This window comes from Melanotaenia boesemani, chromosome 9 (genome assembly GCF_017639745.1).
Source record: "Melanotaenia boesemani isolate fMelBoe1 chromosome 9, fMelBoe1.pri, whole genome shotgun sequence".
Lineage (NCBI taxonomy): Eukaryota > Metazoa > Chordata > Actinopteri > Atheriniformes > Melanotaeniidae > Melanotaenia > Melanotaenia boesemani.
In genome coordinates, this window is record NC_055690.1 from 4,898,245 (window position 1) to 5,042,423 (window position 144,179).

The window sequence follows — 144,179 nt, forward strand, 5'->3', positions numbered from 1 at the left end:
GTCTTATAATGCTGCTAGAAAAATAAGTTATTTCCAGTTCCAATGTGTTTACAATTGATATAATGTTACTTATAAAATTAAAAAAATTTAAAATAGTGCTGGGCAACAATTAAAATTTTTAATAGCGATTAATTGCATAAAATGTTGTGATTAATCACACTTAATCGCATTGTTACGAGCAAAAGGTCCTTTTCCTTTGAAAGAAGGCCTGCCATATGCCATATGAAGTGAATGCAGTAAATTTTGGTTTACAAACACTAAATCAGGAGAGTGCAGCCTGCCGCTCCAGAGCAACAAGTCTCTGGCCCTTCCACAATGGCCAGAATGCTAAAAATGCTAGTGAATTAACTAATGCTTTTAAATATAGATATAATTAACAAATGCAGGTGATTTAGTAATTTTTCATAGAACAATTGCATTGAATTTTAATGGCATATTGACAATAAAAGTGACAGTAACATTTCTTTTATTATCTATTTTTCTTGTCATTAGGTTTGAAAATATAGGCTTGTTTTTTCTTTTTTCTTTTTACATAATTTTCCACAAATATCTAAATACCAAAGAAGAAAATCTGTCTATCTTCTTTTTGCAAAGGTTTTATGTTTTTATACATTTCTGTAGAAAGAATCCTCCTTCCTGAAGACCTTGGGTGGACACACAACTCCAAGAGCTGGCATCAAAGCAACCTCACATAGTTATGTCTCCACCGGAATCAGTGTGACTAAGGACCAGATAAATGTCATCTTACCCTCGTAGTGAACTTTTAACAGAGCGTGTATATGAAGAGAATAAACCTTAAAAGTGAATTAAAGCGTGATGAATAAAAATGTACAATGTAAAAGGTGTAATATAGTAACAATCAGTGTAAATACAGTTTATAAATGAATATAGTAAACAAAATAATTATAGGTGTGATTATAATATAATATATAGAGCAAAATAAGTAAAATTTCTTCCACAAAAGGCTGCAGACCCCTGCACTAAACACATAAAGAGATTTAGCAGCAGTTTTCTCTTTAAACACCAACAGTTAAAACACTTCTTAATATTTATAAAATCAAATATTTATGACAAAGTAGGATGAAATTTTGAGGATTTACAAAATGGTAAAAAGTCAGCAGGATGAATTTAAAGCTGTGAAGCTGCTTCCTTCTAAACACAGAAGGAACAATATGTGATGAATATCAGCATCAGGTAAACAGACAGAAAGCAGGATTAGAATCTCAGCTTCTAGATGGTAAGGAGAGAGAAATATTCACTGTTTGTACAATAACTTCAATCCATGCACCTTCAGTGCTTCATTATCCAGATTTCTGGCCTATAAATTATCTAACTTTGCATTCTTAGCTTGACTGTTTAGCCTTACATCTTGCACCTGCACCCTCCGCTACCGGGAGTAGGGGTTAACGTCTCGTTTCCAGGTGTGGCGTCAGGTCTGTAGATGTAACTGTAAACATGTGTGGTATCTACAGAAAGTCCAGAATCTCAGCTACCAGCTTAGCAAAACCATTTCTATCACAAAGAAACACAGTTAAGACAACAAACATTTAAAAGACCTGGTACACAAAGTAAAAAAAAAAATATGTAAACACAAATGATGTCTCCTTGTTGTCATATATGTTTCAGATATACTGAGATTAGAGCAGCTTACGACAGTAACGTTTTACAGTGAGCTGACGTTTTGCAAACGTATAGAAAATTTCATGGTTGCTGCATGTCCAGTCTGTGGCTGTATAAGAAAAGAGCTGAAAAAAAGCTGTGCTAAACAGAAAAAAGCCGACCCTCGATCTTTCTACATGGCGTCAGAAGTGGGATAAGAGAATATGGCAAAATTCAGCCCCCAACGAACTTCGCATTCGATAAACCCACAGAGTGGCCCAATTGGAAGCAATGATTCCAGAGGTACAGAACCGCCACGAAAAAGATGATGACAAGTGCAGGTGAGCTGCCTGATCTATGCAATGGGCATTGAGGCGGAAAAGTCATTCACATTTGCTCGAGATGATGATTGCAACGACTTTGCCATCGTCGTGCAGAAGCTTGATAAGTACTTTTTCCTGTGGAGGAATATTATCCACAAACGGGCGTGTTTCCACCAGCGGATTCAGCGGACAGGAGAGAAAGCAGAAAGCTTTATCCAAGCTCTGTACGAACTTACAGAACATTGCGAGTTCGGCACAACTCAAGATGAAAATATTCATGACCGAATCGTAGTGGGAATAGTAGATAAAGAGCTCTCCCCCAAGCTACAGATGACGGCGGACTTAACAGTGGCACAGATAGTACAGACCGTCAGACAGTCAGAGGAGGTGCAGCACAAGTGAATCTGCAAGGAGACAGTGCAGGATCTGATCAGGAAGTGCAGTTTAAACGAAAAAAACCCGCACTGGAAGCCCCAACAGAAACAAGACAAGCCTATAGATAGAAAATGGGGAATAAAGAAAAAGAAATGCGGCAAATATGGAAAAGCACAACATGGCAGGAATGAAAAATGCCCTGCAGGAAAAGCCACATGCCACAGCTGTCATAAAATGGAACACTGGGCCAGAGTGTGCCACAGCAGCAGATCAGTGAATGAAGTGACAGAGACAGAGAAAACTGAGCAGAGTTCTTTCTTTCCTGGGCTCAGTGTGCGATGTAAATGAGAAAAGTAATCAGTGGACTGTACAGCTATTTGTAAATTCCAACCCAGTGGAATTCAAAATCGATACAGGAGCCGATGTATCTGTGATGTGTGAGGACACATTTTATAAACTTACTCCAGAGAGACCCCTAGAACCAGCTGACATCCCTCTCATAAGCCCCGGAGGCGAGTTTTCATCTCTGGGCCGTCTTAACGCGACAATCAGTCACAAAGGAAAGGATTACCCTTCCATCCATCCATTTTCTTCCGCTTATCCGGAGTTGGGTCTCGGGGGCAGCTGCCTAAGCAGGGAAACCCAGACCCCCTCTCCCCTGCCACCTTCACCAGCTCATCCGGAGGGATCCCGAGGCGTTCCCAGGCCAGCCGAGAGATGTAGTCCGTCCAGCGTGTCCTGGGTCTGCCCTGGGGCCTCTTTCCGGGGTTACGTGCTTCTCACCCTATCTCTAAGGGAGAGCCCGGCCACCCTGCGGAGGTAACTCATTTCGGCCACCTGTATTCGCGATCTTGTTCTTTCGGTCATTACCCACAGCTCATGACCATAGGTGAGGGTAGGAACGTAGATTGACCGGTAAATTGAGAGCTTTGCCTTTCGGCTCAGCTACCTCTTCACCACGAGAGACCGATGCAGAGTCTGCATCACTGCGCACGCCGCACCGATCCGCCTGTCGATCTCCCGCTCCATCCTTCCCTCACTCGTGAACAAGACCCCAAGATACGTGAACTCCTCCACTTGGGGCAGGACTCTATTGCAGACCCGGAGAGAGCACTCCACCCTTTTCCGGCTGAGGACCATGGTCTCGGACTTGGAGGTGCTGATTCTCATCCCAGCCGCTTCACACTCGACTGCGAATCGCTCCAGTGAGAGCTGAAGATCACGGCCCGATGAAGCCAACAGAACAACGTCATCTGCAAAGAGCAGAGACCCAATCCTGAGGCCACCGAACCGGATCCCCTCTACACCTCAGCTGCGCCTAGAAATTCTATCCATAAAAGTTATGAACAGAATCGGTGACAGAGGACAGCCTTGACGGAGACCAACCCGCACTGGAAACAATTCTGATTTACTGCCGGCAATGCGGACCAAGCTCTGATACCAGTCGTACAGTGACCGGACAGCTCGTACAAGCAAGTCCGGCACTCCATACTCCCGGAGTACCCCCACAGGAGTCCCTGGGGAACATGGTCGAATGCTTTCTCCAAATCCACAAAACACATGTAGATTGGTTGGGCAAACTCCCATGCCCCCTCAAAGACCCCAAAGAGGGTGTATAGCTGGTCCACTGTTCCACGACCGGGACGAAAACCACACTGCGCCTCCTCAATCCGAGGTTCGACTATCCGACGGACCCTCCTCTCCAGCACCCCTGAACAGACCTTACCGGGGAGGCTGAGGAGTGTGATCCCCCTGTAGTTGGAGCACACCCTCCGGTCCCCCTTTTTGAAGAGGGGCCCACCACCCCAGTCTGCCAGTCCAGGGGGACTGTCCCCGATGTCCACGCGATGCTGCAGAGGCATGTCAACCAAGACAGCCCTACAGCATCCAGAGCTTTAAGGAACTCTGGGCGGACCTCATCCACCCCCGGGCTTGCCACCAAGGAGCTTTTTAACCACCTTAGCGACCTCAGCCCCAGAGATAGGCGAGCCAGCACCAGCTACCCCAGACTCTGCTTCCTCATCGGAAGACGTGTTGGTGGGATTGAGGAGGTCTTCGAAGTATTCCCTCCACCGCCTCACAACGTCTCGAGTCAAGGTCAGCAGCCCCCCATCCCCAATGTACACAGTGTTGACGGAGCACTGCTTTCGCCTCCTGAGCCATAACCGCTCAACCTCGCGCACCAGCTCAGGCTCCTTCCCTGCCAGAGAGGTGACTTTCCACGTCCCTAGAACTAGTTTTTGCAGCTGAGGATCAGACCGCCAGGGTCCCTGCCTCTGGCAGCCGCCCAGCTCACAATGCACCCGACCCCTATGGCCCCTCCTGCAGGTGGTGAGCCCACGGGAGGAGAGGCCCATGTCTCCCTTTCAGGCTGAGCCCGACCGGGCCCCATGGGCAAAGGCCCGGCCACCAGGCGCTCTCCTCCGTGCCCCACCTCCAGGCCTGGATCCAGAGGGGGGCCCCGGTGACCCACGTCCGGCCAAGGGAAACCTTGGTCCTTGTTTTTTCATCATCATAAGGGTCATCTGAGCAGCACTTCGTCTGGTCCCTCCCCTAGACACCTGTTTGCCATGGGTGACCCTACCAGGGGCATGCGCCCCCGACAACATAGCCGCTAGGATCGTCAGGACGCACAAACTCCTCCACCACGATAAGGTGGCGGCTCATGGAGGAGGAAAGGATTACCCATTTACAGCTTATGTGATTCGTGGACACAGAGTCAACAACTTACTCAGCTGAGCCCTATCAGTCGAGATGAACCTGGTGAGACGAGTGGATGAGGTCAAATCCAACACTAGCCACCTACAAACTTAGGGTGAGCATGGTACACTAAAAACTGAGCCAGTCAGAATTGAGCTAAAGGATGATGCTGTTCAATACGTTGTACACACTGCTCGCCGTGTGCCTTTCCCTATGCTCCAGAAAGTAAAGGAGGCAGTGACACAACCCACTGAATAATGTGCACCCATGGTTCCAGTCCTTAAAAAGAACACAGCAAAGGCCAGGATCTGTGTGGATCTTACAAAACTAAATAGGTCAGTTAAAAGGGAACACTACATCCCACCTACATCAGATGAGATAACTGCCAAGCTAAGTGAGTCAGTAAGCTTTGGAGGACATCAAAGAATGCTGAAAAAGGCGCCAGTCCTCGCCTTTTGACATCACAAGACCCACAGCTGTGTCAGCTGATGCCAGCAGCTATGGATGAGGATCCGCACTGCTTCAGTTCCATGGACAAGAGTGGAAGCCCATAACCTATTTCTCCAGGTGTCTTTCAGAGGTGGAATCTTGCTACGCACAAATAGAGAAAGAGTGTCTAGTGGGTGTATGGGCATGTGAAAAATTTGACAAGTATTTATGTGGACTGGCTGAGGTTAAGCTGGAGACCGACCACAAACTGCTAGTGCTGCTCATTAACAATCAAAGCCTGGATAATGTCCCTTTGAGGTGCCAGCGTCTTCTGATGCGGCTAATGAGATGTAAGCCAGTGGCCGAATATGTGCCTGGAAAACTCTCCTCATTGCTGATACACTATCCAGGAGCAAGGTTAATATAGTTAACGAAAACTAATGAAGAAACGAAAACTAAAATGAAAAAAACATTCTCGTTAACTGAAATAAAAATAAAAACGAGTTTTTAAAAAAACGAAAACTAACTGAAACTGTATTGTGTGTTTACAAAAAGAACTAAAATGAAAGCAAAAGTGTCCTTCGTTTTCGTTTTTTGTAAATTTATTTCATACATAAGGCCTCGGGGTTGATATGAAATCTATTTACTTCGCTCTGCCTGATTTACGCCAGGTGTCTGCGTCGTACGGCTGTGACGTCACGTGTCAACAGCGTGTCCACACGCCGGCTAGCGTGAAGCTACGGAGAAAGTTAGGAGAAAGCAAGAAGAGACCTGTTTGGGATTTCTTTCTTTATGACCATGTCAAAGTAAAGTACCTTGTAGAAGAAGCAGGTGGTAAAATATGTGGAAGGAAAAACCACGAATCTGAAAATCCATTTGAAAAGCTGCACAAGAAGTAATACCTGGACCAGGTAGCCTTTCTGCCCCCCTCCACGGATTGATAAGCTTCAGCCAGGCTGAGCAGCATGGGGAGGGAACGTGAGTCACAGACACACTCAGTTACACATACACAGAGTCTCGCACACACACGCGTACGTTCGCGAGCAATCAGACCTACACACACAGTCACACACAAAATCTTGAAAAGATGAATTTGAGAGGCTTAAACTCGTTTTTGTTTACAATGTTGGGCAGCAGGTTATGTATGTTTAGTATAGAAGGAAAGGCAGTTTATTTGTATAGCACATTTCATGTACAGGACAATTACATAAAAAAAGCATTAAAGATATTAAGAAATAATAAAAGACAGCAACACATAGCAAGAATCACAATAAAATCATAAACTACAATAAAATGATTAAAAGCAAGATAAGTTAAAAAGTTAACATACAGATTTCATGCATAGGTGCATGAGAAAAGAAATGTTTTTAACCTGGATTTAAAAATGTCTACATTTGGTGAAAGTTTAATCTCCCCTGGCAGTTTGTTCCACTTGTTTGCAGCATAACAGCTAAATACTGCTTCTCCATGTTTAGTCTGGACTCAGGTCTGGACTCTGGTCTGGTCTCTGGTCTGGACTCTGGTCTGGACTCTGATCTGGTCTCTGGGCTGGTCTCTGGTCTGGTCTCTGGTCTGGACCCTGGTCTGGTCTCTGGTCTGGACTAGGGTCTGGACTCTGATTTGGTCTCTAGTCTGGACTCTGGTCTGGACTCTGGTCTGGACCCTGGTCTGGTCTCTGGTCTGGACTCTGGTCTGGACTAGTTGACCAGAGTCTTTGGTTCTAAGAGCTCTGCTAGGTTTATATTCTCTGAACATATCACAGATGTATTCTGGGCCTAAACCATTCTGGGATTTGTAAACAGTCAGAAGGGTTTAAAATCTATTCTGTGACTGACTGGAAACCAGTGTAGAGATTTTAAAACTGGTGTGATGTGTTCAGATCTCTTAGTCTTGGTTAAAACTCTAGCAGCAGCGTTTTGGATGAGCTTCAGATGTTTAATGCTCTTTTTAGGAAGTCCTGTTAAAAGACCATTACAGCAATCCAGCCTACTGGAGGTGAATGCATGGATGAGTTTCTCCTGGTCTTTCTGGGAGACTAAACTTTTAATTCTGAAATTAAAAGAAAAGCACATCAGCATCCAGCTGTAAAAGTTGAGTATCTTAACCAGCTGCTGGCTCTGTGTTCTACCAGACACGTTCACTTTCAGTGTGTAAAATATTCACTGCTTTATCATGTCCAGTACAACATGTGAGGTCCTGTACTGTTAAACAGATGCAGTGATTTGTACTAAAACTGCTGCACCTTTAGTTCAATTCTTTATGTAGTTAATTATGAGTAGTTTCATCTGAATGAATTAAACGTCTGGTCTAGAGTTTGTTGGGTTTTTCAGGTTGTTCATGATGAGTCAGATTGAGCTCCTTTAGACTCCTGGCTGCCAAGGTCTGAACTGTCTCTTGAATGGATTCATGTTATGTTGTTGTGTGTCTTTAGTATGTTGGTTGTGTTCTCAGAAACAGCACTGCACACATTTTTTACTTAAGGTTGTTATCTTATGGGCTGTTGTATTTGATTTGTCGTTGGCTGTTCATGTTTCCTCCTGATACAATTTTTAAAAATTGTATCTTAAGTTTTTATTATACAGTGTTTATTCTGATTATTTTGAATTTAGCACTTGGCAAATACTCTAATTTAGAAAAAACAAACAAAAAACTAAAACTAACACTAAAACTAATAAAAACTAAACTAAAACTAAGCATTTTTAAAAAACGAAAACGAATAAAAATTAGAAAATTTGCTCTAAAAACTAATTAAAACAAACTGAATTTGAAAAGAAAAAGTCAAAACGAAATAAAAACTTAAACTAATAAAAAATCCAAAACTATTATAACCTTGTTCAGGAGTCCACAATCCTACATAACGGAAGAGACAGACACACAGCAAGGTGTAGAGCTATGTCGCTGCAGTGATACAGGGCATTCCTGCATCCCCAAGCAGATTGGAGAGCATCAAAATGGCCACCGCAACTGATGGTGAGCTTCAGACAGTGATCCAGCTCACAAGAAAGGGATGGCCTGACTATATAATGTTTCACTGAACGTCAGACCATACATGAAAGTGAAAAATGAACTAACTGAAGCTGATGGCTTGCTCATAAGAGAGAGCAGAGTTGTCATTCCACAGCCACTGAGAGCTGACATCCTGGAGAAAATACATAATGGACATCACGGACTGACCAAGTGCAGAGAAAGAGCAAAATCGTCAGTCTGGTGGCCGGGACTCTCAGCACAAATAAAGAACACGGTGGTGCAGTGCCACCCATGCCAAGAACAAAAGCGGACACAGCAAAAGGAACCGCTTATCTCCACACCTCTGCCCGACCGCCCATGGAAAAGAGTAGCCCTTGACCTCTGCGAACCCAACAAAAACAATTACCTGGTCGTCTCTGATTACTACTCAAGGTTCCTTGAGGTGCTGCACTTGCCATCCACAACAAGCGCACAGGTCATTCAGAGACTCAAAGCGACCTTTGCAAGGTTTGGAATCCCGGATGAGGTGGTCAGTGATAATGGACCTCAATTTTCCAGCTCTGAATTCCATGAACTGGCAAGCCAATTAGATTTCAGACATATCACATCCAGTCCCCACCATCCTCAAGGAAACAGTCATGCAAAGAGAGCAGTGCAGACTACAAAGAGAAGCCTTCAACAAGAAGACCCATTAATAGCCCTCATGTGCTACAGATCCACCCTCTGTACCACTACAGGAGTCAGTCCAGCAAAACTGTTAACTGTTAAAATCAGGACAACCCTTCCTGTGCTGGAAAAGAATCTCTGACCCAAATGGCCTAACAGAAAGGCTGTCGAACAAAAGGATGCTGGAGAAAAGGCCAAACAAGCTTTTTACTACAATTGTCGCCATGGAGCCCGACATTTTCCACGTCTACGGCTTGGAGACAAAGTCCTCACTAAGCTAGATCAGGAAAAAACCTGGCTGACTTCAGCAGTCGTCTCCAAGGGGTGTTCTACTCCAAGATCTTACCTGATCAACACACCAACAGGGACAGTGCTGTGGAGGGACAGTGCTGTGGAGGGACAGTGCTGTGGAGGAACAGACGACACCTCCAGCTGGATACCTCTTCACTACCCCACACAGACGCCAACGGACAGACCAAACCCTCTGCCCGAAACGGTTGTCACTGAAGAAACTATCTCTCCAGATTCAGGTGCAGTCACAGGTCGTGCACACACCCCCGCCTTACCACCAGGAGAACCAGAGCTGGACGGGTGTGCAAGCCTGTCAACAGACTAGACTTATAAATGGACGTCCTCTTGAATATGGTTTTGTCTGTTTATGCTGCCTTATAATGACAGTGTGACGCTAATATGCTATGTTTTGTTATATTTGAAAGTGATAAAGGAGTGCATTGTTTGTTAACACTTGATTAAGGAAAGTATACTTTTATTGTGTTTGGTTAACGGGTCCACTGGAAATATTTTTCTGGTCTGTACTCCTTCCCATTCTTTGGTTAATTGCATACTGTTTGGTTTTGTTTTGCATTATTGGTGTAAACTAAACAAAAGGGAGGGAGATGTCATATATGTTTCAGATATACTGAGATAATGTTAGTAGTTACAGCAGCTTACAACAGCAACGTTTTACGGCAGTGAGCCGACGTTTTGCAGGTGTATAGAAAAGTTCATGGTTGCTGCATGTCCTGTCTGTGGCTGTATAAGAAAAGAGCTGAGAATAAAGCTGTGCTAAACAGAGAAAAGCCGACCTTTGATCATTCTACACCCGTGTCCACCCGACGCATGAACACGGACAAACGACTCCTCCACTGAAAGCTCAGATCCTAGATTCCACAGCTGGAAGTTTCATCTCGCTATAAAGAAGGCCCAATTTGTGCTTCACGTTTGTAAAACATTCATAAATCCACCATGATAAAACCACACTCAGCTAAAAAAAAACAACCACAACAAAAAAAAACTGTTTCTCATTGTCCTTGGGGAGCAGTTTCTCATCCAAAAATCACTTTTTTCCCCAGTTTGCATGGGTTTTGACAGACAAAGAAAATATTGGTTTGTTTTCTTCTTTTTTTTTAAAGAAATTTTATTATTATTATTATTATTTGAAGTGCCAGACAGAAAACATTTCTTCATTTTAAAAAACCTGCTTTCTCCTGTTGTACCGCTGAAGCAGTACATGGAGGAAGAGACAAGGACTGCAAGCATCTGCAAGTGGCCAGTGAGCAAGAAATTCAAAAAAAAAAAAAAAAAATTAGCGCACATTAAAAAAATTAACAGCATTAATCAATTAACGAGTTAACGTGATAACATGTTTATGTGCTAGCCCTAATATAAAATTAATGTATTCACTGTACATCACACCATCACACAAAGTGTGTTCATAAAAATATGAACACACTTTAAAACTGAGAATTCATGGATGCCTTCATGGCAATTTTCAGAGCATTATGCTTTATTAGAAGGTATAAAGTTTATGACACCTCAGGGTATCTGTTTGATGCTAAGCAGGGCTAAAATTTATGAATAACTTTGGTTTTGGATTGATTGTCAGGTTTAAACAAGACAAAACAAAACCAAAGCAAAGATTCAGGAGGTGTACCTATGATGAAACTGTCACTGTGGGCAGACCTAGAAGGTTTTATGCATCCATGAATATGAGCAGTTCCAGCTATGGATCTTATGAGATATTTTGTAAAGCTGCAGGAAGTTTTTACAAGTTAGCCACTGAATTGTACGATATAAAGCAGAAAAACCTAAAATGTACTTCCGATGTACTTTCTGTACTCTGTACAGTGAATTTATATTAGACTTCTGGTTAGCGTCATGTAAGTTGTTAGGAGGATGTTTAGCTTTGATAAACTGCAAATGCACAAGATGTGGATTTGTGGGTCTAAACCTATGTTAACCCAAAACTGCATGAAAATGTCAGTCCTGGAAAGACAAGGTTAGGATAAAGCTAAACCCATCATGAACCCATTAAGGCAATTGCCCTTGGAGCCATCATGGATACTGAGGACAAACTTCACTGGGCTTCAGTTGGGTATCCCAGCAGGACCCCAAATATAAGACCTGTAGCGGCCATCTGTGCCCGGTTTGGGGCCAATCCAGGGCTCATCAATAACCCATCTGGGCACACGCGTTAAGGGCCTCCATGGAAACTGAGGACATAATTATTAGACCTGTTGCTACCCATCGGGGCCCCACATATGCGTGTTGGCTGGGATCCACTTGTTTAACTGCTTGTTAACATCTAATCAGTCAATCACATGGCAGCAGCTCAACACTTGACTAAATGAGGTTCAAACTGAGCATCAAAATGATGAAGAAAGGGGATTTAAGTGACTGAATGTGGCATGCATGGTTGTTGGTCTGAGTAATTCAGAAACTGCTGATCTACTAGGAATTTCACACACAACCATCTCTAGGGTTTCCAGAAAATGGTTTGAAGAAGAGAAAATATCCAGTGAGCAGCAGTTGTCTGGACCAAAATATCTCATTGGTGTCAGAGGTCAGAGGAGAATGGGCAGACTAGTTGGAGATGATAGAAAGGGAACAGGAAGTCAAATAAGAACTGGTTCCAACCAAGGTCAGCAGAACAGCATCTCAACACATCCAACTTTAATGTTACAATTTACAATTTGATGTTATTCAGGAATTAACCATTTAAATCATGTTCTGAAAGTTTAACAGATAAAGCAGTTCAGGGTTCATCCTCACCTTCTCAGGGCTCTAATAACACCCCCGGTCCCCGCCTGGTCCCCGCCCCCTGGAAACAGAAACCCAGCTGCATCCTCATACTCATTTTACCTTTCTGAAGTGCTGAAGTGTCATACGGTGTAGTATGACTGGACTGTGACTGGGCGTGGATTTCTCTTATCAGCAGATATTTAACAGACGCTGACTTTGATTATCATCGTAGTCAGTCATGGGTCTCCTTGGAACACAGTCATGGACACTGTGTGTCTTTTTGTGTTGGATGTGTGTGAATCTAGCATCAGCTGAACCGTAAGTTAATCAAAGAAATTTGTCAAATTTAACATTTTTTTTATTGTTTATATGAATGAGGTTATGGATTACTTCATGTCAGTTACTCCTGAATGTGTGTGCCTGTCTGTGTGTAGACATTATATGGTGGCCATTCCTGCAGTTCTTGAAGCTGGAGCTGAGACCAGGTTCTGTGCGAGTCTCCTGCAGCCCAGCGAGACTCTGGTCATGACTGTCTCTTTGAAAAATCAAGAGAACAACACAATCCTGTTGGAAAAGACATCCAGTGAAGAGTTTCACGAGTGCATTCTGTTTCAGGTCAGATCCCAAGAGTGTCTCTGAAAAATTTGCTCACTTTTAAATCTCTTTTTTCTCTTTTTTAAATGTTTATTTAAAGAAAACGTTCACTGCATGAATTCATGATCTTGACAGTTAAAAAAAAAATTTCTGTCAAAGGTTCCTTTGGTGAAAACCGAAGAGGTGCGGACCCTCGAGGTCTTTGTAAGAGGGGACACATTTCACTCAAAAGAAGTCAGGAAAATCATGATCAAAGTTTACAAGCCAGGAATGTTTGTCCAAACAGATAAACCGATCTACATCCCTGGACAAACAGGTAACTATGAGCTGATTGTCTGTGGAGCTGATGGTGACTAAAACATTTCTAGAGGTTTTTCTATTTTACAAACAGTTAAAAATGGTTTGGGAGTATTTTCTGAGGACAAAAGGTTTTACTTATTAATTTCCATTTAATTCAACTGTAAATAAAATGTAAAGCCTTCATCTGATTTCTGTGAATATCTCAGTGCATTTCAGAGTTGTCACACTGGACTTCAAGTTTAGACCCGTTAGTCAGCTGGTGAGTATCCGTAAATCATTAGTTAACTTCTTTTAATCTGCAGTCAGAATATCAGCAATGTTTCAGCAAACTTTTGTTGTGCACACAAATAGTGTGGAAAGCAAAACATGGAGAAAACACTGGGTGAAAAAAATTGAAAAAAGGTTGTAGCCCTGATATCTGTTATCAGTTATCCAATAACTTGTGGCCACCAGAAAATTCAGCCACACTATTTACTGATGTTGCATTATGTCCATAATCAATCTGCTTCCACTAAAGGATCAATAGTACAGTCAGGACCTCTCTACTCTGTCTATTGAAAAGTTTTTTTTCTTTTTTTTATATTAACTTTTTTATTTCATAACATCTTGAAAATGAAAAAGAAGCAGTGAACTTCAGCCAAAGCAAAAACTACTTTTTTGCCATTTTTTCAAGCAAAGACAAAATGGCAAAGTAAAGCAATGCTCTCTGTAATAAATCTTTTTCTCCCTATTTCTCTTTCACAGTATGACGTCATCACACTTGAGGTAAGAATATAAACTAGTTTAAACACATTTCTGTCCATGTTTGCCTTCTGTGCACAATATTAGAGTTTTCTCTGAAATAACACAAACACTTCAAAATGTTTGATTTGTTGACTTGTTGATTTATTGACGAGCATATATGGATTAGAGTGCTGGCACGATGAATACACAATGCACACAATAGATTTTATCATCAAACAATTTTAAACATACAATTTGTTCAAATAAAAACAAACAAAAGAACTCAGTTATTAAAGAGAACAAAACAAACCAAAGACAAACTTTTCTGACCTCCTGTGACAGTCAGTTAGAGGATGAATAAAAAATCATCAGTAAAACAACGTACACCGCGACTTTGCACATCATGTGCACGTGCATATACGTTACCGCGGTCAAAATTATGGGTACTACAAAAAAAAAAAAAAAACCCTGTGCTGCTACTGTATGCAGCTTGTTTCATCAGAAACAGGGACAGAAAGTTTTTTTAACAACTACAAGAGAAAGTATATAAAATGTTTTTTTGTATGGACGCTCACAGCACGCTACAAACAAACAACGCTGCTGTCCACGGCACTGAAGGAAACAGGACGGCTCACATTTGGAGGATTTAATTAATAAATAAAATAAATAAAACACAAATCTGACAAATTATTGCTATTCTTTTCAAGACACATCAGGAACAATTTTGAAAAATTAAATGTAACCTGAAAGTGAACTAGTCTTAGGGCTCCCCCTCAAAGTATCAGCTGAATAATTAAGGGAGCTCCTGTTCCTTTCAGGGGAGCCAAGCTCCCCTTAGCTCCCCCATAATTCGAACCCTGGGTCCACCAAGTCCACCTCTCTAACAGACAAGCTTCTGTTCTCTTCTGACACAAACTGTTCTCAACTACATCTTCCTCCTGTTCAGAATTAGACTCTGATGAAGCAGCCAACAGGAGTAACTCTTTCTTCAGAGGCTCTAATGTCACTTTCAGAGTGACAACCCTCTGTTCCTGAGTAAGTTATGTGTTAAGGGTTTGATGTTTGAGTAAAACATCAAACGCTTGCCAGTCAAAATGTATCGCAGTCACTTAATTATACACACACAAAACAATCCCTTTACATGTTCATGCTGTTTACATACACAGACACTATTTCTCTCTCGCACACATGCAGCCAGGACAGCGAGAAATATAAGATGTGAATGAAATATACCTAGGACTCCAACCTCCACAATTTCTCCTTTTCAGCTGTTGTTGGCATGGTTAATATTGGTGTTGTGAGTGGTGTGAACATCCCTCAGTGGCTGTTCATTCCTGCAGATGCTTTTTTTTATCACATCGAGTGTCGAATGTCTTGTTTATAACGCCTTCTTTTGTCCATGTTCAGTTTGTTTTAATCCTAATTCTGCAGCATTTGCTGAACTATGTTTAAAGTGACCCACAAGTTTTCTGCATTTGGCCAGAACATTGTCAAACACACTGTTCTGCAGAGATACTGTGACAGAATGCTGGAAACTGTGTGCGACACAGGGAACGTGTTCAAAAGGTAGATGCACTGTCAGTGTACTGACGTTATCTAAAATGTTTGCTGCGGTGCAACATTAATAAAATGTTCCGCACACATTTCAGCAAAATTTCTCCCATCTGTTTTCATTGCTGTTAGAGCATGTGAATGCAGCACCCACTGTTTATTTATATAGTGCATTGTAACTCTGAGATAATTATGGTTACCCAGTGATGTCCAGTAGTCTCCAGTGAGAGCAGGTGCACATTGTAAAATCGGTCGCTTTGGTTGACCACTCCTTTTCAAACAGCTTGTGTAGTATGTTGTGGTGGTGCATCTGGAGGGAAGCTCATATGTGCCATCATTAGTTGGGATCTTGGGATCAGATAGTGAGCAACAGATTTTCACATTAATGGAGATGATTTAAAACAAAGAAAAAAAAATGCAATAACACACATTAATAATGAGTTCATGTGCCCAGACCTAAGTAAAAAAATTTAAAACAGACAAACAAACAAACAAACAAAAAAAAGAATGCAATTAAATTAACACTGACTAGAATTTTGGGCTCATTTATTGGCCACATTTATTCATTTAATCACCTCACTAAGTCACCTGTTTTTTTGTTGTTTTTGTTTTTTTGTTTTTTTTTTTCTTTTTTTTTGTTTGTTTGTTTTAATGGCCTGAATGGCTCCACTGGCCTTTCATGTTTTTTAATAGTAGCTTTGTAGGAAAGTTAAGTCTGAGAGCGCGGGGAATGACCTGCAGCAAAGGGCCCCAGGCCGGGACTCTGGGCTGGCTACACCAAGGAATTGTAGCCTCTATCTTTGAGCTAAATCTTTATTTTATAAACATTAGATGCATTTAACACAAGAATAACCAAGATGGTCATTTTGATGGTTGTAAAATTTGCATAGGACTATTCAGTAATTTTGTCAAGTAAAATCATAAAGGCTGACTGGTCCCTGACTTTACCCGAAACTATGGGAATACACAGTAAGTCTTGTGGTTTAGAATAAACAAAGTTAATATAACCATTTCTACTTATTTTGTCTACAGGTGGTCATTTTGACTACGCTGTTGTATTTTTAGATTCCTGTTATTCTGAATCAGATCAAGTAGAAGTATTCTGTAAAGGGTGTTATGCAGAGATTGATCGATGCTGGATTTTACATCATTGGAGCTTGGAGGAGGGCTGTTATTCTCCCAGTAGATCACAAACACGCTCAATAAAACCCAGTATAATTTATTAATGAGCATACTTAACCCTTATAGGTAATAGGCCAGTGCCAGTAGGTGCCGGTCGGTTATAAAAGTAATTTACACTAATGTTTTGTACTTATGCAGTTTTTTGTATTTTAGGTAACTTAGTTGTTATTATAAATGCTAAAGTCTTTTATTAAAGATTAAAAGGCAGAAATATACCTTGAACTGTACTTGAATCTAATTTTATGATTTAGTTTTTTTCTTATATTTCATTGTATTTTTCTGGTGCCCCAGCTGCCAGAATATTACCATTACAGTGTAATACAGTCAAAATTTATGGGCTACAATTATTTGATTAATGAACTGAAGTCACTCAGCAGAACATACGGTAAAAAATGCTTTGGTTTCCTTAGCTGACTGGGATGTTGGTCCCACTAAAAAGTCAAAAAGTGTAAGCTTGGCCCAGTTTTGCACCACAAGTTGGAGAGTTTTCGAAACAACTCTGAAACTGGATTTTACTATCTCCCAGTTTGCGTTATTAATGCATCTATATCTGATTTGTCTCACTGGACAGGATCCTTACAAAAACAGAATTGGACTATGGCTGAATGAATCATCCAACAGTAAAATACTGCAGCTTTCTTATGATTTGAGCTCCGAAGCACGACAAGGAATTTACAGGATCATTGTGTCAGTGGGTGAAGATGAATTATATCATGACTTCAAGGTGGAAAAGTATGGTAAGTTAGAGCTGCTTTTTGAATGAATATCCAGTCCACTTGTTACCAGATATAAATGATAACTTGTTTGTTTTTTCACCAGTTTTACCCAAATTTGATGTAACATTAACTGTAAAAGAAAAATTAAGTATCAGGGAGGAAGAATTTGATGTGAAAGTATGTGCAAAGTAAGTAAAAACTCATTTTTTTCCACGCAATTTGAAATGGATTTTCTTTAAGTGAATGATTGATTGATTTTTTCTTTTTTCTTTTTTTTTTTTTTTATTCTCACATTTGATTAGGTACACATATGGACAACCTGTGCCAAGTACAGTTATAGTTAAGGTGTGCCGGCCTCCTGGTATCTTGAATAGCCCTCCAGAAATGGAAGTAGTCGAGTTAAGTGGCCTATGTGACACAAAGACAAATAAGGTAGAGTTGCCATGGTTATGGTCTCATCTTTCTACAAAAACTCACATTTGATAAACTAATATGTTCTTTCTGATTGTGAACATGCTACACTAACTACAACTTGTTTACTAACTACAATTTACAGTGTCGTGATCTTCTGTGAGACATAGAACCAGTTCACATAGTTGCATTTTGTGCTTTGTAACAGATCAGCTTACAACTACAAACCTACAACACTTACAATTACAGATACAAATAAATTATTAAATTGTTAGTATTTTTCTTAAGAATCATTTATAATCATATTGTCATGTTTTGTTAATGATTAGTTTATATCATTATCTAATCATTTGTAAATGATTTATGAGTGAATCTACAAAACATGAACTATTACAATTTTTTATTAATCATTTATTAATGCTTTGTAAAGTTTTGTAAATGATCAGTTCATCATTAACTAATCACTTGTAAATTGCTTATTATGAACACCCGAATGAATGATATTGTGATCAGGGGACTATCAATTAAAGCACAGTCCTATGCCAGGGCGGTGACAGCAGGCAATGTTGGGGAATCCAATGGTGAGCTGGACACAAGTTCAACCGAGCAACAAGTGGCAACACTTCTGCAGTCAAAAGGGATTGCTCTGGATTACAACCGGGTTGAAATTTGCCACCTGCTACCCTGAAGAAACAACAATGACAAGCCAGCTGTTATACTGAGCTTTGTTAACAGGAAGCAGGATACACTCCTAAAACAGGGCAGGATGCTCAAAGGCACAGATGTTGACATTAATGAACATCTGACAAAGACCAAGTGGATATCGTAAAAAAAGCACCTTACCTGAGGAGAATGACAAAAATCCAGAGCACATGAACAAGAAACTGCAAGATTTTTATCGAACTTAATGAACGAGTTGAGGCCAAGGTACTGATGGTGAGAAGCATGGAGGAGCTGGAAAAGTATCCTTATCACAATAATAGGTTGGATTGGATTTGAAACTGAGTGAAGGTAACAGAACAAACAGAAACATAAGGCTCAGTGACAGAGCACATTCTGCATGGAGTGATAATGGAACGGTAACACAAAGGAAACTGGAAAATTATCAACATATAATTAGTGAAATAGAATCCGCAAATAAAAACACACATGGTGAGATATTTCTGCGCTGGCAGGAAACAACACGTATTTGTGAGCAGAGAAGCAGCCTTGTGATGATGAAGAGAAAACAAAAGATGACAATGCTGACAACACATTCCCCATTCACTAGTTAATTTTTCTGTTGGTGTTTTATAAGATTAATACATGAATCAGAATCAGAATCAGAAATACTTTATTAATCCCTTGCAGGGAAATTCATGTTTTCAGTACAACCCATCCAATACTAGACAAAACAACATATAACACAACAGGAACAGGCAGACTGACGGAGCAGCCGTTTCTACAGCGCTCCTTGTCTTAGATATAGGTGAAAGGTAACATTAGGGGAGTAAGATGTAGCTGGAGAGGATGAAAAAAAGGCATCTCCACACTGGGCCTAAGGGCCCATTATTGAGATACAAATGAATGAATGAATTTTACATTTAAGCTGAAGTCTCAGTGCCTTTGTTTCATCCCTTTGACTGTTCTTATTTCATGGCTAATTGAGTGTGTGCTGTAGATCAGTGGTTCCCAACTTATTTTCCCTGAGGACCTCCTTCATGCAACTACCAAAAAGCAGGGGACCCCCCCATTCACCATGCTTGATATTATGCGTTTATTACTAACATACAGACTTGCGTTTTTCCTTCTTTTTCAAAATAAGAACAAATCATCTGCACTGTGACGTTTCACAGACATGTCTCATTAATTAAATGGCAAAAAGTCTTTTCAGGCTCCCAAAACACTGGTTCTATTTGAATGAAACACCCAAATGTTAAAATAAATGCAATTAAGCGAATACACCTCAACTCATCTCTGTGTGGACATGACCTTAATTTGAAATCACACTGGCTTTGAACAGTCAAAGCCTTGAGGACCCCCTGTGCCATTTATGAGGGACTCTATGTTGGAAACCACTGCTGTAGATGATGTCTGACAGGTTTAAATAAGCTAATTAAATTGTTGTGATGTGATGTGTGGTGTTTCTGTCATTCTGGTATTAGGTGGGATGGCATGTGTCATTGTGCTAAAGGGATTAAAAATGAATAATTACACTGGTGTATAACTATATTTCATATTATTATACTTATTTTAGGCTAACAAAGCAGGCTGTGCCACTTTTGAATTCAAGATGTCAACTTTCACCAGAACAGACCAAAAGATTATAACGGATAAGCTGGAAGTCAGTGCTACAGCGTATGAGGATGGGACAGGCATGCTTATTTGTTTAATATTTTGCTATTTAAACGATTAGTTTGTCAAATAATATTTTAATATGCAGACTGTTATAACATTGATCCTTCTCATTTTCAGGTATTTCAAGCATACAGAAGACGAACATAAGACTCACGTATAAAATTGGAAGTCTGTCTTTTGTTGACACTCCCTTGTTTTATGCCCAAGGATCAGACCTAGAAGGAAAAGTAAGTTTTATCATCTGTCAGGAGTACCGGGAGTGTTGGTAAATGTTAATAGTCAGTCTTTTGGGTTTTTTTGTATTGTATAACCTCTTTTAGATTCAGAAAACAAGCTTGGAATTGAGTCAATCAGCAAGTATGTTAACCCTTTAAGCAGCAAAGTCGCAAAATTGTGACAAGCACAGACCATGTCTCCAGAAAGACGAAGTTTTACTGCATCATCTAAAACCCATCAAAACTGGCAATCCACAAACACTGTTAAACAATATATGGAAGATTTTGGACTTTGCAATATATGGCGGTCTAACACCCTAATATCAGAGAGTACACCTTCTTTTTCTCAGTGCACCATTCATATTCTAGGCTAGATTATTTTCCGGTTAGCACCTCTTTGGTGAGTGAGATTTCAGAGACACTGATTCACCTCATCACTATCAGTGCCCATACACCAGTTTCCTTCACTTTGAGGAACACAAGAATCACACCACCGACTAAAAGCTGGAGATTTAATACAGCTTGCTTAAAGATCCCGACTTTATCAGCTACTTTACAAAAGAATGGGCTATATACTTAGAAAACAATGACAAACCAGGAGTCTCAGCATGTGTTCTGTGGGAAGCAGGGAAAGCGGTAATGCAAGACAAAATGATTTCTTTTGCATCACACTAAAAAAAGAAAGACAACTCAAAAATATTAGAATTAAAACTAAGAATTAAATCATTAGAGGACGCCCACAGTGCTTCACCAGATGAACCAACGATGACCCAAATAAGGAAGGCTAGACTTGAATTAAATGAAATAATCAACAAGAGGACAGAATTTCTGGTGCAAAGATTACGCTTTGAAACATTTGAACATAGTAATAAATCCGGAAGATTTTTAGCTAATCAGTTGAAAATAAATAAAGAAAAATCTACCGTATCAGCTGTTAAAGATTCAGTAGGTAATAATATTACGCATGAGCCAGCTGCAATAAACAACATCTTTAGAAATTTCTATAAAACTCTGTATACATCACACTTAGATCCATCAGACAACGATATTCATAATTTTCATAACAATATAGATCTTCCAGGTTTACAGCAGGAACAAGTCACGGCCTTAGATTCCCCCCTCACAGCGGAGGAGCTACATGAAGCCCTTAAACATATGCCCTGTAAAAAAGCCCCAGGTCCGGATGGCTTCCCAGCAGAGTTCTATAAAGAATTCTGGTCAACACTGGCCCCTACATTTTTCAAAATGGTGACACAAATAAAGGAAAATGCTTATTTACCCCCAAACACAAACTCTGACACCATTACTGTACTATTAAAACCAGGTAAAGACCCCACAATACCATCTAGCTACAGACCCATATCACTGACAAATGCTGACCTTAAAATAATTTGCAAAGCATTAGCTGGAAGGTTAGAGAAATAACTCCCCTCATTATACACCCTGATCAAACAGGCTTTATAAAGGGCAGATATTCCTCTGTTAACATGCGGAGACTAATTAATATAATAGATTATTCTACCATCAATAACCTGGAAATAATAATAGTTTCTTTAGATGCAGAGAAAGCTTTTGATCGTGTTAACTGTAAATATTTACTAGCTACTTTAAACAAATTTGGCTTTGGACCATCTTTCATTAACTGGATTAAAATCTTATACAGTTCTCCTAATGTGAGTGTCAGAACAAATGACCAAACCTCTCCAAGTTTTAATTTACAAAGGGGCACCAGACAAGGTTGTCCACTATCCCCCTCACTTTTTGCTATATTTATTGAACCGCAATTAGACAAAATCAAGCTATTAAAGGCATTCAGTCCAAAAAATGTAATTCATAAAATAAGCCTTTATGCTGATGACGTTTTACTATTCCTCCAGAACTCACAAACCTCTCTATCTGAAACAGTCTCACCAATTCTCATCACTCTCAGATTGCTCCATTAACTGGTCTAAGAGTATAGTTCTACCCATCAACTGTAGCTTTCAGAATCTACCCAACATCACCTTACAGTCAGGTAACATTAGATACCTGGGTGTAAAGGTGAGAAAGAGTAATTATACAAAAATGTCGATACTATATTGTTGAACTGTCACTGTAAAAGCTGCATTTTTGTTTATAAACAAAAAACACACAAACAAACAAAACAAAACAAAACCTAAACAAAACACAAGGACATGGCCATGTGGAGTAAATAAAAATATAGGAGAGACCAGTTTGGTATAAAAATTCCGCCATTTTATTGTTTATTTTTTGATGACATTTGATGTTCAAGTACTGATTTATTTATCGTTTTCATGTCAAGCTTCTGTTTTTCATTATTGAATAATAGTCTACTGCCCTCTTTCTGCAGACGTTCTGTTGCATGGTCCCAGCTGATACTTGATCTTGTGTAGGGTTAGTGCTATTTACTGCCTGAATAAACAACAGAAGAGCTCTTGCCATCACTCTCTCTTGGTTTGCAGTTTTAAAGCCCCATGAAGTGTACTGCACAGGGCATCTGATATCATCTGCTGTCTAATACATCATCCTACTTTTAACAGGTTAAAGCTGTTTACCACAATGATACGCCCATTCCTGACATGCCGTTGTACTTGTTTGGGAGGGGAATGCGGCTGCAGAATCTCACTACTGACAGCAATGGAGTGGCCACATTTTCATTAAGTACAAATGAATTCAGGGGGCATATGGAACTCCATGTAAGTAAAAAAATATAACTACAGAGTTTGAGTGAACATATTAAAGTCATGTCACAGCTTCCTCCTACATCGACCGCTATGAGCTCATTCTATTGTTTATATTTCCTTAAACCAGGTGGACAACACACCAATGCTGGAACACCCTGGATACAGAAATACTTTACATAAGGGTAACTGGCCTACACTGTCAGAATCCCTCCTCCTCCACCCTTCCCCCAATAAGAAAACAGTCAGTTCTCTGGAGGTGAAGACTAATTATGAACGACTTCCTTGTGGCAAAGAAGAGGACATCTCCATCAGATACACTGAAGTGAAAGAAGAACAGGGCACTGTTCATGTGATGTACCTGGTGAGGAAGTTTTTCTGTTTTTGTAGTAGAGTAATATCAGAAGAAGAACCAATCATTATTTGCAAGTCCAAGTCTAAAGTCACTTTTAGTTGTAATGAGTACTGCAATGTCAGATGGTGTGGGGTGGCCAGTCAACATAATTCTCTAAATGCAATGTCCAGCAGGATCATTGTTAACTTTGATTAGGATCAGTGTGTGAAATACAGGGATTAAAACAGATTTAAGCAATATCCAATGTCACTCTATTTACAGATTTTAAAGAATATTATTGAAGATATTAACTTTAAAAACAGGATTTAATTTGTAAAACAAGAACATAAAGGCCTTTGTCAAAACCTAAAGTCTTAGAGAGGAAATAAAGGCTTTAAGCTTGATTCATACTGCAGCTTAAACACACGGAAAGACCAAAGATGAACCAATTAATACAAGTGCAGCAGTTTCTTTGCTCTTGGAATGAACAGACTGAAGTGTAGATATGTTTTGAAAAGTAACTCAGAGTTACTCACCAAACCCTCAAACGTCACTGCCCTCGTGCCATGTCCACCCATATTTCACACACACTGGTTTGCCAAGTAACGTTGGCTGTATGTTCAACATTTGTTGTCACCTCCTCTCACTAATTCAGAAAACAGTTATATTTTCTTTACTTATTATATTTAATTTGTTTAACACTTCCAATCCAAAGGCTTTTATAGAGTAAAACACAACAAGCAGAGCCCTGCATTGGGACTGGGATCCCACGGGAGCCAATGCAAAGCTTGCAGGAGTTGGAAAGTTTAGGGTTGTATTGGGTGGGAGTGGGCAGCTACTCCCGAATTTGCTACACAATGGAGAGTGCAACCTTAGGTTGGAAACAACATTAAAGCTGGAGAATATGAAACTAAAGAAAAGAATAAAAAGTAGATATATTCTCTCAAGCTCCGATTCAAATTTAAAGTGACAGTGGCACATTTGTTTAATAGATTTTTTAATATTAACTGCTGATATTTAGACATCTTATAGTTTCTGACCTCAGTCTACATGAACATAGTAATTAAAAAACTCAGAGATTTATTTTAAATATATTTTAAATTTTCTTCCCATATATGCATGTAGGGCAAGGAATAAGTATTTGATTGGAGGGACTGGGACGGTCAGGACACAAATTTTACAGAACCGAGCAGGAATGGTCAGAATTTTAGTGGGTGGGAGCGGCATTAAAAAAAAATTTGCACACAGGGCTCTACATGAAGGGACACAACAATTAAAACAACCGAAATAAAACCATTAAAAAGAAAAAGATGAAAACTGTATACTTATAAAAGTTGCAAATAACAGTAAATAATATTGTGTAGATCAGGGACAGCTAACTCTGCTCCTTAAAGGCCGGTGTCCTGCAGGTATTAAATGTTTACCTACTGCAACACACCCGATTCAAATCAAATGGATCTCCTCTGGACAATGTCTTTGTTTTACTGAATTTGGAAAACCTGTAGATGAACAAGGAAACTTATTTAGATTAGTAGATCTGCTCCTAACATATAAAATTCTTTAAACAGTTTTAAATATGAACCAAAATACATCTGACCTGCAGAGTCATGAGAAAACTTTTCTGTTCTAATAGTGAAGTTTGTAGGGAAAGACATCACGAAAAATCCTCATAATCACAAAAAAACGTTCAAATAAGCTAATATAAAATAAATACAGAACATTTTAACATTAAACCTGTAAACTGCATAATAAACTGAAATAAAAAATAAACCTTTAACAATATTTGGATTATTTAGATTCAACACTTACAGGTTCAACACATATTTCCAACATTACTAAAAGAACAACAACTGTAACCTATTTTTCTAATAATCAGACCCAGTAAAACCACATTATTTATAATGGGTCTGCCAGTTTATCTGAAAGTAGCAAACAAATCACTCTGATCCCAGTTTAACGTTACCCAGGGCAGTTCAAGGCAAAGTCGGCAGGTTAAACAACTCACAGCGTTCAGTAATTGTCTAATTTTTTGCTGAACACATTCAGTGAAATACAATCGTCTGATGGATTTAAAATTGTTTTAAAACAAATGTTTCAAGCTAATGTTTACGCCACTGTGTGTTTAAAACATGGATGTGGTGGATCCAGATTTTTTTTTTCTAGAGGAACATTTCCATAAACTTCCAAATATAATTCACTAGAATTGTGGAAAAAACATTGAGGAATTAAGTTAAAGTGTCCTTTTGACTAATTTTTGTGTTTTACTTTCTTACATCAACCTCCACAGGTCTTATCCAGAGGAGCCATCATCATGCAAGGACAAAAACAGTTCCAAGTTCAAGATAATCAAAGTGTGTACAAAGCAACTTGTGTGGTATTCTTCTTTCTGAAATTTAAATGATCAAGGAAAGTTAAATCAGTTTTATTAAACTCTGGATTCATGTTAAGGACAATGAGTATCAAAGGATATAAAATATATAAGACTTGGTTTGCTTTTCTAGTGAATGAAGGAGAAGTGTCATTCAAGTTGAAAGTATCCCCAGACATGGCTCCGGAGTTCCAGGTTGTGGCTTATGCCATCCTCCCCAGCATGAATGTGATTGCTCACAAGGCCGACTTCTTTACTGAGAAGTGCTTCAAGAATAAGGTCAGTGGAAGAAGAAGGCAAGTGGTAACATCTGGAAAACAATGACATTCAACAAGTTACCAGAATCTCTGCATTCAAACTTTCTAGATGAACAACCTCAATTCCACAAAAGTTGGGACACTCTGTAAAATATCAATAAAAACATAATGCAATGATTTACAAATCTCATAAACCTATATTTTATCCCCAACAGAGGATAAACAGTGACTGGTCTGATTAACATGAGACTGGTAAATGTTGCCTACGTTTGCTAGTGTATCTGAAAAAAATTGTTTGGGGTAAATCTGTGCTGGTGTAAACCATAAACCGCTAGTTTCCTCCTTCTCACTTGAACGATAAATAATCACAAGACAGATGGAAACAGCGACAGAAAAATCAGTGGATCACAAACAGCGGTCATGATTCAGACAGGAGAGGAGGAGGCTGCCATGCTGCGCTGGACAGACACAGAGAGGACCAGAACAGAGATGTTTGTGCAAAACTCTGTGAAAAGTTCTTTAAAAAAAATGCAAGAAAAGTGCAAGTGTTACAAAATCCTCATCTCCTGTGAGTACGACACTATCAAATCCATTCATAGGGCTCGCCAGCTGATCTTGTTATAGCTGATGATCTCCATGCCTCACTGTCATAAATGACGGACGCTGCACATACGTTAAATTTGTTTACAAAAAATTGAACACAGTCAGTTACATAAATCAGTTTCCTGCCAGCAGCACGTTAATTTTGACAGCCTTAATAACAATATATGAAAGAAAGTATGAAAACAAACTGCTTTCATGTTGTTTGATTGTTTCATTTTTATTTATATTTCCTCTTTTATTGATTTATTTCTGTCTTTATCTCTTTTTCCCAATCTTTTACAAATCAGTTGTTTTTTTGTTTTCCAATAGGACTTAGTAGGAGGTAAGTTTTCTTCTTATATCAGTAAATTATAAACGCTGTGTCTTGTCTGTGTCAGGTGTCGCTGGAGTTTTCCCGATCGTCAGCTGTCCCAGGAGAGCAAACCAAAATGCAGCTGACAGCTCAGCCAGACTCTCTGTGTGGTTTAAGTGCCATTGACCAGAGCGTTCTCATCAAGGAGCCTGGGAAGACACTAAATGTAGAGAAGGTAACTGCTGGTACCAGCTGCAGTTACATTTGGGCTCAATACCAAATGACCCCTTCACACTAGCCCTCCGTTTGCATGGAGGGCTAGTGTGGGCCGTCCCAATCCTCAAAGCGTGGAGGGCGAGTAGACCGTTCAGCCCTCAAACAGCGAGTATGCAACGCTTGCCGGCGAAATGGAGGAAACAGTCTTGAAATATAAGTTTTGCATGTGTTCTGTTCACACTGACAGAAAATCACAACAGGTTTAGGAAGATCAAACGAAACTAGCAAATTTTACTATATGCTGACATTTAATTTGATGTAAGCAGCATTCATTTGTTTGATAGGAAATATCAGATGGCAATGGGATTGAACATCTTGTGAATTTAAGTTCCACACTGTTGATAAAGTGCAGGGAACTCCTAAGGTTGATTGTGGTTCAAAGTTGTTTTTTTTTATTATGCAAATCAAACAACAAACTCTCAAAGATGACAATAATAATAATACAGATGAAAACTGAATACAGTGTAAAAGTGTAAAAATATACCGGGATCAAAAACCAAAGAAATACAGAAAGCAAAACAGCACCATACTGGTGCAAAAGATACATTTTATCAAGCATTTCAATCTAACATAAAAAGGAACGACAAAATAGTAAAATAAAATAAGTTATAATTTAGAATAACAGACGAAGGGAAGGTTGAAAGACTTAGTATTTGAAATATAATGTTACTCCTGTCATTGTAATGGTCGCTGAATTTACGAAGTTTCAGGGACAGTAGAACAAGCTCCGAAGCTCTGGTGCAGCTCCGAAATTTATACAGTGGTCGTTCCACTAAAAATAGAAATTTGGGGCATCTTTGTGTCTTAGTGTCCTCAGGACAGAAAAAAGAAGACCTTAGACCTTCTAAGCATTTTGTTCAATTGTCAGAACTCCACACAACAATATTTGTCTGTTTTTAACTTCGAACCTTGTTTTTTCTTTCAGATATTTAACATGCCACATGTCAGGAGGGTGTCTATCCCGTATGAGATTCGAGAACCCATAGAGTGTTTACACGTGAGACCAAAAACATCCGTTTTGCCATATCCATATCCTGAAGACGACACAAATGCTGCCCAAAGCGTTTTTGACGTATGTCTTAGACCAGTGTTTCTCAATCCAGGTACTCAGGCCCTGCATGTTGTAGAGGCAATCCTAGGGATATTTGTTTTAAAGGGAATGGTGATATTTAACACACCTGAATAAAATGAATGGCTCATAACAGGCTTGCAAAAATCTTGATGAAGAAGTTCATTAATCTTAATCAGGTGTGTCAGAGTAGGAACGCATCCATGCAGAGCAGTGGGTCCTGAGGATCTGGACTGAGAAACACTGTCTTTAACAACAGCTATACAATATAAAAATGTTGTATAGAATAAACCTGTGAATTCCCATAAAACATAACTGTCTGTTATAACTGTAATGTTGAATGTTTGTTGTTGGATTGTGTAGAATGTAGGACTGAAGATGGCTACAAACTTGATCTTAAAGCTGCCCATATGCCTCAAATTCATGGGAAAAGAATACAATAGAGGTATGTCAACATTTTAATCATTTTCTGTTAAGTGTCACACCAAATATTTGTCAAAATTCTAATAATTATGTGTATCACTATCTGTGTTTCCTGCTGTTTAACTTTCTACTATTTTCTTTAAGATCTACATGGTGTTTATGGTGTTCATGGAGTACTTGTCCCAATGGAACGATCTCCAGGTAGACCTGGTTCTGGTCAAACATTCTCTCCTATGGATGCTGAACCAATAGAAAAAGTCCGCTCTTTCTTCCCTGAGACTTGGATATGGGACCTGGTGCAAGTCGGGTGAGCATCTCGGCTTCTTCAATAACACTGTGGTAAAACTTGAGATTAAGCTTTATATTGAACTTCAGTAACAATAAATGTCTGTTAGGTACAACTCTTTTACCTTGCAACTGCATATTCCCTCTGCTGAGGTAAAACATATTTCACATGCCACATCATATAAACCCTCTATGTGTTCTTATCATTACATTATCCTGCTGTTAACACACACTTTGTTGAAAATCCTTTGGCCTCCACCAGTCATGGCAGGGTCCAGCATAATTTATTTTGACTTTCAGGGCTGTGCAGAAAGAGACGCTGGTGCTTGAAGTTAAAAAGAGGCACATGGTGCACACCAAACAGAAATTGACCTTCCAGTTTAAGTGGTTGAATTCATAAAAAATGTAATATGTATTAACAACATACCAAATCATTGTCCACAACTCACCACCACACCTCTATGTTTTACCTGGTGAGAAGTTTGAACACTTTCTGTGGAGGTGGCTGGTGAGGACGCTGTGGTGGGCTGTACTGATCTGAGTAGACAATAAACAGAGCATGAGACACTGAAACAGGTCAAGGGTTAAAAAGGTGAGAAGGATACAACCGGGGACAATCGACCAAGCATCTTTTCATCATCCAGGACAAAATTCTGTAGCGTTTCCCCAGGTAAAAACAACACTTTCGGTCTCTTAAAATCAACATTTCGTTGAAATAAAAGACTGAGTCTAATAGTATTGATCTTATTTCTGAAGTGGTCTGCAAAGTCCTCGCATGTAGTGTCTGATGCTGGCATGGAGGACTTTTATTTAAATATCAATGGTTTTAAAAGGGAATTTTGGGATGTTTTTGTTATTTGTGATGAGGTTTGAGAAATAGAGGCTTCTTGCCTGTTTTACTGAATTATTAGATTTTGAGCTTTTCCCTTAAAATTTCATGATGAACGATTTGTTTTGTTTTTCTCCATTTCCTCTTCGCTCTCCTGCAGCTTCCTTTTAACTCCTGAATTCTCCGCAGTGTTCCTGATGGTTTTGTTTTAAGTGGAGCTGCTGAGTCAATGGCTGATTTTTAGTTTGTTGTTAAAATGGTGAACAATAAAAACACATGATGCAGGTAAAATCTTAGCACAAATTTGGTTAAAAATGTCAAAAAAATTTGCAGCCATTTCCAACAAGCTAAACTACCCACTAGCTTAACATACACTGATATGTGGTGTACCTTTCAATCTGTGGTGGTAAAAAGTGGCAAATCTTATTCCAGTAACACACTGTCAAAATAGTTTGATGGCATAAAACAATGACATTCATATTTAATAATTACTATCTGATCATCAATGATCTGCAGTGAAATAGAGGGTGCTGTCAGGAAAAGATGGGGGGGTCTGCAGGTCCACAAGTCTCTGCATCTGCAGACGCATGCTTCTCATTGGTGATGGCAGCCAGGACACTGCCCCCCCCAGACAGTCACTGAAGAGGAAAACAGAACAAGTTAATCACACACACAGAAAACACCTGTGCTGACAGTGGTGCGTGTAACAGTGATTTAACGAAGTGTTCCAAGAATAAAACAAACAGAAGAGGACCCAGTACAGTAGCTGTACAGTTCAAACTATGCAAAATAAGAATTATACATTGATGTTTGAAAAGGAGTGAAGTAAAACTTACTGAACCCCACCCCTGACAGGCCCAGACATTTTCCACTCTCAGATAGGGTATAAGATGATCACCAGAGGTATTATAAGATACAAATCATTCACTCATCTTTACCACTTATTCCAATTCAGGGTTGAGATTCAGGTCTGCTTGAGATTGCAGCAGTCCTATAGCTCTTTTTCCCCAAAACAGGGCTCAGCATAGGAAAAGAAACAAACCTACCAAGTCCAGTTGAGATGTAAACACCTTTCAAAGACAGGGAGAATAATTGGACTATGCTACCCCTTGGCATTCCTGTAATCTTGAAGGAGTACCCAAAGTGTCCCACTTGCAACCCAGTGGAATGCCAAAGGATAAAAACAACTAAAATGCCTAAACTGTTCTCTGCACGGTAATATTTAGTCATGCAAACCACATGTAAATAATAGCAGAATATCTTTAACAATCAGTCAATGTAACATATGTAACAAAGAAATCAATATTTACACAAGACACACATCAGTGCGAGTATTTATGACTGATATGACTTTTTTAAGTTTGTTTTACCACCTGACAGAATGTGTTGATGTCTATCTCCCAATCCAGAGAGTCTGGAAAGAAGAATGTGTCCTTCACCGTCCCAGACACCATCACCACCTGGGAGACAGAGACTTTCTGTTTGTCCCCTCAAGGCTTCGGATTGGCTCCTCATTCGAAGCTTACCGTCTTCCAGCCCTTCTTCCTCGAGCTCACGCTGCCCTACTCCATCGTCCGGGGGGAGAACTTTGAACTGAAGGCGACTGTTTTCAACTACCTGACCAGCTGCATTGTGGTAATGATGATTTTATGATACACCTCTCAATTACAGCCCAACCTGATCACAGTGACACTGTTAGCAGTGATGTTTAGAAAGAGTTAATTTACCATTTAAGATTAATGGTAATTCACACTTTTGTGCTCTGTTTTCACCCAATCTGTCTTAATTTTGGACTCATAGGCCCTGATTCACTAAAGGTTTAAAACGTGTGCAAACCTAATAGCACACGCAAAAACATGTTGCAGCTGATTTACTAACTAAACGCACTGAGGATTAAATGGACAAAACAATGCACTCAATCCATTTTGTGTGTTTGCTTTGACGAATATGCAATATAAGCATCTCTGCCAGAAAGCCCAGAATATTGGTAGGAACAGATGTAAATAGATCATGGTAACACAAGCAATCTGATAAGCCAAACATGAAACTGATTGCAGTGGCTATTTTTGTATCTATATTTAGTATGTTTGCAAGGCAGGTGCAAACTGGCACAACTTTACACACAAATGGCTGCAGTTATTGTTGCAAGGAGGAGGTGTAGACACCATGAAATACAACAGAGAGATCTTTGCCGCTCGTGTAAATACTTTTGGAAGATTATTAAAACACATGGCTGTGTTGCTGTGTTGAATGCCGTTACGCAGGATGGGCTGTTGCTGCTGCGCTCTGGTTCTATTGGCATTGAGCCCTCACCACCGCTTGTACCCCATCTTCGATCCCTCTCGTAAGGGCATTAATGACCACTGTAAGTACATAAAGAGCACTGAACAGCTGCTCAGTGTGAACTGCAATGCGCCCCCATTAGCACACATAGCGTTCATCTCATGCATAAAAAAAAAAGAACCACAGGAGGCAAGTTTATCCGGTCAATATTTCTTGAGCTAAAAGTTTTAATTCATCGATAAAAACTATTGTTTTGAAGCATACCTTGCTCTGCATTCAGCTCTAGTGTGCTGCATTTTCCATATAGTTTGATGTCCAGATGAACTCCAAGGTACTTGTATTCCTCCACCACCTCCACCTCTCCTCCACAAAGGATGTAAACAGTGTTTTGTTTACTCTTGTTCCTCCTGAAATCAATAATCAGCTCTTGTTTTGTTTGTGTTCAAAATGAGGTTATTGTTGTTGCAACATCTTACAAACTGACTGCCCAGTTCTCTGTACTCAACGTCTTGTCCATCACTGATACTACAGTATGTTCTGAAATGCAGAGAGATGAGGATGTGTTAAGGTCCATGACTGAGCTGCAGGGTGACAGAGTGGAGGCGTAACAGGTAAGATGTGGGCTCATGGAGCGTGGTCTGTTGGGCTGAAGGCCAGGGGTGAACTGAACCTTGAACAACATGTCCAGCTCATTAGGTCTGTCCAGACCTCCATCAGTCTGCTCCTCTTTTACCTCTAAGCCGGTTATCTTTTTCATTCCTGACCACACATCCCTCATGTTGTTCTGCTGGAGCTGACTTTAACTTTGTCCTGTAGTCGCCTATGCACTACTTAACCTTTGTTTTGAGTTGTTTTGTGTTGTCAACAACAAGTCCCTGTCTCCATCCCTAAAGGCTTTCTTTTTGATGTTTCCCGTCTTTTTCAGGTCACTGGTGATCCAGGGCTTGTTATTTGGAAAGCACTCACTCAAAGTTCTTCTTGAATTCTTTAGACTTCCTGGGCTGCACTAAGGTGTTATGGTTAACACGTTTGCCTCACAGCAAGAAGGTTCCTGGTTGTCTCAATCTTAGCCTTTCTGTGTGAACTATTGTTTGCTATGGACTGGTTACCTGTCCAGGATGTATCCTGCCTCTCACCTCATAGCTGTTGGATTAGGCTCCAGCAACCAGTGATCCTGCAATGGAATAAGCGAGTACAAAAAATGGATGGATGGAATACCGATTTCCTAACTAAAGAATAAGTAGTTGAGAAAGCTTTAAAATGCAAGGCATGTTTTACAGTGGATGTCAGTGATGCATGTTACGACCCAATACAGGGGTATGAAAAGGTGTAACAAAAAGAAATGAACTGTGGACAGATGTTAATAAAGGAAGAAAGGAGATTTTTTGTTGTAAGAGGAAAAGGAGAACAAACAAATGGTGGTAATGACAAGTGCTGGGTTTAGCAAAGCTGCTCAAAGTAAAAACACAATAAAACCACTAAGGTCTAACTCAAAATCAGCCAACAAAACCAAGACTAACCAAACAGGTGAATGAAAAACTGGCCTACTAATCTATGTTAACAAAAGGTGGAGCAGCTCCAGTAGCTTAAAATCGATCAAATTAAACTAGCCTAACACATTCTAAGTTTAACAATTTTAAATTACCTAAGCAGCACCGCTGTAACGCTAACAACATAAAGTCCAACAGTTCTAACACTGTTGGATAACACTAGTCTATCTACACAAATTACCACCAACTAGCACACAATCCAAGTCACCAAAGTCCAACAAGCCAAGGGCAAACTGTTTGTGCCAAACAGTTGCCGATGACTGAGCAGGGATTGGACCAGCGATGAGCCAACCAGAGGGAAGGAGATGAAGGTGTGTCAGTTCTGGCCATTTCGAGCAGGCAACACAGGGCAGGAATTTACATGCAGGATGAGCCCCAGGTGGCGGCAATGAGTGGCAGCTAACAGAAATAAAAGAGCAATTGGATACTTAACCATATCACATCTACAACCATGGAATTTGACATGACTTTGGACCAGTGGATATACATATATAGACCAACTGGGTTATTTCCTGTTCATAGTGGAACCAGTGTGTCACACATATGTAACACCAGTCATCTGTCGTTGTGTCCTTGGGCAAGACAGCTCACCCTCCTTGCCTCTAATGTCGGCATCACTGGTGTATGAATGTGGATGAACGTTTGGTGGTGGCGTGGAATGGCAGCCAGGTTTCTGTCAGTCTGCCCCAGGGCAGCTGTGGCTACACAAGTAGTTTACCATCACCAGGTATGAGTGAGGAGTGGATGGATAATGGATACACAATGTAAAGTGCTTTGGGTGCCTTGAAACGCGCTATATAAATCTAATCCATAATTATTATTAACAAAACTCTCCAGGTTATCGTCAATATTCCACATAAAATTTGTTCTGCTGGTTATTTAAAATTAGCAGAAAATTAAGCAGATAAACCGCTTTTGAGGTAAAACACCAAATACAAAATTAATGAAAAAAAAAAAAAATCAATTCACAATGTGCTGATTCAAAATCTAGACCACAGTTCGTAGCAGTGAGAACTTCTGTGATCTTCAAGAGATGCTTTTTTTCTATAAATCTGATTATAGAATTATTGCAAAATATATTTTGTTTATCCTGAACAGGTGAAAGTGACTGCAGCCCCTTCCTCAGATTACACCCTCACTCCCCTCTCTGGTGACCAGTACACATCCTGCCTGTGTGGCAGCGAGCGTAAGACCCTTAGCTGGACCATGATTCCCACAGCCTTGGGTAAGGATGACAGGATGGAGGAACTGCTGTCCTTCACTTCCTGTACATCTCTTTTTCATCTTTACAAACTCAGTGAGATCCATCAGAGTGACTGAATGGTTTGATAATGAAGAAAAGGAAATGAAAAGCTAATGTTCACTGATCTTTTTAGGGGTTGTGAATGTGACTGTGACTGCTGAGGCTGTACCGTCCCATGCTTCTTGTGACAATGGGATTGTCAGTGTCCCAGAACGAGGACGCATCGATGTGGTCACACGATCTCTCAGAGTAAAGGTTGGTGACACAAAACAAAAAAGCAGTTTTGGACATTTAAAACATTTATACTGCATGTCATTATAAACATCTCTCATCTCTTCTGCAGGCTGAAGGAACTGAGATCACGAAGACACACAACTGGCATCTCTGTCCTAAAGGTCAGATTTGTTCACACTATGACACCATAATTATGTTTTATAAATGAAGGAAGTTTGATGACATCCAGCAAACTGTATGATAAGAAAAATGTATTTCAATCCATTAAATTTCTTTACATTTAGTGACTTTTTTAGAGTATAGTAAGAGCTGAACATGGGTACAGAAATCAATTTATAGCTTCAAACATCCAGTCTGGTCTGGATCAGTCATGATGCAATGACCCAGTGTGTGCAACATCTTTGTTTTAGACTTGACCTTCAGCTTGAGATTAAATCCTGAATGTGATTGTTTCTGTCTTTTCACAGGAAGCACTTTGAAAAAGGAAATGGAGATGCAACTGCCCGAAAATGTGATTGATGGATCTGCCCGTGCTACAGTGTCAGTGCTGGGTAGGCTGACAAACTCCTTAGAACTGTTAACTTAGCCAAACAAATTCTGGAAAGTTAGACAGGTTTCTGTTCCCTCTGGTCTCATGCTTTGATCATACATTTAAACCATGACCCTTGAACTGGTTGACTTGTTTATATTGACTATATCCTGGAGAATTTATTGGATATGTCTATCAGATTCTATTTGAAATAAAAAGTTGGGTCTATGTTCAGCTTTAGGGAATCTGTGTTCTTGTGCAGGCGACATTCTCGGCCGGGCTCTGCATAACTTGACTGGACTGCTACAGATGCCTTATGGATGTGGGGAGGAGAACATGGTTCTTCTGGCCCCTAACATCTACATCCTCCATTACCTACAAAGCACACAGCAGCTGACCCCAGCCATCAAAGAGAAAGCATCCAACTTCCTGACCAGTGGTAAATTAGCTTAGTTTTATAATTAGAATGAATCCCATGTCAGCGTTCATGAAATAGTTTTGTCATGATCAAATTTTCTTTGGATCGGGAGATAGACACCATTTTCATTACTTTGCATATCTCATTATTCCAATTAGAAATTTACATATTCAACTAATTACATTAGTTAAAGATCATTTGATAAGCATAATACTAACATTTCCCAGTAAAAAATCACAAAATCTATTTACACTCAACCTCCTGTATGACTTTGTACTGAATAAACGTTTGGCTAGAGTTAAATAAACTGAAAGGTCACGGTTTGTCACAAAAGAAGACTTCTTCATCAGAAAAACCCAGCATGATTCTTTAACCCTTTAATGCTTTATGCATCATATTTGATACAAACAGACACTTTTTATATCAATTCGTTTAAGAGCTTGGCACAAAACCCTGTTGTACACAACCTGATACTCTTCTGTCCCCTGATGGATAGAATAATACAACAATACACTACAATAATTTTGACATATCACATGGTAGTATACAGTTGATACACAGAAACAATTTTTATTAAATATATTTTTACTAAGGCTGTCAAAGGTAACGCATTAATGGCGGTAACTCATTTATGTAATTAAATGTGATATTATTTTTAATGCAGTTCTTGGTTCATAACAGCACATATTTACCCCGAAGTGTTGTTGTTGGCAGAACCTTCTCTAACACAGTAGCTGCTGGTGGTAGACAGGGTTTATATTCCAGCTATGCAGGGGCAGGTCTAGAAAAGTTCTGATGGGGGGCCAGACAGGAGCACTCATCAGGAAAAGGGGGGCACAAGTGAGACCTGTTTTTTTAGGTCTAGATTTTAATAAATATCGGACTGATTATTACAACAAAAGTGATCATCTAATGTGAAAAAACATGTAAAACAAACAGCCAATGATCTATTTTCTCAACAGGTGTTTACTTTGGATGATCCTGCTGTAGGACTTTTATCATTTCTGCACAATACACTGCAATGATAAAAAAAAAAAAATGTGTTTATCAAGGTCATCAGTTTTATCAGTTTCTTCATCAATATTCACTGTTTAACTTCAGTCGTCACATCTGCTGGGTTTATGACAGAAATTATCCCCATGGAGACGGTTGGTGAGATGATGCTGGATGAATTTTGGATTATTATTTTTCCTCTGTTGTTCCCCAGTGTTGGAACGATCTACCAAACTCTGTCCGATCCACAGAGTCCTAATTCACTTTTAAGAACAAGCTAAAGACTCACCTGTTTAGGGAGCATTTCCGTACTTAGCTTAACGCTCTACTCACTGGAATGAGTTGGAAATATTTATCCAGCTTTTTGGTTCAACTCAGCACTGAATAAGCTGCGTAAAATGATATTGTGTGATGAAATTGGGATTTTGTAATTAAACAAAGGACTATTACTGTCGTGGAATTTTATTGTCAAAGATCACACACTAAGTGAGAATCAAACAAAGTAGTTTTATTAAGAGCTGATCAGCAATGAGAAACACACAGTCAAAGAGGTTTGGCTGAGCGAGTCTCAAGATACATGTGTGCTTTGGTTAATATAGCCAGAGCATGAGCTGATAACATCGAGGTCGAAGGTCATTGTAGTAAATTCTTCTACATAGCTGATAACATTGTAGGGAAATGTTAAGGAGTGAAAGGGGGAAGGGAGAAGCTCACTAAATTCTTATCTGGGTACACAGTCATTCTCCTCCCTGAGTGAACCACAAGCCAAGGGTTTTTAACAATACAAAGTGTAGTATAGAAACTATAAGGGTTATGTGTATAAATTTTCCATTACATTACAGAGAGGGAAAAAATAAAATAAAAATAGCACTGCCTCAAGCACTACAGCACCTGGGTCCAACAGGATTACAGCAGTCTGACCACCATTTAATGACGATGCCCTGTTTGAATACTTGCTTGTGTTGTTCTTATTCTCACATGTGTGTTACTTTGGAGAAAAGCATCTGCTAAATGACTGTAGAATAGAATAGAATAGAATAGAATAGAATAGAATAGAATAGAATAGAACAGAATTATGGTCTAGAACATGGTAGAGATTATGCAGAACATCATATAGAAATGTATTACATGCTGCATTTACTGACCCTTGGACACTAGCATTAATCCAGGTGAAGGTCAGTTAACATTAAATATTTGTAGCACTGGCTCTTTCTGTTGATACAATACAAAAAAAAGAAAAAAAAGGACAAATTTCAGGCATATTTGTAAACTGTGAATAATCATGATTAATTAATTTGCTAGTTGTGATTAATCTGATTAAAATTTTTAATGATTTGAGAGCCCCAATATTTACATTTTATTAATGAGTAAATTAAGATTTCAAAATAAAAATAAATAAATAATGATTTTTTCCCCATTTTTTCTTGGATTGCATTTTAGAGGTTAAAACTCAATATCTGCACAAAACATTTCCACATTTACTTCCTACCGTTGACATCATGTTTTTAGCACATCATCCTCTAAAGGCTCTGTTGTTCTGCAGGTTACCAGAGACAGCTGAACTACAAAAATCATCAAGGGGGATACAACACGTTTGGATATGGACCAGGAAACACCTGGTGAGAATATCAGCGATCAGTCTGTACATGTTGTGGAACATTTAGACCTCTGAAACAAAGCCTTTATATATATTTGAGCTGATTTTAAAAATTCTGATTAATCTATGGATCTATTAATCTAATTAACTGATTCAAATCTAATTAATCTAATATTGAATTAAATCCTCAGAAACTGTAAAACAGTACATGAAGGATTTTGGTCTCTGTAATGCTTGGCGCTCTCACCATCCCACACTAAGAGAATACACCTTCTTCTCTTCAGTTCACCATTCCTATTCTAGATTAGATTATTTCTTAACTAGCAGCTCGCTGATGAATGACATGTCAGAAATCAAGATCCATCCTATTAGCATTAGTGATCACGCACCAGTATCATTCACTCTGAGAAGTAAGAGCAATAAACCAGCAACTAGAAACTGGAGATTTAATACGTCATTACTTAAAGATCCTGAGTTTATCAGCCACTTTAAAAGAGAATGGTCCTTATATCTAGAAAATAACGACTTGCCAGAAACTTCAGCGTGTGTTCTTTGGGAAGCAGGAAAAGCAGTAATGAGAGGGAAAATAATTTCCTTTTCTTCTCATAAGAAAAAGAAGGAAACTTTGAGAATTTCAGAGTTAGAACTGAGAATTAAATCCTTAGAGGACGCTTACCATGTCTCCCCAGAAGAACACACACTAAATGCTATAAGGAAAGCTAAATTTGAACTTAATGAAATAATAGATAAAAAGACCCAATTCTTGGTGCAAAGACTTCGCTTGGAGAATTTTGAGCATGGCAACAAATCTGGAAGGTTCCTGGCTAATCAGTTAAAAACAAACAAGGAGAAAACAACCATCTCCTCTGTCAGAGATCCAGAAGGAAACATCAGCCACGACCCTGACAAGATAAATAACACTTTCAAAGAATTCTATAAAACATTACATACATCACAACTAACTACAACAGATGACAATATTGATAAATTTCTTAGTAACATCAATCTTCCAAAATTAAAACATGAAGATAAAATGGTCTTGGATTCCCCCCTTACAGTAGGCGAACTCCATGAAGCTCTCCAGCATATGTCCAACAATAAAGCTCCAGGTCCAGATGGTTACCCAGCAGAATTCTACAAAGAATTCTGGACAATGCTGGCACCCACTTTCTACAATATGATATTAGAAATAAGGGAAAAACAAAAAATACCTTCAAATATGAACCTAGCCAATATTACTCTACTATTAAAACCAGGTAAAGACCCAACACTTCCATCCAGTTACCATCCAATTTCATTAATAAATGTAGATCTCAAAATAATTAGCAAAGCTTTGGCCAGAAGAATAGAAAAAAATAACCCCTCTAATAATACATCCTGACCAAACAGGCTTTATTAAAGGTAGACATTCCTCTACTAACATGCGTAGATTAATTAACATCATAGATTATTCTACTCTACATAATCTGGAATCCACAGTAATTTCTTTAGGCGCAGAAAAAGCATTTGACAGAGTAAACTGGAAATTTTTAATTGCAACTTTAAACAAATTTGGGTTTGGGTCATCTTTCATAGATTGGATAAAAATATTATATAACAACCCAAATGCATGTGTGAATGCCAATGATCAAACCTCTCCAAGCTTCTGTTTGCAGAGAGGAACCAGACAGGGCTGCCCGCTTTCTCCATCACTCTTTGCTATTTTTATTGAACCCCTAGCTGCTGCCATAAGACAAAATAAAGAGATTAAAGGAATCCATGCCAAAAATATAGAACACAAGATAAGTCTTTATGCTGATGACGTATTACTTTTCCTCCAGAACTCACCAACATCTCTCCCCCAGACAATCACACTTATTAACACATTCTCATCAATATCTGACTACTCTATTAACTGGTCTAAGACTATTATTATGCCCATCAACTGTGACCTACAAAACACACCCAATACTACAATACAGTCTGGAAACATTAGATATCTAGGCATAAACATTTCCCCCAGGTTATCAGAACTAACAAAGCTAAATTATGTCCAGCTACTTAAAGCAATAGAGGATGATGTCTCACAGTGGAGGCACTTACCCATATCACTCATGGGGAGGGTTGCCACAGGTAAAATGATGGTTCTATCTAAAGTAAACTACCTGTTTTCAATGATACCCACTAAACCATCCTCCAGCTGGTTTAAGTCACTGGACTCACATATATCTAAATTTTTATGGAAAAATAAGCCACGTATCAGTCTAAAAACTTTACAACAGACTAAAGATAGAGGCTGATTGGAGCTACCCAACTTTAATCATGTTTTCTTAGCTAACAAGCTGCAGTATATCTCCAAATAGCTTAACCTAGCAGTCTGGATGAATCATGGTTAGATGAAGAGCAAGCATTGTGTGAGGATCTGTTTGTCTCTGACCTGCCATTCATCAGCTCAACCATCAAAACACATAAGTGTTTTAAAAGCATCAATATCAGTTCCTCTTTAGTGGCTTGGTGGGACTTTCTAAAAATAACCAAATCCTCACTTTTTCCATGTAAGTTTACACCCCTCTGGAACAAGCCTGACATCCTGCAAAATAAAAAAGCTTATCAATTTCACTCAATGGAAAAATAAAGAAATAAAACAGTTAGAACATATAATAGAAAATGGAAACTTCTTGTCATTTAATATTCTCACTTCACAATATGGAATCAGTAGCAAAACATTTTTAGAATATCACCAGCTTAAATCTATTATATGTAAAAAATATACCATTAATCAATTAAACTTACAGCTACCTATTAGGGTGGCAGAATTCATGAATCTCAATCTATATGTCTATATGTCCAAACTAGAGGACGCAATCTGCCTTCCAACTTCAAAATGGGAGGGTGACTTATCCAGTACCTTTAATAAAGATCAATGGTCACAAATATGTTTAAACCCCTTTAAAATAACTAAGAATTCAAATATGCAACTAATACAATTCAAAATTCTGCATAGAACTCATTATACAGGACAAAGGTTGTTCAGGATGGGTCTGTCACAATCAAACATCTGCCCACACTGCAATGAAAACAAACCTGACAACTATCTCCATGCCTTGTGGTCCTGCACACCTGTCCGCAGGTTCTGGCTTCAGGTATGTGTGGACATGTCAGCATGGTTTAAATGTACAATCCCCGCACTATGTCTACTAGGTGACTTGGGTGACATTAATATGGCAATTAACTCTGCACACATGATACGCACAGCATTATGCATTGCAAAGAAAACTATCCCTGTGAACTGGAAAAACAATAATCTGTGTATTCAGCAGTTTAGGAATCTCTTAGTTGACCACATCAGTAGTGAGACAATGTCTGCCTCCTCAAAGAAGTATTTAGCTGAATCTCATTCCCTCTGGTCCCCTGTGCTCAGTTCCATCACTTAGTGTAGGTGGAGGACTGTGACCTCGTTGCTATGGGGGTTTGGGAAATGGCTGGGAGTGACTGGTGGTTGCGGGTTCTCTGTGGTTGCCCGTGGTGCGGGACCGGGCTGCTCTGCGATGGGGGTGGCTCTGGGTCTGGCCTCGTCGGGGGCTGTGGGAGCCAGCGGTTGGAGTTGCCTCGTGGCGGGGGGTGAGGCCACTGGTGGTGCCTGGGTTGGTGGGCGTCAGGCCTGGGCCGGGCGGCCGAGCTATTCCGGGCCGGGCTGGACGGGGGTTCTGGGCTCTGGTGCCCGGGGGTGGTCCTCCTCCCGCCGGGGTGGTGGGGTCCATATGTGCCGGGGATCTGGGCCTGCCCGGATCTGCTGCCGTGGTGTGGGTTGGTGCATGCCCTGGTGTCTGGTTGATGCCCTTGGACCCAGGGTATGGCCCAGAGCAGGGGGGGTGTAGGGGTTTGAAGGAGGGCTGAGTGGGATTCGGGGGATTGTAGGGGAAGGTGCTGGGGTATGAGACAGGGATGCTTGTATGTTATGTGTGTGTGTGTATCTGTACTTTGGATGATGTTTGTGTGGATGTGGGGGTATGTTTGTGTGCGTGTGTATGGGTTAGGTTAGGGTGTTAGGATGAGTGGGAGTGTGTCTGGGGAGTGAGAGTGGGAGGGTTGCTGTGTGAGTGTTTATATTGTGTGGGTGGGGCTGAGAGGGCATATATGAGTTAGGATGAGCGGGAGTGCGCAAGGAAATAGGTGTGTGCATGTGTTTGTGTCTGTGTTTGGGGTGGGGTTAAGTGCACTTGAAGGGGGGGGCCTGGGCGGGCCTGGGGGTGGTGGGCCATGGGTCTGCCGCTGTCCCCATCCTCTCATTCCCCGTTAGGGGTGTGGGAGGGTGGGTACTTTCTAGGGTTGGTGACGGCTCACTGGCTGTGGTCCCTGAATGGCCTGGTCGTGGGGGGCGGCCTCTCCTGGCCTGTCTTGCCCTTGGGGGCCTCCTGGGGAGCGGGGGTGCCTAATGCCACTAGAGGCTCATCATCCAGAGGGAAGCAAACTTCCCTCTGGACGTACCTCCCTGGATCCCTCTTACTTCCCGCTCTCTCTGTCTTACACACACACATACGTAGGGAGTTGGGAGGCGTGGAGCCATGCAGGGTGGAACGGAGGAGACCATTCAGTGGTCTCCTTGGATGCACCCCGTGGCTACTTGCCTCTCAGTTTTAATTGCACCAAGACACCAAAACACAAGAAACACAACACACAAACAACACCTGGGGGGCATGGCATGCGGTGCATGTCGGGCGGGGCCACTTAGGTGGCCCGGCTCCCGGCTCATTGCAGTTACTGCCCCTCAATTTTAATTGCACACAACACACACTACATAAACAGTCAGGAGCAGGGAGGGAGAAGGTATTGGGGACCTCTCACACTCCTGTTCCCCCTGTGTGTGGCTGGGGGTGGGCGGAGGGGGAGGGGGTGGTTGCCCCAGGGCAACACTTAGTGTTTCATTAAAGTATTTATCTGAGAATATCTTCAAAATTAAAAACAAATTGGTGTATACATAAATATCTGAAAATTAATAAATATATCTTATCAAATCAAATCAGATTAAATCCAAATGTACCAAATCAGGCTGTTGTGAATAGAATAAAATTAAATCGATTCAGGAAGTTACTGGTGATACCCAGCCCTAGTTTATATTGATGACTGACACACTGTGCTGAGGTTGTCGTCTCTTTTCTACATGAACATGCACAAGAAATGTGATTTCACCATAAGGTATGAATAAGCTAAATTTATATCAATAATTAGTGTTTCAAACTAATAATTTGACAGAAACTAGGGTGAATAAATGTTAACGTTGATTTTTTTTTTTTATAGGTTGACTGCCTTTGTACTGAGATCTTTTTACAAAGCTCAGTTGTTTGTCTACATTGACCCAACAAAGATTGAAGAGTCAAAGAGCTGGTTGGTACAAAAACAAAATCGAAGTGGATGCTTTGAACAGTCTGGGAAACACTTCAACAACAGAATGAAGGTATACTAATTACTACTTTTCAATTCCAACAATAAAAAAACGTTCATTTAAACAGAAAGAGATCCTGGCATTACTGACTACACTGTCTGGCCAAAGCAAAAAGTGGCCATCTGGATTAAACTAAGCAAATAGGTGTGAGCTTCCTTATTACTGTATGGGTTATTGTCTTTCAGCTGGCAAGTTATTTAATCCCAACTGATACAATGAGAAGCTTTTAATTTCTTAAAAAAACGTGGGGGTCACTTAATGCACCTTCGTTGCAGTGTTGTTTTTGGCAGGCATCTCAGTTTTAGTCTTAGTTTTATTCTTCAGGATGAAAATGATTATTAGTTTTAGTCACATTTTAGTCATTTCTAAGTTTGATAGTTTTAGTCAAGTTTTAGTCGACAAAAACTCAGAAAGGTTTTAGTCTGGTTTTAGTCAAATAAAAAAAGTATTAGTGTTTTAACAAATTAATTTAGGTCAATGATACGTATTAAAAAGCTTTATTTCTGAGAATTTTCTGAAGTGTAATATTACACCCTGAACATACACATGCCCAAAATATGAGCAAAGGATGAGAAACACACATGCTCAACTTGACGATGGATTTTAGTTAAAATATGTCCATGTATCGTTTCGTTGCTTCTAACCACCAAACCCCTTCGTCCACACTGTCCCCATGATTCATCTATGAATGAATGAACTGCTTGTCTGTGTGCGGGCTGCACATCTGGTGGTGGGCGTGGCCAAAGTGCAGCAGCATTGCTGACTGACAGATTGCTCTCACAATAGGGAGAAATGTGCACTTTTAATGATGGACAATCAGCCCTTGAACATTTTCGTCTCGTCAACGAAATCTTGCAAATGTCTCGTAATGTTTTCGTCATCAGAGAGCCATTTTTTAGCTCATCACGTCTCGTTATCATCATGATAAAATGGTTCAGCAACGAAATAAATTCGTGATCGTCATCGTTGACGAAAACAACTCTGCTTCGTCGGTCTCCTGACTGGATTTAAATAAAACAATATTCCTAGGTTTTCCCGTTGCTATAACAGTCATTAAATAGATTAAAGGGGCAAGATTTCATTGCCACTGGGAATGTAAAAAGAGCCAACATTTTTGGCAAACTGTATGTGCTGAGGTTAGCGTGATAATTAAGCAGCAACTACAGCATAATCCAAAACTGTGTTTACTGGGATATATCCCTGAGTCAGTAAAATCACACAAGAGCACTACATGATTTGCTTATGTTGGGCCGAAAGGCTGTCATGGGTAGGAGAAGAACCTCCTTCAATATACTGGTGGAAGTCTCTGATATCAGACTATATTTTTCTGGAAAGATGAAGACTCTGCATGAACGATCAGAAGGACTTCTTTACAATAAAGTTCGGCAAAGTGCTGGAATATCTGGGAACTCAGAATGCAACTACCTGAAATGGCAGATTTAATAAGGACTTTAGAGACCACTGCTATGGATGTGTGGCAGGAGATGCAGAAACTACTCAAACTGGAGTGAGAACTGTCCAATGTGTCATTAAAAACTGGAAGGTTAGTGGGGAACCATCGTTCAGAAACCATTGTGGTAGGCAAAACATACTGAATCGACAATCAACTAAACGTTTGGTGAAATTTTAAACAAAGAAAATGACAGAACTCAAGCTAAAAATAAGAACATTTCTACACACACAATGTGATGGGAATTCGAGGGATTGGGACTGAACAGCTGTGTAGCCATAAAAATTTTTTTTTTAAAAAGTCAGGCTAACTGGAAAAAAAGGCTTCAGTTTGCTAGCGGGCATAAAGATTGGACTCTGGAATGATGGAAGAAGGTAACATGTTCTGATGAGTTCAGATTAACCCTGTTCCAGAGGGATGGGAGCATCAGGGTAAGAAAAGAGGCAGATAAAGTGATGCAGCCATCATGCCTAGTGTCAACTGTACAAGCCTGTCGGGGCAGTCTGTCATCTGGGGTTGCTACAGTTGGTCAGGTCTAGGTTCCGGTCTAGGCTCAGCTGACTACCTGAATATACGGAATAAGCAGTTTATTCTATCTTCCCTGATGGCATGGCCAAATTCCACGATAACAAAGCCAGGATTCTTGGGGCTCAGATTGTAAAAGAGTAGTACAGGGAGTGTGAAACATAATTTTCACACATGTACTGGCCACCACAGAGTCCAGAGCTGAACCCCACTTAGACTCTTTGGGATGTGCTGGAAAAGGCTTTGACCAGCAGTGGTTGGACTCTCCCATCAATAATACAAGATCTTGGAAAAAAATGAATGCAACACTGGCTAAAAATAAGTCTTGTAACATTGAAGAAGCTATTGAGACGATGCCACAGGGAACGCTGCTGGAAGTCCACCAAAATATTAGAGTGTGTGACTTCTTTTTGAGTGGTGAGTTTGTGAGTTTTGTTTCTTTGGCCAGACCGTGTATAAAGTGGCAGAAAACATGAGATGCATGAAATTTATGTCACGATTTTTTCTCATCAATTCAACTTGATTCAGCAGCATAAATGCACCTGTAAGATTCTTCTTTTGCTGTTTTCTTTCATTTGTGAAAAAGAGAATACCACTATATTTGTGGTCTCTGTTCCTGTATAAAACAATGAATGTGTTCTGTCTCTGCAGGGTGGTGTGTCTGATGAAATAACACTGAGTGCCTACATCACTTCTGCCTTCTTGGAAATGAATATATCTACAGACGTAAGTATAATATAATAGCTTGGTATTTTTCCTTTTGTGTTGATCAAAACAAACAGGTCAATTAAAATACAAGAATAACTTGAAATGACAATTTCCTGATTAATTTTCCTTTTCATTTATCACCTGCCCCCATCCCCCTCCAAGCTGCATGCATTGTGAATTTGCAGCTGAGTGTAATAGCTTTTTATTTCCCCTGCCCCTGTGGCTGTGAACTTGGTGGACGCAGTGATTGAATAATTATTTTATCTGCTAAGGATGCTGTGGTGAATAAGAGCCTGATGTGCCTCAAAGAATCCATCAGTGGCCTCAGTAACACCTACACTTCAGCTCTGCTGGCGTACGTCTTCTCACTGGCAGGAGACATGGAGACCCGTGCTCACCTTCTGAAGCACCTTGACACAGTGGCTATAAAAGAAGGTTGGTGAATATCCCGGAAGAAATCATTCAGGCTCCATTACTATGACTAAATTACATTTGGTTCTTTATGAATGGTTTTCAGGAGATTCCATCCACTGGTCTCAGACAGCAACAGAAACATCTGACTCTTTGTCAGTGGAAATCAGTTCTTATGTACTGATGGCCAAACTCAGTGCCCCCTTCTCTGCTGAGGACCTGGGCTACACAACAAGCATTTTTAGGTGGCTGACTCGGCAGCAGAATCATTACGGAGGCTTTGCCTCCACTCAGGTACTGCAAGGCTTCAAATCTGTTGAATCTGTTCTCTGTGGGACTGAGAACACAGCAGTGTGACTCCATGTCAGTGATTTCATAACTGTGTGTTTTAGGACACGGTGGTGGCTCTTCAGGCTCTGGCTCTTTACTCCACTGTGGTGTTCAGTTCAGAGGGTTCGAGCATGGTAACTGTTTGGTCTCCTAGTGGTCAGCTGACATTTGATTGGAATCCAGTCAACAAACTTCTCTACCAGGAGGTGATGCTGCAGGACGTAAGAGGAAAGTTCAGCCTGGAGATGAAGGGCTCTGCATGTGCTTCAGTACAGGTCAGTGAACACTGAGGCGCATATTGGTTTTTTTTTGTGCACATGCATTTATCCAATCTACCTCATACTGAAGACAGTTTCAGACATCTGACCATTTTTTTGTTTATTTTTATCACTTATGAATACACGTATTTATGTGTAATACATAACAGAGCTTCTTCCCATAATCCAAATACATGCATGTTAGATTTATTGGTTACTCTCTGTGTTGGCCCTGCGATGGGCTGGTGACCTGTCCAGGGTGTACCCTGCCTTTCACCTGCTAAATGCTGGGTTAGGCTCCAGCTTCCCCGCAACCCTTAATGGATGAAGCGGTATAGATGATGGATGGATAGGAAAACAAATCCTTAATAATCCAAATAAAACCTGTAATACTCATTATTCAAAACAACTTAGCAAGAAATTGGTTAAATTACCTGAAGTTGTGTGTGTCTGTGTGTGTGTGAATTAAAAGCTTTAAACATGTTTTCCAGATTTCTCAACATTACAACATCCCAACTTTTTGATGATGCACTCGGATCAGCTTTGGTGGTGATTTACTGTTGGCATCAGCAATGTTTTTGTTGCAGCTACAAAAGACCTGTGTGATGCTCTTCCTAATCTAATCTGAAATGTAAAAAGCCCTTTGCCACAATCTTCTTTCTTTACTTACATACAGTTATAATGTTGTGAAAGAAATCCTGTTTTCATGTTTTTTTGTAATAAAATAAATGAGCAATTATATAAAATGTTTAGTTAAATAAAATTAACAATCGTGAGTCTCTTAATTACCTATATTAAAGAGCTTTTGTTTCATTCTTTGGTAAAAGCGTTTTTCATATACACTGTAAAATCTATTTTAGTTGTCTTCTGGCTAAAATGTGTATGAAGTTGTGTACTTAACTCCACTGTATGTTGGTTGATATTTTAGAAAGAATTTGCATATAAAGTCTACATTTTGATGCTTTTGAAGAAACATTTTGTTTGCAGATGGAACTTCTATTGAAAATCACTAATTGTACCTCAGTTAAAGTTTGAAATGTTCATTTGTAATTCCAAGTTATGTTACTTTGTACTCATACACTTAATATAGAGAAATTATTTTTTGTCTAGTCACTAGTAAATTTACTGAAAAAAAAATAATTTGACTGTTTCTTTTAAAAAAAAAAAAAAAAAAAAAAAAAAAAAAAAGTGTTTCAACACACGCTGATAGGTCTTATTAACCCCCACATGTCCCGACCACTGATCATCGTGGGCCAAATGTAATACCTGCTGCCTATATGGGGCAGGTATCACTATTTGAGTCTCCACGTTCCAGTCTGTCTCCGCAAGCACAACCGGACGCCAACATCGCAACAATAATCCACCATCTACATAAAAGGCGCTACGTTCGCCACTCCGTTTTTCAGCACTCACCACCTTCTCGAAGCATATGCGTAGTGTAGGATCCTTCTCCTGCGCCTTACTCAGCATTGCACGGGTCACTGACAGCCAGGAGTCAGCAGAGTCTGGCAGAGAATCCTGAGCTTTTACATCAGGAGCCTCTGTCCCCTTTTCTGCGTTCTCCTGCTGTTCTTCATCTGTAAAGGATGAGAGCAGAAAGCTGTCAGACAGATCAATCCCTTCCTGTATTTCTGTCTTATTTTGGCGGGCCTGGGCCCTAGTTACCACACAAGTAGGAGAACTTTGCGTTTCCGTGGGATGATCCAGCACTTCCAGGGATGGAGTTACTCTACCCCCAGCGATATCATTTCCTAGAAGCAGAGATATGTTGTCAATGGGTAACTCACGACATACAGCCACAGGAAATCGACCCGAGATTAGGTTTGTTTTTAGATGCACATAATGCACAGGACAAGGTGCGTATCCCATCTCAACTCCCCGCAATATAACACTGTAGCCCGCATAAGTTTTTTCTGAGAAGGCCAGTGTATTTGCTAAGATCAGGGTTTGAGATGCACCTGTATCACGCAGTACAAGAATCTTCCGCTCCTCAGAGGCGGAGTCAGTTAAAGACACGGTTCCAGGCATTGTAAATGGCTGGAAACATGGATCCAGGGAGCGATCAACCTTTTTCGCTTTACCTGTACACTTCAAAAATCCCACTCCTTTCTCAGTAGGAGATGGAGTTGAAGAATTATTTCTTTTCTTCAATTTTAAACACGCACTGATCAAATGACCTGGCTGATGACAGTAAAAACAGAGTCTTTCATCAGAGCTTCTGTTTTTAGCCGTTCCCAATATGGGTTTTACATCAGCTTTGGCCACAGGCTGAAATACAGTCTTATGAGTTAAAATATACTCGTCTGCCAAGACTGCGGCGGAAGACAACTCTGTCACTTTCTGTTCATTTAGATGAACCACCAATTTTTCTGGAAGCTGCTTTTTAAATTCTTCCAGCAACATCAGTTCTCTAAGAGCTTTAAAGGTAGTAACCCCACAACAAGAACACCATTTATCCAGTAAGGTACTCTTTTCTCGGGCAAATTCCACGTATGTGTGGGTTGCCTCTTTTCTATGGGTTCTAAACCTCTGACGGTAGGCTTCAGGCACAAGCTCATAAGCTTTTAATACCGTGGCCTTTACAGTGTCATAATTCTGACTGTCCAACAGAGGGAGCGCAGCAACCACCTCCTGCGCTTTTCCTGTGAGTCTGCACTGAATGAGGAGGGACCAACACTCCTGAGGCCACTTTAATGCAATTGCCATGCGTTCAAACGCAGCGAAATAACAATCCACCTCAGATTCCTTGAAAACTGGTACAAATGGAATAAATTTGGAAATGTCTAAAGGGATAGAGGAGGGAGCAGTACTCGGGGACCCGAACAGGTCACCAGAGACTTGCTTACCTGTGGCTTTTACCTGAGCTTCCAGCTCCAACTGGCGCAGGCGCACTGCTTTTTCAGCTTCTATTTCCATTCTTTTTATTTCCAGGCGCATTTGTCGCTCTTGGGCCTTTTCCTCTGCCTCCAGATGTAATCTGGCAAGCCGCAACCTCAGCCGAGCATCTAGCGGAGAGGTGCTAGCTTCGGAGAGCAAGGGATCAAAACGAGGAAGAGTGACAGGTGTAGCAGGCCTGTCACCAGCCTCTGAAACTTCTCCAGGGATTTCCGACCCAAGCAGCTCATCCTGCTCAGTTTTGCCAGAACCTATCCCCGAGGGACCCGCTTTTTCAGGCGACGCCACCGGAACACTGTCCGTCTCAATAGCAGCCATTTCTGCCACACACAGTACCCGCCTGTCAACCAGACCAGCCACCACCAACGCCCTCATATCCTTTTTCCTAATTTGTTTTGATAAAGGAATCTCATAAAAGTCGGCTAGCACGGCCAAGTCGTCCTTACGACAGAGGTCGATTTACTCCAGAGTGGGGTTCTCACGGAACCCCTCCAGGCTAAATCGGACCATCATTAACGTCACAACCGCACTCAGCACAGATAACAGCAACAGCCTAGGAAGTTTAAACCAAATATGACTCTATTTTATCTTTAAATAAGGAAAGACGAGCCCCCATTGTGTTACGGACCCCTTCTGGTCTAGGGGTGGAAGGGGTTGAGTAACACAACAAGCCGGTGTTAAGTTAAAAAATAATAATTTATTTACAAAAAATGTTCAATAGTTACAAAACTTAAAGTGTCCTTTTCAGGTTGAATATAACAATAACAAACAAAAGGTGACCTATAAAAGGAAAACGCACGCTAACCGGCGGCAAATTATAACTCGCTTACAAAAAACACAAAGGAAACTTAACCAAACAAGAAACTATAGAGTCAAACAAAAATCCATATAACTTAACAAACAATCCTAAATAACAAAAGGAGGGGAGTTTCTCCTAATGAGAAGACTCCCAAACAATCAATCACTATAATCACTGAAATTGCAATCCGTCTGTTGAACAGTCCAGTCAGAATACTAAAGGTCCAAGAGCCACCAAGTGTCCTCAGACACATAAACCATACAAACAGCTCAAAGAAACCACACAATGTACAAACTATTCAGAGAACCCAACACAAGGCGAACTGTGTCCTAGTGACACAGCTGCCTGAATAATGACAGGTCCTCCTATTTAAGGGAGAGGCATCACTCAATGATTTCCAGCTGGGATGAGTGGGAGCGGTAGCGACCAATCGGTGAGGCGGAGGGGAGGGACTGCAGCTTCTGGTCCACAGCCAATCCCGAGGCAGCACTGGCCCAGCAGCATTTGCATATCCATGTCTGGAGTGACAGGCCGGAGGCCAATCCAAAAGGCCAGGGGCCGTAACACCCCTGATATCACCACTCTGAGTGTGAAGGGGGAACCAGAGGCCGACTGTACCAGCAAGTCTCACAGACCCAGACTCACTCTGAAGCTTCAGTCTCTGTATGTAATCAGAAAGATTCCTGTTCCTGTGATAAAACTGTAATTCTGGACAGTGATCCTATGTTTGCACTAACAGATACAGTGGAAAGGAGAGCAGTACAAACATGGTGATCTTGGACATCAAAAGTTTGTCTGGATTTGTTCCAGACCCAGAGTCTCTGAAGCAAGTAGGTCATGTCAATTGTAACGCTTGTTGTCATAGTAATATTGACTGAAAGCCAACTGAATGTTGTTCTTGCAGCTTAAAAGTGCTCAGTTGGTGGATCGTGTGGAACAAAAGGAGGATCATGTTCTGGTGTATTTACAGGAGGTGAGAGGAATTCACAGCAGCAAAAGTGTAGATGATGATCTCCATATTTGTAGCTGACGGTGTCGCCTGTTCTTCTACCAACAGTTAACGACTGGAACAGCCTTCAACCACAGTTTAGAACTGGTACAGGAACTCCCAGTGCAGAACCTGAAGCCAGCCGTGGTCAAGATCTATGACTATTACCAGCCAAGTAAAAGCTTGAATTCCTTTACAAAGAGAACAGGACACACAGACACACTTTAGGCCTTTGTGGAGCTTTTTAATCACACAAAATAATAATAGAGCTGAGGTGGTGAGGTGGTGAGCACCACAGCCTAACAGCAAGAAAGTCTCTGGTTCTCCCTGTGTATGCATGGGTTCTCTCTGGGTAATCCAGCTTCTTCCCACCATCTAAAGATATATATGTAAGGTTAATTACTCACCCTAAACTCTCCCTAGGAGTGAATGTTTGTTGGTTGTTTGTGTTGGTCCTGCAATAGACTGCTGTAACCTGCCTCTCACCTGCTAGTTGCTGGGATAGGCTTCAGCCCCCTGTGACCCTGAATTTTAAAAAGTGGTACAGAAAAATAATAAAAAATATCATGAGAATTTGTATCTTTTAGTATTTTGGACATTTTCAAATGATACTGAAATAGCTGAAGGAATGTGGTCAAGTTTTTGAGGCTTTCCTCCAAGATAAAAGAATAAAAAATAAAAAACTTTTCACACAGTGCACTTAAGTAATGCACTGCTGCAATTTTACTATCAAATTTAAACTTCACTTTTCTGAGAAGGGTTGTGTATAGTATTTACCAGTATTCAATCATTGTTCAGTATCTGGGCTTCTTGGAGGTTCTGGGTAGTGACTTGGTGGGGTGTTGTATGCTATCTAGGATTGTAAATTATGGACACCATGTTACAACTTGAGGTGGTCAACAGTGCACCTGGTGCTGCCAGGTATCTTTGATCCAAGGTTTGTGACCAATTTCTGGCTGTATCAGCAGTTCTGGACCTGTAAACGCCCATTTATGCTCGATGCAGAAGACGGATACACAGATGGATGGACACTTTTGTCCGTCTCCTGCGTTGTTTAAGTGCATAAATTTGGTCCATTTTTGGAGGCCTTGCAGATCCTTCACTGGACGCAGCAAATGGAGCAATGCCATCAGAAACTGTGAGGGCAGTGTTGAGCAGTATATGTAGAAATGTAGAGACGGTGGGAGCTTTTGAAGAAAGGCTTTGTGAGTATGATGGGCGTGTTGGGTGATTGCAACATATAGTGGTGGATTACCACCACTAGCCACTGTGTGAAACTGGTGTCAGAACACGGAAGTGAACTCTGAACTCAGCACTGCCCACTAGTGGATGAACTGACTTAACAAATATGGCAACGTAAAAGACGCATGGAAATATGGCGCGATGTATAAAAACGTTTTAAATGGACATACCTATTCACATACATGAGGGAGCACAAATGGGCCTTAAGTCTTGGACTTTTGGGTTAGGGCTATGAACAGATCACCACATGGTGAGTCAGGTCTGGTAGTGGAAGATATTGCCATGCAAAATAAATAAAAAGGTGTTCTATTTTGATTATTCCTTTATTGCCCATATTTTAAACCCCCTATCCATCTAAAGATGTATAAAAAGATGATTACCCCATATTGAAGTGTACTGTGATAATGGCTTATCTATATATCATTTTTTAAATTTGGATGCTTATGACGAATAACAAATTGCATTGAAGGATTCAACATTTTTAAAGAGAAATTTAAGAAAAATATCACACATTTATAATCAAAACCTGAATATGAGATCATTTAATCTGTTCATTGGGTGGCAATGCCAGCAACTTTTACTCTGGACATTCTACATTGTGATGACTTTAACTATTGTTACTATCTATAAAAACTACAAAATACATTCAACTGTTTAAGGTTTCACATGTTGTTTTTCCTTATAATTTCTGTTTTTCTTCTTCCTTTTAGGTGATCAGGCTGAGATTGAATACATCTACCCTTGTGCAGCAGGCAGTAGTCTGTGATGGGACTGAGCAACACACTGAAATAGTTCTAGTTCTTTTTCACTATCAGAAATTTGAGATATATTAGATGATTCATTGGTGGAACTGATTCTGTACAGTACAAGTGCAAACTTGCTAATAAAATAACATATTTTAAACTGAAAAAAGTTTCAAACGGTTTGTAAAAATTATTATTTGGTGTAACATCATATGTATGAATATGACTAGCATCGGGGGGAAAGTAAGCCGGTTCAGGCTGGTACTGTGTACCACTAAAACATTCACTGGCGGTATGCAGTACCAGGAAGATGGGAGAGTGGCTGCCTGCTATAAAGGCCTTGCACTTCCTCTCTGACCTGCAGGTCCACCCCACATCTTATGGATTTTTTAAAGGACAGGCGTCAACAGGTTCTTTTTAATGGTTTTGAATCTCTAACACTAGTTTTTAACACAGGACTGCCTCAGGGCTGCGTTTTGCCTCCTGTCCTCTTTTCTGCCGACACCAACATCACCTGCAGCAGAGAAGGAACACAACTTTTTAAGTGCGTGGATGACATGGCCCTGGTGGCCCACCTGACCGACACCCAGGCTCTGTTCAAGTATCAGCAGACAGTCAGCAGTTTGGTCCAAACCTTCTCTGACATGTACCTGGAGCTCAGTATTGTCAAGACCAAGGAGCTGTGCCGTGGGCGCAGAGACAGCTCTCCACCTCTGTTTACACCCATCAGCATCCATGGCCAACAGGTGGAGCAGGTTACAGTTTTTAAATATCTAGGAACTGAAATTGACGCATGTCCTTCAGACAGCACGCTGATACAGCCTACGAAAAAGCCCAGCAGCGTCTCCATTTGCTCAGGAAACTTTGGGCTTTCTGTGTCAGTAAAGACATTTTAACTGTGGTGTACAAATCACTGATTGAGTCTGTACTCACCTTAAATATTACCTCCTGGTTCAGCCACCTCACTATCAAACTCAAAACAAAACTCAACCGTGCAATCAGTCAGTAAAATAGCCAGTAAAATAATCAAGTCATCCCAAACAGCTCTGTCTAAACTGTACAGCCGCTCTGTGGCCAGGAAAGCCACCATGATCACAGAGGACCCCTCCACCCACTTTACACCTCCTTTCAGCTGCTACCATCAGGGAGACGTTACAAAGTCCCACTGGCCCAGAATCTTAGATTGAGGTTGTACATTCTTCATGGTTGTAATGTGTGTGATATTGGTCATTGTCTGCACATTTTTTTCTGTCTTGTGTCTAATTGTGATTGCTTTATGTCTCTTTGTGGTTTCTTTGTGGCTCAGTTTTAGTAACTTTTCATCTCTGCTTCTTTTGTGCTACATTTTGGTTATGTGTGTCTCTTTACAGTCACGATGCATCGGCCATTATCGTTTCACATGGGTCCTCTTGTCATATGCCTTGCTGAATCTATTCTTTGATTTGATTAGATCTTTATGGTAATTAAACATGCTATGTGTATTATGTTTGTCTTCTTCTGGAACATATAGTTTTACATTTTTGGGAGAACACCACAGACCCTCTGACTTGTTAGTCTGAATTTATTCCCATGCATGTGGCATGTTAAATGATCTGTCTATACATGTGTCTGCTATTCTGAATTTATCAGTTTAAGCACATTATATTCTTATGACACTTTGACTTGTATGAATAAATACATCAACTCCTAACAACATCAGAATCCTTTATTAATCCCGGAGGAAATTGTGTGCACAGTCACTCCATACCAAATAAAGAAAAGATAAGATATAGATAAAAAAAATCACAATTAAAATAATCCATAAAATTCCAAATTAGTTACAATATCTATATAAACAGATACAGGATAAATCCTGCCAGTGAGTAATATGTACAGTATTATCAATATGATAAACAGTAAACATGTAAATGTACTGCAAAATGTAAATGTATAACAGTGGATGTTGTTGCTCTATGGAGGAGTTTTACAGTTTGAAGGTAAGAAGGATTTCCTGTGTCTATCACGGTTCAGCAGATTGGACCCACAAAATGTCAGAGACCTCAGGATCGGATGAATAAGATTTTATTGTACATAAGAAGGTGTCTCAGGGTTGTTGAATCTGGCAGTTGGCTCGTCTGTGGATGTGGGAGAACAGAGGAGAGAACTGAGTAACTGTAGGGCAATGTTTCAGGTATATTACTGACGTAGCGGCAGGAGTGAAGTGATCCAGATCTAGAATCTCCACCAGGAGGCTGCGAGCACAGCTGAACCAGAGGCACTGAAAGATGGACTGAAGGGTTAATTGTGTCAGGTTAATATGATTCAGGCAGAGAACTCCAAGAGGTCCGGAATATCTTCCCAATCCTCCAAGAGGGAAGTAAACAGGGTCCAGAATTCAATTCCAAGCCTTTAAAACAATCCGAAAGTCAAAGTTCCAGAGAGCCGCACAGAAATTGAGCTACAGAATTTTGAGATCTGATGTAAACAGTTGAAAGCCACTGGTGCCAGGTCCGAGTAAATTAGTTGCTCATCTTCCTCATTCTGGCTCGTAGAGAGCTGTTCCCTGCCTGTCTCACGCTTCCCTAGAGGGAGCCACACTCTGGGCTGGGCCTCCCTCTGTTCTTCAGTATTTGCCCTAATGATTGTGGGTCACAAATCCTCTGAATCTTTATCAATAATATGGACATAAAAACACAATTAAGTGTTGAAGGGATGAGAAGAAATCTTATTTCATTTTACTTCATAACATTCTGCAGCAATTGCAGTTTTCTGAAGTAGTGGTTAAATGTTAGATACATTTTTCATATAAAACACAAACATCTATCATGTTCCCATGACTATGATTTAATTATGTCCTTTCCATGCACTTCTAACTAGGAGTCATGCCTGAAGGGATTCAGGATTATACACTAAGCATTACTATACTACATCTCATATAGACCAGCCGATAGAGCATAATAGACCAGCAGTGTTTCAGAACAATTAATGAAGAGTGTCAACTTCGGTTGATGAGAAAACAAGTCACTGAGGTTTTTATTGTGGTTTAATAGATAGTATTCAAGGAACTTACTTGTTTCAGGCTGAGATTTCGTGGTCTCAGTGGTCTGTGTTTCGCTGGTGCCTGGAATGCTAGATGTGGCCACATCACCTGCATCAGCCACATCAGTGGCATTCAATTCAACTTGCAATAATGATTAAAATGGTTTCATAGGGATGAAATGTTATTGGGACTTCTATGTCTTTTCATTATAGTCTAGTAAATTTTCTCAGATGGTTATAAGCTGAAATTATTCATTCCAAAATGAACTCAGAAAACTCAGAAATAACTTGAATCTGACAAAAGTAATTCTAAGAAATTTAACCGATGAAAGTCAGACATTGCTTTTCAACCATGCTTCAAATGAATTATTTTAAAAAATAAACTCATGAAACAGGCCTGGACAAAAATGATGGTATCCTTAACTTAATATTTTGTTGCATGACCTTTTGAGGCAACCACTGCAATCAAACGATTCCTGTAACTGTTAGTGAGACTTCTGCACCTCTCAGCAGGTATTTTGATCCACTCCTCATAAGCAAACTGCTCCAGTTGTTTCAGGTTTGAAGGGAGCCTTTTCCAGACGACATGTTTCAGCTCCTTCCAAAGATGCTCAATAGGATTTAGTTCAGGGCTCATAGAAGCCACTTTAGAATAGTCCATGTTTTCCTCTTAGCCATTCTTGGTGTTTTTAGCTGTGTTTTGGGTCATTGTTCTGTTGCAAGACCCATGACCTGCGACTAAAAACAAGCTTTCTGACACTGGCCAGCACATTTCCCTCTAGAATCCCTTGATAGTCTTGAGATTTCATTGTACCTGCACAGATTCAAGACACCCTGTGCCAGATGCAGCAAAGCAGCCCAGAACATAACAGAGCCTCCTTCATGTTCCACAGGGACGGTGTTCTTTCTTCATATGCTTCATTTTTCCATCTGTAAACATAGAGCTGATGTGTCTTGGCAAAAAGTTCCATTTTTGTCTCATCTGTCCATAGGACATTCTCCCAGAAGCTTTGTGGCTTGTCCACATGTAGTTTGGCTTTTTTATGATTTGTTTTCAACAATGGTTCCTCCTTGGTCGTCTCCCATTTAGTCCACTTTGACTCAAACAACGACGGATGGTGCAATCTGACACTGATGTTCCTTGAGCTTGAAGTTCACCTTTAATCTCTTTAGAAGTTTTTCTGGGCTCTTTTGTTACCATTCGTATTATCCGTCTCTTTGATTTGTCATCAATTTTCCTCCTGCGGCCACGTCCAGGGAGGTTGGCTACAGTCCCATGGATCTTACATTTCTGAATAATATGTGCAACTGTAGTCACAGGAACATCAAGCTGCTTGGAGATGGTCTTATAGCCTTTACCTTTAACATGCTCGTCTATAATTTTCTTTCTAATCTCCTGAGACAACTCTTTCCTTTGCTTCCTCTGGTCCATGTTGAGTGTGGTACGCACCATGTCACCAAACAGCACAGTGACTACCTGTAGCCTATATATAGGCCCACTGACTGGTTACAAGATTGTAGACACCTGTGATGCTAATTAGTGGACACATTTTTATTTATTATTATTTTTGTCAGAATCAAGTTTTTTTTGTGAACATTGCGAGTTTTTCTTTCATTAACCGAAGGGTACCAAAAATTTTGTCCATGTCCATATGTATATATATATATACATAATTATTATTATTATTATTATTATTATTTATTTATTTATTTATTTTTTGCATTAACGGTGGTTCTGTCTACTTCCTGGGTCCGTTCCCTTTCCTGCATCATGACAAGACGATAACACTGATTATGAAGTGAATTTACTTTATCATGCATGTTCAGAAATGTTGAAACTAAGACAGTTTATAGTCTTATAGTGTAGGTGATGTGCTTAGTAAATGATTTTGAGGCTTTAAAATGCAGTTTTGTTTTGCTTACAAGTAGATGAAGATGTCGGGTAGTCAGGTCGCCACATCTGATTGACACATGACAAAGAATCTGACTTTATAAGTGTCTTTGGGCTTTGGAGGGGTCACATCAGACATATCTTTGTTTTGTTTTTGCTTGGACATGTAAAGATTCTAAAGATTGATAGAGTAGTAGGAGAAGAGATAAGAAAAGTTGTTTTTTAAATCTTGGTTACAATACAATGAAATATATATATATATATATATATATATATATATATGTATTTTAAACCAAGGAAGGTGTGAAGTTAATATGGGTGGGTTCAGATTAGCATTTTCATAGATCCGTGTTCACTAAATTATGACAAAAGTGTAGTAATATCCAAGCCATTTTCAGGCATTAACATATTGTTTTTGTTCTTGTTTAGTTGGTTTGCTTACTTTCTTTTCTATGACAGGAAAAGCACAATGTTCTGTTTGAGGAGCACATAAGTTCTTACAGGATCAATAGTTTTTGGAGACACTAAGATTAAAACTGATAAACTCATCCAGTCAAGGGTTTTTTTTTTTTACTGAGGACATCCATTCATCCATTGTCTTATCTAGGAAAGCAACCAATGGACACCAAGACAGCTGAACTTGACGCATCCACTGTTAGTCTACACTGAAACCAGCCTTGGTGAGTTGTGTTTCAGATGCATAAAATATCAGTAGGCAGAGGTTGGTGTTGGACATTTGGATTATTTGATCTGTTTTGATATTCCATCCTCCAAATCAAGAATCCTTTTGATTTTAAACCAAATCAGCATTGTTGTTACCAAAGTTTTACATCCCTGCTTCGGTGGAAAAGTTAATAACACTTAATTTAATTTCTTGAGTTAACAATTATACTATTACTGAAAAAAGAAGAAGAAGATGAAGAAAATGACACTATCCAATGTATCACTACTACTAAGACCATAAGAGAGCAGTGGCTTTAACAGCTTTCATGATGAGCTTGCAGTGATGCACAAAGTTTGACAAATAGGATTACAGTGCACCCTGGTGGGGAAAATAGGCTTTTTTTTAATCAGTCTAATCAGCAGATGTTTAGTTGTAGTTGAGAAAATTCCTCTCGGTTTTTGAGCTAAGACATTTAGAATGATGTTATGTCTGCATAACTTATTATTGCATTGTATTTATGTATTTATAAATTTACTTTCAAGCTTTAAGTTAAAAATAGGTTCAGTGTCAGTGGCAAAAATGACATAATGCATTTCAATAAGTCTAAGAAAAAAGGAGAAAAACACAGAGGGAAAACTTATTTAAATTATAGGGGTTTAAATTAGTATCTTTGATTACATGTAGAGATGTAAGACTCTTACTGCAGTGAAGATATTTAAGCTGCTCTGAACAATTTAAAAAATGGAAAATTCAGCATGTGAAGATTCAGATTTTTGGGCTCAGGTTAGAATCTTTTTGTTTTTTTAATGAGTGGTGCACTTAATGGTCAGAAGTTAGTTTGGATGTTAAGATACTGCATATACTCAATAAGTCTGCTGTGGAGAGTCCAATTTCCATTGTAACTATTTGTTGGGGCAGCAGCATCACAGATAGTTATTCAAACACACTTGAACAAGCTGGAGAGCTGGCTCTGTGCTGTGGTCCTACAACCCATAGAGCTGACTGTGCAAAGAAGAAAGTTGCACACACTGCTGAACATAATGGACAACACTTGATATAATCTGCATAACACCAGAATGTTTTTAGCCAAAGGTTTCTTCAGCAGCAATAAGGACAAGCATATTAACTTTATTTGTTAATTGTCCTCTTATGTATCCTAATTAAAATCTTTGTCATTATATGGAAATAACATTTTCTTCCCAAGATTACCAGATTAGTATTTCGTTTTAATGTATGAATGAATTTACACATGATCATTAAATATACCACGTTACTGGAGCAGCTTTTAATATTTCTGCTCCTCCGAGAGTAATTTGTATTAGGCAAACATCAAGATGAGAGGCTATATATTGCTTTATATAATGCAAACGTTAGCAGCTGACACCAAACTTTTATTGCAAATGTACAAAATAAATAACAAAAACGGGGCACTTTGTACATTTCAATATCTAACTCAAAATTATTAACCAAGATAGCGTGCGTCTGTCACCAACCCAAACGTGTGTTGCCATGACGTCAAAAGAAGTCATGGCAACATATTCGATCAAAAGAAACGTTTACTCCTTTGTGACGTGTCCCGTGTTTTTTATACATACTTTCGGGACTTTACAATTTCATTCAAAATGTTCCGTTTGTTCAGAGTAGATATACAGAAACATCTAAGAACACTCCATTTTTTAATGAAGTCAACGCCGCAGTTTGACTACGTGGGACAAGAGTACCACCTCCACTGTACGGGGCAAAGTCACTTCCCTGAGGTCCGTTTGTTCGTTGCTGGCCTCACTACAAAAATTCTGGAAAGTTGTGGTTATTTGACAAAACCAATGGAAGAAGAGCAACTGGTATTGGCGCACAAAATCATAATAAGAACGCTAACTGAAATCGATGAAATGTTCGAAGCAGACGTGAGAACGTTCCAGTATGTTTACGAAGGTATCGTAAAAATTCTAAAAAAAAGGTATGGCAACCTGGAAAATTTTAAATTCTACTTGCTTGAAAATGACCGAGTGCAACGGGAATTAATCAACCTCATGGTTTTACATTTAAAAACCAAGGCATATTCAGGCATAGACTATAAAGACATGGAGGAATCAGTATGGGCCTTCCTGGCTTCTTTTACAGGCATTATGATAATAATTATAGGTTGTGTAATTTATGTGTAGTTTCCTGGCTTTCTGCTCTTGGTGGGCATACTGTAATTAACGTTGTGCAAATCATGACAACAAATTAAAAAACCAAACAAATTAAAAAAACAACAAATTAAAAACACAGCAACAAATTAAAAAACCCAACAAATTAAAAACAACAAATTAAAAACACAGCAACAAATTAAAAACACAACAACAAAATAAAAACAACAAATTAAAAACACAACAAATTAAAAACACAACAACAAATTAAAAAACCCAACAAATTAAAAACACAACAACAAATTAAAAACAACAAATTAAAAACACAGCAACAAATTAAAAAACACAACAAATTAAAAACAACACATTAAAAGCAAATCCGTGTATCATTCGTTCTTTCTATTTTCAATTGTCAAGCAAAAATAAAAAAATGAAAACATTATGGATTATTTTGTTTTTCGTTTTTAAATCTAACACAAAAAACGAAATATTGCATAGTTTTTAATATTTAAATTTTAGACTCTGATCAAAAATACGAAATGAAAAACCGGGCCACAGGACTGGATTTGATTTTAAAATTTAATTTGTCGGGTTTAGGTGCCCCGGAAGCTTTGAAATGTACGTTAGCAAACATTGCTAGCCAAAACAACCTATCGATCTGACTAGCAGCCAGGAGCCATCAGCCCAGTCAACCATGGAGGTAATGGAGAGTTATGTGTTGTTTCGGGGAGCGAAGCGTGTTACCCTAAAGGAGGAGGACATGACTACCGAAAAAATATGCAGGATTTTCCAGGTATATATTTTCACAAAGGACCTTTTCTGTGAAATTGTACTCCAGTTTTAACCACAAAACGTAACCTAGCATACATTTTGCATGAACCTCTCGCTCTACTTTTTCAAAGGTGCAAAACTCCAGCGTCTACATCACCGATGATAACAATATGGCCATATTCCCTGGAAATCAGGGTCAATTCAGAACTGTTGACCTTACAGTAAGGGGACATTATGAAGTGCATGCACTCACAGAAATGAATCATGACAGAGTTACTTTTTGTGCATTTGGATCTATTAGATTTTATTTAAAGCTTTTAATTCACACACACAGACACACACAACTTCAGGTAATTTAGCCAATTTCTTGCTAAGTTGTTTTGAATAATGAGTATTACAGGTTTTATTTGGATTATTAAGGATTTGTTTTCCTATCCATCCATCATCTATACCGCTTCGTCCATTAAGGGTTGCGGGGAAGCTGGAGCCTAACCCAGCATTTAGCAGGTGAAAGGCAGGGTACATCCTGGACAGGTCACCAGCCCATCGCAGGGCCAACACAGAGAGTAACCAATAAATCTAACATGCATGTCTTTGGATTATGGGAAGAAGCTCTGCTATGTATTACACATAAATACGTGTATTCATAAGTGATAAAAATAAACAAAAATTTGTCAGATGTCTGAAACTGTCTTCAGTATGAGGTAGATTGGATAAATGCATGTGCACAAAAAAAAACCAATATGCGCCTCAGTGTTCACTGACCTGTACTGAAGCACATGCAGAGCCCTTCACCTCCAGGCTGAACTTTCCTCTTACGTCCTGCAGCATCACCTCCTGGTAGAGAAGTTTGTTGACTGGATTCCAATCAAATGTCAGCTGACCACTAGGAGACCAAACAGTCACCATGCTCGAACCCTCTGGACTGAACACCACAGTGGAGTAAAGAGCCAGAGCCTGAAGAGCCACCACCGTGTCCTAAAACACACAGTTATGAAATCACTGACATGGAGTCACACTGCTGTGTTCTCAGTCCCACAGAGAACAGATTCAACAGATTTGAAGCCTTGCAGTACCTGAGTGGAGGCGAAGCCTCCGTAATGATTCTGCTGCCCAGTCAGCCACCTAACAATGCTTGATATGTAGCCCAGGTCCTCAGCAGAGAAGGGGGCACTGAGTTTGGCCATCAGTACATAAGAACTGATTTCCACTGACAAAGAGTCAGATGTTTCTGTTGCTTTCTGAGACCAGTGGATGGAATCTCCTGAAAACCATTCATAAAGAACCAAATGTAATTTAGTCATAGTAATGGAGCCTGAATGATTTCTTCCGGGATATTCACCAACCTTCTTTTATAGCCACTGTGTCAAGGTGCTTCAGAAGGTGAGCACGGGTCTCCATGTCTCCTGCCAGTGTGAAGACGTACGCCAGCAGAGCTGAAGTGTAGGTGTTACTGAGGCCACTGATGGATTCTTTGAGGCACATCAGGCTCTTATTCACCACAGCATCCTTAGCAGATAAAATAATTATTCAATCACTGCGTCCACCAAGTTCACAGCCACAGGGGCAGGGGAAATAAAAAGCTATTACACTCAGCTGCAAATTCACAATGCATGCAGCTTGGAGGGGGATGGGGGCAGGCGATAAATGAAAAGGAAAATTAATCAGGAAATTGTCATTTCAAGTTATTCTTTTTGATCAAATTAAATGGATCCAACAGCCTATAAGGATCTCCACAATGACTTGTTAGTTTAAGTCAGGTGTGTTGGAGCACGGAAATGTGGAAAACCTGCCGGATTGGTGCCCTCGAGGACCGACGTTGGCTACCCCTTCTTTAGAGGATGACGTGCTAAAGAAATGATGTCAATCGGTAGGAAGTAAATGTGGAAATGTTTTGTGCAGATATTGAGTTTTAACCTCTAAAATGCAATCCAAGAAAAAATGGGGAAAAAAATCATTATTTATTTTTATTTTGAAATCTTAATTTACTCATTAATAAAATGTAAATATTGGGGCTCTCAAATCATTAAAAATTTTAATCAGATTAATCACAACTAGCAAATTAATTAAGCATGATTATTCACAATTTGCAAATATGCCTGAAATTTGTCCTTTTTTTTCTTTTTTTTGTATTGTATCAACAGAAAGAGCCAGTGCTACAAATATTTAATGTTAACTGACCTTCACCTGGATTAATGTCAGTGTCCAAGGGTCAGTAAATGCAGCATGTAATACATTTCTATATGATGTTCTGCATAATCTCTACCATGTTCTAGACCATAATTCTATTCTATTCTATTCTATTCTACAGTCATTTAGCAGATGTTTTTCTCCAAAGTGACACACATGTGAGAATAAGAACAACACAAACAAGTATTCAAACAGGGCATCGTCATTAAGTGGTGGTCAGACTGCTGTAATCCTGTTGGACCCAGGTGTTGTAGTGCTTGAGGCAGTGCTATTTTTATTTTATTTTTTCCCTCTCTGTAATAGTCCTTTGTTTAATTACAAAATCCCAATTTCATCACACAATATCATCTTACGCAGCTTATTCAGTGCTGAGATGGTGCACCGGAGGACGAAGAGGACGTTGAGTGTTTGCTTGTTCCATTAGAAATGGCACTGGGGCGAACACGAGCCAGACTTAGACTGCTGCCTGACCAAGCGTCAGTGCCCTCGGTCTGAGAAACAAACACACAAATCAAAGGTACAAAATTACAATATGACTAGACACAACAATGATCTGGTTGTCTTTCTGGGTACATAAAGCAACGAACCACTGGTTAAGGCTAGTTCATATATCAGCCCTTAGCTAATTTAATTCTATCCACATATTCAGTAAAACATGAGCAGTTATGACTACGACACCAAAAACCTGTTTCAGCTTGAGGAATTGTTGACATCACATCATCTCCATCCAGAATCTGACATACATGCACTACAGGAGTTCTTGTTCGAGTGGTTTACAAATACAATTTATTTACTTAATTACAAAAGAAAAAATAAACAAATAACACACAGACAAGTTGATGTACCCACCTCATTCTTGCGTCCCAGCAGCAAATATGTGGCAGTGATCTCATTGTACTTCTGACTGACCAGAGAATCTCTAATATTCTCTTTGTTGAATCCCATCCCAATCATCACATCTAAGTAAAGACACATTAAGTTAGAGACATATCCTCCTCAATGTGTTCGGCAGTTAAGAGTTGCAAATAAAGTCTGGACATCTGTACGATTGTGAAAGGTTTAATTTAATGGCTATTTATTTATTGATTGATTTTCTTTTGATCAACAGCAGAACACTAAGCACCTGTGTCAGCGTATGTTTTTGTTTTTTGAAATGCCACCACTGTCTTTACAAAAACAAGTCTACCCACACCGAACCTCTCTTTATTAGCATGTATTCACAGAACTCCTGCTTTCATTGAGACAATTAAAATGGTGCAATTATTTGAAATTTGGAATTTCCCAGCTGGGATTTATAAAGTATACAAATACTACTACCAATAATAATGAAGCAACAACAAAATAGAAACACCCACAAAAGGTGCAGAATTTGCAGACATGAAAATATTTAGTTAATTTTCTGAGCATGTAACTTCAACAACAGTGTTGACAGCTAATTATTTTGCTATCATAAAAAAAGGCATTCTCACCAATTCGGCTGGTATCGTTCAAGTCCCCCACAGGCTCTATGTGGGGTTTCAACTCATCCCCGTCATAGCCGATGTTTATCCACTTATCTTGCATTATTTGCTGATGATAAGAAGGAATGTCAGACAATAGCAATAACTCGCAATAATAGGATTTTAAAGTAAAAAAAATCCTGATATAAGATATGGAGAGTATTTTATATGTTACTATAGGTAATGATTCGTTTACTTCATTTGGTATCTTTGTTAATTTTTTATTCATTTGCAAACAAATATTTTGTATGTTAAACATAAGAGCAAATAAGTCAATGTCTGTAAGGCAGCACCACAAAGCCTGATATTTAAATGCTGCTATGTAACCATAGTGGAAGTAATCTACATTGCGTATGCACTCTGCATTTATCAAACTGAATGTGTAATAAAGTTTTCTCCTTACCTCGAGAGAGCAACGCTTAGCAGGGTTGAGGACCAGGAAGCGGCGCAGGATTCCCTCGCAGTCTTTAGACATGTAGAAGGGCACTCTGTATTCCCCCTCAAAACCCGCTCCCGCAGCTCCTGAGAACACATATTCAGACAACCAAAATGAGATATAAACAACAGAGATAGCAAATTTAAAAAAACAATAATCATAAATTTGCTTATTTTTGTTGAGTTATCTGAGATGTAATACTATAACAGTAAAAATGGATGTAATGCATTGTGATACAGAGCCATCATGTCACCTACTCAAAGGGCAGGGACCCGCTGACCAGTGTATATAGGATGACACCCAAGCTCCAGATGTCCACCTCTGGACCGTCGTACTTCTTTCCCTGGAAGAGTTCTGGGGCAGCGTAGGGCGGTGAGCCGCAAAATGTGTCCAGTTTACTGCCTTCAGTGAACTCGTTACTGAAGCCAAAGTCTGCTATTTTAATGTTGGAATCAGCATCTAATAGCAAGTTTTCCGCCTGCAGAGCAAAAGAGCACGGGTAAGAAGAGCTACAGCATGCAACCTTATGGGTTTTTTCCTTTTAGTGAAAAGTCGATTAATAACAAGACTGCAGCTTCTATTTGATCAATTTACATTTAGAAATAACTTTCAATATTGTTACAGAGGAAGTGGTCGATTTTCTTCCAGGTGTATTGAATATTAAAATCTGTAGCAAAACTTTGTAGCTTTATAAAGATTCACCTTCAAGTCTCTGTGAACAATGTTCTTCTGATGACAGTAGTGCACCGCTGAGACAATCTGAGGGGAGAAGAAGACAAAACAACCTCAAAAAGAGATGACTGAATTAAGTGTTCTTAGATATGAATAGCAGCTAAACTGCGAGCTCCTCTCCCATATTTATATGTCCACCTTTAATGACAATCTCATACCATTATGATAAAAATGACTGCATTTCTGCATCAAATTTAGGAGCCAAGTTGTAAGCAAACAGTAGACATAAACAATAAATCATGCTAACATGCTCAAACTTTAACTTAAGATAACCAATAGGAGTTTAGCGGTCCTCTTTGTCTCTTAGTACACTCTCAGTGAAGCCAATAACTGTTAAAGGTTAACCACTCTTACAAGTTACGTATGGCGTGCTACTGACCTGCCTGAACTTGGCTCTGGCCTCTTTCTCCTTCATTCTGCCATGAGCCACGAGGTAGTCAAACACTTCGCCTAGGATGAAAAAAACAAAACATTAAACATAAAAAAAAAACAAAAAAAAACAAAAACAAACATGCTTTAATTCAGACAGGTATAGAACATGATTGGTAGTCATATCCACAATTCTTTTTACTTAAGCTATTTGCCACCTTTTATCAAAAGGAAATGTAAATTCCTTACACTATACCTTTTGGCATTTGATTTTATTTTACTTTAACTTTTTGTCTTTAAGTTATTTCTTTCTTTTTAAAGGTAATTTTAATGATTCTTCTGCACCCTGCTTTAATGATTTTAATGTTTTATGTAAAGCACTTTGAATTATCTTATACATAAAATGTGCTCCACAAATAAACTTGCCTTGCTTTTCCACACTAAATGGGGCTCAAACAGGCAGAATTCCTGTTTATTTCATAATAAATTCAACTCCCTTCATCTGGTATCCTTACAGCAGACCAATTTAAGTCTATTCCTCCATACAGAATAGTTTCAGCTTTGGGATTTCGGTGAGTTTCCTTCTTTTAACTGCTCGCTTCAGGTCCTTCTGGATTAAGGTCAGAGCTTTGACTTGACAGTTTCAAAACAATAATTGTTCTTTTGTAGAGCTACTTAAGGTAATGTCTTTCTGCCTGACCTGCTTTCTCTTTATATTCAGTTCATAGACAGATGCAGGGACATTTTCCTTAACTCACCATTTATCGCTTCATAAATGATGGTGAACCATTTTGGCCAAAATACCACAAAATAAACCCAACTGTCATACAACTTCCGCCGCCATGTTTCATTAAAGGGACAAGGTTACTTTGCAGTGTCTTCCTTTCTGCAAACAGTGCAGATCATTTAAAACAAAAATTCCTACTTTTGTCTTATTTACTTATCAAAAAAGCCTACTGGCCTGCTCACACGATCTTTAGCAAACTTCAGTCTGCAATGTTCTTAAGCAGAGTTCTTCAATAGGAGGTTCCCCTGAATCCAACATAGTGTAGTGAATGGTGGCAGATGGTATAATTAAGTCAGAAAATTAACACATTCAATGACACACAGCAACTGTCTCAAGCTGGGCACCATCTAACTCGCAGCAGGAGACTAGCTTAGACCTGTCCCTTCAAGCTTCCTGTATTTAAAGACGAGGACTCTGGTCTTGCTATTGAGTCTGTGCCAATCACACGGCTGCCAATTGTATGGACGGATTTGTGTTTATTAATATCAGCCGATATGAGAGAGGTCTGTAGTTGTTTAAAAGTCACACCGTGTTACACATGGACTCCAGGAAGACAAGGGGACGTTTAACAGATTTATTCATAGAATGGAATATTGCAGATACACATACGATTACCGACTGGGACGTGAGGAATCTGGAGACGGAACGGGAGTGAGTCCTTGAGATGTGTGGATTAAGGTCCATCAATGAGTGACTGAACTGGTGGGGTATATAAAGGACTGGGGAACAAGGGAAGACAGGTGTGGCAGGTTGACTAGATTACTGATGAGGATGAGGAACAGGTGTGGAGTGAATGGAGGAGTGGCAGGACAGGGGAGTGCTGGAGTAGTGGCAGGACAGATTGTAACAGTACCCCCCCCCTCCAGAAGGCCGGATTCCAGACGGCCTGGGAGGACGAAAGGAGGGCGGTGAGGACAGGAGCTGGAGCCCTGGCGGACGACCACAAGGGGGAGACAAAATACCCAAAACTTCGGTGGGCGTCCAGGAGGACGGGAAAACCTGGACCGGATCCTTGGAGGACGCCCCGGAGGATGAGCAGGCCAGGTCCGGGACCTGGGAGGCCGGACTGACCAGGGCCGGGTCATGGAAGGACGACCCGGAGGACGAGCAGACCAGGGCCGGGTCATGGAAGGAGGACGACCCGGAGGACGAGCAGACCAGGGCCGGGTCATGGAAGGAGGACGACCCGGAGGACGAGCAGACCAGGGCCGGGTCATGGAAGGAGGACCCGGAGGATGAGTAGGCCTGGGGCTAACCCCTGGCGGACGGGCATGCTCGGACCGGAGCTCTGGAGAACAGGTTGGCTGGATCACCGGACGCTGAGCAGGCACGGACCAGAGCACCGGCGGACGAGCAGACTGGATCCCCGGCGGCGGACGGGCAGACGGGATCTCTGGCGGCGGATGGGCAGACGGGATCTCTGGCGGCGGACGGGCAGACGGGATCTCAGGCGGACGGCCTGAGGCATGCGCCGGCTGGAGCTGGAGCTCAGGCGGATGGCCTGAGGCATGCGCTGGCTGGAGCTGGATCTCTGGCAGGCGCGCTGACTGGAGCAGGACCTCTGGCAGGCGCGCTGACTGGAGCTGGATCTCTGGCAGGCGCGCTGACTGGAGCTGGATCTCTGGCAGGCGCGCTGACTGGAGCTGGACCTCTGGCAGGCGCGCTGACTGGAGCTGGATCTCTGGCAGGTGCGCTGACTGGAGCAGGACCTCTGGCAGGCGTGCTGACTGGAGCTGGATCTCTGGCAGGTGCGCTGACTGGAGCAGGACCTCTGGCAGGTGCGCTGACTGGAGCTGGATCTCTGGCAGGCGTGCTGACTGGAGCTGGATCTCTGGCAGGCGCACTGACTGGAGCTCTGGGAGGTGTGCCGACTGAAGCTGGAATGCAGGGAGGGGTGCAGACAGAAGCTCTGGAAGACAGAGACATGTTAATAATAATTCTGGTGGGCGACCGGGAGGTCGCACAGACAGGAACTGAGTCTCTGGCGGGTGACCGGGAGGTCGCACTGACAGGAGCGGGAAACAGGAAAGACCCAGAGGCTGGAGAGGAGCGTCCCACTTGGAGACCCCCTCGGAGACTGGACCCACTGGCGGGAGAGGAGCGCAGAAACCATCTACCTCCTCAGAGACAGGGACTAACAGGCTGGACAGAACCAGGGGCTGGAGAGGAGCGTCTCGCTCTGAGACCCCCTCGGAGACTGGACCCACTGGCGGGAGAGGAGCGTCGAATCCGTCGACCTCCTCGGAGACTTGAGCTGACCTCGGACTGGTGAGCGCCGGACAGGACCGTTGCGCTGGTGTCGGAGGTAATAATGGTGCAGCCCGTGGCGCAGACGTCGGAGACCGAGCAGGAACAATCCGTGGCATCGGTGTATGACGTGGGAGATCCGGTGAAGACCGGGGAGCAGGCACGGGAGGCTGCAAGACAGGAACAGACCGGGGCTGTAGTGTCAGACGCAGAAGAGCCGGGACTGACCGTTGCTGTGGCGTCTGGCACTGTAGAGCCGGACCGGACTGGGAAGCAGGCGGAGAAGGCTGCAGGGCTGGTGCAGACCGGGGCTGTGGTGTAGGACGCTGTAGAGCCGGGACTGACCGTTGCTGTGGCGTCGGACACTGTAGAGCCGGGGCTGACCGGGGAGCAGGCGTCGGAGGCTGCAGAGCAGAACAGGACTGGGAAGCAGACATGGGAGGCTGCAGGACCGGGGCTGATCGTGGCTGTGGCGTCGGACGCTGTGGAGCCGGAACTGACCGTTGCAGGGGCGTCGGACGCTGTAGAGCCAGACAGGACCGGGGAACAGGCACAGGGGACGTGAGCCTGGGAGCTGGAGGCGACACTGGGGACGTGAGCCTGGGAGCTGGAGGCGACGAGGGAGACGCTGGCGTGGAAGCCGGGGGAGACGCTGGTGGTGCTCTCAAACCCACACACTCCAGTTGAGCCTCCATATAAACCTCCCAAGCCTCCTTTACCAGTTCGGCCAGATCCGGAAACACAAGGAGGAGGGTTGGTCTGGCTTCCAACTGGGTGACCAGGTCCATCGCGGAACGGAGCCTCACCAGGGGTCCGGGGAGCTCAGCCAGTGCGTCCACATAGGTGTCCCATGCGGTGTGGACCGCACTGAAGTCCTTCGGGGAAAGGTAAACCTCCAGGTCTGGCAGTAGTTTCTCCTGAATGCTTTTCCTCCAGCACATTTCGTCGGTTTAGGTCGGACCTTCTGTTACACATGGATTACAGAAAGACAAGGGGACGTTTAACAGATTTATTCATAGAATAACTGAAACCTCAAACTGGTTAAATATAACAAACCTGAGCACCATGGAGGAGAGGCAGCTTGGAGAAATGAAAATACTGCAAATTCCGACTTTCCTTTGAGTCCCGTGTTCAAGGAATTTGCTTTCTCATAATGAAGAGACATCTTTTCTACAGTGATGTTACTTTACAGTAGCCCGAAGCGATTTCTGTATGTCTATCCCTCTGTATGTATTTCAACACAATATCAGAGACAGATTCCTGGTACTCGGCGGACCCAGAGAAAAATCTGTCTGTTTAAAACACACAAGTTTACACACCCACACACACACACTGACTGACTGACTCTCCCTATACTGTTCCATGCATTGAAAAATTTAGATAGTAAATAAAGAACATGGCATTTAAATAACACATTGTTTGATACACAGTGAGTGGTGTATTAACTTATTATATTAGAAAAAAACAGCAGCAACATATGTGATTTAAGCGTCTCTGATACAAGATGTTGACGCTTTTCTGTGTCTTTTTTTAAAGCAGCCTAAAAGTTCGGGCGTTTAGGGCTGAGAAATAAGCCAGTATGAACTGTGGATTTAAGAGCAGAAATAATTTTAAAAATTAATACAAAGCAACCAATAAAAAAAAAAAAAAAATTTTGTTAACAACAATAATTTTAATTCCATTAGTGTTTGGAAGTCATATAAAAGCAGCTTTATCTGTATCCTTTTCAATATGTTTGGTGTGAGTAAATAACAAAGGGCAAAGCCATAGGGAATATTCTCTGTCTAGAAATTTGATATTAATATGGGTTTGCATTCGAGACATTGCATTGTCATAAACACAGACACAGACCCACTGGGAATGTGTGTAATTAAGTGCATCAGCTGTTCATCTGAGCCGTAAGAAAAATTAGAGGCCGCACACGAGAGCTTTAAAAACAGGGACAAGCGCGAGCAGGCATTCAAGGAGATGGCAAGCAAGATTGGACCAGACAGGTACGAACTGTGCAACGTCATGTGTACCAGCTAGGTTTTCCAACTGTCCCCTATTAGCCGGGAGCTTGAAACATCCTGTGTACGGTGTTATATGACTGTAATTTGACTTGCCGAACTACACATGCATATATACGAAAAATACATGCCAGTTGGCATTACAATTAACACTGACCATGGTATAAATATCAATAATCCTATCCAGACCACTCATTCGTGCTTGTGGAAATAGGCTATACTCGTATATGTCAAAGTGGGACCTTTTCTTTAGCTAATTATTGATCAGTTATGGGTTTTTGTTTTTGCATGAGTTTGGTTATTGAAATGTGTGGGTTTTTTATGCTGTGTTTTGTATTTTACTTGCTGTTAAGAATTGCATGAGAGACATCTGGACATGATTGAGAACAGCTGATTTCAGTTAGGTCCCCACGCCCCCTGGCTCTGGATTGGACAATGGGTAATGAGGAGCCTCTCTTAAGGACTGAAGGAGGATGAGCAGCAGAGGAGCAGATCAAGTGGTGCAGAAGAGAAGGAGGACTGAGCAGAGACAAGGTGGCAGAACTGAAGAAGTCAGAGGAGCTGCACGGATCGTGGGCGGAGGACCGGAGAGGCTGCAGGATTGGCTCCAGGCTTGGAGGAGACTACTGCAACGCCTGTTACCAGCTAAGTAAAGGAAAGTGGAAGACCTTGTGAATACCACAGGCGTGTAACCTTTCTTCCTCCCAGAAACCTGCACCAATTGAGTTACACTTTCTTCTCCCCTTCCTACAGCGGCGTGTCAAGGATATCCAGCCGACAGGGTGATGACCACCGGCCCAGGCCAGCCCAGGCCAGCCCAGGCCAGGCTGTCAAAAACACCCTGAACCTGTTGGAGAGAATGCCAAATGCATTCTCGACCACCCGTCTAGCCCTGGATAACCGATAATTAAAAATTTGTTTCGGCTGGTTCAGGTTTCTGTGTGGGTACGGTTTCATCAGTGTTAGTGACAGTGGGAATGCGTCATCACCAACTATGTGGTAGTTAATTTTGCTGGTGGATATTCCATTTATCTCTTCAGCTGGTGGCAAATTCAGGGAGTTTTCACTCAATGCTTTCTTTAATGCTGAGTTTGCAAATATGCCAGCATCTCCTGCACGAACAGTTGCCCCCACATCTACGTATGTGAACTTGTAATCTGTAAAGCTTGTAAAGCTAAGAGTACAACACTGAAGAAATGTTTGTAGTTGAAGTACTCTGAACCACTGTTTTCTGGCTGTTGGATGGCAATGTGTTTGCCATCAATTGCTCCGACGCAACAAGGATCCACCTCTCCTTTAATTCCTTGGCAATTTCCATCCATTCACCTGTCGTTGTCGGGACCTGGAAAAAAAAGAGATATTTAATGTTTGCTTTTAATTTAATAATTTCAGCCATCACCATCTGATACAGCTGGCAGTGAGGACACCATTGACGTGCTAGATGATGGCCAAAGTGAAGACCCCAATGATACATCTTCTGTCTTTGAAAGTGAAGCTGATGAAGGAGAAAGCAGTACAAGCACATCTACCCCCAAATTCACAAAACAAGACATCATACGACCAAACCATCTGAAACGGCAATGAGATGCTGAAGAATATCAGTTGATAAAAGGGTTGGCTGAGTCAATTACTCAGAGAAACAAGGCACAAAAAGAAATCAGTGGAAGATAATGCAGTTTGTACATTTGGTCGGTATGTCACACAAACGTTGTCTGAGTTTGATCCATACACTAGAAACATGGCCCAATTCCATATTAATAATATTTTATTTCAGGCACAAATGGGAACACTTGGCCAAAATACACACCCCATCAGCCCAAGACCACCACCAATGTTTAACCACCAGCCACAACCAACAGCATGAGTGGGTCGGTCCCAAACGAGCACACAACCCTGTTTACCAAAATCATGTCTCAGCTGACAGCGACCAAGTGTATGAAACACTGTAATATTTTCATTGCAAATATTGTGTATACATACAAAGTTTATATTTTTTACTTTGAGTTTTGTGTGTGTGTGTGTGTGTGTCAGTGCCACTTCACAGCCTCCTCACCAGTGAGTGTCAGTGTGCATGTATTATTTTCCTCACCTCAGCTTTTGTTTGTCTTTTGATTTTTGTCAACCTCCCTAAACAGTGTGACACAGTTGAGACCTCTAAAGAAATTAAGACTAGGTCCATGTTATTGTTTACAATTCTGTTCATTGTTTGAAATGAATGTTTATAAACAGTTTTCTTTCATTCACAGATGCCTAATGTGTGATTCTACTGTTCTATTTTTGGAACATATTAGGCTAATAGAGCATTTATTTTTGTAAACTGCATTATTTAATAACTTGTTGCATCTGTAGTGCATACTGTTGTGTTTGAATAAAATGCAATTCATCACCTTCATATACTGCTCCCTCATTGTGCTGTACAATGCCTGGCATGTCTCATCAACAATATTTGAGACTGTCCTTTCTCCAATCCTGAATTGAAATGCCAGACTTCGAAATGTTTCACCTTAAAATATAGAAACATTAAAATCTTGTGAGCTTTACAAAGACACAGGATCAAAATCTTAACCAGAAATTACAATGAATCAAGATCACCTTTTACAATATAAACCACAATTGTCATACTAAGGGAAGGAAAGCATAATGTAGTTGTGATGGCCTTGCTTTTTCTAACAAAATTGACATAATTCTTTTTGGTAGAGCTAGCTACATATAAACATAGTAAACTAGGGCCAGCCACAGTCATCCTGCATGCAATGTAATTTACATTGTAAAAAACATACCTGTAGCCAGGAATCTGCGCGTGATGGCAAGCCTCTCTCCGGGACTGATACTCTGTCGCATCGTGGTATCAACTTTGCGGATCGATGGACCCACCATTTCCAACACCCTCCCGAAGGATTCTCTGTCCAGGCGGTGGTATTGCCGGAAGGATTCTGGGTCTTCGAGTCGCATCTCTTGGAGAAGATTAGCATAAACTCCTTGCCCTGTCCTCTTTTGCAGCCATGACCTCACCCATGTTCTCCTAACTTTAGAACGCCGGCGACGGCGGCTCCTCATCAACAGAAGGAGTAGTAATATTTCCTCCATATCCACCTCTGTCTCCGTTTCATTTCTGACAAGAGGGGGCTACCATCTTGGAATCATGTGAGCGGAGGGCGCTTCTTGATTGGTCACTTGAATTTCTGCCCTCAGCACGTAACTTTCGTAGCACGCACACGGTGAGTTTTTTGCCTCGCGAGGCAAAAAATATCAAACGTGTTTGGTTTTCACCTCAAGGCCTCGCGAGGTAGAAAGTTCGGCGAAAATGGGGCGCACACGGCAAGCTCTCTGCTGAGAAAACAGTCTCAAATGACTTTTAGCTCAGTAGATAGCTCTCGTGTGCGGCAGGCTAAGCCTCACCTCCATCACTTCTTTCTCTTTCTCCTTTACCGCGTTCTTTCCCACATTTTCACTCCTTCTTTTTAACACCTCTTTAGTCTTCAAAGTGAGAAATGCAATCTGCAACCCCCGCTTACTGAAACATTGAATGCTTACGGAGAATTGTTTCCAACTCAGAAATTGGCTGGAAGGAGTTCAAATTCAGAAACTTTACAATTTGCCAGAAAATAGTTGAGTCATTGTTGCTGGTCTATCAATGCTCAGCTCAAGCTATGGGGCAATATAAAGAACTGTTTCTTTCTACTTTTCAGGTGCATTTTTGAAGATTTAAACATAAAATTTATCTTCTAATGCAAAAAAGATTATTTACAGACTATATCTGAATGCAGCACTAATTCACAAAATAATTTCCCTGCCTATCTGGAGCTTTCATATTCGCCCTCTTCTAAATAACCTCCTGTTTCTCTCCCATGGGGATAGCTTTACGTCACAGTTGCCATGCATACCCAGGTATTAATCCCTGAGCTTGGATCTCCTGCTCCCAAGAGGACTGTGGGAAGTCAAGGAACGCCAAACACATGGCAGGAGCTGCACATTCAGAAACACACATTTCCAGCTTACTGACACACAGCTGTGGTCATAAGCTGTCCTCCTGAGAGGTGCGCTCAACTTTTTTCACTCTCCCTAGCTTCTTTGACTCTTCAGCTCTATCTTACCTCCTTTTAAAAGGCATTACTCAACCTTTGAGCAATTACTTCCCTGTACCTGCCTCTCTGTACCAGGAATCAGAGCTCTTGCTGTTTTTCTACAACAGCTTACACAAAGGAACTTAATGACTGACTGTCATATTTTTTCCCCTTTTTCTATTTTGTAAGGAGTGATGTGTGTGCTTGATTCATAGTTCTGACCAGCCATTCTGTTGGCCACTGACCTTTCCATCCAGGCCAGTAATCCATGCTTTTTCTTTTCTTCACCCTAAAGCATGCTCACAGAAACACGCTCACAACATGAAGAAATGAGGTATTGATGCTTCACTAGCTGGTGTTTAAAAAGCCTCATGAATTAAAGTGCTGAATGACCTCCTCTTAAAAATTATTGCCAGTGACAAGATCAGGGGAATTAAGAAAAGAGAGGGCAGGAGAGTGAAAAACAAAGGATGTCAGACAAAATGAACAAATAAAATCTCTACCCCAAAGCTAGGTATGGGTGTGTTTATAGCTGATGTACAGTACAGCACCTCAGCTAGTAAATTTACAGAAAGTCTCCATTTGTTGTGAATAAAACATGATTTAGGGACCAATCCTCCTCCTCCTCACTGTACCTAATTACCATGATGCTCTTCATCCAGTCAGTCTGGTTAAAACACAATCAGAGTTTCTTCCACTGAATAAAATACAACAGCTGCTAATTATTGATCCGTTAGGATTAAAAGGCCTTAATCAGGTAGCCTAAAGTTTATTAAATACTCATGTATCAAAGCACCATGTTGTGTGACCACAATAAAGTGATAAAAGCTACCCAAAACTGACAATTTTCAAAGATACTATACATTCAGATGAGGTAACAAATAGTCCAATGCATGATAAACACAAAGAAAAAAACACATTCCAGCCAGCTAATCATCCAAACTGCCCCGACAGCAATGGCTGAAGAGGTAGATTATAGCTACGCCTTGATCCCTGACAGAAGAGTGGCATTTTACCTCTACAAATGGACAGTAGAAGCAAGGGGATGAAATGGAATTGGGCTAATGAGGACCATGGCAATGACGTTGATAATATATTTCCAAAGATTTCTTGATTCTTTTGAGTTGTTTTACATCTACTATTTTTAATGTACATTTTAATGCTTCTTATGCACCTTGCTTGTAAAGTCTCATCTAAAGCACTTTGTGTTGTCTTGTACATGAAATGTGCTATACAAATAAACCTGCCTTGCCTAAAAGGCACAGTGGCAATATATTCAACATACTGTACACAAAGAAATCTCCAGCTAAACAATCATTTGGAACCAATTTATTGTGAGAAAGCCATGCTAAGTACTGCTATACTGTGCTTTCATAGATTTATGTTTACAAAAGCAACTTAAAAGACTCAGATGAATAAAGCAGTGTTTTTTTTTTTCCAATATTGGATATTGATGGTCTAAATACCCGTTTCAAAGCAGATTCCAATTTCTGAAACTCTTTTGAGGTTACTTTTGGGCACCATGAAGAGATATTACAAATCACAGCTTTGTGTCTTCCTACACTGTAAAATCTGATAAGTTCACCTTACTTGGAAAAAGCATGCAAACCGATTGCACTTAGAATAGTAAGTACTAGGGAATAGGTATTATGCGTTTTAGTAACTATCATATACAAAGTAACAGTTACTTAACAATTGAGTTACTGTAACTAAGAAAAACTAGTATGGAGTACTTGGCAATATGCCTAATGTGTACATAAGATGAGTTATAGACTACTCAGAAGTACTAGTTTGTAATACTAACTTGCATCATGTAAATTTAACTATTGTGTGTATTCCTATTGCCACAATTATTCAAGTTAAGCTAACTTCAGTGAAATTTGCCTAATTTGCACAAAAGGTATCTCTTAACACAACAGGAAATAAAGGTCCTCTTTTTGTAGATGCAAATAATAAAAGTCAGTATATGATCAAATTTGCAAATAATATTTAGCCATGAAACAAGGTCTAATTTGTAAGGAATGGCTATGTCTAAAATGCCAAAAATGTCTGCCAACTCAATAACTTAAATAAATATGGTGGTGTACAGGTATAAACTAAAAATACATCACATGCAACCACAATAGTAAGAAACGGGTTTATTAAAAGAAATTACCTTTAAAACCACAGATTTAAAACATTTTTATTTGCAACAACCGGTAGTAACGTGGCCAGTAATAACAAAAACAAAAGTACAAAAAACAACAGCAACCTGCACTGCTCATATATACATAAGAAATGCAGTGCCAAAGGTAACTGTTCAATGACTGCACAAACTCAGCAGGATGTTTTTTTAATAGTTCAGAGTCTTTGGGGAAAGATTGTTTTCTCCCAGCCCAAGCATCAGTTTCTGAATGAGGGTCAATATGTTTGCATGGTATTTAAGATGGGGAGCATAGCACAGGCTAAATGACAGGCAAAACAGTAGGACAACCAGTAACATGACCAGTAGTAAAAACAAAAATTAAACAAAATAGCAACCAGCACTGCTCATATACACAAGCAACATAGTGCCAAGGGTAACTCTTAGATGACTGCACTAACTCAGCAGGAGGTTTTTTAGAGTTTGAAGTCTTGGGGGGAGTTTGTTCTCTCCCAACCTAAGCATCACTCTCTGGATGAAGGTCAGTGTGTTTCGCATGGCTCTTGGGTATTCAAGGTGGAGAGCATAGGACAGGCCAAATAATAGGCAGAGTGCCTGTGGTAGATTTGGGAGATTTTCTATCACAGTACCTCCTTCCAGAATGATGCCAGTTGACAGTGGGTTTAGATGGAGAGGATCTGAAGACACAGGTGCATCTTCGTTGATGATGGTCACCAAGCCAACAGTCACCTTTGCCCAGGCCTCACTGCAGTTTGAGACCTGTAAGAAACACAATCCCAATTACATCTGTCCCACCTGCACAACCTTTCAAGCTGTGTGGATTTATTTTTCATTAATTTCAGTTTCTTTCGGTTTCCCAAATGCAAGGATAATATGTTAGATTTTACTGTCAGATTTTCTAGCTGTCATCTGTAAACCTTCCTCAGAAGAATCACCTAAATAATGTGTTGTGTCAATTAAAAGCTGTTCTTCTCATGGCCAGCCCATTCCACCTGACCGACCCTGTAGGCTGGCCATGCCCCCTGCTGTCTGATGTTATCAGCAGACCCAGCCGTGGGAGAGCATAAAACCCCCTAGTCCCTGTTGATGGTGGACATGGCTGGCTTTTTTTTTTATCTTTACAGCCTCCATGATCCAACTTTTTTGTCGTCTTTTTTGCATTGCCCAGTTTTTATGAAGGGGCTTTTGTACTTTTCAAAACCTGGGACTGTTTTCTCCAGAGACTATCGGAAGGTGGGAGAGTTGCCAGTCTAGCAACCTGGTGAAATTTCTGTAGAAGTCTGACAGCTGAAACATAACATATTTTCCTCACATCTGCCTTTTAAAAAGAAACAAATTAATCAAAAAAAGAAGAAATAATTAACTGCACATAAACCTGCATTTTCCAGCATCAACATACATGGGTTCATGTCATACCATACATTCATTTTAATGTATAAAAATGATTTCAGCTGCCAGTCTTCCACCCTTGTCAGCCCACTGCACTGGACCTAGGACATTCTTGCTGTCCCTCGTATTTCTTGTTCAACTCACAAAGACATATTCTATATTGTTATTTTCTGTACCTATGTGTGAACTTACAAAAGCAGTGTTGTAGAAGTCACTTGGATCATCACCAAGTAGAATTGGGAGGCCTCTGAGAACAAGGGTACGAAGTGCTGTCACATCTTGCCTCTAGTAGAACCAAAAGATAAAGTACAGGATAATACAACATTAAACATTACAGAGCAAACATGTTTTTTAAAATGTACATGAGAGGGTTTCACCAAAATTTCTGACAGAGCAGAGAATTCATTTCTAGATGTAGAACAGTTCATTAGCAGCAAAGGACTAGGGTGTGGTGAGGACTGCAAGTTGCCCCAAGTACAAAAAAATTCAGTTTTTATATTCATTCATACTCATCAAAAATGAAATAAACCTGTAGTAGATTTACCGCTGAATCGATCTGCTGCACAATTTCAGCTAATTTATCTCCAACACTTCCTTTCTTGGACTTGAAGATGGTGAAAAACCGTGGTGTGAAGCGGTCTAATGAATCAAAGAAGTCACTCTCTAGGTTTGTGGAGGCAATCCTGTTGAACTCTGCATATACCTGCAATGCACAGGCGACAGTGTTTCAACAATTATCCTCTTTTGTCTGCTGAAAAAGTGCACTGCTTACAGGACAACTGCATCTGCAATTGGTTATATTAAGACGAAATTTATAGTGTGTATTAAATGCATGTAACACCCTAACTCTTGGCTGCTGAGATCTCACCTCCAGTTTCACAGCCTAGTGGTCACGCCAGTGGATGTTGATGGAGCAACAGGGTTGAGTTCTTCTGGAAAATAAACAAAGAATTTCTAATTTAAAAGGAAAATTCCAACTCCAATTTTTGACGCACATTCACATAAAGCAAAACTGTACATGTGCAATAATCCACATGAATAATTCCACAATCCATGTTTACTCAATCAATATCATTATCTTATCATGCCACTGATCTTTGGTTTCATTTTACAGATATTATATATTATCACTATTTACTACTATTATGAGTGCATTCTTTATCCTTACCATCAAGTTGACATTCACAATCTCTAAGAAAAAAAAAAAATACAAAAAAAAATAATACAATATAGTTACTAACAGTTGTATTTGACCAAAGAGCAGTGTAGAACATTAAATGGTTAAGGTACCTACCTGCCCAAAGGATGTTATATTTAATCTATATGCACATACGCACCTTCTGATTCAAATCATAGCTCATTTGTTTGTAAAGTCTGCATCCCAATTTAACACACGGGAGCTAGGCGGGCCACATTAGCCTAGCGCTAGCTTAGCGACCGCATTAGCAATGTTAGCTTTGTGATAGTTTACTACATTTTGTAATAGAAAGACTCACCAAGAAGGTTGTAAAGTCAACTATGTTCACTGGTCGTATCGTCCGCTCTAACAATCGCTTATCACCATATGTGGATATTGCAGTATCATCTCTTCTCACTGTTTACAGCAGCCGTTCTGGGCATAAACTGTGCTGTATCTGTGGAGGTGGGAACTAACTGTAGCCATCCAATCAGATTACCGTAGTTCAAACTTCTGACCAATAACGTGTCAAAAAACTTGATGGACAACTTAATGGACCAAAAGGTGTTCTTACTATCTAAGAAAGAATAGAATACTTTGGTTTATAAGTAAAAGTCCCTTGCTAAGTTGGCATTCAATAAATTACTATCACAAGTAAGAAAAAAGAAAAGAAATTCACACAATTATCATTTGTTTGATATCTTACCTTACAAGATGAGATCCCTGAATTTCAAGCTCAAACTGGCGGGTCCACTGGCTTCTACTGCACATGCGCAGATCAGTTTGTTTTTAGGATACGTTTGAAAATACTTGCTTTTAGCAAGTGACAGTAACTCCAGTGCCACTGTGATAGTAACTTAAACCCTGTCAGTTTGGTTTAAAATGAAATCAGTGAGTGGGAGTAACTTAAGTCATGTAATCTGTACTCTAGATAAAAATGTATATGTACTTTTTCACTGTGCAGTTACATGTTACTTTATAAAACTTATTAAGTAGTACACATCAGTACTGGTAACTTATTTATGCAAGTCAAGACAGCTATTAGATTTTACAGTGTAATAGTGACGGCCCAAGGCAAAGGCAAATATATGCAATGCTAGCACCAGAGTCATTTCAAGCATGATGTGGTGTTAACTTGACTGGGGTGGGGGGAGTATGCTGAAATATTAACGAAGAGGAGCTAGAGTTTGATTCTGGCTTCATATTTATACAAATCATAAAAATCCCGACTCAGCCGGATAAAATAATAAGCTTTGTAGCTACTTTTGTAGATATGAACTTAACAAAAGCAAGCATGGTGACAGAGGGAGAAACAATAGCACAAGTGAAAGACCAGGGTAGGCATCTTCTCTCCGTTGTTGTAAGGCAGTTGCTTTGAAGAAAAGCTTGTGGGAAAGCCTTCTGCTTTTGCTCTGTCTGCACTCTTGTCCCTTAGACTTGCTCAGTAACAACAATGCATACAGCAGGCACAATATTATTATGCACAGACACCCACACAGAACAATATACTGCATACAATACCAATCCAGATAATGGCATTACACAGACATAAAAAGGCTGAGCAGAGGTTGTGTTGCACTGACTTTAAAAGCCCATTTTCACACATGCCAACAAGCACACAAACACAGTCTCTTGTGTCTGGTTCTGCTCTGTATCTGGTCTTACTTGGGTCTAGTTCTGTACCAGTGTCCCAAACCACCCCCACCCCTCCTCATCCCTACATGACCGCCCCTTTTGTTTGCCCGTCTGGAATTTACCTCCTGGATGAAGGGGCCTGGGCAAGGGACAAAACACCCTTCGCACAGAATTTAAATAGTGGCCCAAACTCTGTCCTGTAAGCACCTCACAGTTGCACACCTACAAAAATTTGGATGGCTTCCTTCATAATTTTTCAGTTCTCAAGGCAACACCAGGCTTTTCAGGAAACCCTGCAGTCTGGCAGATTATCCAACATTACACACAGCAGGGGAAGAAGGAACTGCATGCTCCTATGATGGCAATAAAGACGTAAGAAATGAACAGAAAAAAAAAAGAAATGTAGTATAGACTGGAAAGGCTTTCTATTCCAACTTTACTCGTATCCTCATGTCACGATTTCCAATTCCACTTGTAAACACCTTTCCACTTGCGTTACACATTTTAAAGACAATCAACACCTAAAGGCAAATTGTGACGAGTAAACCGTTGAGGCATGCAGCTTGGTAATTTGCAAAATGGCACCACTGACGGATATTTACACTCTGCAAAATGCTGTAGTCAACGTATGCCTCAGCACAAGACGATAAGTGGATTTTCTCAAACAATGATTAATTGGATTTGTGTCTTCTAGTATCAGCTAATGTTTAATGTGTATTTGATTTATTACTAATGATAACTCCTCACCATTTGAATGAATTAATCATATAAAAATACAATGAAACTCAGTTTAGAAGTGTCTGTAGCAGACTAGAAACAAACAAGTTAAAAATAAATAAAAGGTAGAGAGCAGCAACAATAAATAAAAGCATTGTTCAAATAGATCCTGGAGTAATACCCTTACATGAGCATTAAACCAAGGCTTGCACAGAGGCTTGCTGTATATGTGTGATTTGCATTATTAAGTATGCTTGTTTAGTAAGGCTGAAGTGATATCTGTTTCACAGTATACAGTACAAGAATGAAAACTCATAATCATCATATTGATGATTATTTATTTAAAATGAGTTATAACAACCTAGGGAAAACCACTGGATGTAGTTTTAAAACAGCAGAATCTCAAACCGAAATAAATGGAATCAAAACTTAAAGCTCAAATTAACTTGAAACCTTTGAGCAGGTTGTAGAGCTCTTCATCTCAGAAAGCTGGGTGCAAAGCCAATCTTGGTCTGCTTCTACTAACCAAAGTTTATTCATTTTAGAAAAATCTGGAAGATTAACACAGGGGAGACTCGTGCACTAGAAGCTCTCATACACCAAAAAAATTACATTTATTCTGTCATTGCTTTATTTTAGCTGAGCTAACAGATGTCTTAGCCTGAATTGTTGTCAGTTTTATTGTTGATTATTTAATGTATTTGTTGTGTCTGTACTGATTATGTTTGACACGTTGCACTTTGAATGCTGACTGGTGTCTGTGGTAAGCTGCAAATGGATTGCCCACATGGGATAAAGTTTTCTGAATCTGAATTATCTAGGAAGTATAATTCATGCCTGTGCAACAGAATGGCGTTACAATCTATTTACAGTATTCCAGAAGAAAAACTGGACAACCAGATAGATAAAACATAAACAAAGCAGTGTTTGCTGATTATGTCACTCAATGTTGTTAGCTCACTGCAGTTCAAGAATGTTGGTGGGAACTTTGTTTCAAAACTGACATTAGTAAAATGTGTCCTGCTAAATGTAGAATATATGAGAAGAAAAAGTAGTAAAACTGCATTAAGTGATTGAAAACATGGATTTTGCTGAGCAGCCAGTCAGAATGATCACTCCCTAAGAGATCAGCTGACAACGAGTCAACATGCTGAATTGGCTTTTTTTTTAAAAAAAAAAAAAAAAAAAAAAAAAAGTCAATAAGGGTCTGAGTGCAGAAAGACTACAAAACTACGAACCTCCTGATGGTCGACTGTCGCTTGCTCTATAAAAGACTTAACATCATCAAACAGCAGATGAGCCATGAAAGCAACGATGGACTAGTATGAATTCTTAAAACCTGTTCTATTGTCACAGAATAAATAGTTGTTGCTGCTATAATGTTCTAAATGTGGGGTATTTAACCTTTAAGAACGACTTGTGATTAAAACAATTATATCACACTGTGACATTTATGGGTTATCCTTTACAAGACAATAACCTGACAGTCCCCATGTCCCCGAAGTTTTTGTGGTGCTACAGACGGTAAAGAGTGTCACGTTTCAGCAGACTGGACCCAGTGAAAGTCAGTAACCCAAGGATTGGTGAAAAGATAGTTTATTTGAACAATGTACTGGACTGGAAGGCGGTGTCAGGATCCTTTCAGGTAGCTCGTCTGTGAACGTAGGAGAGGAGGGGTGAGCAGGCAGAATAATCAGTGACAAAACTCAAATGACTGGGGCCACGTACCAGAAGGCATGAAGGAGTCCCACATAGCAGATATTTCTGTATGAGATGACAGGGGCAGCCAGAAGGATTTCCACCGCGACTCTGTTGAGCAGCTGAATTAAAGGGGGTTAGAATGGGGCTAGTAGTGGGTTAATATGCTCCAGACTAATCCTTCCGATGGGAGTCCAGAGGGGTCCTTCCAGTAATAAAGATTAAGTCCGTAATCCAAGATCCTAGTCCTAGAGACAATCCAAAAAGGTCAGAGTTCCAGAATAATCCAAACGACAGAACAGAGTTACCAGACTGGGGCAGGCTGAATCAGAAGACCCGGGTCAGAAGCAGGTCGGAGATCAATTCAGGCAGGCAGGCAGGCAGGCAGGCAGGCAGGCAGGCAGGCAGGCAGGCAGGCAGGCAGGCAGGCAGGCAGGCAGGCAGGCAGGCAGGCAGGCAGGCAGGCAGGCAGGCAGGCAGGCAGGCAGGCAGTATGCTGAGAGACCCTGAGAATGGAAAAGAAGCAGAAGCTTCCACACAGAGAATTACAGAGCTTCCAGCAGCTGTTGTGCTTCAGCTGAGCCCTGAATACTACAACTTTTGAATAATAATGTTGAGAAAATTAAAATGCTAATTATGTTTATTTTCATTGGGAATACTGAAGCAAATAAATCAATGTCCCATGAAAGACAGAACGTGATGCATTTTGGACAAATATTCGATTCAAAGACCAAAAGAGTACATCTTCTAACAAGGACCAGAAATTAAAAATATTAGGCCTCACATGTAACAAAATGCAGTTTAATAAGTTAAAAAAATGGCAATTAGTGAAGAGAAAACTGCTGAACATTTACTTATCCAGATGCTCAATTATTATTCACCGCTTTCCATGTTTTATATCTGTACCATTGTGAATATTTTCAGCTTTTGTCAGAAACAAATCATTTAAAAGAAATGCTATTTCAAACTTTGATTTGACATCATGGCAGCTTAACATTTGCTTCAATAAAAAAAAAACTATCAATTTTGTATGTTACTCATTAAAGACAAGACATTTATAAGTTTAACTTTTAGAATTATGTATTCTGTTTGATAAACTAACCCCTCTTATAGTTTGAATTCACACAGAGTAAATAAATGGACGTGTATTATTGATCTCAGCCTTTGCTTGTGAAGAAAATGAAGGCAGGAAAAAGCAAACGGGAGGAAAGGAAACGAGTGGGATGTAATCGACAGACATGGACAACGACACAGAAAGACTGTGTCACCTGGCAGCATGCATAGTGTCCTACACTAAACACAATAATGCTGACAGGACAGGACGTCGCTGGCAGCCCCAGCCCTGACACAGTTGCGCTATGCAGCACTACACCATGACCAGGCTGGAGAAAGCACACACACATTAATACACACTTTATCTCAAAGTCTTAAGGCACTTTCATTGTGTAATGAAGTGGACCCTTTTCCACTGAGACAGAATGATGTTCTGAGGGAAAACACCATGATTCCCAACAACTGTTGGAACAGCAGCTCTATTACTGTTCCATTGAGGCTTTTTTTTGTTTTTTGTTTGTTTGTTTTTGGGGTTAATTTAACAAAACACTGAAAGTTACAGCAGCACAGCATCTTATTTCCTGTCCACATGAAAAACTGATCCTGTTGTGTTTTCCCTTTCTTTTACCCACCATAACAATTCAAGGGTTGTGGGACTTGCAATAGTTCATAAGGTTCAGTGATCAGTTTGAATCCTTTCTTTTCACTAAATAAGATGTTAGGAGATTAGTAAACATAAACCCTTTTAAGCATTTTTTGTTTCCCCAAGCTAAGTCTTAGGTTGTTAGTGGTAATTTATTTTCTCAGACTTCATTGTGACAGATTATGTGTGAGAATGTGTTTTTCTGAATAAATTTCTCCTTTTGCATCCTCTCCAACTGGCCTGCTTAGTCAGTGTTGTATTGGTAAACAGCCTTCATGTCACTAAATGAATGTCAAAGAGAATGGAGTGGAAAATAACATAAAAAATCCTTTAAAAGTTACATACTCCATGGTGAGGATTTCATGTTGATTCTCATCAGAAAATGAAGAAGGGAGAAAAATAGGCTAGAAAATGGCCTGGTTGGATAATAATTATTGGCTACAGTAAGATTTAGGAGAATTATATTTATACAGTTTAATATATAAGTAAATGCACACTGTTATCTGTATTCAAGTATTGTATTCGGGGAGGGGAAGCATGTCTACCCTAGATATGGTTTGATCCAGTATTTAGGTCAGGTGGACCAACAATCATACAGAGCCAGACATCATCAATAACCAAATTTTGTGCCATCAGTGGAGTCATAACCTGGCCTGGACTGGTTATCTAACCAGCTGAGAATCCATCAATAAGGTAACTGTGCACATCTGTGATGCAGTATTGATCTAGATGAGGCAAGTGTGCTTTTGCAGTGAAGTTGAAGATAAAGTTAATTTATAATCAGAAACGGCCAAAGTTTGATCTCCAGGGCTGTCTCGGAACAAAGACCTTATTGTACAAAGTGTGAGAATTTTTTCTCATAACTGTGAGAATGTAAAACAAACTGCATACAAGGTTAAATGATCCAGCTGCAAACATCACGTCTGAGAGAAAACGTGTTGGAACATATATGTTTAAAATTCATACATGTGATGCAGCACACTCAAAAGTTCATTGAATGAAAACAAAACGAGTAGATATCACCTTGAAAAAAAAGATGCAATTAGGTTATTTTTCTGATTCATCTATAAAAAAAAAAGAACAGAAACTAATAATATTTGAAATATCAACTTTAGCTGGTGATACTGTACTACTCACACAGCCTAAAGATTTAAAGATTTGAAGATTTAACTGAAAGACACTATAGAAGACAAATACTACACTGCTGTCAGATGAGTTTTATCAGATTAACTTTTTTTCTTGAATTATCTGAGAGGCTAACCTACACCAACAGCATGAAACTAAAAAAATGTAGTCACAAGGTTTTCCACATTAAGCAATTAATGTTGTATAATTAACAGAGAAAAACATTCTTTGGTCAGAGTTGGAAGAGAAAATGCAACAATTTTAACTGCCTCAAAAAAATATTTAGATTGCTCTAAATGAACACAGGAATCACACAAAAACACACAAACATAAGCTAAGGTCAGACAAGGAAGGGCTTAAGCTTTTTAGAGTTGTGAATGCAGCACATGTAGTTGAATCATGACCCTCTCTGCCACTAGACAAGCATACACTGACAATTTACTCTGAGCTTTTACCTTGTTAGTTCCAGTGGACTGCCTGAACAAATGATGGCTACATTATCCTGACACAAAGAACTCATTGCTTTAGCAGCTTCATGGACTGAATGTATGAATGCATACTATACATAGTTTGCAAAATATTTAAATCCAGTGATGCAGGTTAAAACAGATGTTTTTACTGTACTGACTTTAACATACAGGTAACTGCCCAGCTGCTTCAGCATTTTACAGATTTTCTCTGAAATGATGCAGCACTCTTTTCAGTTCCTATCCAATAACAGCTCCACGAAGCTACCAAAACATCAAAGTTCAGCCATCTACTGTATACAGTAGACGTAAGCTGAGTCAACTGAGAAACATGACTTGAGGAAAAACAACATGTCAACACACAGCTGTGTTCAATGACTGCTCTTGATTCAACACAAATCCAATTAAACCCACTTGGGAAGCCAAACTGGCAGATAGTTACATCTTTAAAATAAATGGATAGAGTGTGAGGTCAGATTATTCAGCTGCCAACATTAGGTAGATGAAGCCACAACGATAAGAGAAAAAAAGAGTACAATTCTTATACTGCTTCTATTATTAGAGGAAAAAATGTGAATCACTTTCTGCTTTAAAGGTGCCATATTATGCAAAATACACTTTCTAAAGGTTTTCTAAGAGTCATGTGTGTCCTCATAGCCTGTGTATGAGGCCAAAAAATAAGAAAATTCTGTCTCCTCTCTCACTTGCTTGCTCCACTTTTTAGTGAATGTGTGCTCAAACGGGTGAGTCTGACATCTTTCCCTGTGTGACCTCACGAAGGGAAATAACTACTCACCCTGGCAGTGGATTTTGCCATTGAACTGCCCCCCCAGCTGGCGGAGTCTGCCCTCTGAAATCACAGAACAGGCAGCAGCAAAAGCCGGATCCTCTCCCAGAGAAGGGCGTGGACAGTCACCACTCATGAACATTTAAAGGGTCAGATACAGAAACAGCCCGTTCTTAGTAGAGGTCACTAGAGCCACATTTGGAATGGCTGAAATTAAGAACCAAGGCTGAATTTGGGGTAATACACTTGGAAAACAATGTTGCTGGACCTCTGATACCAATATGATATTGTTGAAGAAATGTATAATATGGGACCTTTAAGAAAAAAAAGTATCCAGCTCATGAATTTAATGCATATGGGATGTGTGTATAAGCACAGTGACAAAGTATCGCTCACCTTCTGTAGGCTTGTTGGGTTAAGTTGTGTTTTGTCTATAATCTTTATTGCAACCTGGGAGGAAATGACAGAAAAGTTATTAGAAGTCAGAAGAACAAGTAAATATTTCAGTTCTATGTTGCAACAAATTTTCAATTCCACAACAGTAATTATTCCACAACTTCAATATTATTATGTTTTTTAACTTTAAAACAAATCAAATGACAAATTTCTCAAAATGGCTGCTAATTAGGTTTTGTTTTAAGAATTGTCTAAATTAGTATCATGGAGGAGTTTGGAGAGGCCATGGAGAATGACTTCCAGGTGGCCTTGAGGAGATTCTGGTTCACCATCTGGCACCTCAGGAGGGTAAAGCAGTGCTCCATCAACACTGTACAGTCGGGATGGGAGGCTGCAGATCTCGAATCAGGATGTTGTGAGTTGGTGGAAAGAATACTTTGAAGAACTCCTCAATCCCACCAACACGTCTTCTTATAAGGAAGCAGAGTCGGGGGGTCCTGGCATGGGCTCTCCTATCTCTGGGGTTGAGGTTGCTGAGGTGGTTAAAAAGTTACTAGGTGTCAGGGCGCCAGGGGTGGATTCCCCACACCACAAGACCCCAGAATTTATGACAGCGTTTCCTTGGTCCTTCTAACTTGCTTTTACCCTTTGTGTTGTGTGTGTGTTTGATGGGAAGGGGTGGGGGGTGGGCTTGCTGCTCTTGGGTTGGGGTTCTGGGAGATTTTACTCTCTGTAAAGCACCTTGAGTTGCTATTTTTATGTATGAAAGGTGCTATATAAATAAAGTTTGATTTGATTTTATTTGATGTGATGAGATCCGCCTGGAGTTTTTTAAGGCTTTGGATGCTGTAGGACTGTCTTGGTTGACACGCCTCTGCAGGATCGCGTGGACATAAGAGACAGTTCCAGTGAGGGTTGTTCTCCGCAGGGTGGCCGAGCTCTATCTTACAGATAGGATGAGAAGCTCGGTGATCCGGGAGGAGCTCAGAGTAGAGTTGCTCCTTTGCATTGAAAAAAACCAGATGAGGTGGCATGGGCATCAGGTTAGGATGCCTCCTGGACACCTCCCTTGCAAGGTGTTCCAGGCACGTCACATGGGGAAAAGACCCTGAGGAAGACAGAGGACACGTTGGAGGGACTACATCTCTCGGCTGGCCTGGAAACGCCTCAGGATCCCCCCAGACGAGCTGATGAATGTGGCCGGGGAGAGGGAAGTCTGGGTTGCCCTGCTTAGGCAGCTGCCCCCGTGAGCTGAGCCCGGTTAAGTGGTAGAAAATGGATGCTTAATAATAATTATTAAAAAAACAAAACAAAAAACAAACAAAAAAAGAGCATAGTGTTACCTGTGTAAAAATAAACAACTAAAAAAAAAGCAAACACTATGCAATTAGGACAAAGTTCAACATGCACTGTTTTTACAGGATATAAAGGACATAGAAGCTATAATCTACTAAATGAACCAAGAAGGCTTTATAAGAGGCTAAACAACATGTGGTGACCTGACAAAGACTGTGTCAAGCTCCTGCTGTAAACCACAGATATATGACTGTCTTCTGCTTTATGTGGGCTGAACACAGCAGCTTTCACATGATCAGGCTGCACAAAGTTTCTTGAGCCTGCAGATATCTCAACTCTGCTGATGTAGGTCAGGAGTTTTATGAGCAGAAAGGCTGCAGTGTATTAAAAATCACAGACATAAACCCACAAAAAGGACAAACATGACTACCTCTCTTCAAAGGGGTTGAGGCCTTGACTCCGCTGCAGGGTTCTATTTTGTTCTGCCTTCTAAACCTTAACATTTACCAACAGTGTGATACAACTCGTGAACATATATTTTAACAAGAACTTTTACTGTATCTTCTAACACATTTAAAGACCACTTTATTGGCTTCTACCTTCTTTTTATGTTTTTTTTTTTTGTTGTTTTTTTTTCCTTACCTCTCTGCCGGTTAATATATGTCGTGCCAGTTTGACTTTGGCAAAGTTGCCTTTGCCGATGGTTTTGAGCAGCCTGTAGTTGCCGATGTGTGGATGCTCATCTGAACACAAGGCGATGGAGTTTCGACATCGGGCACCAAGTGAGCGGCTTGACCATCCTGTACCCTTCTCTGAGCGGCTGGCCGACAGGGAGGTATGCTGAAGAAAATAGATAAACCGTTCAGAGACAACTTATTCTTTCATACTGAAATTCAACTGATTTATTGCAAAAGTATTAAACTCTTAAAATGTAGGTTATCCTTTTTAATTGTGTTCAAATATAAAATTTTTCATCTAAAAAATTTAAAAAAATTTTTTAAAGTTTCTCTCTAGATATTGACTATTTCACCAGGTAAAGAAAAGTCCCATCTTCTCAAATGTGATGATGTGCCATTTCCCTGTACTTAAGTGATTTAATATCTGTGAGTTTTGACATGAAGGATTGATGGCATGCCTCCCTGTAATCATAACATCAACAGAGCAACGGACAAAGACCTCGTGATCACGAGTCTGGTTCTGTAGTCAAGTGTTTGGAGCCTGGTACCATACACCTAAAGATGAAAAGCTAGAGTAACCGGGCCACCTGCATCTAACGCCGTCGAAACCTAACAATCTGCATTCCTCAAAGGCCACTGGCATTGAGTCACATGAGATAGGATGACGTCTGCACTGATACACGGCTGATACCCCACAACAAACCTTTGATTTCAACCCAACGCAGCCAGGAGCTGAGCATAGACTCTTGAATAAATCGAAGATCTTTCTGAACTCAGAGGTAAGATCAGAAGATCACAAAACAAGATGATAAATACATAAATACATATACAGGGTACATATATATACATATACATACATACATATATACATATATGTATGTATGTATATACATGTATATATATATATATATATATATATATATGTATATATATATATATATAATCATGCCCCTCCAGGTCTCACTGTCATTGCCCACGTGGGCACTGAAGTCCCCCAGCAGAACGAGGGAGTCCCAGGAGTGCTTTCCAACACCCCCTCCAAGGACTCCAAAAAGGGTGGGTACTCTGAACTGCTGTGTGGTACATAAGCACAAACAACAGTCAGGACCCGTTTATTATTACTTTTGTCAGATTCAAGTTATTTATAGGACTGTGTTGTGTTTATTGCTAAAGCTGGAAGCAAAACATTCACCACTAAACAAGTAGTTTCTCAAACCTAGCTTAGCTTTCTCTGCTGATATCTTTTAAGTTGTCGTAGTATTTTTTATTTATTATTGTGTTTTATTTAAGTTGTTTTTTTAATTTGTTGTGTTTTTTTAATTTGTTGTGTTTTTTAATTTGTTGTTTTTAATTTGTTGTGTTTTTTAATTTGTTGTTTTAATTTGTAATGTTTTTATATTTGCTGTGTTTTTTAATTTGTTGTTTTAATTTCTTGTGTTTTTTAATTGGTTGTTTTAATTTGTAATGTTTTTATATTTGTTGTGTTTTTTAATTTGATGTTTTAATTTGTTGTGTTTTTTAAGTTGTTTTTTTTAATTTGTTGTGTTTTTTAATTTGTTGTTTTAATTTGTAATGTTTTTATATTTGTTGTGTTTTTTAATTTGTTGTTTTAAATTGTCGTGTTTTTTAATTTGTCATGTTTTTAATATTTGTTGTTTTTTAATTTTTTGTTTTTAATTTGTGGTGTTTTTTAATTTGTTGTGTTTTTTAATTTGTTGTTTTAATTTGTGGTGTTTTTTAATTTGTTGTGTTTTTTAATTTGTTGTGTTTTTTAATTTGTTGTTTTATTTTGTGGTGTTTTTTAATTTGTGGTGTTTTTTAATTTGTTGTTTTAATTTGTTGTGTTTTTTCATTTGTTGTTTTTAATTTGTAATGTTTTTATATTTGTTGTGTTTTTTAATTTGTTGTTTTAATTTGTCATGATTTTTAATTTGTTGTGTTTTTTAATTTGTTGTTTTAAATTGTGGTGTTTTTCAATTTGTTGTTTTAATTTGTGGTGTTTCTTAATTTGTTGTGTTTTTTTAATCCGTGTTTTTTCATTTGTTGCTGTGTTTTTTAATTTGTTGCTGTGTTTTTAATTTGTTGTTTTTAATTTGTTGGGTTTTTTAATTTGTTGCTGTGTTTTTAATTTGTTGTTTTTAATTTGTTGCTGTGCTTTTAATTTGTTGTTTTTAATTTGTTGGGTTTTTTAATTTGCTGCTGTTTTTAATTTGTTGTTTTTAATTTGTTGTTGTGTTTTTTTAATTTGTTGCTGTGCTTTAAATTTGTTGTTTTTAATTTGTTGGGTTTTTTAATTTGCTGCTGTGTTTTTAATTTGTTGTTTTTAATTTGTTGTTGTGTTTTTTAATTCGTTGCTGTGCTTTTAATTTGTTGTTTTTAATTTGTTGTGTTTTTTAATTTGCTGCTGTGTTTTTAATTTGTTGTTTTTAATTTGTAGTTGTGTTTTTTAATTTGTTGCTGTGCTTTTAATTTGTTGTTTTTAATTTGTTGTGTTTTTTAATTTGTTGTGTTTTTTAATTTGTTGTCATGATTTGCACAACGTTAATTACAGCATCCCACCAAGAGCATATAGAGGGCTATAAAGCCTGTAAACAGCACAGTAATTATATGACCAGTAATACCGAACTGAGTGTAAAAAAACTGAGGCAGGCCCATAGTGATTCCTCCATGTCTCCATAGTCTATGTCTGAATATGCCTTGGCTGTGAAATGTAAAATCATGAGGCTGACTAATTCCCATTGCACTCGGTCATTTTCAAGCAAGTAGAATTTAAAATTTTCCAGGGTGCCATACCTTTTTTCTAGAATTTCTATGATACCTTCGTAAACATACTGGAACTTTCTCACGTCTGCTTCGTACGTTTCATCGATTTCAGTTAGCGTTCTTATTATGATTTTGTGCGCCAATACCAGTTGCTCTTCTTCCATTGGTTTTGTCAAATAACCACAACTTTCCAGAATTTTTGTAGTGAGGCCAGCAACGAACAAACGGACCTCAGGGAAGTGACTTTGCCCTGTGCAGTGGAGGTGGTACTCTTGTCCCACGTAGTCAAACTTCGGTGTTGACTTGGTCGCTAGATGGAGTAGATGTTTCTTTATGTCTACTCTGAACAATCGGAGCATTTTGAATGAAATTGACTTCATTGAAAGATGGAGTTTTCTCAGGTGCTTCTTAACGGCTATTTGAAACATTTTGAATAAAATCGTAAAGTCCCGAAAGTATTTATAGAAAACACGGGACACGTCACAAAGGAGTAAACGTTTCTTTTGATCGAATGTGTTGCCATGACTTCTTTTGACGTCATGGCAACACGTTTGGGTTGGTGACAGACGCACGCTATCTTGGTTAATAATTTTGAGTTAGATATTGAAATGTACAAAGTGCCCCGTTTTTGTTATTTATTTTGTACATTTGCAATAAAAGTTTGGTGTCAGCTGATAACGTTTGCATTATATAAAGCAATATATAGCCTCTCATCTTGATGTTTGCCTAATACAAATTACTCTCGGAGGAGCAGAAATATTAAAAGCTGCTCCAGTAACGTGTTTTATTAATGATCATGTGTAAATTCATTCATACATTAAAACGAAATACTAATTTGGTAATCTTGGGAAGAAAATTTTGTTATTCCCATACAATGACAAAGATTTTAATTAGGATACATAAGAGGACAATTAACAAATAAAGTTAATATGCTTGTCTTTATTGCTGCTGAAGAAACCTTTGGCTAAAAACATTCTGGTGTTATGCAGATTATATCAAGTGTTGTCCATTATGTTCAGCAGTGTGTGCAACTTTCTCGCAGTCAGCTCTATGGGTTGTAGGACCACAGCACAGAGCCAGCTCTCCAGCTTGTTCAAGTGTGTTTGAATAACTATCTGTGATGCTGCTGCCCCAACAAATAGTTACAATGGAAATTGGACTCTCCACAGCAGACTTATTGAGTATATGCAGTATCTTAACATCCAAACTAACTTCTGACCATTAAGTGCACCACTCATTATAAAAACAAAAAGATTCTAACCTGAGCCCAAAAATCTGAATCTTCACATGCTGAATTTTCCATTTTTTAAATTGTTCAGAGCAGCTTAAATATCTTCACTGCAGTAAGAGTCTTACATCTCTACATGTAATCAAAGATACTAATTTAAACCCCTATAATTTAAATAAGTTTTCCCTCTGTGTTTTTCTTCTTTTTTCTTAGACTTATTGAAATGCATTGTCATTTTTGCCCCTGACACTGAACCTATTTTTAACTTAAAGCTTGAAAGTAAATTAATAAATACATAAATACAATGCAATAATTAGTTATGCAGACATAACATCATTCTAAATGTCTTAGCTCAAAAACCGAGAGGAATTTTCTCAACTACAACTAAACATGTGCTGATTAGACTGATTAAAAAAAAGCCTATTTTCCCCACCAGGGTGCACTGTAATCCTATTTGTCAAACTTTGTGCATCACTGCAAGCTCATCATGAAAGCTGTTAAAGCCACTGCTCTCTTATGGTCTTAGTAGTAGTGATACATTGGATAGTGTCATTTTCTTCATCTTCTTCTTCTTTTTTCAGTAATAGTATAATTGTTAACTCAAGAAATTAAATTAAGTGTTATTAACTTTTCCACCGAAGCAGGGATGTAAAACTTTGGTAACAACAATGCTGATTTGGTTTAAAATCAAAAGGATTCTTGATTTGGAGGATGGAATATCAAAACAGATCAAATAATCCAAATGTCCAACACCAACCTCTGCCTACTGATATTTTATGCATCTGAAACACAACTCACCAAGGCTGGTTTCAGTGTAGACTAACAGTGGATGCGCCAAGTTCAGCTGTCTTGGTGTCCATTGGTTGCTTTCCTAGATAAGACAATGGATGAATGGATGTCCTCAGTAAAAAAAAAACCCTTGACTGGATGAGTTTATCAGTTTTAATCTTAGTGTCTCCAAAAACTATTGATCCCGTAAGAACTTATGTGCTCCTCAAACAGAACATTGTGCTTTTCCTGTCATAGAAAAGAAAGTAAGCAAACCAACTAAACAAGAACAAAAACAATATGTTAATGCCTGAAAATGGCTTGGATATTACTACACTTTTGTCATAATTTAGTGAACATGGATCTATGAAAATGCTAATCTGAACCCACCCATATTAACTTCACACCTTCCTTGGTTTAAAATATATATATATATATATATATATATATATATATATATATATTTCATTGTATTGTAACCAAGATTAAAAAAACAACTTTTCTTATCTCTTCTCCTACTACTCTATCAATCTTTAGAATCTTTACATGTCCAAGCAAAAACAAAACAAAGATATGTCTGATGTGACCCCTCCAAAGCCCAAAGACACTTATAAAGTCAGATTCTTTGTCATGTGTCAAGGAGACGTGGCGACCTGACCACCCGACATCTTCATCTACTTGTAAGCAAAACAAAACTGCATTTTAAAGCCTCAAAATCATTTACTAAGCACATCACCTACACTATAAGACTATAAACTGTCTTAGTTTCAACATTTCTGACCATGCATGATAAAGTAAATTCACTTCATAATCAGTGTTATCGTCTTGTCATGATGCAGGAAAGGGAACGGACCCAGGAAGTAGACAGAACCACTGTTAATGCAAAATAATAATAATAATAATAATAATTATTATTATTATTATTATTATATATATATATGTATATATATATATATATATATATAGACATGGACAAAATTGTTGATACCCTTCGGTTAATGAAAGAAAAACTCACAATGTTCACCAAAAAAACTTGATTCTGACGAAAGTAATAATAAATAAAAATGTGTCCACTAATTAGCATCACAGGTGTCTACAATCTTGTAATCAGTCAGTGGGCCTATATATAGGCTACAGGTAGTCACTGTGCTGTTTGGTGACATGGTGTGTACCACACTCAACATGGACCAGAGGAAGCAAAGGAAAGAGTTGTCTCAGGAGATTAGAAAGAAAATTATAGACGAGCATGTTAAAGGTAAAGGCTATAAGACCATCTCCAAGCAGCTTGATGTTCCTGTGTCTACAGTTGCACATATTATTCAGAAATTTAAGATCCATGGGACTGTAGCCAACCTGCCTGGACGTGGTCGCAGGAGGAAAACTGATGACAAATCAAAGAGACGGATAATACGAACGGTAACAAAAGAGCCCAGAAAAACTTCTAAAGAGATTAAAGGTGAACTTCAGGCTCAAGGAACATCAGTGTCAGATCGCACCATCCGTCATTGTTTGAATCAAAGTGGACTTAATGGGAGACGACCAAGGAGGACACCATTGTTGAAAACAAATCATAAAAAAGCCAAACTACATGTGGACAAGCCACAAAGACTCTGGGAGAATGTCCTATGGACAGATGAGACAAAAATGGAACTTTTTGCCAAGACACATCAGCTCTATGTTTACAGATGGAAAAATGAAGCATATGAAGAAAGAACACCGTCCCTGTGGAGCATGAAGGAGGCTCTGTTATGTTCTGGGCTGCTTTGCTGCATCTGGCACAGGGTGTCTTGAATCTGTGCAGGTACAATGAAATCTCAAGACTATCAAGGGATTCTAGAGAGAAATGTGCTGGCCAGTGTCAGAAAGCTTGTTTTTAGTCGCAGGTCATGGGTCTTACAACAGGACAAAGACCCAAAACACAGCTAAAAACACCAAGAATAGCTAAGAGGAAAACATGGACTATTCTAAAGTGGCTTCTATGAGCCCTGAACTAAAACCTATTGAGCATCTTTGGAAGGAGCTGAAACATGTCGTCTGGAAAAGGCTCCCTTCAAACCTGAGACAACTGGAGCAGTTTGCTTATGAGAAATGGATCAAAATACCTGCTGAGAGGTGCAGAAGTCTCACTAACAGTTACAGGAATCGTTTGATTGCAGTGGTTGCCTCAAAAGGCTGTGCAACAAAATATTAAGTTAAGGATACCATCATTTTTGTCCAGGCCTGTTTCATGAGTTTATTTTTTAAAATAATTAATTTGAAGCATGGTTGAAAAGCAATGTCTGACTTTCATCTGTTAAATTTCTTAGAATTACTTTTGTCAGATTCAAGTTATTTCTGTGATCATTCTGAGTTTTTCTTTCATTAACCGAAGGATACCAAGAATTTTGTCCACGTCTGTACAATATGCTTGAATACAGGTGAAAGTGAAGCGACATCCTGGGAAGCATCAGGCATTCACGGCACCAGTGTAACGCAGATGACAGAGTCCAGGGGCACGCAGCCTGAAGCAAGTTAGTCATTTTGGAATGAATAATTTCAGCTTATAACCATCTGAGAAAATTTACTAGACTATAATGAAAAGACATAGAAGTCCCAATAACATTTCATCCCTATGAAACCATTTTAATCATTATTGCAAGTTGAATTGAATGCCACTGATGTGGCTGATGCAGGTGATGTGGCCACATCTAGCATTCCAGGCACCAGCGAAACACAGACCACTGAGACCACGAAATCTCAGCCTGAAACAAGTAAGTTCCTTGAATACTATCTATTAAACCACAATTAAAAACCTCAGTGACGTGTTTTCTCATCAACCGAAGTTGACACTCTTCATTAATTGTTCTGAAACACTGCTGGTCTATTATGCTCTATCGGCTGGTCTATATGAGATGTAGTATAGTAATGCTTAGTGTATAATCCTGAATCCCTTCAGGCATGACTCCTAGTTAGAAGTGCATGGAAAGGACATAATTAAATCATAGTCATGGGAACATGATAGATGTTTGTGTTTTATATGAAAAATGTATCTAACATTTAACCACTACTTCAGAAAACTGCAATTGCTGCAGAATGTTATGAAGTAAAATGAAATAAGATTTCTTCTCATCCCTTCAACACTTAATTGTGTTTTTATGTCCATATTATTGATAAAGATTCAGAGGATTTGTGACCCACAATCATTAGGGCAAATACTGAAGAACAGAGGGAGGCCCAGCCCAGAGTGTGGCTCCCTCTAGGGAAGCGTGAGACAGGCAGGGAACAGCTCTCTACGAGCCAGAATGAGGAAGATGAGCAACTAATTTACTCGGACCTGGCACCAGTGGCTTTCAACTGTTTACATCAGATCTCAAAATTCTGTAGCTCAATTTCTGTGCGGCTCTCTGGAACTTTGACTTTCGGATTGTTTTAAAGGCTTGGAATTGAATTCTGGACCCTGTTTACTTCCCTCTTGGAGGATTGGGAAGATATTCCGGACCTCTTGGAGTTCTCTGCCTGAATCATATTAACCTGACACAATTAACCCTTCAGTCCATCTTTCAGTGCCTCTGGTTCAGCTGTGCTCGCAGCCTCCTGGTGGAGATTCTAGATCTGGATCACTTCACTCCTGCCGCTACGTCAGTAATATACCTGAAACATTGCCCTACAGTTACTCAGTTCTCTCCTCCGTTCTCCCACGTCCACAGACGAGCCAACTGCCAGATTCAACAACCCTGAGACACCTTCTTATGTACAATAAAATCTTATTCATCCGATACTGAGGTCTCTGACATTTTGTGGGTCCAATCTGCTGAACCGTGATAGACACAGGAAATCCTTCTTACCTTCAAACTGTAAAACTCCTCCATAGAGCAACAACATCCACTGTTATACATTTACATTTTGCAGTACATTTACATGTTTACTGTTTATCATATTGATAATACTGTACATATTACTCACTGGCAGGATTTATCCTGTATCTGTTTATATAGATATTGTAACTAATTTGGAATTTTATGGATTATTTTAATTGTGATTTTTTTTATCTATATCTTATCTTTTCTTTATTTGGTATGGAGTGACTGTGCACACAATTTCCTCCGGGATTAATAAAGGATTCTGATGTTGTTAGGAGTTGATGTATTTATTCATACAAGTCAAAGTGTCATAAGAATATAATGTGCTTAAACTGATAAATTCAGAATAGCAGACACATGTATAGACAGATCATTTAACATGCCACATGCATGGGAATAAATTCAGACTAACAAGTCAGAGGGTCTGTGGTGTTCTCCCAAAAATGTAAAACTATATGTTCCAGAAGAAGACAAACATAATACACATAGCATGTTTAATTACCATAAAGATCTAATCAAATCAAAGAATAGATTCAGCAAGGCATATGACAAGAGGACCCATGTGAAACGATAATGGCCGATGCATCGTGACTGTAAAGAGACACACATAACCAAAATGTAGCACAAAAGAAGCAGAGATGAAAAGTTACTAAAACTGAGCCACAAAGAAACCACAAAGAGACATAAAGCAATCACAATTAGACACAAGACAGAAAAAAATGTGCAGACAATGACCAATATCACACACATTACAACCATGAAGAATGTACAACCTCAATCTAAGATAGATAGATAGATAGATAAATAGATAGATAGATTACCAACAGAATGGTAAGATAAGTGAAGAAAGAGCAACATATGAGTTGTGCCTATTTAACATTATTCAGAATAGTTATGGCAGAGGGAATGAAGGATTTTTGTAGATGTTTTTCTTTGTAACGTCTCCCTGATGGTAGCAGCTGAAAGGAGGTGTAAAGTGGGTGGAGGGGTCCTCTGTGATCATGGTGGCTTTCCTGGCCACAGAGCGGCTGTACAGTTTAGACAGAGCTGTTTGGGATGACTTGATTATTTTACTGGCTATTTTACTGACTGATTGCACGGTTGAGTTTTGTTTTGTGTTTAATAGTGAGATGGCTGAACCAGGAGGTAATATTTAAGGTGAGTACAGACTCCATCAGTGATTTGTACACCACAGTTAAAATGTCTTTACTGACACAGAAAGCCCAAAGTTTCCTGAGTAAATGGAGACGCTGCTGGGCTTTTTCGTAGGCTGTATCAGCGTGCTGTCTGAAGGACATGCGTCAATTTCAGTTCCTAGATATTTAAAAACTGTAACCTGCTCCACCTGTTGGCCATGGATGCTGATGGGTGTAAACAGAGGTGGAGAGCTGTCTCTGCCCCCACAGCACAGCTCCTTGGTCTTGACAATACTGAGCTCCAGGTACATGTCAGAGAAGGTTTGGACCAAACTGCTGACTGTCTGCTGATACTTAAACAGAGCCTGGGTGTCGGTCAGGTGGGCCACCAGGGCCATGTCATCCACGCACTTAAAAAGTTGTGTTCCTTCTCTGCTGCAGGTGATGTTGGTGTCGGCAGAAAAGAGGACAGGAGGCAAAACGCAGCCCTGAGGCAGTCCTGTGTTAAAAACTAGTGTTAGAGATTCAAAACCATTAAAAAGAACCTGTTGACGCCTGTCCTTTAAAAAATCCATAAGATGTGGGATGGACCTGCAGGTCAGAGAGGAAGTGCAAGGCCTTTATAGCAGGCAGCCACTCTCCCATCTTCCTGGTACTGCATACCGCCAGTGAATGTTTTAGTGGTACACAGTACCAGCCCGAACCGGCTTACTTTCCCCCCGATGCTAGTCATATTCATACATATGATGTTACACCAAATAATACTTTTTACAAACCGTTTGAAACTTTTTTCAGTTTAAAATATGTTATTTTATTAGCAAGTTTGCACTTGTACTGTACAGAATCAGTTCCACCAATGAATCATCTAATATATCTCAAATTTCTGATAGTGAAAAAGAACTAGAACTATTTCAGTGTGTTGCTCAGTCCCATCACAGACTACTGCCTGCTGCACAAGGGTAGATGTATTCAATCTCAGCCTGATCACCTAAAAGGAAGAAGAAAAACAGAAATCACAAGACAAAAACAACATGTGAAAAAACTTAAAAACAGTTGAATGTATTTTGTAGTTTTTATAGATAGTAACAATAGTTAAAGTCATCACAATGTAGAATATCCAGAGTAAAAACTGTTCGCATTGCTGCCCAATGAACAGATTAAATGATCTCATATTCAGGTTTTGATTATAAATGTGATATTTTTCTTAAATTTCTCTTTAAAAATGTTGAATCCTTCAATGCAATTTGTTATTCGTCATAAGCATCCAAATTTAAAAAATGATATATAGATAAGCCATTATCACAGTACACTTCAATATGGGGTAATCATCTTTTTATACATCTTTAGATGGAAAAGGGGTTTAAAATATGGGCAATAAAGGAATAATCAAAATAGAACACCTTTTTATTTATTTTGCATGGCAATATCTTCCACTACCAGACCTGACTCACCATGTGGTGATCTGTTCATAGCCCTAACCCAAAAGTCCAAGACTTAAGGCCCATTTGTGCTCCCTCATGTATGTGAATAGGTATGTCCATTTAAAACGTTTTTATACATCGCGCCATATTTCCATGCGTCTTTTACGTTGCCATCCACCACTATATGTTGCAATCACCCAACACGCCCATCATACTCACAAAGCCTTTCTTCAAAAGCTCCCACAGTCTCTACATTTCTACATATACTGCTCAACACTGTCCTCACAGTTTCTGATGGCATTGCTCCATTTGCTGTGTCCAGTGAAGGATCTGCAAGGCCTCCAAAAATGGACCAAATTTATGCACTTAAACAACGCAGGAGACGGACAAAAGTGTCCATCCATCTGTGTATCCGTCTTCTGCATCGAGCATAAATGGGCGTTTACAGGTCCAGAACTGCTGATACAGCCAGAAATTGGTCACAAACCTTGGGTCAAAGATGATACCTGGCAGCACCAGGTGCACTGTTGACCACCTCAAGTTGTAACATGGTGTCCATAATTTACAATCCTAGATAGCATACAACACCCCACCAAGTCACTACCCAGAACCTCCAAGAAGCCCAGATACTGAACAATGATTGAATACTGGTAAATACTATACACAACCCTTCTCAGAAAAGTGAAGTTTAAATTTGATAGTAAAATTGCAGCAGTGCATTACTTAAGTGCACTGTGTGAAAAGGTTTTTATTTTTTATTCTTTTATCTTGGAGGAAAGCGTCAAAAACTCGACCACATTCCTTCAGCTGTTTCAGTATCATTGGAAAATGTCCAAAATACTAAATGATACAAATTTTCATGATATTTTTTATTATTTTTCTGTACCACTTTTTAAAATTCAGGGTCACAGGGGGCTGAAGCCTATCCCAGCAACTAGCAGGTGAGAGGCAGGTTACAGCAGTCTATTGCAGGACCAACACAAACAACCAACAAACATTCACTCCTAGGGAGAGTTTAGGGTGAGTAATTAACCTTACATATATATCTTTAGATGGTGGGAAGAAGCTGGATTACCCAGAGAGAACCCATGCATACACAGGGAGAACCAGGGACTTTCTTGCTGTTAGGCTGTGGTGCTCACCACCTCACCACCTCAGCTCTATTATTATTTTGTGTGATTAAAAAGCTCCACAAAGGCCCAAAGTGTGTCTGTGTGTCCTGTTCTCTCTGTAAAGGAATTCAAGCTTTTACTTGGCTGGTAATAGTCATAGATCTTGACCACGACTGGCTTCAGGTTCTGCACTGGGAGTTCCTGTACCAGTTCTAAACTGTGGTTGAAGGCTGTTCCAGTCGTTAACTGTTGGTAGAAGAACAGGCGACACCGTCAGCTACAAATATGGAGATCATCATCTACACTTTTGCTGCTGTGAATTCCTCTCACCTCCTGTAAATACACCAGAACATGATCCTCCTTTTGTTCCACACGATCCACCAATTGAGCACTTTTGAGCTGCAAGAACAACATTCAGTTGGCTTTCAATCAATATTACTTTGACAACAAGCGTTACAATTGACATGACCTACTTGCTTCAGAGACTCTGGGTCTGGAACAAATCCAGACAAACTTTTGATGTCCAAGATCACCATGTTTGTACTGCTCTCCTTTCCACTGTATCTGTTAGTGCAAACATAGGATCACTGTCCAGAATTACAGTTTTATCACAGGAACAGGAATCTTTCTGATTACATACAGAGACTGAAGCTTCAGAGTGAGTCTGGGTCTGTGAGACTTGCTGGTACAGTCGGCCTCTGGTTCCCCCTTCACACTCAGAGTGGTGATATCAGGGGTGTTACGGCCCCTGGCCTTTTGGATTGGCCTCCGGCCTGTCACTCCAGACATGGATATGCAAATGCTGCTGGGCCAGTGCTGCCTCGGGATTGGCTGTGGACCAGAAGCTGCAGTCCCTCCCCTCCGCCTCACCGATTGGTCGCTACCGCTCCCACTCATCCCAGCTGGAAATCATTGAGTGATGCCTCTCCCTTAAATAGGAGGACCTGTCATTATTCAGGCAGCTGTGTCACTAGGACACAGTTCGCCTTGTGTTGGGTTCTCTGAATAGTTTGTACATTGTGTGGTTTCTTTGAGCTGTTTGTATGGTTTATGTGTCTGAGGACACTTGGTGGCTCTTGGACCTTTAGTATTCTGACTGGACTGTTCAACAGACGGATTGCAATTTCAGTGATTATAGTGATTGATTGTTTGGGAGTCTTCTCATTAGGAGAAACTCCCCTCCTTTTGTTATTTAGGATTGTTTGTTAAGTTATATGGATTTTTGTTTGACTCTATAGTTTCTTGTTTGGTTAAGTTTCCTTTGTGTTTTTTGTAAGCGAGTTATAATTTGCCGCCGGTTAGCGTGCGTTTTCCTTTTATAGGTCACCTTTTGTTTGTTATTGTTATATTCAACCTGAAAAGGACACTTTAAGTTTTGTAACTATTGAACATTTTTTGTAAATAAATTGTTATTTTTTAACTTAACACCGGCTTGTTGTGTTACTCAACCCCTTCCACCCCTAGACCAGAAGGGGTCCGTAACACAATGGGGGCTCGTCTTTCCTTATTTAAAGATAAAATAGAGTCATATTTGGTTTAAACTTCCTAGGCTGTTGCTGTTATCTGTGCTGAGTGCGGTTGTGACGTTAATGATGGTCCGATTTAGCCTGGAGGGGTTCCGTGAGAACCCCACTCTGGAGTAAATCGACCTCTGTCGTAAGGACGACTTGGCCGTGCTAGCCGACTTTTATGAGATTCCTTTATCAAAACAAATTAGGAAAAAGGATATGAGGGCGTTGGTGGTGGCTGGTCTGGTTGACAGGCGGGTACTGTGTGTGGCAGAAATGGCTGCTATTGAGACGGACAGTGTTCCGGTGGCGTCGCCTGAAAAAGCGGGTCCCTCGGGGATAGGTTCTGGCAAAACTGAGCAGGATGAGCTGCTTGGGTCGGAAATCCCTGGAGAAGTTTCAGAGGCTGGTGACAGGCCTGCTACACCTGTCACTCTTCCTCGTTTTGATCCCTTGCTCTCCGAAGCTAGCACCTCTCCGCTAGATGCTCGGCTGAGGTTGCGGCTTGCCAGATTACATCTGGAGGCAGAGGAAAAGGCCCAAGAGCGACAAATGCGCCTGGAAATAAAAAGAATGGAAATAGAAGCTGAAAAAGCAGTGCGCCTGCGCCAGTTGGAGCTGGAAGCTCAGGTAAAAGCCACAGGTAAGCAAGTCTCTGGTGACCTGTTCGGGTCCCCGAGTACTGCTCCCTCCTCTATCCCTTTAGACATTTCCAAATTTATTCCATTTGTACCAGTTTTCAAGGAATCTGAGGTGGATTGTTATTTCGCTGCGTTTGAACGCATGGCAATTGCATTAAAGTGGCCTCAGGAGTGTTGGTCCCTCCTCATTCAGTGCAGACTCACAGGAAAAGCGCAGGAGGTGGTTGCTGCGCTCCCTCTGTTGGACAGTCAGAATTATGACACTGTAAAGGCCACGGTATTAAAAGCTTATGAGCTTGTGCCTGAAGCCTACCGTCAGAGGTTTAGAACCCATAGAAAAGACGCAACCCACACATACGTGGAATTTGCCCGAGAAAAGAGTACCTTACTGGATAAATGGTGTTCTTGTTGTGGGGTTACTACCTTTAAAGCTCTTAGAGAACTGATGTTGCTGGAAGAATTTAAAAAGCAGCTTCCAGAAAAATTGGTGGTTCATCTAAATGAACAGAAAGTGACAGAGTTGTCTTCCGCCGCAGTCTTAGCAGACGAGTATATTTTAACTCATAAGACTGTATTTCAGCCTGTGGCCAAAGCTGATGTAAAACCCATATTGGGAACGGCTAAAAACAGAAGCTCTGATGAAAGACTCTGTTTTTACTGTCATCAGCCAGGTCATTTGATCAGTGCGTGTTTTAAAATTGAAGAAAAGAAATAATTCTTCAACTCCATCTCCTACTGAGAAAGGAGTGGGATTTTTGAAGTGTACAGGTAAAGCGAAAAAGGTTGATCGCTCCCTGGATCCATGTTTCCAGCCATTTACAATGCCTGGAACCGTGTCTTTAACTGACTCTGCCTCTGAGGAGCGGAAGATTCTTGTACTGCGTGATACAGGTGCATCTCAAACCCTGATCTTAGCAAATACACTGGCCTTCTCAGAAAAAACTTATGCGGGCTACAGTGTTATATTGCGGGGAGTTGAGATGGGATACGCACCTTGTCCTGTGCATTATGTGCATCTAAAAACAAACCTAATCTCGGGTCGATTTCCTGTGGCTGTATGTCGTGAGTTACCCATTGACAACATATCTCTGCTTCTAGGAAATGATATCGCTGGGGGTAGAGTAACTCCATCCCTGGAAGTGCTGGATCATCCCACGGAAACGCAAAGTTCTCCTACTTGTGTGGTAACTAGGGCCCAGGCCCGCCAAAATAAGACAGAAATACAGGACGGGATTGATCTGTCTGACAGCTTTCTGCTCTCATCCTTTACAGATGAAGAACAGCAGGAGAACGCAGAAAAGGGGACAGAGGCTCCTGATGTAAAAGCTCAGGATTCTCTGCCAGACTCTGCTGACTCCTGGCTGTCAGTGACCCGTGCAATGCTGAGTAAGGCGCAGGAGAAGGATCCTACACTACGCATATGCTTCGAGAAGGTGGTGAGTGCTGAAAAACGGAGTGGCGAACGTAGCGCCTTTTATGTAGATGGTGGATTATTGTTGCGATGTTGGCGTCCGGTTGTGCTTGCGGAGACAGACTGGAACGTGGAGACTCAAATAGTGATACCTGCCCCATATAGGCAGCAGGTATTACATTTGGCCCACGATGATCAGTAGTCGGGACATGTGGGGGTTAATAAGACCTATCAGCGTGTGTTGAAACACTTTTTTTTTTTTTTTTTTTTTTAAAAGAAACAGTCAAATTATTTTTTTTTCAGTAAATTTACTAGTGACTAGACAAAAAATAATTTCTCTATATTAAGTGTATGAGTACAAAGTAACATAACTTGGAATTACAAATGAACATTTCAAACTTTAACTGAGGTACAATTAGTGATTTTCAATAGAAGTTCCATCTGCAAACAAAATGTTTCTTCAAAAGCATCAATGTAGACTTTATATGCAAATTCTTTCTAAAATATCAACCAACATACAGTGGAGTTAAGTACACAACTTCATACACATTTTAGCCAGAAGACAACTAAAATAGATTTTACAGTGTATATGAAAAACGCTTTTACCAAAGAATGAAACAAAAGCTCTTTAATATAGGTAATTAAGAGACTCACGATTGTTAATTTTATTTAACTAAACATTTTATATAATTGCTCATTTATTTTATTACAAAAAAACATGAAAACAGGATTTCTTTCACAACATTATAACTGTATGTAAGTAAAGAAAGAAGATTGTGGCAAAGGGCTTTTTACATTTCAGATTAGATTAGGAAGAGCATCACACAGGTCTTTTGTAGCTGCAACAAAAACATTGCTGATGCCAACAGTAAATCACCACCAAAGCTGATCCGAGTGCATCATCAAAAAGTTGGGATGTTGTAATGTTGAGAAATCTGGAAAACATGTTTAAAGCTTTTAATTCACACACACACAGACACACACAACTTCAGGTAATTTAGCCAATTTCTTGCTAAGTTGTTTTTAATAATGAGTATTACAGGTTTTATTTGGATTATTAAGGATTTGTTTTCCTATCCATCCATCATCTATACCGCTTCATCCATTAAGGGTTGCGGGGAAGCTGGAGCCTAACCCAGCATTTAGCAGGTGAAAGGCAGGGTACATCCTGGACAGGTCACCAGCCCATCGCAGGGCCAACACAGAGAGTAACCAAGAAATCTAACATGCATGTCTTTGGATTATGGGAAGAAGCTCTGTTATGTATTACACATAAATACGTGTATTCATAAGTGATAAAAATAAACAAAAAAATTGTCAGATGTCTGAAACTGTCTTCAGTATGAGGTAGATTGGATAAATGCATGTGCACAAAAAAAAACCAATATGCGCCTCAGTGTTCACTGACCTGTACTGAAACACATGCAGAGCCCTTCACCTCCAGGCTGAACTTTCCTCTTACGTCACCTCCTGGTAGAGAAGTTTGTTGACTGGATTCAAATCAAATGTCAGCTGACCACTAGGAGACCAAACAGTCACCATGCTCGAACCCTCTGGACTGAACACCACAGTGGAGTAAAGAGCCAGAGCCTGAAGAGCCACCACCGTGTCCTAAAACACACAGTTATGAAATCACTGACATGGAGTCACACTGCTGTGTTCTCAGTCGCACAGAGAACAGATTCAACAGATTTGAAGCCTTGCAGTACCTGAGTGGAGGCGAAGCCTCCGTAATGATTCTGCTGCCCAGTCAGCCACCTAACAATACTTGATGTGTAGCCCAGGTCCTCAGCAGAGAAGGGGGCACTGAGTTTGGCCATCAGTACATAAGAACTGATTTCCACTGACAAAGAGTCAGATGTTTCTGTTGCTGTCTGAGACCAGTGGATGGAATCTCCTGAAAACCATTCATAAAGAACCAAATGTAATTTAGTCATAGTTATGGAGCCTGAATGATTTCTTCCGGGATATTCACCAACCTTCTTTTATAGCCACTGTGTCAAGGTGCTTCAGAAGGTGAGCACGGGTCTCCATGTCTCCTGCCAGTGAGAAGACGTACGCCAGCAGAGCTGAAGTGTAGGTGTTACTGAGGCCACTGATGGATTCTTTGAGGCACATCAGGCTCTTATTCACCACAGCATCCTTAGCAGATAAAATAATTATTCAATCACTGCGTCCACCAAGTTCACAGCCACAGGGGCAGGGGAAATAAAAAGCTATTACACTCAGCTGCAAATTCACAATGCATGCAGCTTGGAGGGGGATGGGGGCAGGTGATAAATGAAAAGGAAAATTAATCAGGAAATTGTCATTTCAAGTTATTCTTGTATTTTAATTGACCTGTTTGTTTTGATCAACACAAAAGGAAAAATACCAAGCTATTATATTATACTTACGTCTGTAGATATATTCATTTCCAAGAAGGCAGAAGTGATGTAGGCACTCAGTGTTATTTCATCAGACACACCACCCTGCAGAGACAGAACACATTCATTGTTTTATACAGGAACAGAGACCACAAATATAGTGGTATTCTCTTTTTCACAAATGAAAGAAAACAGCAAAAGAAGAATCTTACAGGTGCATTTATGCTGCTGAATCAAGTTGAATTGATGAGAAAAAATCGTGACATATAAATTTCATGCATCTCATGTTTTCTGCCGCTTTATACACTGTCTGGCCAAAGAAACAAAACTCACAAACTCACCACTCAAAAAGAAGTCACACACTCTAATATTTTGGTGGACTTCCAGCAGCATTCCCTGTGGCATCGTCTCAATAGCTTCTTCAATGTTACAAGACTTATTTTTAGCCAGTGTTGCATTCATTTTTTTCCAAGATCTTGTATTATTGATGGGAGAGTCCAACCACTGCTGGTCAAAGCCTTTTCCAGCACATCCCAAAGAGTCTAAGTGGGGTTCAGCTCTGGACTCTGTGGTGGCCAGTACATGTGTGAAAATTATGTTTCACACTCCCTGTACTACTCTTTTACAATCTGAGCCCCAAGAATCCTGGCTTTGTTATCGTGGAATTTGGCCATGCCATCAGGGAAGATAGAATAAACTGCTTATTCAGTATATTCAGGTAGTCAGCTGAGCCTAGACTGGAACCTAGACCTGACCAACTGTAGCAACCCCAGATGACAGACTGCCCCGACAGGCTTGTACAGTTGACACTAGGCATGATGGCTGCATCACTTTATTTGCCTCTTTTCTTACCCTGATGCTCCCATCCCTCTGGAACAGGGTTAATCTAAACTCATCAGAACATGTTACCTTCTTCCATCATTCCAGAGTCCAATCTTTATGCCCGCTAGCAAACTGAAGCCTTTTTTTCCAGTTAGCCTGACTTTTTTAAAAAAATATTTTTATGGCTACACAGCTGTTCAGTCCCAATCCCTCGAATTCCCATCACATTGTGTGTGTAGAAATGTTCTTATTTTTAGCTTGAGTTCTGTCATTTTCTTTGTTTAAAATTTCACCAAACGTTTAGTTCATTGTCGATTCAGTATGTTTTGCCTACCACAATGGTTTCTGAACGATGGTTCCCCACTAACCTTCCAGTTTTTAATGACACATTGGACAGTTCTCACTCCAGTTTTAGTAGTTTCTGCATCTCCTGCCACACATCCATAGCAGTGGTCTCTAAAGTCCTTATTAAATCTGCCATTTCAGGTAGTTGCAGTCTGAGTTCCCAGATATTCCAGCACTTTGCCGAACTTTATTTTAAAGAAGTCCTTCTGATCGTTCATGCAGAGTCTTCATCTTTCCAGAGAAATATAGTCTGATATCAGAGACTTCCACCAGTATATTGAAGGAGGTTCTTCTCCTACCCATGACAGCCTTTCGGCCCAACATAAGCAAATCATGTAGTGCTCTTGTGTGATTTTACTGACTCGGGGATATATCCCAGTAAACACAGTTTTGGATTATGCTGTAGTTGCTGCTTAATTATCACGCTAACCTCAGCACATACAGTTTGCCAAAAATGTTGGCTCTTTTTACATTCCCAGTGGCAATGAAATCTTGCCCCTTTAATCTATTTAATGACTGTTATAGCAACGGGAAAACCTAGGAATATTGTTTTATTTAAATCCAGTCAGGAGACCGACGAAGCAGTGTTGTTTTCGTCAACGATGACGATCACGAATTTATTTCGTTGCTGAACCATTTTATCATGATGATAACGAGACGTGACGAGCTAAAAAATGGCTCTCTGATGACGAAAACATTACGAGACATTTGCAAGATTTCGTTGACGAGACGAAAATGTTCAAGGGCTGATTGTCCATCATTAAAAGTGCACATTTCTCCCTATTGTGAGAGCAATCTGTCAGTCAGCAATGCTGCTGCACTTTGGCCACGCCCACCACCAGATGTGCAGCCCGCACACAGACAAGCAGTTCATTCATTCATAGATGAATCATGGGGACAGTGTGGACGAAGGGGTTTGGTGGTTAGAAGCAACGAAACGATACATGGACATATTTTAACTAAAATCCATCGTCAAGTTGAGCATGTGTGTTTCTCATCCTTTGCTCATATTTTGGGCATGTGTATGTTCAGGGTGTAATATTACACTTCAGAAAATTCTCAGAAATAAAGCTTTTTAATACGTATCATTGACCTAAATTAATTTGTTAAAACACTAATACTTTTTTTATTTGACTAAAACCAGACTAAAACTTGACTAAAACTATCAAACTTAGAAATGACTAAAATGTGAGTAAAACTAATAATCATTTTCATCCTGAAGACTAAAACTAAGACTAAAACTGAGATGCCTGCCAAAAACAACACTGCAACGAAGGTGCATTAAGTGACCCCCACGTTTTTTTAAGAAATTAAAAGCTTCTCATTTTATCAGTTGGGATTAAATAACTTGCCAGCTGAAAGACAATAACCCATACAGTAATAAGGAAGCTCACACCTATTTGCTTAGTTTAATCCAGATGGCCACTTTTTGCTTTGGCCAGACAGTGTAGTCAGTAATGCCAGGATCTCTTTCTGTTTAAATGAACATTTTTTTATTGTTGGAATTGAAAAGTAGTAATTAGTATACCTTCATTCTGTTGTTGAAGAGTTTCCCAGTTTCAAAGCATCCACTTCGATTTTTATTTTTGTACCAACCAGCTCTTTGACTCTTCAATCTTTGTTGGGTCAATGTAGACAAACGACTGAGCTTTGTAAAAAGATCTCAGTACAAAGGCAGTGAACCTATAAAAAAAAAAAAAATCAAAGTTAACATTTATTCACCCTAGTTTCTGTCAAATTATTAGTTTGAAACACTAATTATTGATATAAATTTAGCTTATTCATACCTTATGGTGAAATCACATTTCTTGTGCATGTTCATGTAGAGAAGAGACGACAACCTCAGCACAGTGTGTCAGTCATCAATATAAACTAGGGCTGGGTATCACCAGTAACTTCCTGAATCGATTTAATTTTATTCTATTCACAACAGCCTGATTTGGTACATTTGGATTTAATCTGATTTGATTTGATAAGATATATTTATTAATTTTCAGATATTTATGTATACACCAATTTGTTTTTAATTTTGAAGATATTCTCAGATAAATACTTTAATGAAACACTAAGTGTTGCCCCGGGGCAACCACCCCCTCCCCCTCCGCCCACCCCCAGCCACACACAGGGGGAACAGGGGTGTGAGAGGTCCCCAATACCTTCTCCCTCCCTGCTCCTGACTGTTTATGTAGTGTGTGTTGTGTGCAATTAAAATTGAGGGGCAGTGACCGCAATGAGCCGGGAGCCGGGCCACCTAAGTGGCCCCGCCCGACACGCACCGCATGCCATGCCCCCCAGGTGTTGTTTGTGTGTTGTGTTTCTTGTGTTTTGGTGTCTTGGTGCAATTAAAACTGAGAGGCGAGTCGCCACAGGGTGCATCCAAGGAGACCACTGAATGGTCTCCTCCGTTCCACCCTGCATGGCTCCACGCCTCCCAACTCCCTACGTATGTGTGTGTGTGTAAGACAGAGAGACCGGGAAGTAAGAGGGATCCGGGGATGTACATCCAGAGGGAAGTTTGCTTCCCTCTGGATGATGAGCCTCTAGTGGCATTAGGCACCCCCGCTCCCCAGGAGGCCCCCAAGGGCAAGACAGGCCAGGAGAGGCCGCCCCCCACGACCGGGCCATTCAGGGACCACAGCCAGTGAGCCGTCACCAACCCTAGAAAGTACCCACCCTCCCACACCCCTAACGGGGAATGAGAGGATGGGGACAGCGGCAGACCCATGGCCCACCACCCCCAGGCCCGCCCAGGCCCCCCCCTTCAAGTGCACTTAACCCCGCCCCAAACACAGACACAAACACATGCACACACCTATTTCCTTGCACACTCCCGCTCATCCTAACTCATATATGCCCTCTCAGCCCCACCCACACAATATAAACACTCACACAGCATCCAACCCTCCCACTCTCACTCCCCAGACACACCCCCACTCATCCTAACACCCTAACCTAACCCATACACACGCACACAAACATACCCCCACATCCACACAAACATCATCCAAAGTACAGATACACACATACAACATACAAGCATCCCTGTCTCATACCCCAGCACCTTCCCCTACAATCCCCCGAATCCCACTCAGCCCTCCTTCAAACCCCTACACCCCCCCTGCTCTGGGCCATACCCTGGGTCCAAGGGCATCAACCAGACACCAGGGCATGCACCAACCCACACCACGGCAGCAGATCCGGGCAGGCCCAGATCCCCGGCACATATGGACCCCACCACCCCGGCGGGAGGAGGACCACCCCCGGGCACCAGAGCCCAGAACCCCCGTCCAGCCCGGCCCGGAATAGCTCGGCCGCCCGGCCCAGGCCTGACGCCCACCAACCCAGGCACCACCAGTGGCCTCACCCCCCGCCACGAGGCAACTCCAACCGCTGGCTCCCACAGCCCCCGACGAGGCCAGACCCAGAGCCACCCCCATCGCAGAGCAGCCCGGTCCCGCACCACGGGCAACCACAGAGAACCCGCAACCACCAGTCACTCCCAGCCATTTCCCAAACCCCCATAGCAACGAGGTCACAGTCCTCCACCTACACTAAGTGATGGAACTGAGCACAGGGGACCAGAGGGAATGAGATTCAGCTAAATACTTCTTTGAGGAGGCAGACATTGTCTCACTACTGATGTGGTCAACTAAGAGATTCCTAAACTGCTGAATACACAGATTATTGTTTTTCCAGTTCACAGGGATAGTTTTCTTTGCAATGCATAATGCTGTGCGTATCATGTGTGCAGAGTTAATTGCCATATTAATGTCACCCAAGTCACCTAGTAGACATAGTGCGGGGATTGTACATTTAAACCATGCTGACATGTCCACACATACCTGAAGCCAGAACCTGCGGACAGGTGTGCAGGACCACAAGGCATGGAGATAGTTGTCAGGTTTGTTTTCATTGCAGTGTGGGCAGATGTTTGATTGTGACAGACCCATCCTGAACAACCTTTGTCCTGTATAATGAGTTCTATGCAGAATTTTGAATTGTATTAGTTGCATATTTGAATTCTTAGTTATTTTAAAGGGGTTTAAACATATTTGTGACCATTGATCTTTATTAAAGGTACTGGATAAGTCACCCTCCCATTTTGAAGTTGGAAGGCAGATTGCGTCCTCTAGTTTGGACATATAGACATATAGATTGAGATTCATGAATTCTGCCACCCTAATAGGTAGCTGTAAGTTTAATTGATTAATGGTATATTTTTTACATATAATAGATTTAAGCTGGTGATATTCTAAAAATGTTTTGCTACTGATTCCATATTGTGAAGTGAGAATATTAAATGACAAGAAGTTTCCATTTTCTATTATATGTTCTAACTGTTTTATTTCTTTATTTTTCCATTGAGTGAAATTGATAAGCTTTTTTATTTTGCAGGATGTCAGGCTTGTTCCAGAGGGGTGTAAACTTACATGGAAAAAGTGAGGATTTGGTTATTTTTAGAAAGTCCCACCAAGCCACTAAAGAGGAACTGATATTGATGCTTTTAAAACACTTATGTGTTTTGATGGTTGAGCTGATGAATGGCAGGTCAGAGACAAACAGATCCTCACACAATGCTTGCTCTTCATCTAACCATGATTCATCCAGACTGCTAGGTTAAGCTATTTGGAGATATACTGCAGCTTGTTAGCTAAGAAAACATGATTAAAGTTGGGTAGCTCCAATCAGCCTCTATCTTTAGTCTGTTGTAAAGTTTTTAGACTGATACGTGGCTTATTTTTCCATAAAAATTTAGATATATGTGAGTCCAGTGACTTAAACCAGCTGGAGGATGGTTTAGTGGGTATCATTGAAAACAGGTAGTTTACTTTAGATAGAACCATCATTTTACCTGTGGCAACCCTCCCCATGAGTGATATGGGTAAGTGCCTCCACTGTGAGACATCATCCTCTATTGCTTTAAGTAGCTGGACATAATTTAGCTTTGTTAGTTCTGATAACCTGGGGGAAATGTTTATGCCTAGATATCTAATGTTTCCAGACTGTATTGTAGTATTGGGTGTGTTTTGTAGGTCACAGTTGATGGGCATAATAATAGTCTTAGACCAGTTAATAGAGTAGTCAGATATTGATGAGAATGTGTTAATAAGTGTGATTGTCTGGGGGAGAGATGTTGGTGAGTTCTGGAGGAAAAGTAATACGTCATCAGCATAAAGACTTATCTTGTGTTCTATATTTTTGGCATGGATTCCTTTAATCTCTTTATTTTGTCTTATGGCAGCAGCTAGGGGTTCAATAAAAATAGCAAAGAGTGATGGAGAAAGCGGGCAGCCCTGTCTGGTTCCTCTCTGCAAACAGAAGCTTGGAGAGGTTTGATCATTGGCATTCACACATGCATTTGGGTTGTTATATAATATTTTTATCCAATCTATGAAAGATGACCCAAACCCAAATTTGTTTAAAGTTGCAATTAAAAATTTCCAGTTTACTCTGTCAAATGCTTTTTCTGCGTCTAAAGAAATTACTGTGGATTCCAGATTATGTAGAGTAGAATAATCTATGATGTTAATTAATCTACGCATGTTAGTAGAGGAATGTCTACCTTTAATAAAGCCTGTTTGGTCAGGATGTATTATTAGAGGGGTTATTTTTTTTCTATTCTTCTGGCCAAAGCTTTGCTAATTATTTTGAGATCTACATTTATTAATGAAATTGGATGGTAACTGGATGGAAGTGTTGGGTCTTTACCTGGTTTTAATAGTAGAGTAATATTGGCTAGGTTCATATTTGAAGGTATTTTTTGTTTTTCCCTTATTTCTAATATCATATTGTAGAAAGTGGGTGCCAGCATTGTCCAGAATTCTTTGTAGAATTCTGCTGGGTAACCATCTGGACCTGGAGCTTTATTGTTGGACATATGCTGGAGAGCTTCATGGAGTTCGCCTACTGAAAGGGGGGAATCAAAGACCATTTTATCTTCATGTTTTAATTTTGGAAGATTGATGTTACTAAGAAATTTATCAATATTGTCATCTGTTGTAGTTAGTTGTGATGTATGTAATGTTTTATAGAATTCTTTGAAAGTGTTATTTATCTTGTCAGGGTCGTGGCTGATGTTTCCTTCTGGATCTCTGACAGAGGAGATGGTTGTTTTCTCCTTGTTTGTTTTTAACTGATTAGCCAGGAACCTTCCAGATTTGTTGCCATGCTCAAAATTCTCCAAGCGAAGTCTTTGCACCAAGAATTGGGTCTTTTTATCTATTATTTCATTAAGTTCAAGTTTAGCTTTCCTTATAGCATTTAGTGTGTGTTCTTCTGGGGAGACATGGTAAGCGTCCTCTAAGGATTTAATTCTCAGTTCTAACTCTGAAATTCTCAAAGTTTCCTTCTTTTTCTTATGAGAAGAAAAGGAAATTATTTTCCCTCTCATTACTGCTTTTCCTGCTTCCCAAAGAACACACGCTGAAGTTTCTGGCAAGTCGTTATTTTCTAGATATAAGGACCATTCTCTTTTAAAGTGGCTGATAAACTCAGGATCTTTAAGTAATGACGTATTAAATCTCCAGTTTCTAGTTGCTGGTTTATTGCTCTTACTTCTCAGAGTGAATGATACTGGTGCGTGATCACTAATGCTAATAGGATGGATCTTGATTTCTGACATGTCATTCATCAGCGAGCTGCTAGTTAAGAAATAATCTAATCTAGAATAGGAATGGTGAACTGAAGAGAAGAAGGTGTATTCTCTTAGTGTGGGATGGTGAGAGCGCCAAGCGTCACAAAGACCAAAATCCTTCATGTACTGTTTTACAGTTTCTGAGGATTTAATTCAATATTAGATTAATTAGATTTGAATCAATTAATTAGATTAATATAAATAGAATTTTTAAAACCAGCTCAAATATATATAAAGGCTTTGTTTCAGAGGTCTAAATGTTCCACAACATGTACAGACTGATCGCTGATATTCTCACCAGATGTTTCCTGGTCCATATCCAAACGTGCTGTATCCCCCTTGATAATCTTTGTAGTTCAGCTGTCTCTGGTAACCTGCAGAACAACAGAGCCTTTAGAGCTGGGGTTCTCAAACTTTTTGAGGCCAAGGACCCCTTTCAGCTTAGAAAATTTCTCAAGGACCCTCATCATAATCCTGACATCTGTCAAAATATATTTCCTGCCATATGTACCACTAATTAGTCAAAGGAACTATTGCATTTTTAACATTTCAGATTAATTTAACAGAACTACAAATAAATGTGTACAATTAACATTTGAATAGAGTTTTTATTTGAGTTTAAATTTGAACTCACAGCATTTCATTTTTATGTAAAAGATCTTAAAGTTCTTAAAAGAAATTAACAGTAGTAGGACTAGCTACTTCCAAATGGGCCCAGTTCAACAAAAACAGAAAAGTCAGAACATTGTAAAGCTCACAAAAATCATTAAACTTTAAGATTATGGCTCCCTGTACAAATTATTGGGGGGAAAAAACTAAAATGCATTTTGAGTTTATGGCTCATTTTAGAGATTATTGGCAAGAAATATAACAAAAATAAAGAAAATGAAATAAGCTTTGCCAACAATATTTCCATCAGGTTGTTATCAAAGATCTCTTGCTCATAAATCACCTATCCGTCACCAATAACTCACTTAATGAGAAGGATGAGCCTGTCTTTCACAACACAGTTGATCTATTCTTGGAGCGATAGATGACAAACAAACTCGAAGATCATCCTCCACTTGTAAACGAGCCCTGTATTTATTTTTCATGCCAGTCAGAGTGGAAAATGACGATTCACAGAGGTAAGTGGTTGGAAAGGGGAGCAATATTTGCATGGCCTCAGCAGTGAGTTCGGGATACTCATGACAGAGAGAAGGCCAAAAACTTGCATGACTAACCTGCTGAAATCGGACTCTCTGTGTCCTGTCACTGGACAGCTCCAACAGCTGCTCTTCTGCTTTCCCTGTGAGATGATTTCCAGTTGCAGCAGAAGCAAATGGATCACGCACCCAGTCCCAGGCATCTGTGTTCACGTCAGAGAAGTATGAGCTGAAGTGCTCATTCAGTGATGCAAGGTGTGAGGCGATGACGTCCTTTACCGTTGCAACTGACAGGTTGTTGGTGTTGAGAAACTCAGTCAGCTGGGAGAACATGTCTGTTATCCCATCCAGTATTCTTCTCCTCCATAAATCTGTTTTCTTCATGAAGGCAGCGATCTTGTCGCTGACTTCTAGGATGGATGTGTGGCCTCCTTGTGTGGAGAGGTTAAGGCTGTTCAATGTATTGAATATGTCTGTAAGATATGCCAACTTGGCCACACTCTCTGGATCCGTAAAAAAATGTGCGATTTCGGGTTTTCCCTCTTTCATGAATTCTGCCATTTCCTTGCGTAGCTCAAACACCCGCTGCAAAACTTTACCCCGAGAGAGCCAACGTACCTCAGAGTGATAAAGTAGTGCGTCATGGCCGGCGTCCATATCCCTACAAAGTTGTCCAAACAAACGTGACTGCAGTGCTCTTGACTTGACAAAATTAACCGCAGTCACAGCTGCATTCAAAACAGAGTTAAGATCTGGTCCCATGTCTTTGGACGCGGGTGCTTGCCGATGCAGCATGCAGTGAGTAGTTATGATCCTCGGATTGGCAGATTTGATCCGCGCGGTAACTCCACTCTTGCGGCCGGTCATTGCCGCTGCACCATCTGTACAAACAGCCACACATTTCTCCCAGTAGAGTCCCGCTTCAGTCATAAAAGCATCCAGAAGTTTGAAGATTTCTTCTCCTGTTGTCCTGCCCGGCACCTCTTTGCAAAACAGAAAGTCCTCCAAAATATTTCCTTCCCAGGGGTATCGCACTAAAACAATCAGCTGAGCTGCGCTGGAAATGTCTGTTGATTCATCCAACTGAATAGAAAACTGCTCACATGAACGAAGTCTGTCCAGTAACTGGGATTGAATATCAGCAGACATCTCCTCAATCCTCCTCCTAACGGTGTCATTTGAAAGTGGCACAGGTTTAAGTTTGTTAGCCGCTTCTCTTCCAAGCATGACCTCACACATTTCTATCGCTGCTGGCAGAATGAGATCTTGGCCTATGGTGTGCGGCTTTTTACTTTTAGCGATCCGCTGAGCCACTAAATAAGAAGCCTTCTGTGCTTTCTCTGATGTAGTGGCCAGGCTCACCATCCGTGTTTTCTGGCGCATGTAATCTTCACCTTTTCGCCAGAAAAAATCTTTGGTTCTGTCCTTAAACTCCGGGTGCTTTGTCGTCAGGTGCCTCATTAACTTAGCCGGCTTCATGGCTTCGTTTGCTAGAGTTTTAAGACATAAGACGCATGTTGGCCTTCCGTCGCTGCTCTCAATAAATCCAAACTCAAGATAGCTATTGTTATATTTTCTTATTTTAGTTGATTTAACTCTTACGGCACAGTTTGATGTAGATGGATTTAAAAACTTATCCATTGTGGCAAGCTAGCTGGAGCGGCGCGGAACTGGGCCAGAGCAGTGTGGCAAGGGTGACAAATCTGTAACCTGTCAGTATGATATTACTTTATTGGTCCAAATCTTGTAAAAGGGGGTGTCATTGGTTCAGTAGAGTCGCCTGTTTAATTGGCATAGTGGTCCCAATATCCTATTCACTTACTCAAAGATAAGCAATGAATTTATTTCTAGGCTATTATTCATTTATTTATTTTTCACGGACCCCTAAGCTTAGGTTCGCGGACCCCCGGGGGTCCGGGGACCCCACTTTGAGAATAGCTGCTTTAGAGGATGATGTGCTAAAAACATGATGTCAATCGGTAGGAAGTAAATGTGGAAATGTTTTGTGCAGATATTGAGTTTTAACCTCTAAAATGCAATCCAAGAAAAAATGGGGAAAAAATCATTATTTTTTTATTTTTATTTTGAAATCTTTATTTACTCATTAATAAAATGTAAATATTGGGGCTCTCAAATCATTAAAAATTTTAATCAGATTAATCACAACTAGCAAATTAATTAATCATGATTATTCACAGTTTACAAATATGCCTGAAATTTGTCCTTTTTTTTCTTTTTTTTTGTATTGTATCAACAGAAAGAGCCAGTGCTACAAATATTTAATGTTAACTGACCTTCACCTGGATTAATGTCAGTGTCCAAGGGTCAGTAAATGCAGCATGTAATACATTTCTATATGATGTTCTGCATAATCTCTACCATGTTCTAGACCATAATTCTATTCTATTCTATTCTGTTCTATTCTATTCTATTCTATTCTATTCTATTCTATTGTCATTTAGCAGATGCTTTTCTCCAAAGTGACACACATGTGAGAATAAGAACAACACAAGCAAGTATTCAAACAGGGCATCGTCATTAAATGGCGGTCAGACTGCTGTAATCCTGTTGGACCCAGGTGCTGTAGTGCTTGAGGCAGTGCTATTTTTATTTTATTTTTTCCCTCTTTGTAATAGTCCTTTGTTTAATTACAAAATCCCAATTTCATCACACAATATCATTTTACGCAGCTTATTCAGTGCTGAGTTGAACCAAAAAGCTGGATAAATATTTCCAACTCATTCCAGTGAGTAGAGCGTTAAGCTAAGTACGGAAATGCTCCCTAAACAGGTGAGTCTTTAGCTTGTTCTTAAAAGTGAATTAGGACTCTGTGGATCGGACAGAGTTTGGTAGATCGTTCCAACACTGGGGAACAACAGAGGAAAAATAATAATCCAAAATTCATCCAGCATCATCTCACCAACCGTCTCCATGGGGATAATTTCTGTCATAAAACCAGCAGATGTGACAACTGAAGTTAAACAGTGAATATTGATGAAGAAACTGATAAAACTGATGACCTTGATAAACACATTTTTCTTTTTTATCATTGCAGTGTGTTGTGCAGAAATGATAAAAGTCCTACAGCAGGATCATCCAAAGTAAACACCTGTTGAGAAAATAGATCATTGGCTGTTTGTTTTACACGTTTTTTCACATTAGATGATCACTTTTGTTGTAATAATCAGTCCGATATTTATTAAAATCTAGACCTAAAAAAACAGGTCTCACTTGTGCCCCCCTTTTCCTGATGAGTGCTCCTGTCTGGCCCCCCCATCAGAACTTTTCTAGACCCGCCCCTGCATAGCTGGAATATAAACCCTGTCTACCACCAGCAGCTACTGTGTTAGAGAAGGTTCTGCCAACAACAACACTTCGGGGTAAATATGTGCTGTTATGAACCAAGAACTGCATTAAAAATAATATCACATTTAATTACATAAATGAGTTACCGCCATTAATGCGTTACCTTTGACAGCCTTAGTAAAAATATATTTAATAAAAATTGTTTCTGTGTATCAACTGTATACTACCATGTGATATGTCAAAATTATTGTAGTGTATTGTTGTATTATTCTATCCATCAGGGGACAGAAGAGTATCAGGTTGTGTACAACAGGGTTTTGTGCCAAGCTCTTAAAAGAATTGATATGAAAAGTGTCTGTTTGTATCAAATATGATGCATAAAGCATTAAAGGGTTAAAGAATCATGCTGGGTTTTTCTGATGAAGAAGTCTTCTTTTGTGACAAACCGTGACCTTTCAGTTTGTTATTTAACTCTAGCCAAACGTTTATTCAGTACAAAGTCATACAGGAGGTTGAGTGTAAATAGATTTTGTGATTTTTTTACTGGGAAATGTTAGTATTATGCTTATCAAATGATCTTTAACTAATGTAATTAGTTGAATATGTAAATTTCTAATTGGAATAATGAGATATGCAAAGTAATGAAAATGGTGTCTATCTCCCGATCCAAAGAAAATTTGATCATGACAAAACTATTTCATGAACGCTGACATGGGATTCATTCTAATTATAAAACTAAGCTAATTTACCACTGGTCAGGAAGTTGGATGCTTTCTCCTTGATGGCTGGGGTCAGCTGCTGTGTGCTTTGTAGGTAATGGAGGATGTAGATGTTAGGGGCCAGAAGAGCCATGTTCTGCTCCCCACATCCATACGGCATCTGTAGCAGTCCAGTCAGGTCCTTCAGAGCCCGGCCGAGAATGTCGCCTGCACAAGAACACAGATTCCCTAAAGCTGAACATAGACCCAACTTTTTATTTCAAATAGAATTTGATAGACATATATCCAATAAATTCTCCAGGATATAGTCAATATAAACAAGTCAACCAGTTCAAGGGTCATGGTTTAAATGTATGATCAAAGCATGAGGCCAGAGGGAACAGAAACCTGTCTAACTTTCCAGAATTTGTTTGGCTAAGTTAACAGTTCTAAGGAGTTTGTCAGCCTACCCAGCACTGACACTGTAGCACGGGCAGATCCATCAATCACATTTTCGGGCAGTTGCATCTCCGTTTCCTCTTTCAAAGTGCTTCCTGTGAAAAGACAGAAACAATCACATTCAGGATTTAATCTCAAGCTGAAGGTCAAGTCTAAAACAAAGATGTTGCACACACTGGGTCATTGCATCATGACTGATCCAGACCAGACTGGATGTTTGAAGCTATAAATTGATTTCTGTACCCATGTTCAGCTCTTACTATACTCTAAAAAAGTCACTAAATGTAAAGAAATTTAATGGATTGAAATACATTTTTCTTATCATACAGTTTGCTGGATGTCATCAAACTTCCTTCATTTATAAAACATAATTATGGTGTCATAGTGTGAACAAATCTGACCTTTAGGACAGAGATGCCAGTTGTGTGTCTTCGTGATCTCAGTTCCTTCAGCCTGCAGAAGAGATGAGAGATGTTTATAATGACATGCAGTATAAATGTTTTAAATGTCCAAAACTGCTTTTTGGTTTTGTGTCACCAACCTTTACTCTGAGAGATCGTGTGACCACATCGATGCGTCCTCGTTCTGGGACACTGACAATCTCATTGTCACAAGAAGCATGGGACGGTACAGCCTCAGCAGTCACAGTCACATTCACAACCCCTAAAAAGATCAGTGAACATTAGCTTTTCATTTCCTTTTCTTCATTATCAAACCATTCAGTCACTCTGATGGATCTCACTGAGTTTGTAAAGATGAAAAAGAGATGTACAGGAAGTGAAGGACAGCAGTTCCTCCATCCTGTCATCCTTACCCAAGTCTGTGGGAATCATGGTCCAGCTAAGGGTCTTACGCTCGCTGCCACACAGGCAGGATGTGTACTGGTCACCAGAGAGGGGAGTGAGGGTGTAATCTGAGGAAGGGGCTGCAGTCACTTTCACCTGTTCAGGATAAACAAAATATATTTTGCAATAATTCTACAATCAGATTTATAGAAAAAAAGCATCTCTTGAAGATCACAGAAGTTCTCACTGCTACGAACTGTGGTCTAGATTTTGAATCAGCACATTGTGAATTGATTTTTTTTTTTTTTTCATTAATTTTGTATTTGGTGTTTTACCTCAAAAGCGGTTTATCTGCTTAATTTTCTGCTAATTTTAAATAACCAGCAGAACAAATTTTATGTGGAATATTGACGATAACCTGGAGAGTTTTGTTAATAATAATTATGGATTAGATTTATATAGCGCGTTTCAAGGCACCCAAAGCACTTTACATTGTGTATCCATTATCCATCCACTCCTCACTCATACCTGGTGATGGTAAACTACTTGTGTAGCCACAGCTGCCCTGGGGCAGACTGACAGAAACCTGCCTGCCATTCCACGCCACCACCAAACGTTCATCCACATTCATACACCAGTGATGCCGACATTAGAGGCAAGGAGGGTGAGGTGTCTTGCCCAAGGACACAACGACAGATGACTGGTGTTACATATGTGTGACACACTGGTTCCACTATGAACAGGAAATAACCCGGTTTGTCTATATATGTATATCCACTGGTCCAAAGTCATGTCACAATCCATGGTCGTAGATTTGAGATAGTTAAGTATCCAATTGCTCTTTTATTTCTGTTAGCTGCCACTCATTGCCGCCACCTGGGGCTCATCCTGCATGTAAATTCCTGCCCTGTGTTGCCTGCTCGAAATGGCCAGAACTGACACACCTTCATCTCCTTCCCTCTGGTTGGCTCATCGCTGGTCCAATCCCTGCTCAGTCATCGGCAACTGTTTGGCACAAACAGTTTGCCCTTGGCTTGTTGGACTTTGGTGACTTGGATTGTGTGCTAGTTGGTGGTAATTTGTGTAGATAGACTAGTGTTATCCAACAGTGTTAGAACTGTTTGACTTTATGTTGTTAGCGTTACAGCGGTGCTGCTTAGGTAATTTAAAATTGTTAAACTTAGAATGTGTTAGGCTAGTTTAATTTGATCGATTTTAAGCTACTGGAGCTGCTCCACCTTTTGTTAACATAGATTAGTAGGCCAGTTTTTCCATTCGCCTGTTTGGTTAGTCTTGGTTTTGTTGGCTGATTTTGAGTTAGACCTTAGTGGTTTTATTGTGTTTTTACTTTGAGCAGCTTTGCTAAACCCAGCACTTGTCATTACCACCATTTGTTTGTTCTCCTTTTCCTCTTACAACAAAAAATCTCCTTTCTTCCTTTATTAACATCTGTCCACAGTTCATTTCTTTTTGTTACACCTTTTCATACCCCTGTATTGGGTCGTAACATGCATCACTGACATCCACTGTAAAACATGCCTTGCATTTTAAAGCTTTCTCAACTACTTATTCTTTAGTTAGGAAATCGGTATTCCATCCATCCATTTTTTGTACTCGCTTATTCCATTGCTGGAGCCTAATCCAACAGCTATGAGGTGAGAGGCAGGATACATCCTGGACAGGTCACCAGTCCATAGCAAACAATAGTTCACACAGAAAGGCTAAGATTGAGACAACCAGGAACCTTCTTGCTGTGAGGCAAACGTGTTAACCATAACACCTTAGTGCAGCCCAGGAAGTCTAAAGAATTCAAGAAGAACTTTGAGTGAGTGCTTTCCAAATAACAAGCCCTGGATCACCAGTGACCTGAAAATACGGGAAACATCAAAAAGAAAGCCTTTAGGGATGGAGACAGGGACTTGTTGTTGACAACACAAAACAACTCAAAACAAAGGTTAAGTAGTGCATAGGCGACTACAGGACAAAGTTAAAGTCAGCTCCAGCAGAACAACATGAGGGATGTGTGGTCAGGAATGAAAAAGATAACCGGCTTAGAGGTAAAAGAGGAGCAGACTGATGGAGGTCTGGACAGACCTAATGAGCTGGACATGTTGTTCAAGGTTCAGTTCACCCCTGGCCTTCAGCCCAACAGACCACGCTCCATGAGCCCACATCTTACCTGTTACGCCTCCACTCTGTCACCCTGCAGCTCAGTCATGGACCTTAACACATCCTCATCTCTCTGCATTTCAGAACATACTGTAGTATCAGTGATGGACAAGACGTTGAGTACAGAGAACTGGTCAGTCAGTTTGTAAGATGTTGCAAAAACAATAACCTCATTTTGAACACAAACAAAACAAGAGCTGATTATTGATTTCAGGAGGAACAAGAGTAAACAAAACACTATTTACATCCTTTGGGGAGGAGAGGTGGAGGTGGTGGAGGAATACAAGTACCTTGGAGTTCATCTGGACATCAAACTATATGGAAAATGCAGCACACTAGAGCTGAATGCAGAGCAAGGTATGCTTCAAAACAATAGTTTTTATCGATGAATTAAAACTTTTAGCTCAAGAAATATTGACCGGATAAACTTGCCTCCTGTGGTTCTTTTTTTTTGCATGAGATGAACGCTATGTGTGCTAATGGGGGCGCATTGCAGTTCACACTGAGCAGCTGGTCAGTGCTCTTTATGTACTTACAGTGGTCATTAATGCCCTTACGAGAGGGATCGAAGATGGGGTACAAGCGGTGGTGAGGGCTCAATGCCAATAGAACCAGAGCGCAGCAGCAACAGCCCATCCTGCGTAACGGCATTCAACACAGCAACACAGCCATGTGTTTTAATAATCTTCCAAAAGTATTTAGACGAGCGGCAAAGATCTCTCTGTTGTATTTCATGGTGTCTACACGTCCTCCTTGCAACAATAACTGCAGCCATTTGTGTGTAAAGTTGTGCCAGTTTGCACCTGCCTTGCAAACATACTAAATATAGATACAAAAATAGCCACTGCAATCAGTTTCATGTTTGGTTAATCAGATTGCTTGTGTTACCATGATCTATTTACATCTGTTCCTACCAATATTCTGGGCTTTCTGGCAGAGATGCTTATATTGCATATTCGTCAAAGCAAACACACAAAATGGATTGAGTGCATTGTTTTGTCCATTTAATCCTCAGTGCGTTTAGTTAGTAAATCAGCTGCAACATGTTTTTGCGTGTGCTATTAGGTTTGCACACGTTTTAAACCTTTAGTGAATCAGGGCCTATGAGTCCAAAATTAAGACAGATTGGATGAAAACAGAGCACAAAAGTGTGAATTACCATTAATCCTAAATGGTAAATTAACTCTTTCTAAACATCACTGCTAACAGTGTCACTGTGATCAGGTTGGGCTGTAATTGAGAGGTGTATCATAAAATCATCATTACCACGATGCAGCTGGTCAGGTAGTTGAAAACAGTCGCCTTCAGTTCAAAGTTCTCCCCCCGGACGATGGAGTAGGGCAGCGTGAGCTCGAGGAAGAAGGGCTGGAAGACGGTAAGCTTCGAATGAGGAGCCAATCCGAAGCCTTGAGGGGACAAACAGAAAGTCTCTGTCTCCCAGGTGGTGATGGTGTCTGGGACGGTGAAGGACACATTCTTCTTTCCAGACTCTCTGGATTGGGAGATAGACATCAACACATTCTGTCAGGTGGTAAAACAAACTTAAAAAAAGTCATATCAGTCATAAATACTCGCACTGATGTGTGTCTTGTGTAAATATTGATTTCTTTGTTACATATGTTACATTGACTGATTGTTAAAGATATTCTGCTATTATTTACATGTGGTTTGCATGACTAAATATTACCGTGCAGAGAACAGTTTAGGTATTTTAGTTGTTTTTATCCTTTGGCATTCCACTGGGTTGCAAGTGGGACACTTTGGGTACTCCTTCAAGATTACAGGAATGCCAAGGGGTAGCATAGTCCAATTATTCTCCCTGTCTTTGAAAGCTGTTTACATCTCAACTGGACTTGGTAGGTTTGTTTCTTTTCCTATGCTGAGCCCTGTTTTGGGGAAAAAGAGCTATAGGACTGCTGCAATCTCAAGCAGAGGTGGTAGAGGTAGTTTTTCTTGGTAAGAATGTATTCCCACTACCAGGGGACCACACCACTCAGCAGTTAATGCTAGGATGTTGGGAAGGAACCACTTACTGGTTGTTACTGGATTTGAAAACAGCAGTGTGATTTAGGCCAGATTAATGAACAGTGGGCTACATTTCTACCCTTGAGGAGTCGCTGAGGGGGTAAGATGGATGGATGGATGGATGGATGGATGGATGGATGGATGGATGGATGGACAGAATGAGTGTCGGTGTGAATGGTTGTTTGTCTTTCTGAGTTGGACCTGCGATGGACTGGTGACCTGTCTTGCCTGCCTCTCACCTGCTAATTGCTGGGATAGGCTCCACCTTCACCTCAACCCTGAATTGGAATAAGTGGTAAAGATGAATGAATGATTTGTATCTTATAATACCTCTGGTGATCATCTTATACCCTATCTGAGAGTGGAAAATGCCTGGGCCTGTCAGGGGTGGGGTTCAGTAAGTTTTACTGCACTCCTTTTCAAACATCAATGTATAATTCTTATTTTGCATAGTTTGAACTGTACAGCTACTGTACTGGGTCCTCTTCTGTTTGTTTTATTCTTGGAACACTTCATTAAATCACTGTTACACGCACCACTGTCAGCACAGGTGTTTTCTGTGTGTGTGATTAACTTGTTCTGTTTTCCTCTTCAGTGACTGTCTGGGGGGGGCAGTGTCCTGGCTGCCATCACCAATGAGAAGCATGCGTCTGCAGATGCAGAGACTTGTGGACCTGCAGACCCCCCCATCTTTTCCTGACAGCACCCTCTATTTCACTGCAGATCATTGATGATCAGATGGTAAGTATTAAACATGAATGTCATTGTTTTATGCCATCAAACTATTTTGACACTGTGTTACTGGAATAAGATTTGCCACTTTTTACCACCACAGATTGAAAGGTACACCACATATCAGTGTATGTTAAGCTAGTGGGTAGTTTAGCTTGTTGGAAATGGCTGCAAATTTTTTTGACATTTTTAACCAAATTGGTGCTAAGATTTTACCTGCATCATGTGTTTTTATTGTTCACCATTTTAACAACAAACTAAAATCAGCCATTGACTCAGCAGCTCCACTTAAAACAAAACCATCAGGAACACTGCGGAGAATTCAGGAGTTAAAAAGAAGCTGCAGGAGAGCGAAGAGGAAATGGAGAAAAACAAAACAAATCGTTCATCATGAAATTTTAAGGGAAAAGCTCAAAATCTAATAATTCAGTAAAACAGGCAAGAAGCCTCTATTTCTCAAACCTCATCACAAATAACAAAAACATCCCAAAATTCCCTTTTAAAACCATTGATATTTAAATAAAAGTCCTCCATGCCAGCATCAGACACTACATGCGAGGACTTTGCAGACCACTTCAGAAATAAGATCAATACTATTAGACTCAGTCTTTTATTTCAACGAAATGTTGATTTTAAGAGACCGAAAGTGTTGTTTTTACCTGGGGAAACGCTACAGAATTTTGTCCTGGATGATGAAAAGATGCTTGGTCGATTGTCCCCGGTTGTATCCTTCTCACCTTTTTCACCCCTGACCTGTTTCAGTGTCTCATGCTCTGTTTATTGTCTACTCAGATCAGTACAGCCCACCACAGCGTCCTCACCAGCCACCTCCACAGAAAGTGTTCAAACTTCTCACCAGGTAAAACATAGAGGTGTGGTGGTGAGTTGTGGACAATGATTTGGTATGTTGTTAATACATATTACATTTTTTATGAATTCAACCACTTAAACTGGAAGGTCAATTTCTGTTTGGTGTGCACCATGTGCCTCTTTTTAACTTCAAGCACCAGCGTCTCTTTCTGCACAGCCCTGAAAGTCAAAATAAATTATGCTGGACCCTGCCATGACTGGTGGAGGCCAAAGGATTTTCAACAAAGTGTGTGTTAACAGCAGGATAATGTAATGATAAGAACACATAGAGGGTTTATATGATGTGGCATGTGAAATATGTTTTACCTCAGCAGAGGGAATATGCAGTTGCAAGGTAAAAGAGTTGTACCTAACAGACATTTATTGTTATTGAAGTTCAATATAAAGCTTAATCTCAAGTTTTACCACAGTGTTATTGAAGAAGCCGAGATGCTCACCCGACTTGCACCAGGTCCCATATCCAAGTCTCAGGGAAGAAAGAGCGGACTGTTTCTATTGGTTCAGCATCCATAGGAGAGAATGTTCGAGCAGAACCAGGTCTACCTGGAGATTGTTCCATTTGGACAAGTACTCCATGAACACCATAACCACCATGTAGACCTTAAAGAAAATAGTAGAAAGTTATACAGCAGGAAATACAGATAGTGATACACATAATTATTAGAATTTTGACAAATATTTGGTGTGACACTTAACAGGAAATGATTAAAATGTTGACGTACCTCTATAGTATTCTTTTCCCATGAATTTGAGGCATGTGGGCAGCTTTAAGATCAAGTTTGTAGCCATCTTCAGTCCTACATTCTACACAATCCAACAACAAACAACATTCAACATTACAGTTATAACAGACAGTTATGTTTTATGGGAATTCACAGGTTTATTCTATACAACATTTTTATATTGTATAGCTGTTGTTAAAGACAGTGTTTCTCAGTCCAGATCCTCAGGACCCACTGCTCTGCATGGATGCGTTCCTACTCTGACACACCTGATTAAGATTAATGAACTTCCTCATCAAGATTTTTGCAAGGCTGTTATGAGCCATTCATTTTATTCAGGTGTGTTAAATATCACTATTCCCTTTAAAACAAATATCCCTAGGATTGCCTCTACAACATGCAGGGCCTGAGTACCTGGATTGAGAAACACGGGTCTAAGACATACCTCAAAAACTCTTTGGGCAGCATTTGTGTCTTCTTCACGATATGGATATGGCAAAACGGATCTTTTTGGTCTCACGTGTAAACACTTTATGGGATCTCGAATCTCATACGGGATATAAGACACCCTCCTGACATGTGGCATGTGAAATATCTGAAAGGAAAAACAAGGTTCGAAGTTAAAAACAGACAAATATTGTTGTGTGGAGTTCTGACATTTGAACAAAATGCTTAGAAGGTCTAAGGTCTTCTTTTTTCTGTCCTGAGGACACTAAGACACAAAGATGCCCCAAATTTCTATTTTTAGTGGAACGACCACTGTATAAATTTCGGAGCTGCACCAGAGCTTCGGAGCTTGTTCTACTGTCCCTGAAACTTCGTAAATTCAGCGACCATTACAATGACAGGAGTAACATTATATTTCAAATACTAAGTCTTTCAACCTTCCCTTCGTCTGTTATTCTAAATTATAACTTATTTTATTTTACTATTTTGTCGTTCCTCTTTATGTTAGATTGAAATGCTTGATAAAATGTATCTTTTGCACCAGTATGGTGCTGTTTTGCTTTCTGTATTTCTTTGGTTTTTGATCCCGGTATATTTTTACACTTTTACACTGTATTCAGTTTTCATCTGTATTATTATTATTTTTATTATTATTATTATCGTCATCTTTGAGAGTTTGTTGTTTGATTTGCATAATAAAAAAAAACAACTTTGAACCACAATCAACCTTAGGAGTTCCCTGCACTTTATCAACAGTGTGGAACTTAAATTCACAAGATGTTCAATCCCATTGCCATCTGATATTTCCTATCAAACAAATGAATGCTGCTTACATCAAATTAAATGTCAGCATATAGTAAAATTTGCTAGTTTCGTTTGATCTTCCTAAACCTGTTGTGATTTTCTGTCAGTGTGAACAGAACACATGCAAAACTTATATTTCAAGACTGTTTCCTCCATTTCGCCGGCAAGCGTTGCATACTCGCTGTTTGAGGGCTGAACGGTCTACTCGCCCTCCACGCTTTGAGGATTGGGACGGCCCACACTAGCCCTCCATGCAAACGGAGGGCTAGTGTGAAGGGGTCATTTGGTATTGAGCCCAAATGTAACTGCAGCTGGTACCAGCAGTTACCTTCTCTACATTTAGTGTCTTCCCAGGCTCCTTGATGAGAACGCTCTGATCAATGGCACTTAAACCACACAGAGAGTCTGGCTAAGCTGTCAGCTGCATTTTGGTTTGCTCTCCTGCGACAGCTGATGATCAGGAAAACTCCAGCGACACCTGGCACAGACAAGACACAGCGTTTATAATTTACTGATATAAGAAGAAAACTTACCTCCTACTAAGTCCTATTGGAAAACAAAAAAACAACTGATTTGTAAAAGATTGGGAAAAAAGAGATAAAGACAGAAATAAATCAATAAAAGAGGAAATATAAATAAAAATGAAACAATCAAACAACATGAAAGCAGTTTGTTTTCATACTTTCTTTCATATATTGTTATTAAGGCTGTCAAAATTAAGGATTTATGTAATTATGTTACAACAGGACGGAACAGGAGAAGGCAACGGGGGTTGAGGAAGTCAGGAACAGAGAGGAAGTGAGTCCAATAGGTGTGTAGAGTAATGTCCGACAGGGAATGACTGTGGTACTGGGGTAGATAAGGGCTGGTGAACAATGGGCGACAGGTGTGACTGGTTGGGCCTGATTGGAATGGATGAAGTAGACACAGGTGTGGAGAATCAGGGGACTGCTGCTGGAGTGGCAAGACAGGCTGTGACAAATTAACTGTGTTCAATTTTTTTTTAAACAAATTTAATGTATGTGCAGCGTCCGTCATTTATGACGGTGAGGCATGGAGGTGATCAGCAATAACAAGATCAGCTGGCGAGCCCTATGAATGGATTTGATAGTGTCACACTCACAGGGGATGAGGATTTTGTAACACTTGCACTTTTCTTGCATTTTTTTTAAAAGAACTTTTCACAGAGTTTTGTACAAACATCTCTGTTCTGGTCTTCCCGGTGTCAGATTTACCCCAAATAATTTTTTTTGGACACACTAGCAAAAGTAGGCAACATTTACCAGTCTCATGTTAATCAGACCAGTCACTGTTTATCCTCTGTTGGGGATAAAATATAGGTTTATGAGATTTGTAAATCCTTGCATTATGTTTTTATTGATATTTTACAGAGTGTCCCAACATTTGTGGAATTGAGGTTGTTCATCTAGAAAGTTTGAATGCAGAGATTCTGGTAACTTGTTGAATGTCATTGTTTTCCAGATGTTACCACTTGCCTTCTTCTTCCACTGACCTTATTCTTGAAGCACTTCTCAGTAAAGAAGTCGGCCTTGTGAGCAATCACATTCATGCTGGGGAGGATGGCATAAGCCACAACCTGGAACTCCGGAGCCATGTCTGGGGATGCTTTCAACTTGAATGACACTTCTCCTTCATTCACTAGAAAAGCAAACCAAGTCTTATATATTTTATATCCTTTGATAGTCATTGTCCTTAACATGAATCCAGAGTTTAATAAAACTGATTTAACTTTCCTTGATCATTTAAATTTCAGAAAGAAGAATACCACACAAGTTGCTTTGTACACACTTTGATTATCTTGAACTTGGAACTGTTTTTGTCCTTGCATGATGATGGCTCCTCTGGATAAGACCTGTGGAGGTTGATGTAAGAAAGTAAAACACAAAAATTAGTCAAAAGAACACTTTAACTTTATTCCTCTATGTTTTTTCCACAATTCTAGTGAATTATATTTGGAAGTTTATGGAAATGTTCCTCTAGAAAAAAAAAATCTGGATCCACCACATCCATGTTTTAAACACACAGTGGCGTAAACATTAGCTTGAAACATTTGTTTTAAAACAGTTTTAAATCCATCAGACGATTGTATTTCACTGAATGTGTTCAGCAAAAAATGAGACAATTACTGAACGCTGTGAGTTGTTTAACCTGCCGACTTTGCCTTGAACTGCCCTGGGTAACGTTAAACTGGGATCAGAGTGATTTGTTTGCTACTTTCAGATAAACTGGCAGACCCATTATAAATAATGTGGTTTTACTGGGTCTGATTATTAGAAAAATAGGTTACAGTTGTTGTTCTTTTAGTAATGTTGGAAATATGTGTTGAACCTGTAAGTGTTGAATCTAAATAATCCAAACATTGTTAAAGGTTTATTTTTTATTTCAGTTTATTATGCAGTTTACAGGTTTAATGTTAAAATGTTCTGTATTTATTTTATATTAGCTTATTTGAACGTTTTTTTGTGATTATGAGGATTTTTGGTGATGTCTTTCCCTACAAACTTCACTATTAGAACAGAAAAGTTTTCTCATGACTCTGCAGGTCAGATGTATTTTGGTTCACATTTAAAACTGTTTAAAGAATTTTATATCTTAGGAGCAGATCTACTAATCTAAATAAGTTTCCTTGTTCATCTACAGGTTTTCCAAATTCAGTAAAACAAAGATATTGTCCAGAGGAGATCCATTTGATTTGAATCGGGTGTGTTGCAGTAGGTAAACATTTAATACCTGCAGGACACCGGCCTTTAAGGAGCAGAGTTAGCTGTCCCTGATCTACACAATATTATTTACTGTTATTTGCAACTTTATAAGTATACAGTTTTCATCTTTTTCTTTTTAATGGTTTTATTTCGGTTGTTTTAATTGTTGTGTCCCTTCATGTAGAGCCCTGTGTGCAAATTTTTTTTTAATGCCGCTCCCACCCACTAAAATTCTGACCATTCCTGCTCGGTTCTGTAAAATTTGTGTCCTGACCGTCCCAGTCCCTCCAATCAAATACTTATTCCTTGCCCTACATGCATATATGGGAAGAAAAATTAAAATATGTTTAAAATAAATCTCTGAGTTTTTTAATTACTATGTTCATGTAGACTGAGGTCAGAAACTATAAGATGTCTAAATATCAGCAGTTAATATTAAAAAATCTATTAAACAAATGTGCCACTGTCACTTTAAATTTGAATCGGAGCTTGAGAGACTATATCTACTTTTTATTCTTTTCTTTAGTTTCATATTCTCCAGCTTTAATGTTGTTTCCAACCTAAGGTTGCACTCTCCATTGTGTAGCAAATTTGGGGGTAGCTGCCCACTCCCACCCAATACAACCCTAAACTTTCCAACTCCTGCAAGCTTTGCATTGGCTCCCGTGGGATCCCAGTCCCAATGCAGGGCTCTGCTTGTTGTGTTTTACTCTATAAAAGCCTTTGGATTGGAAGTGTTAAACAAATTAAATGTAATAAGTAAAGAAAATATAACTGTTTTCTGAATTAGTGAGAGGAGGTGACAACAAATGTTGAACATACAGCCAACGTTACTTGGCAAACCAGTGTGTGTGAAATATGGGTGGACATGGCACGAGGGCAGTGACGTTTGAGGGTTTGGTGAGTAACTCTGAGTTACTTTTCAAAACATATCTACACTTCAGTCTGTTCATTCCAAGAGCAAAGAAACTGCTGCACTTGTATTAATTGGTTCATCTTTGGTCTTTCCGTGTGTTTAAGCTGCAGTATGAATCAAGCTTAAAGCCTTTATTTCCTCTCTAAGACTTTAGGTTTTGACAAAGGCCTTTATGTTCTTGTTTTACAAATTAAATCCTGTTTTTAAAGTTAATATCTTCAATAATATTCTTTAAAATCTGTAAATAGAGTGACATTGGATATTGCTTAAATCTGTTTTAATCCCTGTATTTCACACACTGATCCTAATCAAAGTTAACAATGATCCTGCTGGACATTGCATTTAGAGAATTATGTTGACTGGCCACCCCACACCATCTGACATTGCAGTACTCATTACAACTAAAAGTGACTTTAGACTTGGACTTGCAAATAATGATTGGTTCTTCTTCTGATATTACTCTACTACAAAAACAGAAAAACTTCCTCACCAGGTAAATCACATGAACAGTGCCCTGTTCTTCTTTCACTTCAGTGTATCTGATGGAGATGTCCTCTTCTTTGCCACAAGGAAGTCGTTCATAATTAGTCTTCACCTCCAGAGAACTGACTGTTTTCTTATTGGGGGAAGGGTGGAGGAGGAGGGATTCTGACAGTGTAGGCCAGTTACCCTCATATAAAGTATTTCTGTATCCAGGGTGTTCCAGCATTGGTGTGTTGTCCACCTGGTTCAAGGAAATATAAACAATAGAATGAGCTCATAGCGGTCGATGTAGGAGGAAGCTGTGACATGACTTTAATATGTTCACTCAAACTCTGTAGTTATATTTTTTTACTTACATGAAGTTTAACATACCCACTAAATTCATTTGTACTTAAAAAGACTATTATTCAATAACGAAAAACAGAAGCTTGATATGAAAACGATAAATAAATCAGTACTTGAACATCAAATGTCATCAAAAAATTAAACATAAAAATGGGGGAATTTTTATACCAAACTGGTCTCTCCTATATCTTTATTTACTCCACATGGCCATGTCCTTGTGTTTTGTTTAGGTTTTGTTTTGTTTTGTTTGTTTTTGTGTTTTTTGTGTATAAACAAAAATGCAGCTTTTACAGTGACAGTTCAACACTATAGTATAGACATTTTTGTATAATTACTCTCTTTCTCAAACTGTGCATACCGTTAAACATTACATTGAAGTATTATTAAAAACAAGATAGAAACAAAACAAAAAGCAAACCGAGAATCAGTTTGAAGACAAATATTTACAGATTTTAAGTGTTTATCATACTTTTAGCTTACAACTTTATAGGCATTACTGCTGCTAAACGATGTTTGAAACTGACACCGGCTCGCAGCAGTCAACTCTGACCTTAGCACTGCCTGTTGTGGAGGAGATGACTCAACAGCCATGGCAAAAAACATGCATGAAAGTATGACGAAGGCAATGTATGACAATGTTTGAACTGGACGTTGCAATTTATGTACATAAGGGAGCATAAATGGACTTTTACAGTAAGCAAGTCTTGCAACAGTGTCCTTTAAACAGCGTGGGATGTTTGATTAAGTCATACAAACAAATGGTGACCCCATTACAAGGACCAAAGATGACTTTTCTTTTCTGATTAAACCACTGAATGATTGAGAATTTTCCCCAACATGATAATACTCTCCATAAATATTAACCTTGGAGCACAACATGGTTAAAAAAAAGAGAAGAAAAAAAGATATTCTTCATCAAGAGGGTACATAGTGCTAACGTCCTTGGTTTTATGAAATTAAGCTATTGCATGTAACCATGTTTTGGGACGATAATTTAGCCTTCTGAGTAATAAGAGTACAGACACTGAATCATATAAAACATGACACTCCACAGGATAACGTTCCATTGATTTAGTTCCCATTAAAATAATATACACTGCTCCAGGCAACTTGTCCAAACTGAATAATAACGTGTATCATGTTTGCGTAACTCGTCTTTACAGGAAAAGAAGCTGTGTTTGTTCCCTCTTTTTGTTTAAACATTCACAAAGACAAGGCAAGGCAGTTAATTTGTACAACACATTTCATGTACAGGATAATTCAAAGTGCTTTACATAAAACAAAGGCATTACAGATATTTAGAAATAGCAAAAGGCATCAACACATAATCACAATAAAATAATAAATTACATTAAAATGATTAAGAGCAAGATAAATTAAAAAGTTACTGTGCAGATTTCATGCATAGGTGCATGAGAAAAGAAATGTTTTTAATCTGGATGTAAAAATGTCTACATTTGGTGACAGTTTAATCTCCACTAGACAGTTTGTTCCACTTGTTTGCAGCCATGGCAACAAAAAACATGCATGAAAGTATGACGAAGGCAACGTATGACAATGTTTGAACTGGACGTTGCTATTTATGTACATAAGGGAGCACAAATGGATTTTTACAGTAAGCAAGTCTTGCAACAGTGCCCTTTAAACAGCGTGGGATGTTTGATTAAGTCATACAAACAAATGGTGACCCCGTTACAAGGTCCAAAGATGACTTTTCTTTTCTGAGTAAACCACTGAATGATTGAGAATTTTCACCAACATGATAATACTCTCCATAAATATTAACCTTGGAGCACAACATGGTTAAAAAAAAGAGAAGAAAAAAAGATATTCTTCATCAAGAGGGTACATAATGTTAACGTCCTTGGTTTTATGAAATTAAGCTATTGCATGTAACCATGTTTTGGGACGATAATTTAGCCTTCTGAGTAATAAGAGTACAGACACTGAATCATATAAAACATGACACTCCACAGGATAACGTTCCATTGATTTAGTTCCCATTAAAATAATATACACTGCTCCAGGCAACTTGTCCAAACTGAATAATAACGTGTATCATGTTTGCGTAACTCGTCTTTACAGGAAAAGAAGCTGTGTTTGTTCCCTCTTTTTGTTTAAACATTCACAAAGACAAGGCAAGGCAGTTAATTTGTACAACACATTTCATGTACAGGATAATTCAAAGTGCTTTACATAAAACAAAGGCATTACAGATATTTAGAAATAGCAAAAGGCATCAACACATAATCACAATAAAATAATAAATTACATTAAAATGATTAAGAGCAAGATAAATTAAAAAGTTACTGTGCAGATTTCATGCATAGGCGCATGAGAAAAGAAATGTTTTTAATCTGGATGTAAAAATGTCTACATTTGGGGAAAGTTTAATCTCCACTAGACAGTTTGTTCCACTTGTTTGCAGCATAACAGCTAAATGCTGCTTCTCCATGTTTAGTCTGGACTCTGGTCTGGAGTAGTTGACCAGAGTCTTTGGATCTAAGAGCTCTGCTAGGTTTTTATATATTCTCTGAACATATCACAGATGTATTCTAGACCTAAACCATTCTGAGATTTGTAAACAATCAGAAGGGTTTTAAAATCTTTTCTGTGACTGACTGGAAACCAGTGTAAAGTCTTCAAAACTGGTGTGATGTGTTCAGATCGCTTGCTCACACTCAGTACAGCTCGCTGATACTGCAGGGTTCGGAGATATTATTCCACTAGTTCTCCGATGGCAATCAACTGAATTCTTTAAAAGCTTTCATCAAGTTCGAAGTATGTATTTTGCATGATTGTGAAGTTGGGTTTAACATGGTGATGTTGAAATAGTTGGAGTTTATATTTCACCCCAGTGGATAATTAAAATGACTGTCTGATGTCATGTTCTATCATGGAATTAAGCATGTTCAAAAAACAAAATGTTACCCTAGTTTTTATTTCAATTCACCAAGAGCATGTAATCAGGCCTTTGAAAATTTAAAACTGGATATACCATTTTGACATATAGGTTATGCCTTTTTGCCTATTTTTTATTTTTTTTTCTTCTTATGCATGTATGTATTTGTGTTTACGGTCATGTTAGTGTGAAATAGAACACCCTATAATTTGTTCTTCACTGTTTGTAAAATTAATAATGTATCTATCAGTCACATATTCTTGAAGAATACCTGATCTCTACATACCATCTGACCTCTTATCTGCAATATCTATTCAGATAACTGGAAGTTATACACCTTGCCTTCTAGTTTAGTTTTTCAAATTAAATAAAATGTCATTTTTTACATTAGATTTCTTTGGCTATCGCTAAAATGAACATGTCTTGTTGTCCCACAGCTATTCAAAAAAAAGGTGAGAATTGGAGAGGAGGTCCTTGACCAAGAGGCCCTTGTATATTGCTATCTCTATATGCATCTGGCACAGGGTGTCTTCAATCTGTGCAGGTACAATAAAATCTCAAGACTATCAAGGGATTCTAGAAAGAAATGTGCTGGCCAGTGTCAGAAAGCTTGGTCTCAGTCACAGGGTCTTGCAACAGGACAATGACCCAAAACACAGCTAAAAACACCCAAGAATGGCTAAGAGTGACAGTGATTTTGTCAAAAGGTTGTGCAGCAAAATATTAAGTTAAGGGTACCATCATTTTAATAATAATAATCAATAATAATAATAATAATGATAGATAGATAGATAGATAGATAGATAGATAGATAGATAGATAGATAGATAGATAGATAGATAGATAGATAGATAGATAGATAGATAGATAGATAGATAGATAGATAGATAGATAGATAGATAGATATTAAAGCCTAGTGGGTAACAAGTAACCAGGATTATAGTGATTGTTCACAGTGATCACAGTGCTGTGAACTGTTCATAGCTATTATTCCTTGCTGGCTAAGTTACGTTGAACGTCTGGAATTTATCTGTGCCAAGCCGTCATATAACATGGTGACCAACTTAATCTGAATAAGAAATGATAAGGAGTGATAAAACAACCAATAACCACAAATAAACAAAGGGCCAGATCCCCAACAGTGGCTCAGAATTAATAAAAAAAATTAGTTACTAAAAAAACTCCAGAAGCAGCACCAGCCTCTTCTAAACTATGGAGGGAGGGGGGAGGGAAGCCCAAACAGGATCAAACAAAATACAATGAACAATATCTATAAAAACAAACAAAACAAAAAGAAATGGACACAAATCTGATTGGGGACTCTATAACACAGCATGTGAGAATGGCAAAGATGGAAAATCTAACATGTTTGATACATCAGTCAGGGAACTGACAGAGATCTTGTCGACCATTCTGTCTTCACATTCAGATGGTATGAAGATTATTGTCCATACTGGGTCTTTTGATATTCTGAGGAAGAAAGTCCAAGGAAGTTTGGAGCACACCATGTTTACATTTCAGGACCCATTCCTACAGCGGGTAAAGGAATTGAACTTTTTAGTAGACTTCTTGGCCTGAACAGATGGTTATCAAATGCTTGTATCACCCATGGGATAAAGTTCATTGATAACTTCAATATCTTTTGGAACTGTAAGGAGCGACTCAGACCTGATGGTGTGCATCCAAATCTGTGCAGATTACTTGGTGCACACTTGTGTCATGCTGTTGGGACAGCAAACCCAAACATGAGTGTACAGATAAGAGCGAAGGACACAGCAGAGATGCGATCAACTCCCAGCTCCCCTCCATCACCAGACCCTCTTCTCCACATCACCCAAGGTCTTCAAAGGATGTCTCTGTTGTTAGAGAAAACTTGTGGTTTTCCTTCCACGCATGTTCGTTGATTTGGTCAGTGAGAACAAACAACCTTTGTGAAAGTCAAGTTATTTATTTTTACAGTTAATTGGAAATGTTACAAAATTCTGGGTTCTGAGACTATCTCACCCTCTCTGGTTACAGAGGAAGGAGTTCTGCCACCAACAGCCAAAATCAGAACCCTGCTGCTTTCCCTGAACCCAGTAGTTATACCTTGTCTAAACTAAAACAGTGACTGGACGCTACAACTAACTAATCAGTTGTTGCAAGGCAGATTTTTCCTGCATCCCTGTTGTCAGCCTCGGCTGTCTGCTTCGGCTCCATCTGATGTACTGCTTTCCTATTTCTGCAAAAACAGAAGTACGGCCAAAAGCATCCACATGTCGCAGGCCAGACATTTCCCCTAATACCAGTTTGAGTCTTTAAATGTCAGCTTCTCCTTTTCTTCACTAAGAAACAGAAAGCCCACTATTACACAATGTTCTTGTTAAGTGTGTGTTATTTTCCCCCAATTAAATTGCAATTAAATATTTTAATTAATGCCATGCACAGGTTATACATTCAGAGACAAATTTAAAATAATAACTAACACTATGCCGGTCTGGACCCCAGCGACCACCATCTATTAAGAAACACAGGGCTCCCCCTCCTCATCTCCCTCTTAGATCATCTGTCCTGGCAGAGCACGGGAGGATGTGCAGGAGGTTCACAGAGCAGCAGCAGAATTCACAACAAAGATAACATGCCATGATGCGTTCATGGTCCTTGCTGAGGTTTTGCGACTACTAACAGCTGTTCTGAGATCAAGCCTGGACCCAGTAGGATTCCAGTGTTAGTTAGTAAAATAAGAAATCGAACACGGTCAGTTTTTGGGGTGAATCAATCTAATCTGTTAACTGTAACTCAGAATGCAACAGAGACCAGTGTAAACTTCATAAAGCTAGCTGTACTTAACATTAGATCTCTGTCCAACAATCACTGTTAGTTAATGACTTCATCATTTCTCACAGTTCAGATTTTCTTTTTCTGACAGAAACGTGGTTAACAGAAGACACAAGTGCTACAGTTCTTAATGAAACAGCACCCCCTCATTTTAGTTTTATGAATAAATGTCGAAACGGGAGGAAAGGGGGAGGAGAAGATTCCTTATTTAAAGATTCATTCCAGTGTAAAGAGATTTCATTTGTTGATTTTACTTCTTTTGAATATCTTAGTTTTATTTTAAGGGGTGCTTCTAAAATCCTATTTCTAATCATCGAAAGACGTCCAGGACATTATGCAAATTTTATTAATGAATTTTCAGAAATAATTGTCGGTTATCTCTACTGATTTTAACCATTTCATCTTAACTGGGGATTTTAACATTCACATAGATAACATGATAGATGGTAATGTCAAGGAATGTTCTTCAATGTTGGACATGTTTGGTTTATGGCAACATGTAAAAGAACCGACCCACATTCGAGGTCACATTCTGGACCTGGTTATTTCAAAGGGTGCCCAATAATTCCGAGCTGGCTACGTCAGGTGCAGCAATACCAGGCCCTACTATTGAAGCAGAGGAGGTCCTGTATGTTGGTAAACCACCACAGGGACACCGTGTCCTACTCAAAGTCAGTAAAGTGATCTTCAGATATGGAGATCAAAGTCTGGAGACATACGCCATTCTGGTATGATGCAGGAGGGGGGGCAAAATTAAGACTATTGCGCACCCAGCGGTGGCTATGTCCTTGTAGCAGGAGGCTACATCTAATCCGAAGCCATCTACTGATCTGATTACTGATAGGCCTGGACTAGTAACTGAGCGGCCGGAGCTGACAAATGAGAAGGTGACTACTCACTTTACTTAGGCGGTAATTTTGGTGACGAGCTTGGCAACTCATTGGATCATCTGTTGTCCTTGATGTGCTTTAGCATTGGAGAGGCTAACGACTAGCCTGCCTAGACTCCTCAACCACTGGATTGGACACATCCTCAACCAATTGTGCAGTAGATATTAATAAAATATTAACAAACACCGACTTTTCAAGCCCCTCCAACAGAAGGCATGTGTGACTACCTGGTAAAAGAAAATAAATAAATAAAAATTTAAAAAGTGTCATTCTTAAACTTTAGTGTTTCTTGTACTTAAGCAGAAAAGCCAGAGCTAAGTTTTTTTTGTTGTTGTTTTTTCACAGTTTCTGGCAGAGTATGAGTTGAATAATATTTATTTGCAGCCAACTCTACATTTTATTTAAGACTTCAATAATAATAAGAGTGATGTCCATAAAGTACTTCCATTCAACATACATCCCTTCTCCTAAACACTGTTGCTGTTAGTAAGCAGGACAAAGAAACTGCATTCAAATATTGATAAGCTGCATTTTTAATTGTCACTAAGTGTCGCTGTACAACACAGTGAGTCTGTTAAAAAACTTCTCAGCCCCCAACAGCTGCAGTTTGTAGACATTTTACCTAATTTACAGTACTGGAGTGATAAGAAATAAGAAACCTTTATTAGTCCCTCAGTGGGGTAATTACGTTGTTGCAGCAGTACAGGTGCAGCAGGCAGAAGCACACAGGTGATTTTAAGAAAGACCCCACACACAAAATGTGCAGTATCTGGTCTGACAGGGTGACTATGTACA

At 39.9% G+C, this 144,179-nt stretch overlaps 5 protein-coding genes, 2 long non-coding RNA genes and 1 pseudogene across 7 annotated transcripts; 3 read left to right on the forward strand and 5 right to left on the reverse strand.

The window, feature by feature from the left end:
• Positions 1-12,134: 12,134 nt before the first annotated feature.
• LOC121646075 (ovostatin) lies at positions 12,135-17,512 on the forward strand (the record flags this gene model as incomplete). Its single annotated transcript, XM_041994958.1, has 8 exons — positions 12,135-12,398; positions 12,515-12,695; positions 12,834-12,990; positions 13,181-13,233; positions 13,719-13,739; positions 17,002-17,167; positions 17,250-17,334; positions 17,449-17,512. Coding segments are annotated over exons 1-8 (807 nt in total), but the record flags the coding sequence as incomplete, so codon positions are not given.
• A 6-nt stretch (positions 17,513-17,518) lies between these two features.
• LOC121645454 (alpha-2-macroglobulin-like protein 1) lies at positions 17,519-54,188 on the forward strand. The gene is made up of 29 exons (XM_041993915.1): positions 17,519-17,578; positions 19,794-19,911; positions 20,012-20,121; positions 22,650-22,805; positions 22,921-23,154; positions 25,412-25,475; positions 25,626-25,771; positions 26,730-26,879; positions 27,846-27,992; positions 28,353-28,434; positions 28,557-28,719; positions 30,936-31,161; positions 34,458-34,584; positions 34,736-34,857; positions 34,946-34,997; positions 35,304-35,387; positions 35,628-35,804; positions 38,320-38,395; positions 43,651-43,807; positions 46,422-46,496; positions 46,751-46,913; positions 46,996-47,183; positions 47,282-47,494; positions 47,968-47,993; positions 51,735-51,833; positions 51,910-52,000; positions 52,075-52,143; positions 52,228-52,333; positions 54,111-54,188. Exons 1-29 carry the CDS (start codon positions 17,531-17,533, stop codon positions 54,164-54,166), a joined length of 3,525 nt encoding a protein of 1,174 aa, XP_041849849.1. The 5' UTR covers positions 17,519-17,530; the 3' UTR covers positions 54,167-54,188.
• On the forward strand, positions 33,103-33,399 carry LOC121645482. Its single transcript, XR_006011440.1, has 2 exons — positions 33,103-33,136; positions 33,205-33,399. It is a non-coding gene; the product is annotated as an uncharacterized LOC121645482 (long non-coding RNA).
• Positions 54,189-56,226: 2,038 nt separating the features above from the next.
• LOC121646077 (alpha-2-macroglobulin-like protein 1) lies at positions 56,227-64,101 on the reverse strand. The gene is made up of 4 exons (XM_041994959.1): positions 63,963-64,101; positions 63,693-63,880; positions 63,382-63,594; positions 56,227-56,400 (listed from the first exon to the last, which is right to left on the reverse strand). The coding sequence occupies exons 1-4, from the start codon at positions 64,099-64,101 to the stop codon at positions 56,227-56,229; spliced, it is 714 nt and encodes a 237-aa protein (XP_041850893.1).
• A 1,067-nt stretch (positions 64,102-65,168) lies between these two features.
• On the reverse strand, positions 65,169-71,817 carry LOC121646078 (annotated as a pseudogene).
• A 1,828-nt stretch (positions 71,818-73,645) lies between these two features.
• Positions 73,646-81,266, reverse strand: LOC121646080. Its single transcript, XM_041994960.1, has 9 exons — positions 81,234-81,266; positions 81,026-81,184; positions 80,674-80,766; positions 79,722-79,851; positions 76,770-76,851; positions 75,666-75,997; positions 75,273-75,388; positions 74,075-74,227; positions 73,646-73,732 (listed from the first exon to the last, which is right to left on the reverse strand). Exons 1-9 carry the CDS (start codon positions 81,264-81,266, stop codon positions 73,646-73,648), a joined length of 1,185 nt encoding a protein of 394 aa, XP_041850894.1.
• Positions 81,267-102,505: 21,239 nt separating this feature from the next.
• On the reverse strand, positions 102,506-136,578 carry LOC121646081 (pregnancy zone protein-like; the record flags this gene model as incomplete). The annotated part of the gene is given in 27 exon segments (XM_041994961.1): positions 102,506-102,874; positions 104,560-104,665; positions 104,750-104,818; positions 104,893-104,983; positions 105,060-105,158; positions 108,889-108,914; positions 109,388-109,446; positions 109,449-109,590; positions 109,689-109,876; positions 109,959-110,121; positions 110,376-110,450; positions 113,041-113,094; positions 113,096-113,195; positions 118,445-118,520; positions 123,347-123,523; positions 123,766-123,849; positions 124,156-124,207; positions 124,296-124,417; positions 124,569-124,695; positions 127,975-128,200; positions 130,773-130,935; positions 131,058-131,139; positions 131,503-131,652; positions 132,637-132,786; positions 133,822-133,967; positions 134,118-134,181; positions 136,438-136,578. Coding segments are annotated over 27 exon segments (2,988 nt in total), but the record flags the coding sequence as incomplete, so codon positions are not given.
• Positions 125,755-126,052, reverse strand: LOC121645485. Its single transcript, XR_006011443.1, has 2 exons — positions 126,019-126,052; positions 125,755-125,950 (listed from the first exon to the last, which is right to left on the reverse strand). It is a non-coding gene; the product is annotated as an uncharacterized LOC121645485 (long non-coding RNA).
• Positions 136,579-144,179: the final 7,601 nt, after the last annotated feature.

Excerpts from the sequence above, each read along its gene's own strand:
- LOC121646080 (XM_041994960.1), bottom strand. The coding sequence starts at position 81,266 with ATGCAGTTGTCCTGTAAGCAGTGCACTTTTTCA. Across the intron at positions 79,852-80,673 it reads ACTTCTACAACACTGCTTTT|GTCTCAAACTGCAGTGAGGC; the intron begins GTAAGTTCACAC and ends TGTTTCTTACAG. Across the intron at positions 75,389-75,665 it reads GCGCAGATTCCTGGCTACAG|GTGAAACATTTCGAAGTCTG; the intron begins GTATGTTTTTTA and ends CTATATTTTAAG.
- LOC121646077 (XM_041994959.1), bottom strand. The coding sequence starts at position 64,101 with ATGTGCCTCAAAGAATCCATCAGTGGCCTCAGTAACACCTACACTTCA. Across the intron at positions 63,595-63,692 it reads GAGGCTTCGCCTCCACTCAG|GACACGGTGGTGGCTCTTCA; the intron begins GTACTGCAAGGC and ends TGTGTGTTTTAG. Across the intron at positions 56,401-63,381 it reads CTGCATGTGCTTCAGTACAG|TGCCTCTGGTTCAGCTGTGC; the intron begins GTCAGTGAACAC and ends TCCATCTTTCAG.
- LOC121645454 (XM_041993915.1), top strand. The coding sequence starts at position 17,531 with ATGGAAGTAGTCGAGTTAAGTGGCCTATGTGACACAAAGACAAATAAG. Across the intron at positions 47,184-47,281 it reads GAGGCTTTGCCTCCACTCAG|GACACGGTGGTGGCTCTTCA; the intron begins GTACTGCAAGGC and ends TGTGTGTTTTAG. Across the intron at positions 52,144-52,227 it reads TTCTGGTGTATTTACAGGAG|TTAACGACTGGAACAGCCTT; the intron begins GTGAGAGGAATT and ends TTCTACCAACAG.